A 138,458-nucleotide genomic window follows, 5' to 3' on the forward strand; every position below is an offset into this window, starting at 1 on the left:
ACATTAGAAAGAGGTTCCCCTTCATGAAGACTAAGACATCAACCAGTAAGAGCAGGAGTTGAAGTTGGCTTGCAATCGGTCATCTTGGTGTGACAGAGAATGTCCATAATGTATTTGGATTGAGAAAGATACATGCCAGTAGGTGTACGAGTGACCTTCATGCCAAGAAAAAAATTAAGTAACCCAAGATCCTTCATAGATAATAGTCTTCCAAGTTGAGCAATGAAACTTGAAATTTGAGCAGCATAATTCGCAGTGACTAAAATGTGATCAACATAAATCAAAAGATAAATGATAGTGGGACCATTGAAGAATGTAAACAAGGAGGAGTCAGCAATGGAAACAATAAAGCCTAAGTCCTCAAAGTGATGAGAGAAACACTGAAACCACGCCCAAGGTGCTTGTTTAAGGTCGTGTAAAGAACGACGAAGCTTGCAAACATGAGTAGGGTATTAAGGATCTACAAAGCCTGATGGTTGTCTCATAAACACTTCTTTAACCAGTGTGCCATGAAGAAATGCATTTTGGACGTCAAGTTAACGAATAGGCCAATTGAAGTGAAGAGCAATGGACAGTATGAGACAGATTGTTGCATGAGTCACAACAAGACTAAAAGTTTCCCCATAATCGAGACCTTCATGTTGATGAAAAACACTGGCAACAAGACGTGCTTTGAACTGTTCCGTTCAATGAAACCATCAGACTTACGCTTGATGCGATACACCCATTTGTTTGGAAGAACATTGAAATGTGGCTGACAAGGAATAAGAGTCCAGGTACCTGTGCGTTGGAGTGCATTAAACTCATTTGCCATTGCTTGCCGCCACTCAAGATACTTGTTTATTTGACTGAAACATGTAGGTTCAACCAGGTTATCAACATTAGTAGCAAGTAAAACATACTTAGGATTGGGTTGTTGAATCCCATCCTTACCACGTGTGACCATAGAGTGAGAGGAAGTAGTTAGTGGTGGGTGCTGACTTGTTGAAGACTGCCTTATATTCGAACTTGGGAAAAAGTTGGTGGGTGTGGGACCTAACAAGGATGGGTCTAATGTAGTGGTGATAAGATTGGATGAAAGGGTAGGAAGAGGAGGAGCCTGAGGACTGGCGTGGCAGGATATGAAAGTGGGAGTGGGAGTAGAAGTGGTGGGGTTAGTAGGTAGAATAGTGGGAGTGAGGTGTGGATTGATGGGATAACCTGAACTAGGATAGTGTGGCCCTATTTCAATCGTGGCAGGAAGTGTATCAGAGGAAGAAGACGGGAGAATAGGAATGGAGTCTTTGTATGGAAAAGAATTTTCATAAAAAACAACATGACGAGATAAAAATATGTGACTGTAGATGGATCTAAACAACAATAACCTTGTTGGTTCAATGAATACCCGAGGAATGTGCACTTTTTGGAATGAAATTGCAACTTGTTATTGTTGTAGGGACGTAAGTATGGAAAACATGCACAACCAAATACTTTAAGAAAATCATATTGTGGAGATTTGGAAAATAATTTGTGATATGGAGAATCATTTTGTAAAACTTTTGTGGGCAACCAATTTATAAGGTAATTAGCGGTATGAAAGACTTCAACCAAAAAAGATGCAGGCAAAAAAGCATGGGCAAGAAGTGTAAGTCCGATTTCGACCAAATGTCGGTGTTTTCTTTCGGCTAAGCTGTTTTGTTCCAGATGATGTGGGCAAGTGAAACGATGATGTATGCCATGAGTAGCCAAAAAAATTTGAAAATTATTATTGATATATTTTCCACCTCCATCTATTTGAAATGATTTGATTGTGGTACTGAACGTGTTTTCCACTAATTTTTTAAAAGTAACAAACGTTGCAAAGACTTCAGATTTTAATTTTAAAGGGTAAATCCAAGAATAACGAGAGAAATCATCGATAAAAATAACATAATATTTGAATCCATTAATAGAATGGGACGATGACGTCCATACATTAGAGTGTATCAATTATAAAGGAAATGACGACAAAGAAGTAGATAATGAAAATGGTAATTTATGACTCTTGCCAAGTGGACACAAGTGACACACTTCATTGGTGACTTTACCAAAAATGGGCAATTTATTCCTAGCTACAAGAAATTTAAATAGAACTTGATGGATGTCCTAAACGAGAATGCCAAATACTATCTGACACACGAGCACCGATACATGCAAAAATGCCATTATTGTTTGAGATGGAAAGACTGGAAAAATGAGAGAATCCATTCCTACTCTGGCCGTGCAAAAGGATCTTCCCCGTTTGCATGTCTTGAACATGATAAGAGGTAGGAGACAAAGTTAGAGAACACTTGTTATTGGTGGTAAAACGATTGATGGAGATGACATTAGTTGTGGTAGTAGGGCAATATAGGGTGTTTGATAATTTAAAGGTTTGATTAAGTGTTCGAATATAGGAATGTCCAACTTTTGAAATATGCAAACCTATGCCAGCAACTACTCCATTCACATGATCAGTTCCATGATAGTCACGAGCATTAGGGACTTGAGCTAAGTCGTTGGTGATGTGGGTGTTGGCGCCAGAATCAAAAAGCCAGTTCTGAACAGTAGGGGCACTGCCAGTGCCTGAGGATGGATCAGCTGTAGCAAAAGCTTGAAGACGATAGCCACAAACATGTCTCTCGTATGCCATATTCAGACGATTGAAACAGTTAATGGCAGCATGGCCGTGACGATGACAAATTTGGCATTGAACTATCCCAGAAGAATAAAAACCATTACTTCCAGAACCACCATTGGAAGGTACAACGCCAATGACTCCATCATTGTTGGACCGGTGTTGAGGAGCTGAGGGATAAGCAAACTTGATCTTCTAGGTTTATGGTAATTCCCAGAGTCAAAATTACAACCACCAGAAGAAGATCCATGTCCACCTTGATAGGAAGAACCACAGCCCTGAAAACCACCACCGAAACATCCTTCTCGCTAAGCAACAAGAATAGTCGGTGTAGCTTCAGGAGGAAGAATGTGTTGACTCTTTTGGCATCGCTTAATGCTGAGAAGAAGGAACTCTAATGCAGCATAGGAAATGGCTTCCTCTCGAACCTGTGCAGATGCAATAGTACTCTCATAAGCCGGGCCAACGTTATTAAGAACAATGGCCACTAAGTCCGCATTAGAGATAGGATAACCGGAGAGGAAGAGAGTATCGGTGATGTAATTGACATGATCCAAAAAATCAGCAATGGACAAGGCGATATGTGTTCATTAACTCACTTCAGAGCTGAAGGAAACAGCCAGTAGACGATGAAACATATCATTCCTTAAGAGAGGTCCAGGTAAAGTAGTAGCTAGTCTTACCAATGAGAGTGGCAAGAACTGTAGGATGGACAAAACTATTTAACTAAGACATCACCATGGCGTCTTGTTGGATCCAGGCCTTATAGGCCGGATTAACTTCAGCAGTAAGGTTGACGGCAATATCTTTGAGGAAGGCAGAAGGGAAAACACTGGTTCCATTGACAAAAGGAACCAAGTTCCAACTACGAAGAAAAGGCAACATATGTGCTTGCCACAGAGGATAGTTACTACAGTCCAACTTGATAGTGAGGAGATTGGAGACATTGGGAATGACTGGGGAAGGGATAGGTGACGGGGATCCAGTTTCAGAGGCCATTGAAGAAAAAAAAATTAGGGTGTTTTGAAGTTGTCATTAGACTGGGCTCAGTGATACCATAAAAGATATCAACTTGAAAATAAGAATGCTTGAACACAGTGCAATTTGAAGGTTCAACTCAGTTAACAATGAGTGATGCCTTCCATTTATAGGGATTACAAGGTATTCAGTTACAAGGACATTTATCTCCTATATCAAAACATTTACAAGATAAACATATTTGATAATTATCATGATCAAAACTATGCAGCAGACTTGACAAAGAAGAGGTTGATGTTTATCCAAACTCTACTTGCAGGTTTGAATGTTATACACGAGAAATGGTGTTGTTGTTATCAAGTTTGGCTGATTGGATTATTGATGTGGATTGGACTGCTGACATGGTTTATCACCTCACTGGTGGACGCCAGTCTCCCCAATCATTAGAGGACCTTTATTGTTTATACAGTAGATGATATCAAACTCTTGACCTAGAGAACAAATTTTTTTGTTGTATGGAAAATTGCCTATGTTGGATATAGTTGTTGGGTGCCCATATTCTATAATTTAATTTAAATCTTAGTGGTGAATAATCACACCTTTTCACTTCATAAACCCTACCTCAGGTGGCAACTAAGTAGAATATGCACTAGTGGAGCTAAGGTGGGTGCAATGGAATTCATTGACCCCAATAAGTTTGTTGGGCCACTCTTTATTTTTTGGGTGGAAAGAAGAAAAAATGGGAAGAGGCATTGCTTTGGTTTTTCGAAGAATAAGAAAAAGGAAGGTTGATGAGTTTGGTTTTATAATGGGAAAGAAGGCACATCCTTTTGTTTTGGCATCATCCAATATATATTAAGGCATTTGCTTTGCCCAGGGCCGGTCCAGAGATTTTTGAGGCTCGGGGCGACGTAAAAAAAAGTGCCCTAACTTCATGTAAGAAAATTATTTATTTTCACACATAAGACATCGAAAAAATTATACTTAAAAAAACACTTCAAACTCAATAATTTAGAAACACAGAAGGACTAATTTATTTTGTATTGAGAGAGGGAAACAAAAAAAACTTACGGGCTTACAAGTAGATAGATGATGAGTTTTGTTTACCATTTGAACTTTGAATGTGTTTTTGAATAAATCGTGAGGTGTTTTTTTTTCTTATTTACTAACCTTGTCAATATGGGACTAAAAAATAATGATGTTTTCGAGTCTTTAATTGATATGTATTATTAATGAATGGGCACTAAATTAAACATTTTGATGACACGTCATATAATTTGCAAATTTGGTCTACATATTATTCTTTGTTGAAGATTAGACTTGAATTAAAACGAATATTTAAAAATAACAACCCTACCTACTAGATAGTAACTAAAAATAAATTAACAACCAAACAAAAATTTGTAAAAATTGAAAAGAATAAACATGTACATAGCATTTCGAACTTAAGACCTCTTGTTAATGTTAAACAACAAAAATCATTGTTTCTAATTAAACTTCTTGATCCTTTAACCAAATTTTATAAATTTATACTCTTATAAAAAGAAATTTGTAAAAAATAGAAAGTAAATAAGCACACATGGTGTTTTGAACCTAAGACCTCCTCATTATTTTCAAATGACAAACCACCATTTCTAGTTAAATTTATGTGTCTTTGAACCAAATTTTATAAATGTATACTCTTATAAAAACATATATAAATATACCATCCTAATAATTTTGGTGCCCTTAATTTTTTTGGGCCCTGGACGATCGCCCTGCCTGCATTGGGCCTGGGCCGACCCTGGCTATGCCTTTTGGTTTTGAACAACAACAGAAGAGAGAAGAGCTATCTATCGACAACTCCAATTTGTGAGCAGAGAAAAGAGATGAGAGCCACACCAGGGAGAGCATTCAGCTCTCCCATTTGAAAAAAAAAGCTCATGGGCCTACCATTTTGAGAGAGAAGCAGATGCAAAGAGTGAGAAAAACATGGGGCACTATTTAAAGAAGGCAACAATTGTTGATTTAGTGTTCTCGTTGGATTACTTCATTTTTTGCTCTCCTTTGAGTAATCACTCATATTGGTGCTAGAGAAACTTGTTATGTATTTTTGTATTCTTTACTTGTTCTTTGTATGAGTGAGAGCTATTGGTGTATGTGGGATTTCATATTTGAGTTTGAAATCTATTTTTAAATGAAAGTATGATCGATTTTTTAAAGCTATTTTTTTGACCGCATTATTGTAAATTCCTAGCTCCGCCACTGAAAATATGGTCACTTTTTTTGCAACTCGTCATGTGTGGCCTAAGAGGTTGGGCCTTACATGCGAGATGGTCTATTGTCCAAACACCAAACAAAAGCAAAGACATGAGGTAAGACAAGAGAGTATGCCATGGTGGATCTGAAAATTTCTCCTTCTTGCAAAGGTAGAATTAGGGAATTTTTTGTATCTAAGTCAGAGGAATATGTTGATTCGACCGTCGGACGTCAGAATTTCTTCTTACCCTAAGCCCCCAAACGTTAATAACCTTTCTCGTGAGTACATTTTTGCTCACCACCCTCAAATGGTGGTAATGTTCACCATCATATTTATCACCGTTAGATGAGTTTGAATTTTGATATTTGTGTGGTGATGAGCATACACCATAGTTTATGGTGATGAGCAAAAATGCTTCCTTTCTCATAAGAACTTCCATAGTAGAAAACATCACCTTCATGCCACGTGTCTTAATACAGCAGACTCACCATAGAGTGTGATCTGCTTTGTTGAATGTAACCGTTACAAAAGGGACGGCCCAACGGATCTTTCCACGGCTTTTCAAAATTTAAAATTATAAATTAAAAAGGCGAACAACAATTTATTCCCTACTTTCGTTATCTCCATCACGCTATCCCTCATTCATCATCGAAAACCCAAAGATTTTCAGTCTCACATCTCTTTCTCTCTCTCTCCCCCATCATTGCCGTGTCCATCTCCGATTTCAATGGCTATGGCTCTCAGACCCATCGACAATGCTCTCCCAACCACACCGGAAAGACCCAAAAAGCAAACCAAAGTTGCTGTTCCAATCCAGAAGCAGAAACCTGAATTCGGCCTCATAAATGACGAAAACCAGGCTCCGCTTCCTGCAACCGCTGATGCCGCCATCGACTACATCTCTTCCGAGAATCTCAAACCCATCTCAGACCCTGATCTCAAGATTCAGGTAATTCTCCATCTCATTGGTATTTTTCCCTTTCTGTTACTTTGAGTAAAACCCGATTGGTGTCGCCCCTTGTACTCGAGTTCGATTCTCCTTACTGGTGTATTAATGTCGCAGTAAAATTTTAATAATTTTTGAAAATTTTCAGAGCTTGAATGAGGGATTGGAATCAAAGGATTGGGTGAAGGTGTGTGAGTCTCTGAACAATGTCAGGCGTTTTGCGCTCTACCACTCTGCCCTTCTGACTCCTACTCTGTAAGTGCTTTTCTTCCCAGTTTCAACTTCCGATTCTGTGCTGTGAAGTCACTAAAACGACGTCATTTTTGTATGTACAGAGAGAAAGTTATGGTGGTGCTGGTCAAGGCAATGAAGAATCCGAGAAGTGCCTTAATCAAGACCTCGATTATGGCTTCTTCCGACATCTTCACCGCCTTTGGCGATGGTTTACTTGAGTCCGCGGCCTCTAATGCATTTGATCAATTGGTGTGTAACCCAGACGGTTTTTTTTTTCTTCTTAAATTTAAGGATCGACAACCATTTCGTTTAGTTTTCAATTTTTTTATGTTCTGATGAACGGCTTGGATTGTTCGATGCGTTCTTCACAGCTGCTGCAATTGCTGTTGAAGTCATCTCAAGACAAACGTTTTGTGTGTGAAGAAGCAGACAGGGCACTGAGCTCAATGGTGCAGTCCTTGACCCCTCTTCCTCTGCTTCAGAAGCTTCGAGCCTACGCTTCCCATGGCAACCCTAGAGTCAGAGCCAAAGCTGCCATTTCCGTCGCATCTTGCGTCGCCAAGATGGTATTTACTATGAAACCAAAATGTTCTCTTGGGCTATGACTTTGAACAATACCATTTTTCTTGTTAACCTTGTTACGAAAAATGGGATTTTGGTACCGATTTTCAGGGGCTTGAAGGAATGAAGGATTATGGGGTGGTTTCTTTGGTGAAAATGGCTGCAGATTTGTTGAATGATAGGCTGCCTGAGGCAAGAGAAGCAGCGCGGGGAATTGTGATGTCGGTATACAATGCCTATACAGATAATGAAGAGGAGAAGCTGCGGGAGAATGAAGAGGAGAAGCCAGAGAAGCAGGAGATTTGGCTAAGCTTTTGCCAGTCTAATTTGTCAACAATCCATGCGCAGTCCATGGTCAAAATTACTTCTTCTCAGTAGAAAGAAGACTATGATTAGGGTTGTGTTTTACTGGTAGTAGAAGCTACAGTTTGGTTTGTGATTCTGCTGGTAGCCTTATAGCAGCATATATAGTTTGAGAGTGCCATGAGTTTACATCTTCCAGCTTCGTCTAAAAGCTGTTTTTACGTAATTTTATGTTGATGAAGTTCATCGTTTAATAAAATTTTCGTTGTTGATAATGGAAGAGTTGACGAAAGAGCTACAGAACCGTAATATACCAGCAATGCAAGTAACCAAACCAACCCCTCTGAAAATTCGGAAAAATATCTTTGAGATGGCAGCAATCTTACGGTAATATCTTTAGGGTTTAGATCTCTTTCTGAGCCGGCGTGCCATACACATACGGACAGTGAAACAAGCGGGTGGTAATACAACTAATTTTCAGCTGTGTTCTGGTGGCAAAAAGTTTTGGTTTCTTTAAGCCTAAGAATCCCACATCGCCCGTGCAAGAGAAGTGAGCAAGCAAACAAGCCAATAAAAGCTACCTTCCAAAGCTGAAAGAAGCATACCTTTCTCGGCCTTTTGGCTAAGATCAAGTGTAGTATCTGTTCTTATCAGTTTAATATCTGATACGTGGACCAACGGTCCACACAATATTAAATTAATTTTTTAAGGGGGAGGATTCACAACAGTAGCTTGCTACTGGGATCCTCATGTGTCGCCCAAGTGTTGCACTATTGCTCGGGCAGGCGCACCCCACCAAATCAAGTCCGAATTTGAATTTAGGTTAGTTATTAATTGCGAAGTTAGAGATTAAGAGGGTTATTTTAGTTTTAGTTATAGTGGATATAACGAAGAAATAAAAATTTAGAGCTTACTAAATCTGGGGTCTGAATTTATTTATTTATTTACAGATACTCTCATTAACCCATTCCTGTTGGTAGGAATGGTTTATTTCGACAAAAAGAAAATGTCAAAGTTATTACGTCATAATATTTAAGCTAAGTGATTGAATTTCTTATTCATAAAACTGCGATTAAAATGTTTGATGCCACTAATCGGAAATGTTCAGTATCCTTATTCATCGTAACAAATTCGAGTTTATATTCTCGCGTCACTCGTTGCACTACGCTAGAACCCATTAAAGCTAGCCATTGCTCACTAGCTTGTGAGGCGCAATTAACCATCAGAAGTTCGAATTCACTATTGTGGCTGCCCACATTCTGAGTCACAATTTTTTCGGTTTTTCTTGCAGACGAAGTGATGACGACAATGGTTTTCCTTTCAAATTTACGCTCAGATGGTGTTTGAATGGTTAATTTAGACGTTAGGAATTTAGGTTATTATCAGCGAACCCGTTTGATAAGCTGAGGGGTATACGGATTATGCCAGGTTAGGGCTCTACATCTTTTCCCAAATTGCTAGCAGCCATGCTTTTGCTGTTTACAAACATCTTCAGCAACTATTTGGATTGTGGTCCAATTTTTTATTTTCCATTCAGGGTGAGCCCATTCTAATTACTAAACCTAACTAACAAGAGTACGAAAGGACGAAAAAGAAGAACCAAATAGAGAACTCACTTTGTCAACTAAAGAGAGTGAAATATCAGCACACACTTTTTAACATTAAAAAGGTTGTATCCATAGTGAGTTTGTAACCAATTTTTTTTTTAGTACAACGATATATTTTTACACTAAAGGGAGAGGGAGTTCGGCTAAGGCTACACAATGGGCAACCTAATTTGGCATCGAATTCACTATCCATGAGTTCGTAACCAAATTATTCAGTCACCCCATTAGTGTAGATATATTATTGCATCAAAACATTAAAAAGGATGAATAATAAATTTTAGAACTGGGCAATAAACTAATTACACTCCATGCAAAATATATGTGACTCCTTCTAGTATCCTTGAACTAAATAAATAGCTACTATCAAAGTTTGATAATTGTTAAAGAGAACATCAGAAGAATATTTTATAATGTTGTGTATGAAAATAATCAGGGATGAAACCAGAAATTTAACGAAGAGGGGCATCTTAAAAAATTTAAGCTTTTTTATTTTTATTTTTTGTGACAAATGAAGCTAACTTTTTTACGAATGCTGAAAAAATAGTTACAAAATACCTAATTTTATTACTCTATTGTCTAATTTTGATTTAAGTGTTGTATTAACAATTTAATGCTCATTCGTACAACTAAATATAAACAACTCGACAAGATTTAGACATGAGCGAGTGAGAAACAAAAAAAAAAGGGGCACTTAAGATCTAAGGGAGGAATTTTCACTATTTTATGATTAATACAATTACAAGGATAAATGCATATTTAGCATCTCTAATAGTAATACTATATTTGGGGTACCATAATATATTTCAAGCCAAATGTGAGATGTCTAAATGAACTAATGCAAGATATGATCAAATTGCTTAGGGTATCAGAAAATAGGAAGTGAATAAAATGATAGAATATTGTACCGAATTTTGCACTTCCAACTTTTAATGCATTAGGGTGCATTGTAGACGTTCAAAACTTCAAGTTCCATCTTATAGCATAGCAATTAACAACCCAAAAATCGACACATTGGAGAAGACCTAACATTAATCTGGGTGCTAATGATGTTTTTTCAAGTTTGTATAAAGTAAATGTCAAATTTTTTACGTATTTTGAAATTATATCTAGCGCAAGGACTTGTATCATCATAAACAATTTTTCCGTTGATAGGAAGCTGAGGGATTGTACCTTTTTATTTGCCAAGTTGTAGAAATGATCTTTGTTTGGTCAATTAACATTTGATCACTGTCCACAAATATATGTATATATAACCCCAAATTCAATCTGGCTATAATGGAGTTCAAGTCAGATATGATTCACATGTAGCAGCTCTCGCGGCAAGACGTTTTGCTTTTTGTAAAGTTAGAATCCCACATCGGCCGCGCAAGAGAAGTGGGCAAGCAAACAGGCCAATAAAAGCCACATTCCAATGCTATAGATGGAAAACTTGTTTCGGCCTTTTGGTTAATATCAAGTGTTGTGTATGTTATTGTCAGTTTAATGTCTACACGTCGGATAATGCTTCACCCGAAATTGTTTGTGCTGGCGCGCCCGTCGAAAACAAGTTCAAATTATAGTTAGACGTATAAACAGGTCTGAACCATAAATAAATTATTTAAATTTTTGTGTTGACGGGAAATCAAACATTGATAAATTGGTGTTCTGCAATGTGTTTAGCAGGCTAATTTCCAAGATCTGATTCACTTGGCTGCCTCAATTTGTGTCACAATTTTCGTTTCTTCTTGGTCTTCTTGCAGACCAAGAAGAGATGACTACAAACTGGTTTTCGTTTCGAACTTATTGAGTGATGGGGTTGAATGGTTAATTTAGATACTAGGAATTTAGGTCAGTGTCAAGGAGCCCGTTTGATAATCTGAGGGGCTACCTCGTCCCCCTAATTGTAAGCAGCCATGCTTGTTTTATAATTCGGTATATGGGTTTAATTTCTAACGTCTTAACATTGTAGACAAATTGATGTATCTACAGCCTAATTTGTTCATGCTGGTTGTTAGTTCGAGAGTCACAGATTCAATGGTTCAGCTATTTGGACTCGGCCCTTTTAGTAATTTTTGCTGCTTACAAACAAGCGTCTTCAGTCCCATATCGACGGAAGGAAGAAAGCGTGGAAGTAAATGCTTGCTGTTTACAAACAACTGTCTTTTTCATCAGTCACAATTTGTTACTGGAGTAGCTTGGTAGGTCGATGTAACTATACGATGAGGACGATAATCACCAAAATTAGGCGTGTGCCCATTGCGGCTTTAAGCTAATTAGCCTTGCTCGCAAAGTCACACAATTTAAAAACATAGAAATTGTCGAAAGAAAAGAAAACACGAATAACACATTGAAAAAGTCGTCGAGGGAAAGAAAAAGATAAATCCAAATTTCTAAAACCCAACAAGCAAAACCCTTTTGGCTTTTGGCAGCTGCTGAATCTTCCTTCGGTTTTTCTTTTTGCAAGCGCAGAAGCTCGGATCTATGGACTCCTCAAAGCCTTCTGTCCGTCTTTCTGCAGCACAAGGGACTCTGGTATCCACCCAATCCAGCAACCCGCCGCCGCACAAGCTTGCTCTTTCCCGCACCTCTTCACTCTCAGGTTCTCTCTCTATCCGAGCTCCTCCTACCCCTGATTCCGATTCCGATTCCGATTCTCAGTTCCAAGAATTGGGTTATAGCTCTAGTGGTAATATTAGTAGCAGTGAATCTGATTCCGAGGCCTTCGTGACTGGGGAGGAGTTCGAAACGGCGTCGGAGAGGCCGCTGTTGGCCGACCCAGATGAGGAATTTCTCGGTCCTGTCGAAAGATACGAGCTTTCCTGGCCTTTTGTGGCTGACCCGGATGATGGGTTCGAGCCTGTTGTTGAGAAAGTTATGGTGGGTGACTCTGGGAGGGTTATGCCCGTTGCTCAGTTGTCATGGGAGAGTGATGATGATGGTGTGGTGGGTAGTGATGGGGTTTTGAGTGAAGTGGAAGACGGGGAGTTTTCGGTTCGGGTTAAGGTTCCGGGTAATGGGGTTGTGGAGAAGCTTAGTGTTGCGCCGAGGGTCAAGGTTTTCGAGATTGAAGAAGGAGAAGAAGAAGATGAGTTAGTGAAGTCGAAAGAGTCTTTGGTGGTTGAACAAGCTGAACCTGTTGCAAAGGTAAAGGGTTTTAAAGCTGATGAGGGTTTGGATTTGAATAATTTTTTCGAAGCCAAAAATGGGATTGAAAATAATGGTGTTGCTGCTGCTGAGATTGAAGATAACGGTCGAAATTCTGCGGAATTGAGCGTTAGTGTATTGGAAAAAGGGGAGAAAGGCAATTATATGGCAGAAGAATGCTTTGTGCATTGCCCGAATAGCGAGAGGAGTAATGGTGTTGATTTGGGTGTTGAGGGGAATGAAAATCAGAATGTGGACTTGACAACCAATTTGCGCCCGAATCTAGTTCCCGAGAGTTTGTATTTGGAAAATTGTAATTTATCTGAACTTACTAAGGATGATGAATTTGAAAATGCACTGTGTAGTGATATACTTAAATCAATCACACTGAGTTCGCTATCTGTACCTCTCTTATGTGACAATGGGGCGGAAAATGTTGGTGCTGTGCAATTTCAAGGTGATACAGCAGCATATGGAGCCAAAGTGGAAGTGCTTTTCAAGGAGAAGGAATTCCCTATACAGAAAGAACAAATCAGTTTCGGTCTGTTTGGAGAGAAGATTATTATCACACCTAGAGTTTCAGTTCTTGAAGGAGAAGAATCGGGGCCGGTGCTGTCGAAAGAGTCCTCGGTCATTGAACGGTCTATTCAAGCGCAAAGGATTGAAGATAATGGTCTTCCTGCTGCTGAGATCAACAAGGGACTTGAAAGAGGACCAGAGAAAGGCAAGTATGCGGCAGATGAATCAGTTGTGCATTGCCCTAATGGCAAAAGGAGTGGTGTTGATTCTAGTGGAAGTTCTGAGGCACCCGAAAGAGGAAAGCATTCAAGAACTGATTTTGGTGTTGAGGGGAATAAAGATCAAATTGGAGACTCAACGACATATTCAGAGCCAAATCCAGTTCAGGAGATTGTATGTTTGGGTAATGGCGATTTGTCTGAAGCTACGAAGTGTGATAGATTTGAATATGCACTGTGTAGGGATTTCCTTAAATTGATCACGCCAAGTTCCTCCGCGACATGCAATCACATCTTTAGGGATGAGACCAAAGTCGAAAGTTTCAGCATAAACGGAACAGCAGCTGAGGTAACTGTAACTCTTTCAGATGAAAATATGGTCACCGGACTCAAGTTTGAGGACCAGTTGGCTATTGGGGAGCGATTGGTTTTGGCCGGAAGTGCTGGAGCTTTGCAATTTGAAGGTGATACAGCACATGGAGCCAAATTGGAGGTGCGTCTCAACGACAAGGATTTCCCTAGAAGGCAGGACCCAACCAGCTTGGGTTTGTCTCTGATGAAATGGGGAGGTGGTCTTGTTCTAACAGCCGACATACTGTCTCTGTTCTCTGTCCGGAATTCTCAAATGGCTGTTCATGTTGTACTGGACAGCAAGCAAAGGGGCAAATTTGCTATAAAGACGGGCAGTTCAAACCAACTCCAAGTTGCAATTGTTGGGATTCTTTCAGTTGCGGCTTCAATCTTTGGGATTTTTCGCCCGAGATTCGGTGTTCAAAACTCAAGATAATAGGTGTAGTTTTCCTTTTGCTGTTGGTTGTACTTGTCACTAAATTTCAATGTCCAGCACTCTTATGTTTATGAAACCAAAACTACGTATTGAAGTTGTTGTACAGCATGTCTGAGTTCAGTCATTCCCAAAATTATCTACTCTGTCGTCTCTTCGAGGACATCTGATAGAACTGAAACGACAGAGAAAAGATTAGCATGGTCCATGCGCGAGGATGATACGCATAAATCGTTTCAATTGAACTTTCAAAAGTAAAGGGGTCCAAGTTATTCTGCCTTGCACTCCAAGTTTCTATTTGTTTGCCCTATTTTTCAGATTTGCACCCCAAGTAATTAATGTGCCCTTTTTCTTAATTAAAAATGATTGAAATGAACAAGCTCTCTGTTTATATAAACCAATCTTTAATGCACCATTATTTATGTTGAAAAGCTTTAAAGATTCAAATCCCAATTCCCAATCATAGAAAACGTGTAAGAATTCTTCTTCTTAATTATTCAAATTCTCATTTAATTGTTGGTTCCTTTTGCAAATTCTTCTAAATTCTCTTAGCACTTGGCACACAAGTTGGTATCGTATCATATCGTGTAGATCGATTCTCATTATGCAATTGGGTTTAGTATTTTATGTAAGTTATGAATCACTTCCGCTCATAAATACAATAAAAAAATATATATATATATATATATATAATTTTTTTTTTTGGTCTAACGTGCCTCAAGCTAACGACTTCCGTGTAAGACACGACAACCACTCAATTTTTCTTTAAGAAGTTAAATGTTTAAATTTTTATAAACAGACTCAAGCGTAGCCAAATTGATATGTAATCTATAACCATCTTTAAATTTCTCTTCTCATAATATAGATTAATTTAGTATAGAATATTGTTTGTATTAAAAGACACTTTTATGAAGCTAGGAGAATAGAACCATACCCATGTTAATTTTTGTCTCATGATTTTTAATTACTTTGTGATTTATATAATACAACGATATATTTACATTGCGCGTTGTATGTATTTTATTCAAGTAGCATAATAGGTCAACAATAATAATTTTGTTTGAACTCGCCATGAACGAGAACAAAATTTGACTTTTCATGAAACGAAATATCTTTAAATCGTACTACTAATTACTTGATTTATTTAATTCAAAAGCCAAAAATAAGAAAAGCTATAAGGGGGAAAAAAGCATACTACTACTAAGAAACAATATGTGAGGTGAAAAAAAAAAAAAGAGAAAGAATACGTGAGAAATTAAAAATTAAAAATAAAATGGGTTGAGCCGTCCACCCTACCCGTTTCTTTGACGGGTTCGAACCGGAAAAAAACAAACGGCTGTAACTTGCAAGGTTTTGGCTGGTTTTATCCGCATTCCGGATGGTGTTTCCCTCTTTCTGCTAACACTCCTCAGTCCCAGTCCCCAAAAATGGAGAAGAAGCTGCTCTTCCAATGAACTTCAAATCCTTCGCCGCCCACTCTTGGGCGCTCCAACCCAGGGAAGCCGCCATGGCTGTGATTCAGACCTCCCCCTACAGGGTATATACATATACACGCACGAGACATATATATATACATATCTGTATTGGATATAAACGCGCACACACGCAAACACTTGTTTTGAGTTCGCAGTTACGTTTCCAATTTCTGTTTGTTTCCCGAGAAAGTGTTGGGAAAAATTAGAGAGACTTGGAAGTTTGGTTTGACATTTCAATCTTTGTGTGTTGTTCCAACATTTCTTTTCGAACCAAGTTCTGAAGTAGTTGAAAAGGGTTTCCCGATCAGTAACAAATCAAAAGCGTCTTGTTTTTGTGTTACCTTTTTGAAGTTGTAATTTTTGCTTGTCAAATGGTTCTGGTTATGAAGTGATAATGTGCTTGAATTCGGATTTTTTAGTTTGAGTTGTGCCCGAAAGTGGATTACGATTCCGGTGTGTTTGTTTGCATAAAGTTAATATTTTTACCGGCATATGGGATTATGAGGCATTTTTGGGCTCTTTTCTTGTGGTGTGCACCAGTTGCTTGATGGAATGTCACAGAGAGACGTCTCGATTGTGTTCTCTATGGTTGGAGTTTTGAGTGAATTTCGATGCAAATAGAAGAAAAGATTATGAGATTTCTGCTGTTTGTAGCTATAATTCAAAAAATAAAAGCAGACAGAACTGATTCTCCTAAATCTGGAAACTGGCTCTTTTTTTTTCTTTCTATATGACAAAGTGCAAAGACACTATAAATTCTCTTAGCTTCTAATTGGAATTCGATAACCGAACTGAATCACTGGTGCCAATAACTAACTGTGAACTAAATTGTGACTTAATATTAACAAAGAAATTTAGATTTCCTTCCACACGTCTTACATGACCTTCAGAGTTCGGAATTGTTCTTTTCTTTTCTTCTTCTGAACTTCTTTCGACGTAGTTATACTTGAATAAACTGTTTGATTCATAATTGAGTTCAATTGGTCATTTGAACATTGGATTTGTATCTCATCTAACTCCATCTTAAATTGTGTTGTACGTGATCAGGTTCTGTCACAAAGAACTTGCTCATCTTTTAGGAGCACAGCTTCTGTTGGCTTATTTTATTTCAGAGACAGGTCTTCAGTTAAAGTTTTCTCTCTCTTTAACATGGCGCACTACTCTGCTTTTTCCAATGATGAGTTTGGTTCTTCCTCAAAGCGAAGATCTCGAGGACCTGTTATGGCCGCAAAGAAAGTAGCTGAAGGTGTTTTGTGTGTTATTATTCTTTTTTTGAAATTGGGTGCTTATAGTGTTGATATATCACATGATTTCAGAGAATTCCTTTTCAAATATTTAAATTTTTTGTCTGAAAACCGAACTAGTTGTAAATTTTGTCTGAAAGCCAAACACAATACTCCTTTTTTTGTTTAGGGAAAAAGCAAGAAGAGGGAAAATACAAGCACACGGTTGAACTGCCAAAGACATCATTTAGCATGAGAGCGAACTCTTTAACACGAGAGCCTGAAATCCAAAAAATATGGGATGACAATCAAGTTTTCAAGAGAGTTGTTGGTAAAAATACAGGGGTGAGTTTCATACCATGCCTTTCTTGGATTTAGGTATTTTTGACCTGGCATGACTTAATGGCAAACTTTTACTTTCTTGGTCAGGAAAATTTCATTCTTCATGATGGTCCTCCATATGCCAATGGAGATCTTCACATAGGCCATGCTTTAAATAAGATTTTAAAGGATTTTATCAATCGTTATAAGGTATATATTCCTCCTCTACTTATCCATTCACTATGATACGTTTACATATATTTGGCATTTCATCACAAACAAAACAACCTTTTTAGTAAACAAAGGGGGTGGGAACACCCAACAGAAAGAAAATTACCTTGTTAACAGCTTGGAAACTGAATAGTATTGGTAAACCAAGTTCTAATTAATAAATAATGATTGTTCCAGATCACCAATTGCTTGCTAGCTTTTCGTATTCATGCTAATGTTAATATTCTAGCACTCTTGAGTCTTGAACAACAAAATGAATTGAAGGCTTGCACAACAATTTTAGCTCTCATTTGAATAACATGATGATATCTGGATTTCATTTGTTCTACAGTTCTTTTTAAGTATCAGAATAGGTCTATACATTTCTACTTTGGGTGGTGGTTAAGAAAATAAAAAAGCATGAGAATTTCATGCTGCTTTACAGTTATTTATTCAACTAATATTTTGATGAATTACTCTCTTAACATACTAAAAGAAATAAAACAAAACAGCTTTAGTTACGTAAACCCAGCTCCTGTCCTCTTTAAACATGCAAACTAAGCTACATTTGATTGGCTGTCAAACTCAACGACCCTTTCACAAAAATAAGTAAAGTTCATTCCTGTATTCTTTTTCTGTGGGCAGCTTCTTCAAAATTATAAAGTTCATTATGTGCCTGGTTGGGATTGTCATGGCTTACCAATTGAGTTGAAAGGCAAGTACTGCTTCGTTCATATTCATTTCTGTATCATGAAAACCACTTTTAGAGGGAAAACAAGTTGAAGAAGCGTAAAATCCTCTCGGTTTCTCTTAAACTTGCCTTCATTGGTAGAAACCAAGGTTTTTATTTTTTATTTTATATTTGAAAGAGAAGTAGAAAAATCCAGTTAAGTACAATAGGTTTATTTTCCTGGGTGCATGTGATGATTGACTTCAGCATCATTTCGATCATTTCAGTTCTTCAATCACTTGATCAAGCTGCTCGAAAGGATCTAACACCAATAAAGTTGAGAGCAAAGGCAGCCAAATTTGCCAAGCAAACCGTTAAAACTCAGATGGAATCATTTAAGGTAAATACCCTTTATTGTGTCTCATATTATGTCTGTGTTTTGGCTCTATTAGAGTGATTCTTTGGAGATGATTCTCTTGCCCTTTCAGGATAAATTGCAATTTAGTTATGTTGTTAGGATGTTGAATTTTCATTTTGAAAAGGAAAAAGAATAATAAAGGATTTAGTATTTAAACAGAGTGGAATATTCTTGAAGATTAATTGTTTCATCTGATTGCAGCGTTATGGAGTGTGGGCAGATTGGAATAATCCCTACCTCACTCTTGATCCAGAATATGAAGCTGCTCAGGTAGTCACAATGCTCATGCTTTGTTTGTAGACAATTAAACTGAATGTAACTTGTAGAAGATTGTCAACAATCCTATACTATGGTAAAGTGATTTCTAGACTTCATATAGCATTTCTTTTAGTAACAGAAATTACAAAAAAAGAAGAAGAACTATATGAAAAACGACCCAAACTTGCTCATCATTGTGTTAAGGATATTGATCCTATATGTTGCTGAGTCCGTACAAGTTTATCTCACCTGTGTCATATCATTTCCTAGATAGAAGTGTTTGGCCAGATGGTCCTTCAAGGTTTTATCTACAGAGGCAAGAAACCAGTTCACTGGAGCCCCTCATCACGAACTGCTCTTGCAGAGGCTGAGTTGGAGGTAAATCCACTTTTTCTGTGATCCTTGTGTAAAAGGACGTCACTTATCATGTATTATCTGATTTTGCTTTCTACATTGTATTGGTATAGTTCCTATTACTTGACTGAAACTTTTATATACAGTATCCGGAGGGGCATGTTTCGAGAAGCATATACGCCATTTTCAAATTGGTCAGTGCCTCTCCTACTTCAGGTGGCTTATTAAATGAGTATTTCCCAGATGTGTGCTTGGCCATTTGGACAACTACTCCCTGGACTATTCCAGCCAATGCTGGTGAGTTTCTTTGCTGCCTTTTTCAAATTGCTAAAATATTGGTAGCAGCATATTATTACAGTTTTTATTAATTATAGTAGTTTCTTTTTTTATTTTTATGGATTTCAAGGCGATAACAGCCTACTAAAGCATAAGTATTTGTTAAAACTCATCAGAAAAGTACCACAACTGTGGTATATCATTGTGTGTGAATAAGGCTCTACAAATAGAAAGCGCTATTTTTATGTTCATCTCTATTCTCTATAAATAAGCTGTTTACTGAAGCTGCCTGTAGTTATTTTGCTAAAATTTCTTCAGCCTTGATTTTGCAGTACAAACTTCTTGATCTTAGTCATTATTAATCAGTCAATTTTTTTTTTAATCTGTTTACATTATGCCTTGTGTATGGGACAAGGTTAACTGTTTGTAATTAAGCCTTAGCTTGATTTGGAATATTGGATGAACCGACTTTGAAGAGAATGTACCATTATAATCTTTGCCACTTCTCATTTATAATAGAACTTGCTAGTTGCTACATAATTAAGAATTCTCATCTTGCTAGTAATTCGTAATAATTAATATTTGTTTTCTTTCCTACATAATAAAGCATTCTCACTTGTAGATATGAGCAACTGCCTTGATCATTCTAAGTAATAATTTTATTCTCCCTGTTTCATTTCACAGCTGTTGCAGTGAATGCCAAGCTTTTATATGCCATTGTTGAAGTACAGTCACTCCCAGAAGATTCTTTATCTGATGGAAATAAAAAGGGAAGGCCTGGAAATTTTTTGAAGGAAGAAAAGAAGCCTTTCCTAATTGTCGCTTCAGATCTTGTGCCAGTGTTAGAAGCAAAATGGCGTGTGAAGCTTCTTGTTAGGAAAAGGGTGTCAGGTTCAGATCTGGAAAACTGCAGGTTACGAATTTAAAAAGATACCTATGAAGAAGATGTATATAACATAGTTATCTCCCTGTTTCCGTCACAGATGAAACTGAAAACTATTGACTGAGGTGTGATATCTAATTTTCATTTCAGGTATGTCCATCCGATATTTAATAGGGAATGCCCGGTTGTCATTGGAGGAGATTATATTACAACGGACTCAGGAACAGGACTGGTTCATACAGCTCCTGGACATGGTCAGGAGGATTATGTCACTGGCCAGAAGTACGGACTACCTATGCTTTCTCCTGTAGATGATGATGGAAAGTTCACTGAAGAAGCTGGAAAGTTTTGTGGGCTTGATGTGCTTGCGGATGGTAATATTGCTGTGGTGAAATACTTGGATGAACATTTATCAATTATCATGGAAGAATCCTACAGTAAGTTTCTTTCCTTCCACTTGAGCGGATAATTAGGGAACTTTCCTATTATTTTTTCTTCCGGGTTATACCAAGCTGAGTCAGTGACAAGCTCTTCCTTCTGCTATGCAGAACATAAGTATCCATACGATTGGAGAACAAAAAAGCCAACAATATTTAGGGCAACTGAGCAATGGTTTGCTTCAGTAGAAGGGTTTCGCGACGCTGTTATGGATGCAATTGGTCATGTAAAATGGATTCCACCTAAGGTATTGGTCAGGACGGCATAATGGACTAGTCTTCTTTGACTATTTATTAGATAAATAATAAGGTCATATTAATTATCTTGGACTCTTACATAATTAATTGTGCCCTTTGCTAGCTGCTTGTTTTCAACATTGCTTCATCATCTAGCAGAATTTGAATCCTTGTATTTGCAGTGTTTCTCAGTACTGATATGACAACTTCAACTGAATTTCCTCAACTTACACTAAGTTTAATAAATATTTCACTCATATTTAGGACAAGTAACCCGATTCACCTTCATTAAACTTAATAATTGATCCAGTTCCACCTGCCCAGATGGAAAATGTGCTTGGAAATATGAAGCTTATGCATTATGTTTTCCTAGGAGTTTTACTGATTTAACAGTTGTAGAATTAAACATTATTCATAGTTCTGGATTTACATTAGTTTGCATGGCCATTGTTTGTTCAGGCAGAAAACAGAATATCTGCAATGACTTCTAGCCGCTCTGATTGGTGTATATCGCGGCAGAGGACATGGGGTGTTCCAATTCCAGTCTTTTATCATGTCGATTCAAAGGAACCTCTGATGAATGAAGAGACTATTGAGTATATCAAGTGTAAGAGCCATATAGATATTACTTCCACTTTCTGTCTACTCATTGCCAAAAATATTGTCTAATGAAGATCTTAAAGAAGTTAATATTTGCTTTAGTTGAGCATCAGTTGGGGTTTATCTAACTGCATATGATACGAGGGTTTCTCACTTTAGCTAATGCATGTCTGTCGGTCTGTGCCCACACGGGTCTGTATTTGTGTTATTTTTGTACTTATAAGGAGATAGCTAGATAGATCAATCAATCATTATCCATATAAACAGACTGCTCAATTGATTAGCTTACTTTTAATTTTAAAGATGAATGGTGTATTTTGATTCTGTCAAGTCACCTATTTTTGCAGCTATAATATCCGAAAAGGGTAGTGATGCGTGGTGGTACATGAAGGTGGAGGATCTCCTCCCCGATAAATATCGTGATAAAGCATCTGAATATGAAAAGGGGACTGATACAATGGATGTATGGTTTGATTCAGGTATTATTGTTGTAATTATTTAACCTATGTCAACTCTATCTTCTGCTGCTTTATAAGAATATTCTTTATTGCTTGCTATGAATACATATAGATAATTTCATCATTGGTGTTTTTATTTTCCTTACAGAAGGGCAGTCTTGAAATATCTCATTTTGCATCTAATCCATTTGTATCGCCATGGTCATTTTTATAATGCTCATGTATGTAGTTATACTTGTTTGGTTGAAACACAATTGATTGTTTTGCTGGTATGTGGTACATATAATGGTTAGTTGTCTGTTTTGATGTATAATTGCCTTGCCTATTCGCGAACATATTTTTTTTAGGGTCAAATATTCCAGAATATAATTGAACTTTGCCTTTTCCCTTACCATAGTCTATATTGGGATCGGTAAGTGTTTACTACTTTGGATGTATGTACATAACTTGCGTTTAACCTTTTCAGTGCTATAATTTAATTTAATTTTTTATGTTTCTTTACATGGATTTAAGTAAATGGATACGTTCTATTTTCAGGCTCTTCTTGGGCTGCAGTATTAGGAAAAAGAAATAGCCATAGTCTTCCGGCGGATTTGTACCTTGAGGGTATGGATCAGCATCGTGGGTGGTTCCAGAGTTCTTTGTTAACAAGTATTGCTACTAAAGGTAATGAGAATCAGGATATATTCATTTATCTTCACTATGCAATATAACAATGAATCTGGCTGTTTAATTTTTAGTTTTATTTTGTGTAAATAGCACATTTGTGCATTACTCCTTGTGTTTGAATTGTTATTAATTTTGGGGATAAGTCACACACATTTTCATTGGAAGTAGTGTTCTTTATTTAAGACAAAACATCCTGTGGTTCTGTCTGTCACCCATACCTGATGTAGTTTGTACTGTTATGTAAAGCAGTTGAATCTTTTGACAGAAAAAAGAATCACATATGTTGTAGGAAACATATGTGATATTTTTTGGGTGCACGATTTATGTAGGATAAATATGGTTAAAAGGCCACGTTAATCCTTCCATTGCATTATCTTCATACCCTTGCTCTTTCAGCATTGGCATCATAGTTGAATAAGAATAGTACATTGTTAATGCGAACCAGACTTAGATTGGTTGCTAGGTTATATCTTTGGAATTAAATATCTTGACTGCAGCATTGTAGTGACTACAATGTAGCCTTTAGTCTCTAACAACAGTAGTTGAACGTAGAGGGAAATGGTATATAATTTGAAAGGGTTCAGCAATGCATATACTTGTTTATGTGCAGGTGTTCATTCTTATGTATGGATTCTAAGCCACGGAGGCTGATTTCATTTTACAGAGAAGTATTTGTTTCAAACAGTGACACCACATGAATTTGTTACTTTTCTTTGTTACAGGAAAGGCTCCATATTCCAGTGTTATAACACATGGATTTGTATTGGATGAGAAAGGTTTGAAAATGAGCAAATCTTTGGGTAACGTAGTAGATCCACGGACTGTGATTGAAGGAGGGAAGAACCAAAAGGTCAGTAAAGTAAATTTAAACCAACTCAGTAACCACCTGAACCAATCTTCAACTGTAACTGGATACTAAAGTATTGGTTCTTCTTCTGGCAGGATGGCTATGGAGCTGATGTCCTGCGTCTCTGGGTTTCTAGTGTAGATTATACAGGCGATGTAACAATTGGCCCCCAAATTCTCCGTCAAATGTCAGATATTTATAGGAAGATGCGAGGAACATTGAGATACCTTTTGGGAAATCTTCATGATTGGAATGTATGTTCAACATTCACTATTGATGCTTTTGAATTAACATATTTCACTCAATTAAAAGTTCTACACTTTTGTTATCTTAAGACTTTCAATCTTTTCTACCTTTTGCTGGATAAATATATGGGAATTTTAATGAAAAGCTCCCGATACTGTTCACTTTAACGAAAAACCATATTTTTACACTAAAAAGTCAATCCTGGTACTATTCACTTTACCCTTTATTTTGTCCTTATTGTTAAAATGCAAAGTTTTCAAACCTTTTTCATTAGTTTTCCTTAAATATATTTCATTGAAATATTGTAATTGTCCTCTCTCTCCCTCTCTCTCTTATTTAAAAGATGTTTATTTCTTTTTGTATGTTTATGCTGCAAGTAAGAATTCAGTTTCAGACAGTTTTATCTTGGTCTGTTGTTTTCACTTATATATAATTACATCCTCTCGGCAGGCTGATAATGCTATCGCATACCATGATCTTCCCATGATTGATCAGTACATGCTGTTTCAGCTTGAAAATTTTGTGAAGAACAGTAGAGAGTGCTATGAAAACTATCAATTCTTCAAGATATTTCAGGTTAACTTTTTGTTTTTCTTGTTGGTTTGATTTAGTTGTGTTTCTGTTTAAAGCATACATTTTTATGCTCAATTAGATGATAGCATTGTTAGTGAGACTTTGTTTCTCGAAATGGCTCCTAGAATATTATACTCATGTATGTAGCAACTTTAGAGATCATCCCTCTCTGAAAATTGGGAGTTGAATGAGAAAGGATAAATCACAGAGATTTACTGAAACTGAGATTGTGCCAATTCATAAAAGCAGCATACAATTGCCAGTATGGCTGACAGTTTGGTACATAAACCAAATAATTTGAAGAAAAGCTTGTAAATATATGGTGGGTTATGTCCCCTTTGAAAGAAAGCTTAGAAATAAATCCACCATTCTTGGTTTCATACTGAGATGCCAATCTGAGCCACTGGAAAATTCATTTAAAAAGCACAGCAGTAGATAGTCTCTCAGGGGTTGTTGCTACTGATTCCTGATTCTGTGTCAACTTAGCCCTTAATTTAGCTGGAGAACTTTTCTTGCAACTATTTACTTAGTTTTCTGCTTATTTTCAGATCATACAGCGGTTTGTCGTTGTTGACCTCTCAAATTTCTATTTTGATGTCGCCAAAGATCGCCTTTATGTTGGGTAATTCTTCCCTTGCTCAATGTACTAGTTCTATGCATGTGCATAACTCCTGCATCCTCATTCTGTGACCCTCGTGATATTCATATGCTTTTACATTGCAAGTTTTCATTTTCTGTAGACTTACTCATCTCTAAATTTCAAACATTGGCTTGCGATCTTGTAGTTTTAATCCCAGAATAAGTGAGGCGCATGGTTTATCATTTTCAGGGGCACAACAAGTTTTACTAGGAGAAGTTGTCAAACAGTTCTTTCAGCACTTCTCCTATCTGTAGTGAGAGTGATTGCTCCAATATTACCTCATTTGGCTGAAGATGTATGGCAAAACCTTCCGTTCCAGTACACTGATGAAGGTGGCTCTGCTGCTGAATTTGTTTTTGAATCAAGATGGCCAGCTTTGAACAACACATGGCTCTCTCTTTCGAAAGAGGAAACTGATTTCTGGGAAAAAGTTCTTGAGGTAATCACCATTCTGTTTAATGTTCACACATTAGTACAATTTGGGGTTCGTACTATGCATGGCCTTGTGCTATATTACAACTGAATTGTTTAAAGGGAAACCTTGAAAAATTTAAACTATTGTGCCTATTGGTTTTCTTTCAAAATATAATCGATATCGTAAACTTAGATCTTCTTGTTTGTTTATTTTATTGAAAGCATGTATTCACCTGTGAAATAATGCCGGATAAATCTAGATTCTTAAGTTAGAAGACGGCTCTTAGAACATTGAAAAAAATGACATGTTGATATCTGTCTCAATGTGTTTCACTTGTTTCTAATGCGTATGCACTTGTGACCAGTTGAGAACTGAGGTGAATAAAGTTCTGGAGGTTGCTCGTACGGAAAAGCTAATTGGTTCTAGTTTAGATGCCAAGGTCTACCTCCACACTTCTGATTCCAGTCTGGCCTCTAGATTAGTTGAAATTTCTGCAGCCGACAAGGATGCAGACACATTGAATCGGATTTTCATTACATCTCAAGTAAGTATTTTGATGTTTTCAGCATACAATGGGTTCTCGTGATGGTCAAGAACAAAATAATTACGTTGTTGAGGAACTCAATTATAACTTACGTGCATATTCGAAATATATGTTTATATGCTTGCAGGCAGAGGTTCTCCCGTCCTTGGAGGAGGAGCTGATTGCGAATATACCGCACAAAGGAGAGTACCTCATCGAAGAAAACATCAAAGTCTGGATTGGAGTGTCTCGCGCAGAGGGCCTAAAGTGCGAAAGATGCTGGAATTATTCACCTCAAGTTAGCTCCTTTCCAGAGCACAACACTCTTTGCAGCCGCTGTTATAATGTGGTTGATATTCAACAGTCTCAATCTCCAGCTGTAGCTGTGGTCAGTTGATGTTCAACCGCAAAATCTGAAACGTTCCAACCAACATAAGTCGATACGATATGCATAAGAATTATATTCACCACAAGTTGATTTGTTCTCTGTGTAGTATTCCGGCATTACGATATTTGCTCCGATTCCGTTTCTTTTCGGGTTGAGCAGACAAGTAGCTTTTGTACAGCATATTGTTGGAGCTGCATTTGTGCAGAGCACCAATTGAAGATTTTGATGAATATTTCAACCCATGGTAATTTCCCAACCTTTTTGAAGAAAATATGGGCTCCGGCTATAATCGTACTTTCTATGCGAGATTAAACTAACCGTTGCAAAGATCCATTTGATCTATACGCAACATCTGATTGTTAATTTTTCGAGCAGGGCGCAGCAGATAGAAACAAATTAAAATGATAAATATGATGGATAAGTAGGGTCCACTATCTCCTAGTGCGAGGAGAGGCCTGAAAATCCTATAAACTTTGGGTCTAGTACCAGCCTACAATGTAGACACTAGAAAGAACAAAGCAACATATTCTTAAACAAGAGAAAGACACATAAAAATGAGTTTACAACTCAAATATCAATATGATAATTCAAACAACTTCTCCCCTTCTTCTTTACAAATACAAGTATTTATAGGCTTACAACTTAAAGTGAAAAATATGAAAAGTCATAAAAAATAAAGGCTTTCAATATAACTCCTAAAACTAAATGATTTCATAAAATGTCGTTAACCTATGAATTCCATAAGCCACAAATTTAAAGCTAGATACATGCATTATAACTCTAAAAAATGCGTGTATTATATTATAAAACTTAAATCCCAGCTACCAGTAATTTTATGTAATAACACCTTTAGTCCTTGGCCTACATCATTCTCGTGGGGTTGGAGAGAATTCGTCCTCAAATTCGGATCATCATCTGATTTGGAGCGATAAAATTGAACTCTACCGGTTCAAACAAATAGATATTTGGAGCATTTAATATTGAATGTTGAAGTGTGAAAAGCACCCCTAATAGCATACCTCGCAACCTTGACATTCTCTTTCATTTGATTTATAATGTCAACCAAAACTTTGGAAATTCTGAAGTAGAAGACATCAACCCCAATTAAATCAACATATCCAGAAGTTTCCAATGAACTCATTTGTTGATGCACAAAACCGAATGGTCTTGGTACAACGTAAATCCGGCCGTGAATCTGCATGAAATGTAAATAACACAAGATGTATCGTGGTTCACCCCAATGTTTGGGCTACGTCCACACTGTAGTTGATTCTGTTTCTCTATAAGTGTATGGATACAAGTGTTTGGGGGAAGTCCCCCAGAGAAAGAAGAGAAGGGAGAGGAGAGCCTCGGTGGTGTGAGGTCTCTCCTGAATGTAATGAGAGCTTCTCTTAGCCTTCTTAGGCTTGGCTCTTTTGCCTCTTCTAGAATGAGGGGAGGAGTCCCCTTTTATAGAATAAGGGGCTCCTCCTCTTTTACAAAGTATGGGCTTTAGTGTGAGGCCCAAATACAAGGCCCAAGGCCCAAATATACGAGGCCCTAAATATGGTATAAACAGTAGTCCCCCAAGTCTTCAGTCAAGAGAGTCTTTTGGCTGGAGACTTGAAATTCAGTCCATGTGTGGGCCGAAGTAACTAAATGTCGTCTAGAACTGATGCTCGATATGAGGCGGTGCCCAATCTGAAATGATGCTCAACTAGAAGTAGCACATGTTGTGAGGCCGCTTTGCTTGTAGCTTATGTTGCCTTGGTTGGCTTGGCTTGTGGCGTTTGAAGGTGAGGGAGTCCCTTTTATAAAATAAGGGCTCGCTCCTCAATACATAAATGATGGGCTAGAGTTGATGCTCACGGCGAGGCGGTTGCTCAGCAGGCGGCGATGCTCTCTAATGATGGTGAGGGAGTCCCTTTTATAAAATAAGGGCTCGCTCCTCGATACATAAATTTAGGAGTGATGCTCGTGGCGAGGTGGTTGCTCAGCTGGCGGCGATACTCTCTAATGGTGATGAGGGAGTCCCTTTTATAGAATAAGGGCTCGCTCCTCAATACATAAATCATGGGTGATCTTTCAATGAAAGTGAGGGAGTCCCTTTTATAGAATAAGGGTTCGCTCCTTAATACATAAATAATGGGCTAGAGTCCCCCAAGTATTTTTCATGAGGCCCAGTTGAGGCCCAATATACGGTACATAATGTAGTCCCCCAAGTCTTCGGTCAATAGAGTCTGTTGGCTGGAGACTTCAAATTGAATCCATGTATGGGCCGAAGTGGCGGTTGTTCGGAGGCGGTATTTGTATACCCTGCACTGAAGCTTTGTAGGTGAAGCTTTGTAGGTGAAGCTTTGCAAGTGAAGCTTTGAAGCTAGAGCTCTGTAAATGAAGCTTTTAAAGCTAGAGCTTTTGCAAATGAAGCTTTCTGGGTGAAGCTTTGTAGATGAAGCTTTCTAGGTGAAGTTTTGATGGTGAAGCTTTCTGGGTGAAGCTACGTAGGTGAAGCTTTGTAGATGAAGCTTTCGAGGTGAAGCTTTGATGGTGAAGCTTTGTAGATGAAGCTTTCTGGGTGAAGCTTTGTAGATGAAGCTTTGTAGATGAAGCTTTCGAGGTGAAGCTTTGATGGTGAAGCTTTGTAGATGAAGCTTTTAAAGCTAGAGCTTTTGTAAATGAAGCTTTTGAAGCTAGAGCTCTGTAAATGAAGTCTTTGAAGCTAGAGCTCTGTAAATGAAGCTTTTGAAGCTAGAGCTCTTGTGAATGAAGCTTTTGAAGCTAGAGCTCTGTAAATGAAGCTTTTGAAGCTATAGCTCTTGTAAATGAAGTCTTTGAAGCTGATTTGACATGAGTGATGCTCATGCATGTTTATGTTGATTGACATGAGTGATGCTCATGGATGTTGACATGAGTGATGCTTATGGATGTTTATGTTGATTGACATGAGTGATGCTCATGGATGTTGACATGAGTGATGCTCATGAATGTTTATGTATGATTGACATGAGTGATGTTCATGAATGTTTATGTATGAATGACATGAGTAGTGTTCATGTATAATTTGGAGTACTAGGCGTACTTTTGATCGCCTGGTTGGAGCTTTTTTTTTTTTTTGGGCTTATGGGCCTTCGCCCTCCACAACATGCCAGCCCATTTATTTTGGGCTTTGCCTTTTTTTTTTTTTTTTTTTTTTTTTTTTTTTTTTACCCTCTGATGGGGTTTATACATATTACCCTCTGATGGGGTTTATACAGATGTTTCCGAAAGATACGAAAAATAGATTACATCATTTAAAAATAAGGAAAGTAAACCACATCACTCTGGTGGGGTGTTTATTCCTTGCTTTTGCAGTACGGGTCCTTGCTTTTGCTTGTGTTTTTCTACAGCATTCTCTCTTTCTCTTCATCTGGCAGACAGAAAGAATCATAATAATAGGAAGATCTTTTGCTTTTTTTTTTTTTTTTTTTTTTTTTTCCACTGCGTCTCTATCTTTTGCTTTTATGTCGCAACTCACTTGATTGTTTTTCTTTCTCTTTCCTATTTTCTCTAAAATGACAGCTGCTTTGGACAGCCTTTCCGACATCGCCCATTTGCTTTTCTCTGGTTTTAAAAAAAAAAAGGAACATGCATCCGTCGACAAAAGCAAAAGTATAATCTTTCTCTTTTAGCTTTTGCTTTTACTTTGCAGAGTGCAGATGGCACTCAAGTTCTCTATTTCCTCCAATTGCAGCTGCGCACTCCTATCTGATTTCCGGTCACGCCCCATGGTAGCCTAGGCTTGTAATGCCCAATCAGCGAGAACACCTGCTCCCTCATCGCCGTGGATCCGCAGTCCCTGAACGAGATCAAGTCGCACGATAACAATTGCATCAAGACCGTTGACGCCTTCATCTTCCCAGTTGGACAGATCTTAGCCGTCTGGTTCACTGTCTCCTCCTTGTTCGCCCCGTTCGTGCAGACCCATCCGTCTTGATCAGCGACTCGAACGTTTCGGGGCTCGACTCTGACTCTGAATCTGAATTACCTTGCGCTGACTTTGACCTTGACCTTTTTCCTCGTGCTCGTCTCGAACAACACGACGTCGGTGCTGTTTTTCGTCGGTCTGAGTCGACGCGTCGGCGGTCGCTTTCCTGGCGGACTCACCGACTGACTTGATCTTGTACACCTTGTACTCGTTCAAATCGATCGAACTCCACAACTAGTTTCGCTGGCATGAAATCACTGGAGATTCGAAATCTTCGGTGGACTCTAGCGCCTCTGGCGGCGGTCTCAGAAGGTCGAACGTGGAGTCATTTTACCCACCTCATACAGCTTGCAGAGGCGCCATAGCTTGAACATTACCAAGCATACGGACAAGTTTCTCTTGGTTGATCTGGAAAGCTGCAAGAGGGGCTCCAATGTTTCCTCTCCTTCAGATACCTTTCAAATCCTTATAATTTAGACTTAATACAGGGATATGAAAGAGATGTAGGGATCTTTCTGTAGCTGTTCTAGCATAGACACCCAAAGATCGAGATTTGATCAGAACCCCATTAAAATTCTCCGATTGGAAAGACAACCTATTTCAGAAAAAATGCCGATTTAAGAGACCCGAGTGAAGATTTGATCCAGCACGCCATGGGAGGGCATTAAGCTGAAAAATTCGAGCTTATTTTCCCAAATCTGTAAAGGTGTTGAAAAAGTTGCAGAGAAGGACATGGAAGCCGGAATCCGTGGCGACGGAGAAACAACGGTGGTCCTGGTTAAAGAACATATGGCTGCAGGACTTGCCGGACTTGTGCTTCGCGGCCTGAAGCTGGTGGGTTATCTCTGCCATTTTTTCAGTTTTGGGATTCTCTCTCAATCCCTCTGTCGGTCTGGCGCATACAAAAGCGTCACTGTTGGGAGCTTTGCAGATTTTCAGGGGAAGGCCCAAATCCAGTGAATGTTGGGTTTTGTTTGGATCGTGTGGGTGGAGAGAGAGCGGAAGTCGTTGGTGGGGCAGCCATTGTTGGCTGTAAAGGCCATGACGACCAAGGAGTCCCCTGAAGGGACAAACTTCACTCTCCATCTGTACCATCCTGTGGAAGCTGTTGATGATGCCATCTCAACAACCTTCTATAGTTTGATACAGATCAAGCTGCTTTTGTCTCTGTCGTTTTTTTTTTCAACCCAGAGAAATGGGCTTTTCTGGGTTTCCTGGGTTTTTCTGGGAAAGTTTTGGGTTGTTGGATTTTTTGCAGATTCACGATGGAGGTGAAAAAATAAAAAAAAAACCGACATAGTTTTTTGTGTCGATTCCCACAGACGGCGCCAAATGTTGATGCACAAAACCGAATGGTCTTGGTACAACGTAAATCCGGCCGTGAATCTGCATGAAATGTAAATAACACAAGATGTATCGTGGTTCACCCCAATGTTTGGGCTACGTCCACACTGTAGTTGATTCTGTTTCTCTATAAGTGTATGGATACAAGTGTTTGGGGGAAGTCCCCCAGAGAAAGAAGAGAAGGGAGAGGAGAGCCTCGGTGGTGTGAGGTCTCTCCTGAATGTAATGAGAGCTTCTCTTAGCCTTCTTAGGCTTGGCTCTTTTGCCTCTTCTAGAATGAGGGGAGGAGTCCCCTTTTATAGAATAAGGGGCTCCTCCTCTTTTACAAAGTATGGGCTTTAGTGTGAGGCCCAAATACAAGGCCCAAGGCCCAAATATACGAGGCCCTAAATATGGTATAAACATCATTAAATCATGAAACTCCAACTTCACAAACTCTTTGTAATCAGCTTTTTTAATAATTAGACAAGATTCCATATCAACATTTCGTTGAACCACACAAGAACTTTGACAGCAAACGTGATAAGTACCATATGGAGAACGATCAAACTCGGGAGGAAGATCAAGATTTACGAGACAATCACCTGAATAATTTTCACAATATATTGGACATGAACTCTCCAAGCAATGATCAAATATTGGAGAAAGGTCCAGATTAAGATCTTCATCTAATGGCATCTGCGACATGGTGAATATAGCATCACCTTTGGATCGAGCTGACGTTGTGATACCAACTGATGCAGGGTGCAGCGGATAAAAACGAATAAAATGACAGATAGGATTGATAGGTAGGGTCCAGTATCTTCTTATGCGAGGAGAGGTCTGAATACCCTATAAACTTTGGTTCTAGCCTACAACGTAGACACTAGAAAGAACAAAGCAACAAACTCTTAAGCAAGAGAAAGGCACATAAAAATGAGATGGCTAAAAGTTTTTAATATTGATGCATTCTGTTCATATCCTGACGCTATAGTTCGATTCTAAGAGAAGGCTAACCTCTGTATATTCTATGCAAAGAATATGTTTGTAAGTGTGAAAAAGAAAACAAAGCAAGGCAAGGCAAAATGGTTGCAGCACCTTGCGGTTTGGATACTTGTTCTTACAAACAAAACTCGAGGACGAGTTTTCATCGAAAAGGGGAGAATGATGCAGGATGGGAAATAAAAGATTCATTTGGCATGGAGCACAATAAAGTATTGGAAGATAAATTTATTTGGTGGAATAAAGAGGGTGGTTTAATACATATAGGCTAATCAGTTTACTTCCAGGATGTTTTATGGCTGATATCATTACTTTAGTTATGTAATTTTCAGTTTTATGCGACTTTAATTCAGTTTTATGTCAATTTAATCATATTGTCTTTCAATTTCTAAATGTAAATTACAAAATGGTTATAAAAACCATTTCTTGCTGTAAGATGAGGGTTGGGCATTTTTGTTGGTGAATGAAATATTCAAAGAGATTTGGTTCTCAGTTTGTGCCTTTCTCTTTGTGAGATTGTTATGCTTTGTTCTTCTAGTGTCTACGTTGTAAGCTGGTACTAGAGACGAGATTTGGGAATTTCAGGTCTCTCCTTGCACTAGGAGATAATGGACCCCATATATCAGTTTTCCTTTTCGTTTTATTTCGTTTCTATCCGCTGCGCCCTGCATCAATAAGTGATACGTACCATGAAATTAAATTGGTACGTAAGCATGCATCCTTAATTTGTCGAGTCTATGACCTAACGTTGAACAAACTATGTTCGGGGAAGCAGCCATAGTGGATAGAACAGGTTGTCCGAGCCTTGAACTCGCAACGGAGCCACTCCTGGTACCTCGGCATTTCAAATTGACATAACCGGTTAGGAAGCGTATCTGCAGGTGGTCGATCGCCTAGAAAACAGACCCGAGTCTCATTCATAAGCTGGTGAAAGCAAGATAAAATTTGCATAACTCTGCTGCACAAGCCACTCAAATGAATATCTAATTTACAGGGGTTAAACACTAAGACATGGAGGAAGTGAGATACCAGTTAAACGGGATGCGGTGGACGACTAACAGGGATCCCTAGCACTTGCTAGAGTTAAAACAGTTTATGTTACAAACAAACAGAGATCAAACGTTCTTCCAAGCCCCCGCGGATTTGGCAAACTCTTCCAGTAAGATCTTTGTCCCTGAAGTTGGTGATGGTGGTTGTGGAAAAAATTCAGAATCATCCAAATCCTGGGAATGAATGGGTATATCCTGTAACAACATAAACTGCGTTAGCATTCGCTCTTGACATGCAGAGCAACGGCGTTTTTTCTAGTAAACGTTTGCAGGACAAAACCTGGTATGCATACTTTTTTATGTGCACATAGAGGCCCTGGTGATTTAGTTAATCATTATGCTTTAACCCGAAAAACAATAATTCAAATAAATCAGAAGGATAGGGTCCAGTTGACAGTGATAGCCCCTTACCTGCGTCTGTATTTGCTGATGTGGTTGCGGATCTTGGGCAATTGTGTACGCTTGCGGTTGGGACATTCTATAGTAGGGCTCTTTGAGATCAAGTTTACAAGAAGATTGCTGAATTATTCCTCCTTGCTCGGCACCAGGGCCCCACATTTTAGCTGAAGAGTGAAACCATAAACTCGTTAGAAAACTGGAAAAAAGAAATCCGAAGCCAAAACAAGTGTTATATTAGACATTGACCTGCCAATGTGAGATACATTGTGTAACTTTGAGCATTGTGGGCAACCATGTGGAGTCGGCCAGTGATTTCTTGTCCTGCCATCACATAAATTGGCTGAGCGAGAACGCAACGTAATTGGTACCAATGGGTGGTTGGTGCACCAGGCGCGGTGGTAAGCCACCTTTGTACGGTACTGTAAGTAAGCAATGTTAAAGCAGTTATGAGACCCACAAATCTGTAGTTGTAAATGAAATGCAGAAGATTATATTGATTCCACAAGATCATTGATTCATTGATTCAGATGATTACCTCCCATCAAACAAGACATCGAACCAGCATGCTAACCCATGCACTCTAGTGCCTACTGCAGCTGTAAACCGTAGCGGTATATCAATTTCATACAAGTCCTCTTCGCTTATTTTGGTAAAGTCAATCACATGAGACATTGAAGGAGCCACCAGTAATCTTGGATCAAAAGCATCTACCACTGGCTGTACCAGAATAAAACAGAATAATTCAGCACATCACCAAATCAGAGCAACCAAAACAACCACCAATCAAACATTTTGTAGACATAATCTTAAAACATTGAAGTGCTAAACGGTCACCCAACAAGGCAATTCAGCCATATCAGTCTAAGGGAATTGGAAAAGCCTTGGTCATACAAATACCGATGTGCCATATGTCCATTGGATTCATAAACCCGTCGCTCCAAGGCCTAAGCAAATCCATACATTATACCAATCAACTAAAAAGGAACAAGGTACTTTAATTGTGATGGCATAGGGTTGTAGCTACCCCTTATTTCACAAGATCATGGACAGTGAAGAGCGTGCCAAGAGTTTAACCGGATAAGAAAGAATGGGAAATGCAGAGAGTTTAACATGTCAAGTTTAACATGTGAAGAGCATGCCAAGAGTTTAACACGTTAAGTTTGACTTGGTTTGTCCTCTAAGGGTTTGGTTAAACAAACCGGACAAGAACTGGGATCGGGTTATTTAACCCCAATCTAAGTTGGGCCAAAACTAGGTGCTATTTAAGAACTGGATTAATTACCATTACACCTTCACTAACAGGGCTCATTTTAAGCCATTTAAAAGGTGGGCCATAAATAAGCCCAATCCAAAACAAGCCAAGCCTATCCAGACCAGTCCCTACAATTGGTCCAAAACAAGCCTATCGCAAGCAACAAATGCAATGTTCATTTCAAAATCCTCTTTTCTTCAAAAGCCTAATTTCGTGGAATAGGAGATAGGAAGATACCAGGAAATCCTACAACAAAATTTTGATATAAATTTCGAAAGTAAATCTAAAAAAAAGGATAAACTTCTATTACTCGAGACCTTATTTACCCTAGACATGTGAATCACGGTTGCAAAACCAGATCAATATCTCAATGTGCGAACATAATATCTGTTGCAGACAATACGCTTTCGTCAACCAATAAATGAATGCAATATTTTTTAGGAATCTATAAGAAATATTAGACCTGTGAAAAATATCCCTGGAATGCAGATCCATACAATGGTTGCAAATCAACACCATAATAATTTGGTTGCTGCCAGAAGAGGGCCTGTATACATGCAAAACAAGAACATTAATATACATCAAACAAGGGAGGAAAGTGAGTGTGCTATACGTTCATAACACCGATCTAATATTCTTTTAGACCAGCTGCACTATACATGGCTCGTAGGTTACATGTTAATGGTTATCCATGCATAATGTCAATCCTTGTATAAATTAACGGAAAATGATGACGACATACGCACCTTATTTGCAATTTCAACAAACAAATATTCATCACTGAAAGGTGCCATGTGAATCCTGCAGGAGTAATCAACTTGAATTTATGAGAAAAACAAAAGGAAAAGATATAAATGAAAGAATCTCATATTGCATCACCAAACCCAAGAGAAAAATAACATGATCAGGCAACATGTAGGTATATAGAATATTTTGTCATGAATAGTGACTAAAGCACTGCAAGAATTTAGTCCTGATCTGAACTGATAAAATTTTTATTGCTGGGAACAGATCTATTGTCTAAGAAAATAAAAAGGCGAAAGCTGATTTTATTTTTTTTTTTCCGGATAAACTAAAGTTGATATTTTGATGTAGGCACCAATCAATTTCACTGCTTCATGGTGGAATTAGAGTTCAGTATGTAAGCTGTAAAAAATATAGGTTTTTACCTTCCCAATGTGGGGAACATTTTTCCATTTGGCTGAAGAAACCGATCCCTTGCAATCACATAGGTTTCCAGCATTCTTTCATTAATTAACAAGGTGCCTAAAGCCATGACAGACAAAATGTTATATTAGGTATAGTATCATTAGAGCAGAAGTTGCCAAAAATAGAACAAAAGCAGAGGTAGAAAAATATGAGTTTAACATCAACAAGAGCAGGACAACATGCTCATGAATGTCTAAAGAAAATATATAAAGGCTTACCCATTGGCTCCGAGATAAGGATATCTGCTTTCTCAGGCAATTCAACCTCCTCGACTTTACCTTTGATTACCTATATGTAGATGACATATGGCCCCATTAGAGACAGGAATAATAAGTAAAGAGGACAGGAAAGTTAAAAATGACATCAAAAGTCTCACAGTTATCCTTTGACCCAGTAATGGGTTCCCTGCAATTAGCTTGCGTGCATATTCTGCCATTTCAGATGCTTCCACAGCATAAACATGTTTAGCACCAGCCTATATGGGGCAGAAAATAAATAGAAGACTGTTGATGAGGAGAAAATACGTATGCCAGAACAAAGAGCGAACGATTTCTATAAATATCCAGTTAATCAAAGAGCAGAGTGTACCTGAGCAGCAAATAATGACAAAATACCACTACCAGCACCAACATCAACAACCACACGACCATTAAAATCCACACGATTTTCTATGACTGCAGCATAATAGGTTCCTGAAGAAAGATAAATAGGACATCACTAACATATTCAACATCAACTCATATCACTTTTTACTGCAAACTAACAAATTTGGTATAAATTTACAGTGTTGATTTTAAAGCTCAAGAGAACTTCGATGATCCAAATTCAAATAACCGTGAAGTTGAAAATGATCAAGAGAGTATATCTGGTGAACGAACCTGTCCTCACATAATCTTGTAACATGTTCTGTTGATGCAGCAATTGTCCATAGTAATGGAAATACATTTTAGCAGAAGATGGCTCTATTTTGTCGTCAAACTTGCTTTTGGTAGATGATAGTTCTCCATTTGGTAATTTTTGTCCTGCAAGAGTAAACAAAAGCAGAGTAATTGACAAGCATGCAACGCTGCACGACAAGGAGCAAGACAGTCAAAGTATACGAGTATTTGTATGGAAGGACTCATAAGACAAACTTAAATCATGTCACAACAGTATAGCTATGTTCTAGATGTGCAACGATATTTATTTCGTACTTCTTCGGTCAGTTCATCCATAAACAAAAGAAATAGTTAAAATAGTCGTAAGTAAACTTCTGGAACAGCACCTTGATCAACAAGGTCCTTCTTCCATTGCTCAAATGCATGATGGAAGGCTCCACTGTCCACCTCATTATTAAAATGAATAGTGACTCCCCTTGAATACGATTTCTGGTTCAAGAAAAGCAATGTTAACGGAAACAAACATCTGACAGAAATTTAATGAACCGTATAACAATTTTGCACATAAAAGTACAACCAACGTACAATGTTGCACAGAAAAGTACAATCAACGTACAATGTTGCACAAAAGAGTACAATCAACGTGAAAATCCGCTATGATACATATTTGGCACCGTGAAAGTTTGCAAAGTAAAATAATCAAAATGCAAACGCGTAAAGATGAATTATTTCGATTACCTCTTTGTCGGTATCAGAACCTTCCGTTATGCAAACTGACTGCACCGGACCTAACTTGAATAGCTGCAGACGGAAAAACACATACCAAAATCAAACAACAGACCGAGTTACAACATTGTATCAAATATTCTACTACGGAGAAAAATCAGCATACTCATATATCTATGTATGATTAAATCTTCAAAGCATTAAGCACACACCACGTACAGAGTAAACTGTGACTAGATTTTCTTTTTCATGTGATTTTATTTTCCTTCACTTTCTCGGCATCCAAACAAAACTTAATACTTTTTCTTTTTTATGAGATTTTATCTTCCTTCACTTTCTCGGCAACCAAAAAAAAACTTGATACTTCTTAACTTAGAAAGCTAAACTAAAACAGCATACTCCAAATCAAAACCAAACCTTAGCAGTTAGGAGATCGACATTGAGACGAGCAACGGACTCGGCCTCCTGCTGAAACCGAAGCTCTGCAACTCCGTCTTCGGCGCTGAACCGAGCCAGCGCCGGCGCAAGAGTAGAAGAAGACGACGACGAAGCGAGCTCGGAGGCGGATGCCAAAGCAAACACCTGCTGCTTCTTCGCCGTTTCTGCTATAGAGCCCTCCATTATCGCCTTCTCCAAGCTCAATCGGAATATTAATTAAACTAAATAATTTAAATTAAAAAAAAAAAGAAAAAAAAAGGAAAAAAAGAAGGGGCAGCGACTGGTTATTCGAAGACAGTGGAGGAAGAGTGAGAAAATTAGGGTTTACTAGAGAGAGAAAGTGAAGGGAGGAAGGGATTGGAGAATTTGGAGAGCCGCCAGAGCAAAAAAGGAGGAGGAGAAAGATAAAGAGCTGTTGGGCTTTTATAGTGAGAGAGCGAGATTTGAGGAGAGTCGAGCTTTGAGAGGGAGAGCTCACACACACTATTGACTCTTCAGTGAAAGGTTCCAACGGGGAACACGTCCTGACGTCTTCGTTGTGCTGGTGATGACGTGGGGTGTTTGAGAGGTTTGGATTCGGTTGTCGACCCAAGGGATGTCCGTGGGCTGGACCCACCGCCACTAAAACAATACATTGTATCGGGCCGGGTCGGGAATGATAGCCCAAAAACTTTGAATAAGTAAAGTTAAGCACGTAAAATTAAAGCAATTGGTGTTTTGACAAAAGGGAGATTCTCTATTTGGTAAATTTTGTTTGTGTCACTGTTAAAATTGTTACGAACTTGTTGCAAATTAGAGTAATTGGTGTTTTGAACAAGGGAGATTCTTTACTTGGTCAATTTTGTTCGTAACTGTAAAGCCGCAACATGGTGTTACCAGTTCATTCAAGAACGAATATGCATATTTTATGCATGTAATACATTATCAAACAGCAAAAACTAAAACCCAACACCCTACCTCTCTACATCAAAAGACACAACCAAACCTACAATCCAGTATGCCATTGACTTGAATTGCTATCACAATAACGTTCATGTTGTATAGAAATTCTTACTATAACGGTGTACGTTTGTTTGCATTATACTCTTTTAAGTGTAAATTTGCCTGTCACTCACTTATAACATGTGAATTATTAGATTTAGGACACTGCATTTATGAAGTGTTAAAATTGCTAAACAAACACTACTTCGTTCACATAATCTCTATAGATGCATTCCTCCCAAAAATACACGAATCAAAAACCATCAAAAGTGAATTACAAATTAACTGTGTTATTAACTTAATCCCAACAAATATTAAAAAAAAACAAAAATTAAGCAAAAAAAAAGAACATCAGGAAGATGATGATGATGGCTTGATAGCTTTGAAAGCAGGGTGCAGCAATCCAAGCTTATCCTTCACCTCCAGGGGATTACTACTCTCATTCCTCACCCTCTTCACTCTCCTACTCCCCAGCGACTTATGCTCGAACCCGTACATCTGCAGCACCTGATTATCCCCAAAATTATATGCCCGGTCCATCTGCTTCAAGCACCGCTCCACCGGGTAATCCCCGAACTTCCCGCACGGCTTGCACCCGACGAAATGCGTCACCAGCGGCCACCGGTGGTCGCCCAGCCCCGGGTGGTGGTTCTCAATCATCTCCTCGTATTTGTCCACCAGAATCCCCCAATAACCGTGGAGATAATACCCGTTTTCCAAATACACCTTCTTCCCCCAAGTGTCCCTCCCTTTCGCTAATATATAAACCATGGCGGACTGATCGTCGGCCTCGAAAACGGGTCGGCCTTTGAGCTCCCGGGTTAGGACCTTACCCGCCTCGTCCCGGATCTTCCCCTTCGGACCCATCGGCGCCCAGACGTCCAGAATGTCGAGCGACCACTGGCAATTTCTGAGCAGGAACGACCCTGTGTTCAACCCGATCCAGTTCTTGTCATCGTACACCATCTCGTTCCATCCGTGCATAACGAAATTGTGATCCTTGTATCGCTCCCAGGGGACCTCGAACGCCATGTCGGTGAACATGGCGTCGGAATCCATCCACCAGAGGAACTCCACCTCCGGGTGGGACAGGAGGAGCTTCCGGATCAGTGGCAGCTTGGCCCAAAACCCGGCCATTTCCGCGTCCAGAAGGGCAAAATTGTAAAATACCTCGATCCCGTGGAGGCGGCAGTAGTCGATTTTGTTCTTGATCGATTTCAATAGGTAGTGGTCGCCGACCGGGTTTTCGCACGGTTTGGGCGACGACCCGGTTACGAGCAGGACCCGGGGCTTATTGGGTCCGACAAAATTGGGGAAACCCGGGTTTTTCTTCAGCCAATCGGACCTCTGCTCGTCCCAGTCCGATATTTTGGGGCCGAGACTGTAGGGCTGGTTCGGGTCCCGCTTCTCGTCGTCAGTTGCCGGTTCGTCTTTGAGGATTTTGGATATGTCGAACTCGGCATAGTTGTTGGACTGGCCGGCCGGGTCGGCGTCTTTTTGGTTGGTTTCGGGGGTGGCTTCCTCGAGCACTCGGTGGGGCTCCACGCGCCGGTTGTGAGTGTAGAAGCGTTCGCGGATATCGTTGAAGTCCTGCTCTGGTGTTCCGAACTTCCCGGCGCCGATTGTGCCGCGCAGGACGACGACGGTTAAGAACAAGCACAGAAAAGTCACCGTTCCGTGCCGCAGCGCCCTCTGGATCTGACGGGCCCGGCGAGGCCCTAAGAACCGGTCCAGCATTCTGACTCGCCCAAGTTGAACTGGAAGGTCGATCGGGAGAAACTGGAGCTTTTGAGGCTGCCCGATTTCAGCCCGCAGGATTTTGTAATTTTGAAGGAGGTTAGGGTTGTAAATATGGGGGAAATGGTGGGCGTTTAGAGGGGTGAGCTTTTAAAGAAGTGACTAGTGAGAACGACAAACGTCGGTGCTCGTCTGGGGGAAAGAACATCAGAAATGTATGGCTTCTGACAAGTTTCCTTATTTTCTGAAATTATTTGTAATTTTTTTATTTACGCTCTTCTCGCATGTCATCACGTTGGAGGGAAAAATACTCTGCGGTCGACTTGGTCGGGACTCGTTATATTCAACATTCTATGTGTAAAAATCCTCATATTCTAATTCGCGAAGCTTTAATATTTTCATGAGAAATGGAGTTTTTGTATCATTGGAGCGCCCTCGTATTCCTTTGAGTTTGGTTATTCTCGTGCATTTCTCACCCTTTGATCCATTTGTACGATGAAAATTAGTTTAGCCAAATTAACCTTTTATGTCGTGTCTAAGTTTTATGGAATTAAGAAGCTTTAAATATACTCTTTGATATTTGTGCCAATATTATAATCAAACCGGATCGTTTCGTCTAGAAATAGAGTTCCAATGATTTCTTGTTTAATTTAATGATAGGAATTTAATTAATATTTATATCATGTAATAAGCTGTTTTCCCACTTAAGATGTCTTATGCTTAGTGAGTTTCATATTAAATTATTATAATCGACTCATACTGTGACTTAAATCGTATTTCATTCTCATTTTTCAACAATGTAGTATATACATATATAAGAAAACCACTATATATAGTACCTAAAAAATTGCCATAAATTAAGTTTATCAAAAGAGAAGCATCAAATTGGGTGATCATTATTGATTTCATAAGTTGCATTAAATCTAACAATTAAATGCACTTCCACTTTTGCGTGGTTGAATTAAATCTAACAATTACTGTCTTTGTTTTTTAAAACGAAACGACTGTGTTTTCTTGTTTTTGTTGGACAGTACACTTTATAATTTCGTATTTTTCTTACTTTTGTTAGGTGCTGAGCAAAAATAAAATACTCTATTTTCCGTTTTGGTGATTTGAATACTATATATTTTAATAGAGCAATACACATTCTTTAGGTTTATATTTCAATAGATGAATATATTATATGTTTTTTAGTATAATGGTATGCTTTTATAAAATATAAAAAATATCTTTCGAAAATATCCACTATTTAAAACCTTGCATGTAACCACTCAAAATATCTGTTATTTAAAATCTCGTATGCAACCACAAGAAATATCCATTATTTAAAATCTTGTAATTAACCATGAAAGCGAGACTCAGCGAAAGAAATCATGAGGCCACATTTGTTTACGTAGAGATCACGAGGGTTCAGTTGACAATTTGACATAATGTGATGCAAATCAAACTCCAAATTAAGTGAAGAAAACCAAAGCATGTGTTGTGAGCCACTCGAGTTTGACATCACGTAGATGGAATTCGATCTTATTCGGATTCATTTTGTGCAGATCTAAGAGATTTTCACATCTTAGTCATTCATCTTGTATTTTACAGTCAGAAATTATTTGATTTTTTTATTTAAAATTTAACACAAATAATATTTGACAAAACTGACGACACGATGTACGATTAACGATTAGAATATAATTTCTTAGGATTCTCGTAAAGTGGATTTGGAAAAAAAATCCTCTTCTCACGTAGATATATAGATTAATCACATCACATCACATCACATGGATATCCGCGTTAATCACATCACATCACATCACATGGATATCCGCGTGTGTCGTTCTAATAACAGCTAATAATACACGAGTTAACAGCTAAATATGTGTCTGATGTGAAGACAAAACCGAGTTTTCACATTGATCATTCTTTCCATTGCATATCTACATCTGGCAGCTGCCAAGCACTACGCGACTTCACTCACTTTCTAACTTAAGATAATTAAGATAATTCTAGTCTTGCAAGCGCTGAATTGTTTTGATGATTAGGTTTTATTTTTTAATTCAACCTCGACGTCTGTATTTAAATTTCTTCTATAATATAAAATAGTATAAAGTAATGCAATAAAATAATTATATAAATTCTAGTGGAAGTTTCTTATTACCTGTTATTAAGAGTTGGCACTTTTTAATCATCTTTTCTCTTCACTAATCTTTTTACTCAATTCATGTTTTTATTATATTGAAAAATCTTTTGGCATTGGATGTAGAAACCTCAGGTGAGGGTACCCACAATATCGAAGTGGGAATAGATCTGTGAGATTATGTTTTTTATACAATTTTTTACACATATTTTATGAGGATCACTCCATAAAGTAATTAAACTATTCAAACCGTTTATCTTTTAGGTCATTTCTTAAAGATCAGGTCTTCGAAAAATCACCCAAATTTGAAATCATATAATTATTAGATTAAGGATTTATGATTTCTTTTTAGGACCGTATTCATTAATTTTTTTCAATGCAAATGAATGTTTTAATGATTTTAAATTTATCTTTTGTTTTTCAAGAATGATCTATAAATATTGTTCTAAAATATAAATGACTCGGGTCTCGGGTCGTTAAAATACATTTATGGAATAAGGCACACAAAACCTTTTTAAAAAATTATATAGAAAAATAATGTCACGGATCTGCTCCCTTTATACATTCCCAATATTAAAAATAAGGAATTGAGCGTAGGAGTTATGGGGTAGCATTTAATATATTTTTAATGTCTTGAGCTATGAATTGAATTAGTTGTCACACTACTTCGTTTGTTAATGTGGTTTAAGATCGAAGTTACTCCCTCTCCCTCTGAATTATTCTAATTAAAAAACGTTCACGTACTCTGGGGAAGTGAGCTATGGCATCGATGTACAGAAAACCTTTAAATTTTCTTCCAAAATTTTTACAACATTGATAATTTCATAAAAAAAAAAATTTATGGACAAATATTAGAGTACATGTTCTCATAAAAGCGAGGGTGGTTCTATTGCACAATTCTCTCAATTTTCAATCGTTAAATCTGATAAATTGAAGATATTCAAATGACAAAAATTGTGTAAACGGTAAAAATTAATGTGTGGACAACACACCAAAAAACTAATGGTTAAAAACCCCAGAGTATTGCCTAGTTCGGAGCACCAAGTTTTATTAAAACAAAGTTTACACTTTGTTGTGTTGCAAACTACAATAAATACACGAATTTGTATATGCGTTATTTTACACCTGTTAGGATCATGGTCTAAAATATCCATAATATCCCGATATTTCCATCGAAATTTCCGTGTTTTTGGACTACCGATATTTCCGATATCATCGATATTTTAGACCTTGCTAAGTCACTCATGTATCTTACCATGCAATGTATAAAGTGTAAAATATTATACTAATTCATTATATATAAATGATTATGGTGTGTTTAAACTTCTTTCATTAATTACTACATATTTTCTACACTCACAATGTTTGCTAGCTCGCTATATAATCAACTTAAATCAGTTATATCTATCATGCAATGCATTTCCTTCCAATTTTTTGTGATAAACTAATAGATAGTTGACTAAATAAACATCCTGCAAAGTTTCAATAAAAATTTCCAAGTTTTTCTTACAATTTCCGTGGTTTTTATTCAATTTTTATCGATATCGATAATATCTCGATATTTCCATCGAAATTTCCGTGTTTTTGGACTACCGATATTTCCGATATCATCGATATTTTGTACCTTAGTTAGGATAGATATATTCTTGCATACAACCATTGTATACAACATGTATCTAACAAAGTTTAAGCGACTAGCATATAAAAGATTACGCGACTAGCTTTCTTATATACGACGATTTTGGACAAGATATCTTCCCGAGGGCACCATTGAGTTTTTCCCATTGTATCGCGTAATTAAGCCAGCCGCATATTTATATACGACGATTCATGACAAGATTTCTTCCCCAAAATCCTAAAACCTAACCATGATCATAATTTGGTGTGTACAAATCAAAATCCAAGACACCCAAGCCACCCAAGGTTTTACAACATCATTGGCAAACGGATTCACACGCCGAAAGCACTTTATAGCAGACGAAAAGAACTCCAAAATGCACCAAACAAAGGAATTGTCCAAGCCAAGCAGCCCCAATCCGGAGCACAACAGGATCCCACAAAATGCTCAATGAATTTTGAGCAACGCATTGGACTGTGCATGGAATCCGCCGTCGGCCCAAACAAGCCATGCTGAGTGTCCCATGAGGAATGAGGAGAACAATGAGGGCAGGTTTGAGATTGCATTCAAGGGGCTAAAATTAATTTCCTACAACCAAAAGGGTTGTTGCTATGTTTGATATAAAAGTTTAAAAGTGATTTTAGGTCCTATAAGTGTTTCTGGAAAAGTACTTTTGGGAAGCATTTAGGTATTTATTTTATTTTTTTCCTAACATGTTTATAGTAAAACGCATTTCTAGTAGAAACACTTATTAGCATAAGTGGTTTCTACTTTACTCTACACATTTTGAATTAAATAATTCCATACATCAGCCTAGGGGTGGGTTCAAAAAATCAAAAAACGAAAAAAATGGGACCGAACAATGAATCGAAACCGAAAAATCGAAAATTGAAATAAAAATTGAACCAAACCTTATTGGTTCAGTTTCGGTTTTGGAGGTTCGGAAACCGAATCAAACCAAACCAAACTAAATCCCTTTACACTTTATGAATGTATGCCCATGATGTGTTCTTTTGTGAAACTTTGTTGCCAAGTTTGAAACCAAGCCTAGGGCTTTATCAAGGAGCATACTTGGTTCAATTAGGGAGGATATTTTATTGGTTATAAAGGAAAGTTTTGGAAAAGTTTATCTATTTGTTCGCTTTTTGAATGGATACAGTGATCATCTTTCTTTGCAATTAAGGTTGTTGATAGAATAGAATTGGTTTATATGATCTTGTATACATACAACTACCTTCCCACATTCCCACTTTCCCCATTTTCTTATTATTAGTCTACTAATGCAAACCTCTTTTCTAAATTCCATATTAAAAAAAATCAAGATTTATAAAACAAAAAAAACCCTAAACCGTACAGAAGCCGAACCGAATAAAACCAAATCGAAAAAAAACCGAATCGAAAAAAATTGAAAGAAAATTGAACCGAACCGAATGAAACCGAACTCACCCCTACGTTAGCCTATATAAAAATACTTAATACTAAGGGGATGAGATGGGCTTAGCCTCACAATAAACTAGTAATAATATAGTTCAAATTCGCTATTTGACTAAAATTGAACATAAGACCTCTCACTTACAAGTGAAGAGGAATACTATTATACTGTAGTACTAAATGACTACATTTACTTGAATTAAAATGGTTATTTTCACTTGAGCATAAAATTTTTTGCTTTTCTTTTTCTTTGCTATTTTTACAAAGAAAAATACCACTAGTAAAATTCGCCCCGGATAAACAAAAAAAAAAAAAAAACTGAATAATAAGCAGTAGGGACAAAATGGTAATTTGGTAGATTCACAAGGCTTGTGTTCCAGTTCCCCTCCTCTTCCAAGTTGCGAGTTGCAACCAAAAATACCACACACTGTATACACACACCTTTCTCCACTCTGTATACTCACTGCCCTGCACAACCGAGGGTCTCCAAAACCTTCGCAACAGAGACTTCGAACATGGTAATTTCCCTTTTACTCGTCAAATTTTATCCCCACGAATTGTGTATTTTTCACTGATTTTGATCATATGCAGATTGAATCCCTTAGGGTTTTGAAAATTATATTATTATTTACCAGAACATACCTTGCTAATGAACTCCGATCTGTTATTCGATGCTGTATATTTCAATTTTAGTAAGCTTGTTCTGTTTCACTGCCTTGAAACTTTGAACTTTTTCGATTTTTCGAGTCTTTTTTGTTTCTTATTCAGTATTCTGTTTGGTTGCTGAGAAAATTCGAGAAAATTAATGAAGATAATAACTTATGTTGTGTTTTGAAATATCTGCATTGTTTCTGAAATCTTTAATTTGAAGATTCATTTTGTATAGTATAGCAATTCCAGTCCTCGAAGGAGGGTCTTGGAAGCAGCACTGATGTTATGCTTCTGATTATTTTCTCTTTTTGTTATGCACCAATTTGTAGTTCGACTTTCGCTAGCATGTCTATATGCTGTGATGAAGTTCACTTTCAGCTGCCCACTATCAGTTCATCAAACGTACATTTGGCATTCCTTGATGATGCGAAATTACAATGTTAAATTGAAATAATATGGTAGTGCTTAACTATAGGAACCTAATACTATATGGTGTTTCGTTGGATCGTTTGGGTTTGTCTCAATCTTACTAGCTTATCGGGTATTCATTGAATTGTAACTAGTAGAAGACTTGTTAAGTGGTGTTGTGGGGGGGGGGGGGTCCCAAAAGTAATGAGAGAAGTTCAGTAGTGTCTTGCACACGTCTTTAACTACTTTAGTAAGGAGGATCTGGTAAAGGCTGGATGACCCTACAATGGTGTGGGTCAATGGCTTGAGATACACCATTGTCTTCCTCAGAGTGTTGATACAGATTCTGCAAACTTATTCATAATGCATGCATGTGTATGGAGAAAATAATGGATGTTCATTGTGGAAGCTTGACACATAAGGACCAGAGAACCGTGAAACAAGTACTTTTACCATGTTATGGTTAAAGACAATTGCATTGATATGCATGTTGCAAGAATTTCAATATTCTTTGTAAGAGTACAAATGTATTCTTTGGTTGACGGAGATTTGGAGCATGTGTGCCTCTGGTGAATTTTGGAATGTTATACAAGGGTGGAGTTGAGTAAGGACTAGAGAGTCGTGAAACAAGTTTACCATGTTATGGTTTAAGACGATTGCATTGATATGCATGTTGGTAAGAATTTCAATAATCTTTGTAAGAGTTTCAGTACACAAATGTATTCTTTGGTTGACGGAGATTTTTTTGGTGAATTTTGGAATGTTATACAAAGGTGGAGTTGAGCTCGTCTTTCTTTTGGTACATGGGATGTCAAGGTCACATTCGTCAACTTGTTGGATGAAGATGAAATATAATATGCACAATATATGATGTGAAGGTGTGTTTGGAGCGTGATTTAGGCTTGCATGTCAGTGACATGTCCAGTTGGGCATAAAAGAGCCCATACCATGCAGCCCTTTTGTTGCCTTTGGGGATCAAAATAGAAGCAGTTAAACTACAGTCCCTTCACATTTGTCAGCTGAGAATGGTTTCTTCCTGATAAAATTGCTTTCATATGAACTTACTATATATTTCATCAATAGATGACAATTTGATGAAGTTGCTCATCCATTTCTTTTTGGCAGGATGATACAGATGACCCAAAACAAAGCACTGCTGATATGACTGCTTTTGTGAGTTCTGGTTCTACTTTCTTTTGTTTATTCATGTTAATTTGTACTACTTCTAATTGCCCATATGGATGAGTATTGAGCATGTTGAGGCTGATGAGTATGTGGCTCTAAGTAATGGGAATCTTGACGGCAGAAATATATTTAGAATTGAATGATGAAGATATATTCAGTTAGTTAATATGATTAATTTGTTGGTTTTCCCACTATTCATAAAACTATCATATGTTACAATGTTAAGGGTTTTTTTTTTTTTTTTGGTTTCTCAATTATTGCGTTTACTCCACATACTTGGTGGCTTTGATGGCCATATGTGTACATTAATATTGTCAATCCATTTGCGTAGTAGTATGATAGCAGAATTTTATACTGCAATTGAAGTCCCACCCTTTGCTGAAGCTTTCGTTTTTTTTTCAGGTACAAAATCTTCTTCAACAGATGGTGAGTTTGTTATTCATTTGTGATGTTTTTTATTTGAAATGAAGTTCAATGGACTGTGTGGCTTATGTTTTGAGATTTGCAGCAATCCAGGTTCCAGACAATGTCCGACTCCATCATTACAAAGAATATCCTTTTGTTCTTTGGCTTACTAATTTCAAAATTGATCATTATATTATTCTACTCTGATTTTACAAAGTATTTTATTGTAGCTTAGTTTTATGATATTAGAGAGCAAAATTATTAAGTTGGTGCTGGCATTTGAATTTGGTCCATTTGGCTGTCCTAGATTTCTGTTCTGCTTGCTTGGTAGCGTATGAGAACATCACATAAGAATCTTGAGGAATGTTTTAGATTATGATTAATCCAATCATCTTTAGTTTTTGTCTGTCAAATTCTTCAGTTGGTGGACTTTGTGATTGGTGATACCTGTCATATTTAGACTTGATTAGTAAGGTAAGATATGTTCTTTTAATTGTTGTGGGAAGCATGTTTGTTTGACCCTTATCCATTTGTTTATCACATATTACTTATTCTATGCACTTTGCGCGGGACTTGTAACTTCATAGATCGCATTGCTTTGGATTAAGCTGGTTCTTGTTTCCTTGACCTTGATGCACTTGATGAGATGGGCAGCAGGATCGACGAGCTGGAGCAGAGCATCAATGACCTCAGAGCTGAGATGGGAGTGGAAGGATCGCCATCTCCTTCAGCCTCGTTGAAGCCAAATATAGAGCCCAAGTCAGCGGATGATTCAGCCAAGGAGTAACTATGTCATGTTGTGTTGTTACTTGTTTTTTAAATGATAGGATGTGTCTGCTGCCTCATTTTAAGTGTTCGCCTTGCTGTTTTTGGTTCGAAACCATACTCCATGGATTTGTGAACAAGACCAAATTTGATTCTCATTTTCTGACAGCAATGTAGGATTCCCTTTTTATTACTATCCGTCTTCAAATTTCGAATTCCTGGTTCGTTTGCCTGAATTTTCCCCATTTATATTTGAAAACCCTGGCTTGAGGTGTCTAGCGTAATTCTTAGTACTTGACCTAGTTGTGCTTCACACGATCGAATCCCCCTTATTATAATACTATTGGACTATCCTCTTTTCTAACACACAACTTGTAGGACTTATCCAGACGTGGTATGTTACTGTGACGGTATTCTAAACGAATAATGTAATCTTGGTTTTTAACTTTTCAACCATAACGAAATTGATTATTGTGGTCCTGATACCCAAATGCTGATACTTAAAGAAAATTGTAGCAATGATCTCTCAACTTTAACCCAATTGGAGCAATAGTCTATTGACTAAAAATTCATGATTATTGGTCCATAAACTCGTTAAAACGTGTAACTATGGTCATTTTTGTCAACTTCGTCAAAACTTTCATCAAAATAAGTCACATGCCATGCACATGAGGTTAGAATCAAGGAGCAAATAAGAAAAACTAAATGAAAAATTGTAAAATTGGTCCCTCAACTTTAATCCAATTGGAGAAATGGTCCATCAACTTTAATCCAACTGAAGCAATGTTTCTTGAACTTTTAACCCAATTGCAGTAATTATTCTTCTAACACGACTCATTTTGACAGAAGTTTTGAGAGAGTTGACGAAAATGACCATAACTGCACGTTTTAAGGAATTAAGAGATTAATAATCATGAATTTTTAATTAAGGGACCATTACTCTAATTAGGTTAACATTAAAGTACCATTGCTACTATTTCCTCTTATGCTTATGGTGGTTTATGGAAGGCTAATGCGACAAAGACATATGAGGTGTCGATTTGATTAGATTGTAGGAGTGTGCTATCCACACACCCCAAATTACTTCTCACACACCCCTTGTTAATTTCAGTTCGTTGGTTTTCTTCAATTCATCCGATCCGACGGCCGAAAATTAGAAGGATGTGTGAGAAATAAAATGGGGTGTATGAATATCACACCCCTAGATTGTATTGCATCTCACAAATGGCTTAAAACATCGCCATAATTGACAATTGTGTGCTCTCACTATCACCGAGTTCGACCTCCCTCGAGTGCTTTTACTGCATGTGGATGGCAATGAGATTTCCATACCATCGTATTAAAATGCCAATTAGAATGCGCTGGCTTTGTGACCGTTGGCAAACACTATCATCATATGATTAATGCTTTGACAATAACAATTTTAAGTGTGATCCAGTTTTCTTCAATGGAGCGTATAATGATTTAAAAGTCGTGGAAATCAAATTTAATGATTTAAACATCCTTTAGTATTACTGAGCATTAAAGCTACAACGTCCAGTTGTTGCCCTACTTTTGAAATTTAATGGATAAAAAGAGCTGTTATTAATAGTTCAAAATACGGGATAGTTATTTTAGAGTGCTGATAACAGTTATTTATATCAAATGTTTGTTTGTGTTTGTTTTTGAAAGAAAACATTTCTCTTGATAACTAATTAGATGAACAAATGAAGTCAAATTGCCTGGTATGAACAAATAAATTCCTTTTGGTGAAGGTTGCATTACCTTTCATACTAACATTTTCCCAACAAATTAAGTACCTACCTTTTAATTAATATCCACCCAAATTTGGTAATTTCCCATCATTTTTTTGTTTTTTGCAAAAATAAATTTCGGGCAAGATTTGGCTATTCTCACTGCCAACGTCAGAACATATACACAATCTCAAAAATATGCCACTAAAAAAATGGAACTTTAACGAAAAGCACCCGGTACTGTTCACTTTAACGAAAAACCATATTTTTACACTAAAAAGTCAATCCTGGTACTATTCACTTTACCCTTTATTTTGTCCTTATCATTAAAACTCAAAGTTTTCAAACCCTTTTCATTAGTTTTCCTCTAAAAAAACCACAGCGGAAATTAAAGATTTGCATCAAAGTCTCATTTACTTTTATGAAAAATCCAATCATGTTGTTAGATTCTTGTCTGCACCATACCAGGACAGTTGTACACTGCAAGATACACATCACACACCACGTTATTGCCTTCCAAAAAGTCACATCCCGCAAATGCCCTTTACAACCCATTACGCGTTTACTCGAATCCGAGTTTTTATCACAAATAATATCATTATTTTCTCTAATTTTCATCACAAATAATCATCTGGGTACCAATAAAAATGCGAAAACGGAAAACCAATTAAAATATAAAAATAGATGACCAACAATGCACAAATAAATAATTAAATAAACAAAAATGAGTGGCAAATTGGTATTTTAACATTACAATATAACAATAATCTCTTCAGGTATTTAACACACAATCACCAACTAAACCCATTAATTATATAATTTTTTAAAAATAATAACAAAAAAAAGAAGGTGGAAATTAAATTATAAAAAATAAAAATTGAAATTAGCGCCTGCAGCGAGTAATGGAGCTACAGCCGCGACGGTAGGGATTTGCCGGAGCCCCAGGTCGGCAGTTGTAGTAGGACGCGCCACGTCGCGAGCAGGGGATAGTGTTCCTCCTCAACGCACCGTAGCTAATGTACCTGCTCGTGGCTAAGATGCGCCGGTTGATCTCCGAGTCCATCTGCATCTCCGCATCCTCGTCCTCGTCAGTTATCAGTCCCCCCGCCGCCGATCTCGTCGAACCCCAGCTCAGGTCGCCCAGCTGGTGGCCCCTGCTGAAATCAACGGCCGAAGCTGAAGCAATCACTACCAAATGGGCGGCCAGGACTGCGCAGATGAAGATGCAGCCAAAGAGTGATGGAGTTCTTGAGCTTGAGCTTGAGCTTCCCATTTTTTTTTTTTCGGTTTTTGTCTAAAATCTCAAGTTTCTGAGAGGCAGTGGTTTTGCAGAGTGGTTTGGGGGTTTTAAACTTAGTGACCGTTGGAGAGAAAATGCCACTGGGTTTGGGAGTAATTACGGGGAAATGCCACTCTACTGACCGTCTTTGTAAGAATGTCAATGACTTTATGGCCGCCCATTAATCACGCTTCTTTTGACTTTATTTGTACATTTAATTTGGGAAATTAATAAAACTGCGTTTTATATTCTTCTTAATTTGAGTTGGTGGACACATTTATATTCCTTTTAGGTATCGTTTGGTATGCAGACGAGATAGGACGGAACAGAATGGGACGGGACAGGATGAGACAGGACAGGACGGAACGAAGAAGGAGCAAAGATGCTCTCGGATGGAAATAAGGAGGAAGAAGAAGGAGACGGAGAGGTTATAATTTTGTGTCCCACGGATGTGGAACGAGTCGTTTCAGGAGGTGAGGTGGAAAGAAAATTTACCCAAAATTCATCGCGTAGAACAACTTCCACTCTTTTTAGGCGCACCCAACGTGGGACGGAACGTCTCGTCTGACTCTGTTCCGTTCCATCTCACGTACCAAACGTATCGTTTGATATGCAGACGGGACGGGACAGGACGGGACGGAACGGAACATAATGGAATGGGACGGGACATGACGGGACGGGACGGAAAGGGATCAAAGATGTCATTGGATGAAAACAAGGAGAAAGAAGTAGAAGACGGAGATGTTATAATTTTGTGTTCCATGGATGTGGAACGAGTTGTTCCAGGGGGTGAGGTGGAACGAAAATTCACCTAAAACTCGTCCTATGGAACAGCTCGTTCCACCCGTTTTAGTTTCACCCATGGTCTAAAATATCCATAATATCCCGATATTTCCATCGAAATTTCCGTGTTTTTGGACTACCGATATTTCCGATATCATCGATATTTTAGACCTTGTTAAGTCACTCATGTATCTTACCATGCAATGTATAAAGTGTAAAATATTGTACTAATTCATTATATATAAATGATTATGGTGTGTTTAAATTTCTTTCATTAATTACTACATATTTTATACACTCACAATGTTTGCCAGTTTGCTATATAATCAACTTAAATCAGTTATATCTATCATGCAATGCATTTCCTTCCAATTTTTTGTCATAAACTAATAGATAATTGACTAAATAAATATCCTGCAAAGTTTCAATAAAAATTTTCAAGTTTTTCTTACAATTTCCGTGGTTTTTATTCAATTTTTATCGATATCGATAATATCTCGATATTTCCATCAAAATTTCTGTGTTTTTGGACTACCGATATTTCCGATATCATCGATATTTGACACTAAACATGGGACAGAACGTCTCGTCCAATTCCATTCCGTTCCGTCCTACGTATCAAACGATACCTTAATTAACAACAGCATCGTAATGAATGGAGTGTTCAAAGAGACGAAAATACATGCTTCAACGTTAAAAAAAAAACACGTGAAAAAATATGTTGAAAACGTCATATGTCAGACGATGAAATGATGATGAAATATTACGTGGGTTAAAAGATGTGTATAACCATTTTCAAATGAGTTTGGGTTGTTGGAGAATATATAAAATCTGTCAAGTGATTAGATTGATTTGCTGCAATAACTGATAGAAAGAATGGAGTAATAATATTGAATTCAAACATTCAAATCAAAAGACTGAAGCCAACAAACTTGTTTGAGAAATACTAAGGAGATTCTCTCAAAGTGGAATTTTTCATAAATTTTCTATTACCTTACAGTTTAACGTTAATTTCTATACCAATATTATAAAACACTATGCAAAAAATATAATGTGACAGAGAGTAATAGTTATATTTTTGAGCAAATCCCTTTATCATCTCTCAACTTGTAAATCAAAATTTAATAAGTTCGGAAATCTCCAGCACAAGTCTTAAATGGCAAAAACTCCGTACAAGGCTTAAATATAAGGTAATGAATAAGTAATGATCCATGGTAAATTCCATGCTTACCATGCTTATAAGAAATTTACGTCAAGGGTTAAAAACTTTTTGATCACTATGTTTTGGATTGAAATCGAAATCTATATTGGTCATTGTATACCGAATTTAGTTAATTTGGTCATTTGAAATGTCAAATTGGTAATGTTTGACAACAAAATGATGAAATTGGTTTAAAAACACACACACCATTTTTTTTTGTTTCAAAACAAGGCAGATTTTGAGGTTTCGCCCGTCAGACTACGTGTATGTCCAGATTTTGCTTTGGATGTAGGTCATAGTGTAAAAACTCAAAACTTTTTTTAAGACTGATCGAGTTTAGTTTATTATTGTGAAGTTCTGTCACTGAGGCATTTTGTCAAGAATTTGGTGTCCCTATCGACTTTTGTCGAGCTATGTTGTCGAGCCTTGCTAACATATGTTGAATAATGATGTTGAGGCCCATCAAGTATCACGTTTCGAGCCTTGTCGATATATGTTGAACATGTATTTTATCGAGTACTTGGTGGGTACTACCAAGTCTCATGCTAAACTAACATGGAGTTCATGAAAGACCTTTTGAGTTACTTCCCGTATTTTAGGGTCATGGGAGACTAGAACCCAACTGGTCCCTTAGTGGAACCGCCATTGTCCCACCTAATTTTAGAGAAACGACATTGTACACACGATTATCTTCCAGGATGGTGCTATTCACATACCCTTTTTACTTTCCACACACCCTATGTTTTCCGTCCGTTGACCATCTTCTAATATACAATGCCTACAAAGATTTTTAATCGCCGATTTTTGGGCCAATAGGATTTCGTCTGATAGGCCCAGTTTATAGTTATCACTGTCGCACTCCTCCTCGGCATATAACGAACGCAGATTTTTGTTTTGGGATTGGGAGTCGAGGGTTTTGGATTAAATTTAGTGGTGTTTGTGTGTGGATGCAGCTCGGCGACGAACAGGCTGATCACCTCCAAGGACCACGCTTCTGTTCAAATCAACGTTGGGCATTTGGATGAGCATGGCATCTACACCGGCCAAATCTCACATGTTGAATGACTGGCTGCGGTCGAAAATCCTAAACTATGCCAAAACAATGACCATTTTTTCAGGTATGATTTTCTTTATTACATCAGGATACAATGCAAGTTTGCAATTACAGTTTTTGAAATTGTTCAATTACTGAGAAATTTAAACTAAGTATGAAGTTGTTCGATTATTCTGATATTGGGTTACGGCAAGTTTGTTTGATTAGGTTTTCATTCGAAAAGGAAAAAGAAACACAAAAAAATATAGGCACTACTTCTAAGATAGGATAACAATAACAAGAATTGCTTAAGAAACGATAACGCCTTCTTCCACTCCAAGCTTTCTTCGACTCTCGGCTCTCCCTCTTGACTTTACTTTCTTTTTCACCATGTTAATTAGTGTGTATTTTTCTTTTTGAATCCGTCATTCGCAATTTGGCATTCCATTTGTTCTGCTCTGATTTCCTTTGCACACTTTCTCCTGGCAGAAGAAGAAAACCCAAGTTAAACAACAGTAGAAGGAGATGATGATTTTTCTTGCTTCCTCGAACCTTCGGTTCTTGGGGATGGAAGTAAGGGGTGGATATTTTTGCCAAATTGCCGTACCAACCGAATTGCCAACCATGTCATACTGATTTTGTGCCAATCGGTAATGGTACGGTATTGTACCGTACCAAATCTTCATGGTATGGTATTAGTAATAGATACCATTACCACGGCGTTACCATACCATACCGAAAATATAATATAATATATAATTATATTAACACATATTTGTAATATTCCATTGCTTGCTTGATTCCTATAATGAGTATAGGAGATTAAAAAATGGTTGCTTGATTTGTATAATGAGTGTAGGAGGGGTTCTTCTACTACTATTGGGGCTCCCTTGGAAGATGTGGAACTAAATGAGGAGTTCATAATTCAAGCTTGTGGGGGTGATGAGAACAAAATTGAAATGATGAAGGAGCTTATACATAAAAAAAGACCTGTTTATGAAACTTATTATCTGGATGGGAATCAAGAACAAGAAAATTCAAAGTTAGAAATATTAAGAAAAAAGAAAAAAAATACTAAAAAATATGAATACATAAGATACATACACTAAAAGATAAGATAGCTTATATGCCATGGGAAGGTTACAATTTTGAAGATGCGGTACTCATTAGTGAGCGTCTGGTATATGAAGATATTTATACTTCTTTTCATATACGGAAATATGAAATTCAGACTCATGTAACAAGCAATGGCCCTGAAAGAATCACTAACAAAATACGGCATCTAGAAGCCCATTTACTTTGCAATTTAGACAAAAATGGAATTGTGAGGTTGGGATATTGGGTAAAGACATGTGATATTTTAGTAGGCAAATTAACACCTCAAATGGCGAAAGAATCGTTGTATGCTCCGGCAGATAGATTATTACGAGCCATACTTGGCATTCATGTATCCACTTCAAAGGAAACTTGTCTAAAATCGAAACTTAATAAGGGATAAAGGATAAACCTATATACATACATATAGTACTGAAATACTATCTCAAAATGATTAATGACAACCCAAATCTATATTTTTTTATATTTATATGAAAAATGAAAGACTTGTTGTGAATCAATTAAAAATTGAAAAAAGAATTGAATATTCATTGATCAAATCATTCACTCCACCGTAGTCTGATAGATCTTTTTAATAATTGATTAATCGGACGAGAATAAAGATAGAGTCCCATTATACATGTTAATATCGACAACAATGAAATTTATAGTAAGAGGAAAATCCATTGACTTTAGAAATCGTGATGGTTCAAGTCCCTCTATCCCCAAAGCGACCTGGTTGACTCCGTAACCTTCATTATTTGTAAAAGTTCTTTACCTGGGAGGTTGGAATATATCTATTCCGGACATATATGTTTCTGAGCTTTTTGAAATAAATAAAACATGTCTTTTGTGAACCACATCTTTCTTTGTATCATTTAAAAAAAAGTTATTAAACTGGCTGGGTACGTAAAAGATATTCTTTTTTTTCCATCACTTTGACATGTAGAAAAAATATATTGTGACATTTCATTTCTTATAGACTTTTCAAATCGACTGTTTTTATATATCGCAACAGACGATTCCAATGTTTATAGTCGAAAAGAATAGTCACAATAGGTTTTTCAAACCAGAAGATATCTCATTTTTTTAATATTTCTAACTTTGAATTTTCTTGTTCTTGATTCCTATCCAGATAATAAGTTTCATAAACGGGTCTTTTTTATACTGTGTTTCATTAAAGTGGAATTGATCCATTGTTTTTTCCTTTCAATTCACTTGGATCTCTTTCGTTTCATCAATTTTGTCCGTGTCCGCCTTTTCTTCCGAAAAAAGGGAAGGGGAAGGATCTTCTTCAGTGGATCCCTCTTGTTCCTGTTTAGTCCCCTTCGTTTCAGAAGTTGTTTCTATTTCTACATCTGTTTCTTCCTCACTTCCCCCTTTTGCCGCTCCTTATATTAGCATTGTTGTTAGTGGCTTTGATCTCTTGAGTTGGTGGAAATCAAACACAAAGAGTTCCCAATTATTTCACAAATAGCCAAGGATATCTTTGCAATCTCCACTTCTACTGTTGCTAGTGAAAATGCATTTAGCCTAGGAAGAAGGTTGTGGACCCTTTTAGGGCATCTTTGACTCTTTTAGGGCATCTTTGACTCTTAGAATGGTAGAGGCACTAATGTGTACTAGTCATTGACTTAGGACAGATGAAGTAAACTTCTACAATGAACCAATGAAGATATGCTTCAATTTTACAAGGAAATAGAAGTGGAAACAAGTAATCTATGCTTAATTTTTCTAGTAAATTTGTTATTAAATGGTTTTCAACGTTAATTCTTCTTGCTATTAATATGTTTTCTTTGTTTGTAATGTAGGCTTGACACAAGCTCAATCTTCTACAAGTTCAATGTCTCCTCCAAAAGCTTCGACATCTCAAACTTGAAGCATTGATCAATGGAGTTTACTTTTTGAAATTTAGTTCTAATTTTCATTTGGTTTGAAACTTTAACTTCTATTTGTTTTGGTTCATAACTTTTATTTGGATTGTAAGCTTAATTTTCATCATGAATCTTGATGCATCATTTGAATTATTGTGTGTGTGAATTGTGAATGATGAATAATAGATGGATTTAGGCTACAATGTATGAGATAAAGGTACAAAAAAAAGTTTTGCCCTTGAATTGAGTTAAAAAAAAAACAAAAACAGATTTTGTCCCAAAACAAAGTGGCAATTACCATTGCCATATCATCCCAACCGAACTTCGGTATACTGAAAGATTGGTACAGTAATGGTAATAGATTTTGTCACACCGAAAGTTTGGTATGATAATTGGTATGAGAGTTTTGGTATGGTAATTGTACCGAACCCACCTATAGATGGAAGTGTTTAATTTCTGAAGTAAAATGTGACGTTGAGGGTTTTTCTTATTCAATTAGTACTGCTTGTTGCAAGTAGTTCCCGATGTTTTGGTGTTCTTGAATTGGACTCCTTTTGATGGAAGGGATCCTCTCTAGATCCCTTCCACCAAATCCATCTCATCAATCAATTTGTACATTTGAAATTTGATCCAACGGTTAAGAATAAGGAACCCCTTTAAAAGTTATAGTAACTTTAGCCGTTAGATCAAATTTCAAAGGCTTGGATTGATTGATTGATGAGGTGGATTTGGTGGAAGAGATCCAGAGAAGATCCCTTTCCTCTTTTGACAGTTAAGTAGTCAAACTTCTACTCATTTGAGTACTTTAAATATATTCCTGGTTTCTTGAAATGATTTATACTCGTAATGTATGATTATCTTATACCCATGGCTATATACGTTGTGGTGACCTCGATGTGCCTCGACTCTTCTGAGTATCAACAAAGATTATGTCATGTCAGTATCTCGAGGATTCGCGTCTTTAAAACAAAGTTTCAATTATCGAAAAGGTTGCTAGCAAGCAACGCAAGTTTACATCCGACATGTATGTTATCACTTGTAGAAAACTTCAAACATGAATATGAATGTTTGCAAACGTACATTTAAGGAATTAAACACTTATGATTAAAATTAAAAACCGTAATTAAGCACTTAATAAACAAAAGAAATTATTTACAAAATACAAATCCGATGAGACTTAAATCTCAAAATTCCAAGTACAATCTAATCATAATTTGTATGCCTACAACTTAATATATCACAAAATATATTTACTTCTTGATGCCATCTGCATGAATTACAGTTACTGAATTTATTATGGTCATCGAAATCCCATCCTTGTTTGATTGTGTACGGACCTTGTGGATCTCCACAGTCGTTGCATGCTTTCATGGCAGCGTTCTCATCGTGCGCTTCTACAATTCTACCTATTACTTCCCTATTAACCCACATTGTGTTCCAAATCAATTCCTTAATCTTCTCTCGGCATTCTGTCACGCTTAACCCTCTCGATTTGTGGCAGTTGAGTGAGTACAGAAGCTCGAGTCCTTTCTGCCTTGAATCGCCCCCGCAACACACCAAGATCGCTCCGTACACGTATGTTGCTTCTACGTGACCCTTTGAGGCCGCCCTCTTCAGAGACTCGATCCCCGCAGGTTCTATCCTCTTGCTTGTGAAGAGGTCGCACATCCCTTGCCTGTACAAGGCCTCCGCATTGCCAAGATCCCTGCACCGCTTCAGAAACCTCGTGCGTTTTTCACTTGCGCGCCAAGAAACCAGCGGGAACTTGCTAATGTCGACATGCTCGAATATGTGATCATCTTGAGCACTTTCGTTGAAATTCTTGCAACTTAACTTGGCTGAATAAAGATCATCAAAAGAGCGCGAAGCGACCCTTGCGAGTACTTGGACCAGAACCTCGTTCGGAAGAGATTGTATGGACAATGAGGCGTTTCGAGGTTTCTTCTTCTTCTTGATCTTGTGAGAGGTGCCGTTGACGATGCCTGAAATAAGAACAAAAGACCGAACCATGGAGAACTTGGGAAGGAGAAGACGAAATCAGTTTGCTTTGCTGCCGGTACAAGAAGCAATTATATAATGTTAAGCGCGATTATATATAGTCAAACAGACGCGGTCTTCATCCCTGTAGGAAGAGGACAAGAAACAACCGAAGCCAAACCGGAATTGGATTTGTTACTAATATTACTTGGATTTGTTATTAACAACCGGTTAACTTGTCTAAATCGGGATTTAGATTTCTTTCATGCTAATACAGAATCTTTTGCCCTACTACTAACTAACTAAGAAAAATTACTACATAGCAAAGCATGTTGTATATGGTAAAAAAGAAATACGGGGTCGGATTTCAACATATAATACTGTTTGGATGCTCAATATCGCAAAATATTTCAAATTCGAGTTGCTGTGAACCAATATGAATTAATGGGCTAAACTACGTCACACTTCAACACCAACATACTTTATAAATTATAAGTAATAGACTTTTATAGATGTATCCTCAAGGGTGGAGTTAGCTAAAAGGTATTAAAAAAAAATTAGTTTAAAAAAAATAACTACAAGTTAATCTTGTAAGCAAAACTCGTCTAATTATTTTGTGTTGATCAACTTTTGATATGACAAATACATATAAAAATAAACAAAAAAGGCTAACAAATTGTAAAACCTTTTGAAATAGATAAAATTCATACATAAAATAATTCAAAAACTGAAACATGCAATGAGTTGCTTTGGAAAAGAATTAAAGGTATACCATTAACGTAAGTAATTATTGTCAAGGTAAAATTTAGTTATTTAGGAAATAAATGTAATAGCTAGTGACGTAAATAAATAAAAAAGATACATGAGCTAATGGTGAGATGCATCTAAAATAGATAGAAATATTTATTTTTTGGTCAGAAGATGGAAATTTATTGAATTTAAGTGTGAACAGTTACATTTGCATTTTCTCCTAAAATATTAAAAACAAACTTCAAATCTAACTCATCCTAATCAAAACTCCCGCCATACTTAGCTATGTGTGCCGCCACCAAATGAGATGCACGATTGCATGGCCAAGGGTAAAGAGAAACTTCACCAACTAGAACATGCTTGTCATCCTCCAAATATCGTGGAGATAAAGATGAAGTGCCAGCTCCTTGTTAATCATTTGGATCAACCCCTTTTGAGTCCGATTCCACCACCAACCTAATCCCAGACTCCATAACATCACTAGCAATAATAATCTCCATCCCTTGCCTAATCGCCTCAGCCTCCGCCATGATAACAGCACCAAAACATGGCAGCGGCGACGGCTCAGTTTCCAAGTCGGCATGAAGCTCCAATCCACCGCCACATTGCTATCCTTATCTAAAGTCAGTTGCTTTTCACTTCACACTCTTCAATCCTTTCCTTTCTGGTCTGTTTGTTTCCTGAGAAAAACCTGCAAGAAAATAAATGCATTCCCTAATTGGATTCCAGCTTGCTTTGCCGTTTGAAAGGGCGATGATGGACGAGCGCTTTGGTAGTATTCAGGCGTCATCGCCGTTGCCGATGCCGGCATCAAATTCGTAGCCGAAGATGTGCGGTCCAACCGTCCAAAGACGGCATAGTAAGTAATCAAATTGTTGATAAGTGGATATTATTGTTCTTTAATCTTCAAATGTTTGCTAAGAAAATAAAAAATTCATGTTTTTTTTATTGGTGTTTCACTCAAATTAGGTTTTCCACTACGGTTTCGCTGAGAATTCCGGCGAGGAAGCAGAGGCGAAATTCGAGAAAGGGAAAGAGGGTGGTGTTGTGTGTGGATGAGTCTAGCACAAGCTGATTACGCATATACTCGAAGAAATCGACTCATTTGATTGTTTAAGTTTATCTTTTAAGTTGCTGTGCTTGTTCTTTGATTAAACTATTATTGTACGACCAATTCCAAGTTCGATTTTCGGCCAAAAAACTCCGAAGCTCATTTGCTTACTCGTTGTTTCATATTTCATATTTTGATGATTCTGGAATTGTTCTTGTGCAGGCTTCGCTCGGCCGGGCGTTTGCTGGATACATACATGTATGGGGTATGACTTATTTCTGCTTTATTGCTTTAAATCAAGGTTAGAAAGTGTAGGCATCTTTCTTGTTGCAAAATCTTCTGTTATTATCAGGGAACTAAACGATTAGTCGACATTGCAAGAACCTTCTTTTTATTTGTGTCCTCAATCCTCCTTCCTTGGCGATTCAGTTTCTTTGTTATGCAATTTATAACTAAGAAGTTCCTAGTTGTTTCAAAATAAAATAAAACGGAAAAGCATGATCACTCTCAATTTAGATATGGTACAAGTGAGCTGTCCAAGAAATTTTCCACATAACAGCACAATGATCCGCCCTTTTGATTGTAGTAAGTATAACAGCCCACTCTTCAACTTTCCACGAGTCAACCTATTTGTGGCAAACAGCACAATGATCGTTCCCCTTGAGCTTTAAAGTGAAAACTTAATACCATTTCTGTAAGTTAACACTAGAAACTTTTATATTGTTGATGCGTGAATTTGGATCGATATATCATATATTTAGACGGCCAAATAACAGTCACACATGTAAACACAAGGTGTTCGCGTCAGGAATTTCCGTCGGGGATGTCTCCTGGCCGACGAGCACACAGCTCCCCTGGAGGTTGGCGCCGGTTGAGGGCTGCTGTCGGGCTTCTGCTTCGTTGTCGGGCGTTGTCGGGCAAGTCTCGTCGGGCAAGACTCGTCGGGCAAGGCTCTTCGGGTAAGGCTGAAAGAGAAGGACAACATTAACTTTGAGAGGTGCCTTTGTGGGGCCTTAGATATAGGCCTTGAGGCTTCCTATCAAGGTTAACATTTAGGTGCTCAGGCGTGCCACTGCCATCTTTAGCATGGCAGATGTAAAATGGATATTGCTTTAGTTGCATGTATGTATGTATCCAAGAAACTGTATTAGTTATAACAGGTGCCTTTGTGGGGCCTTAGGTGTAGGCCTTGAGGCTTCCCATAAATAACTAAACCGATGCTTGAACACATCATATTTGTTCTCGTGATTGCCGGAATTTTCTAACTATTATACTTCTGATTACCCGAGTCCAAGAAGTAGAATGAACCCAAATAGGTGCCTTTGTGGGGCCTTAGATGTAGGCCTTGAGGCTTCTTATCAGAGTTCATTCCTATACTCAGACTCTTTAGATCGCTGAACGGAATGAATCCAAATGGATGCCTTTGTGGGGCCTTAGGTGTAGGCCTTGAGGCTTTCCATTAGAATCCATTCCATGCTCAAGCTTTCTATGGTAATCATGATATAATAGAAAGAAAACTAGAGGGTAGGTTGATTACTTGCGCCCCAAGTAACTTCGGACTTCTCGTTTATCAAGGACTGTCGTGGATGGGTTAAGTCCACATAAGGTTCTTTTTTATGCCTTGAGGCCAAGGACTTTTAACTGATCAGATTTACATGCCCGAGGGCTTAGAACTTGGATCTGGTTTGAACACTGACGATATATTCAAATCGGATTCAAGTACTGAGAAAGCCTTTTAATAGTCATATTGCTAGAAATAACTTGCATATACCTGGAGGTATACAACATATTGAAAAGACAAAAACAAAGCAAAGAAGGTCGGGTAAGGTTGCTCGTCTTGCAGGTTCCTATCTTTGTAGTTTTGTCAAAGGTCTGAAAGTTTAGAGGGAGGGAGAGAGATTACAAAAGATGAATCGATACTACAGCAAGGTTGAACAAGGTAGCAGAGCTATTACAAAGGGTTGAAGAGAGGGTTATCCCGAGGGGGATGAAGGTTTGTCCCGAAAGGGATGAAGGCTGACTACAGCTTTGTTTTGAAGGCAAATCTGGTTTTGAGCAGAGTTTGTGCTTGCATTTGTTTGTTTGATTGAGTGTCTTCATTCCTGGTTTCTCCTTCTTCTTATATAGACAACTTGGCTTGGCTCCTGTAGCAGCGGCCTTGCCCGAATGTGGTTTGAGGGTGATGACTCATCGACTTTTTTACATGGACTGCCGTCATAAAGTACTTTATGGGCTGTATAGCTGATCAGTCTATACCATTTGGCCTTTGGGTAGGTAAGCAAGTGGTCTTCATGAGCTGCACCTAGTCAGAAAAGGCCCTTTCTACCTTCTGGGCTTCGACTGGGCTTCGGCTATCTTCCCTTTGGGCCTCCTTTTGGGCCAGCTCCTTTCTTGAGCCCAAAGTTTAGGTTTTGATCCAAACAGTGCCCCCTTTAATCAATATTTAGCCTGGAATTCCAGGCGCCAATATTGATTGAAAAAGCTCTTTTATAAAACCCACGAACCCCTTGCGGTTGAACTCCTCGATCCCCTGTATTCACAGCAAGAAATCCTTCTCTAAGGTTTCGCCCTCGTCATCTTCCCTGGTATTCCCTTCTCGAACTTCCTCAAATGACTGCGGAATCTAGCCAATCTAAACCTTCTTACGAATCTGGCGAAGGAATCGCCACTTTGCGTCGTCTACTTAATGGGCTGCATCGCCCTCGGGCAGGTCTGCATTCCGAGCTTTTCTTTGAGGTGCATGGGGTACAATCATTGGGTCCCGCCTAGATTTCTCGGGTCCCTTCAGTGGTGGAGAGTAACATGCCTAGAGATAACTGGTTTTCCCCAAATCCCTACTCAGCTAGGTCGGGCATCTCTTCCTCCAAATGGTCATCATATCGTCGAGGCTTTCCTCTGATGAATGATCATGCCTGGGCTCAATGGATTGATGATTTAGAGCCTACTTTTAAGAGGAAATGGATGAATAATGGGATTTATGAATTAATCATGCTTTCGAAGACCTCTATTATTCCCAAGCCCGAACTGCTTGTTTCTGCCCTCCTCTTCTGGAATTCGGGCACGAATACCTTTGACTTTCGTATGGGCCCCATGTCTCCCACCATTCTTGACATGGCTCAAGTTTTCGGTTTAAGGCCCTCGGGCAGGATAGTGGACGTCACTCAAGACTGGGTTCAGTCATCTTCTACTGGAAGTTCCAGTTCATCTGCTGCCTTCCTCTCTTTGAACTATAACTCTGCAACTTTCAAGAGTTATGGGACCTCCTTCAAAGGATTCATCCCCTTCGTAAAAGGGAATTTTGGAGTGGGCTCACCTCGGGTTGATAAAGATCAGGAGCACATGTATTTTCTCTTGTACTGGCTCAACAAGCACATCTTCCCCAACAAATATAAAGGGGTGAGGGTTGAATGGATCCCCTTAGTAGAAGCTCTCCACAACTTTGATGACGTAGCTACAGGTCCATTCCTTCTTTCCCATCTTTATCATCTTCTTTTTGAAATGACTCAAGGTGAGCCATTTGAGACCAACTTGAATGGACCAATATGGATGATACAAACTTGGCTTCAATGGTACTTTCCGGAATTTCGGGCTGCTAATCTGGAGTTCCCTGAGGGTGTGGCCCCTGCCCGAATCCTGGCTGAAGCTGCCCCTATAAATCATTCCACTTTTGCCTGCTTCTATTTCTTCAGAGTTTGCAGGACTCGGTCAGATTTAGAATGGGGTGCGTCGGTCCTAAGAAGATATCATTGGTTTTCTGACCAAGTCTTTCAAGATGCACTCGGCGAGGATGCTACTCCCTTTTGCAGGGAGAAATTTATTAGTTGCATTCAATCGAGAGACCTGGCCTGTTGGCTTTTTGCAGCAAGCTCCAAGAGAAACTCCCTCCCCCCATCTGGTCCGTAAATCAAAGTGCTCCCATCCTCACTCATCTTCTGGAGGTACTGTGATTCCCCCTTCTGGAATTGAGCAAATCGGGCAGGCAGAGATTGCCCCCTCAATGGTCATTCCTTCATCAGAGAAAGCTGCAGTGCAGGACCCTCCTTCTTTCGCATCTCCAAGCCCCGCTAAGTTGCCTAGATTGTTCGAAGCACTTGGACGGCTTGAGACACGGTTGAAATCTTCAAAACAATCTTCAGCTACCCCCATTTCTTCAGAGCAACAGCAAGTCCTTCAGGAATGGGCAAAGAAAGATTTCACCGCTTCATTCAGCCTCAAGGCTCTTTGTGATTTTGAAAAGATCATAACTGAGTCTTTCAAAGCCGGTCGGCTATCAAAACCTCAACATGATTCTTTTCTATCTTTCTTTGAGAACCTGAGAGCCCTTAGGGAACAATACCAGAGAGCGGACAGACAGGCTAATCGGGCAAAATGCTTCATGGAGAAAGAATCAAACACCTCTACCCAAGTTGATCGGTTGATGGAAGAAAGCTTGCAGACAAAAGAAAGGGTTAGAGTTGTTACTTCTAAAATCCAACAGCTGGAGGAGCAATTGGTTGCTCTCAAAGCAGAACAAGCGACTCTTCTGGATACCCTTGAAAATCAAATTGAGGGAGTGGAGAAGTCAAATTCGGAGCTAGAGCGTGCCCGGTCTCAACTCGTAAATAACCATACTGTTTTGGCCGAACCCAGTAGGATATTTGCCATTATGAAAACATATCATTCTCGAATAATCACCCTATGTGAAGATGTAAATTTTTTAGAATAGGATGATTTGTAACTCTTTTCTTATTGGAATGACTATGTAATTTGCTTCCTGCTCTGCTCTTTAGTATTGTTCTGAATTGACTTTGAGCAGCTCTTTGCCCCCCTTATTTGCTTTTTTCTCCTTCCCTTGATAATACCAATCTGAGGACCTGATCTTGGTCCCTTGATCCCCTTCATGGTACATTACTTACGCAGAGGTGCTGGGACACCCTGGGCCCTTTCCTTTCCCTGCAGTACCAAATGGTGACCCTGACTCTGGTAAAATGAGGTTGATCACATTGATAGGAGCCTCAGGGAAAGGGTTAGTATCTACCATCATACTGGTTTGGGGTGAGTCGAGTAACAGCTTTCCCTTCACTATAAGATCTTGTATCCAGTCCCTAAACTGGACACAATTAACTATGGAATGGTTGAAGGTACAGTGCACCTTACAATACTTTTTCCCCCTGAGTTCTTCCGGCTTGGGCATTTTTTTAGTATTATCGGGCAAGATCACTCTTGCCCGTACTAGTTCCTTATAGATCTCAGGTGTCTTGGATAGATCGAACGAATAGCTCTGGTACTTGGGTGGTTTTATGGGGACAAAACCACCATCGTTCATTACGACCTTCTGATCCTTGACAGGTTGGACTAGCCCATTTACCATCAATGGTTTGAAAGGTGTGGTCATCTCAGCGGCACACACGTCTACGTCATCTTCATCACGGCCACCCTCATGCTCTGGCCTGGCTTCTCCTACTTCCACCCGATGAATTGCAGCCTTATTTTTGTAGAAAGGAGGAACTTTGGAAGTGTGCTTCACTTGTTGCTCTTCTTGCAACAGCCTCTCATACTTCGTGGCAGCAATCACCAATTCTTGCAGCTCATTAAACTGTGCATCATAAAATCTTTTCCTCAAAGGTAATTTCAAAGCCCTTTGAGCAATCGATATGAGCTGTGCTTGGTTGACGGGGAATTGGCATCTCATCCTTGTTCTCCTGAACCTCATCATGAAGTCCTCAGTAGATTCATGATCGTATTGCTTGACTTCAACAAGGTTGTTGATAGTCAACTCTGGCTCTATTCTGTAGAATTGTTCATGAAAGGCCATCTCCATTTGCCCCCAGTTGGCGATAGAGTTAGGGGGCAATAGAGAGTACCACTGAGATGCTAACCCTGCTAATGAATTCCCAAACAACCTCAACTTGTAGTTTGGGTTGTCCTCATACGCCACGCAATGATTAGAGAATTTGAAAATGTAGTCTCTGGAGGACACGCTGCTATATTCACCTGTGAATATTGGGAATGCGAGCATCTTGAAGTTGAGAGGGAATGGATTTAGCTCGTCAACATATTCAGGATAAGGCTTTTGATAAGTAATCCTGAATACTGGGCGAGCTCGTGGTTGAGCATTTTGAGCCACCACCCTTCTCAACTCAGCTAGTTCCTCCCTCAGCTGCTGAGTAGCTAGAATATCATTATGACCAAAGAGAGCAGGTTCGATTTTTGGGCTCCGGTCATTGCCCGCACTTGCTTCCCTCCTTGGTTTGGGCTTCCTCCAACTAATTCCTCCATCTTTATTCACCAACGGGGGTGGCCGATAAGGTGGGGGTTTATCTGCAGTACTGGAGCCTTCCCTTCCGCTAGTTTCGCCCATCGTAGCTGGCATTCCGTACCTCGTTCTCTCTTGCTCGCTTGGCTTCCTATTATTGAATGATAATATTGGGAAGCTAGGAAGCTCCTTCTCCAGAACTGGCTCTATCACCGGTTGACTCCCTTCAGGAGCTACCTTTTTCTTACCCCTATCTTTTTCTTCTTCTAGTAGTGGGAATAAGGGAATGACTGGTTCATTTCTCATAACTACTTGGCTCATCCCACTCCCCTGAGCCCCTTTTAGAGTAGAGAACTCCAAATCCAGTCTTCTCTGTAGATTCCCCGTTAGTGTACAGAGCCTACTTACTTCTCCCTTGGTTTCCAAGGAGATTCTTTCCATGCTCTTCAACACTTGGATCATCGTAGCCTGTAGTTCTTCATTAGTTCCCTTTCATTCCGATCTCTCAGATGCAGTTGGGCTCTCTAGGACCACTTGTCCTGATGGGGAGGAAGGGTTTTCTGATTGATCTGCCATTTGTGAAGACTTTCCTTTGGATTGTTTTTGCCAAGTTTTCTGGCTTTTCTTTTTGGACATGCAAGATCAAGACGTTCGAATCCCACCGGGAATGCCAAAACTATGTTCGCGTCAGGAATTTCCGTCGGGGATGTCTCCTGGCCGACGAGCACACAGCTCCCCTAGAGGTTGGCGCCGGTTGAGGGCTGCTGTCGGGCTTCTGTATCGCTGTCGGGCTTTGTCGGGCAAGTCTCGTCGGGCAAGACTCGTCGGGCAAGGCTCTTCGGGCAAGGCTTTTCGGGCAAGGCTGAAAGAGAAGGACAACATTAACTTTGAGAGGTGCCTTTGTGGGGCCTTAGATATAGGCCTTGAGGCTTCCTATCAAGGTTAACATTTAGGTGCTCAGGCGTGCCACTGCCATCTTTAGCATGGCAGATGTAAAATGGATATTGCTTTAGTTGCATGTATGTATGTATCCAAGAAACCGTGTTAGTTCTAACAGGTGCCTTTGTGGGGCCTTAGGTGTAGGCCTTGAGGCTTCCCATAAATAACTAAACCGATGCTTGAACACATCATATTTGTTCTCGTGATTGCCGGAGTTTTCTAACTATTATACTTCTGATTACCCGAGTCCAAGAAGTAGAATGAACCCAAATAGGTGCCTTTGTGGGGCCTTAGATGTAGGCCTTGAGGCTTCCTATCAGAGTTCATTCCTATACTCAGACTCTTTAGATTGCTGAACGGAATGAATCCAAATGGATGCCTTTGTGGGGCCTTAGGTGTAGGCCTTGAGGCTTTCCATTAGAATCCATTCCATGCTCAAGCTTTCTATGGTAATCATGATATAATAGAAAGAAAACTAGAGGGTAGGTTGATTACTTGCGCCCCAAGTAACTTCGGACTTCTCGTTTATCAAGGACTGTCGTGGATGGGTTAAGTCCACATAAGGTTCTTTTTTATGCCTTGAGGCCAAGGACTTTTAACTGATCAGATTTACATGCCCGAGGGCTTAAAACTTGGATCTAGTTTGAACACTGACGATATATTCAAATTAGATTCAAGTACTGAGAAAGCCTTTTAATAGTCATATTGCTAGAAATAACTTGCATATAACTGGAGGTATACAACATATTGAAAAGACAAAAACAAAGCAAAGAAGGTCGGGCAAGGTTAAACCTTATCGGGTAAGGTTGCTCGTCTTACAGGTTCCTATCTTTGTAGTTTTGTCAAAGGTCTGAAAGTTTAGAGGGAGGGAGAGAGATTACAAAAGATGAATCGATACTACAGCAAGGTTGAACAAGGTAGCAGAGCTATTACAAAGGGTTGAAGAGAGGGTTATCCCGAGGGGGATGAAGGCTTGTCCCGAAAGGGATGAAGGCTGACTACAGCTTTGTTTTGAAGGCAAATCTGGTTTTGAGCAGAGTTTGTGCTTGCATTTGTTTGTTTGATTGAGTGTCTTTATTCCTGGTTGCTCCTTCTTCTTATATAGACAACTTGGCTTGGCTCCTGTAGCAGCGGCCTTGCCCGAATGCGGTTTGAGGGTGATGACTCATCGGCTTTTTTACATGGACTGCCATCATAAAGTACTTTATGGGCTGTATAGCTGATCAGTCTATACCACTTGGCCTTTGGGTAGGTAAGCAAGTGGTCTTCATGAGCTGCACCTAGTTAGAAAAGGCCATTTCTGCCTTCTGGGCTTCGACTGGGCTTCGGCTATCTTCCCTTTAGGCCTCCTTTCGGGCTAGCTCCTTTCTTGAGCCCAAAGTTTAGGTTTTGATCCAAACACAAGGATTTGAGTGTAGCCTAACCCACACCCACCGAATTGGCTTGGGTAGCAGCTGCCTTAGTAGACCTTCAAACATTCTCCATAAAGTCTCCTGTATGTTATGTGGTCCTTGTGGAAAGGGTTGTGTCTCCCGAAATAAGCCACCAAATAGATAAGCCATACAAAAGAACCAGCAGTGGCATAAGTGGTTACACATACTTCAGATTGGAGCAACATATCCTTCACCAGTTTTTCTCAAATTCATATGAGTTCATTACCGGCCTTAGTATTCTGAGATCGGCACCTGGATGCAGTGTTAAATGAGCAAGGGGGCTATAGAAACTTCTTTTCGAACGACTCCACTCAAAGTTGTTTGGGAGCATATGCTCCTATCAACTTTACACGGGACACACAAAAGAAGTACTTTGATCCTATTAGACGGGGAAGGGTGAAGAAGCTAGGACAGAAGGGTAGAGTTCAAGAGAGCAAAATGCGTTTAGGAACGTGGAATATAGGAACCTTGACGGGAAAATCTATGGAAGTAGTAGAAGTTATGGTGAGGAGAAGGATAAATATTATGTGCCTACAAGAAACTAAGTGGGTTGGTAGTAAGGCAAAGGATCTAGAAAACTCAGGGTTTAAACTATGGTATTCGGGCACAAATAGAACGAGAAACGGTGTTGGCATCATCGTGGACAAGACCTTGACACAAGATGTTGTAGATGTCAAGAGGGTAGGAGATAGAATCATGGCAATCAAGATTGTAATAGGACAAGAACTTATCAATGTGATTAGTGCGTACGCACCTCAAGTAGGGTTGGATACGAGTTCGAAGGAGAAATTTTGGGAAGACCTTGGAGACTTGGTGCAAGGAATTGCTCAAACGGAGAAGTTATTTATAGGAGGAGATTTAAATGGACACGTGGGCAGGGAGACATGCAACTATGGAGGTTTTCATGGTGGCCATGGTTTTGGGGAGAGAAACGAGGATGGGGAAGCTATCTTGGATTTTGCAATGGCATATGATCTCTTCTTAGCCAACACATTCTTTAAGAAGAGAGAAGAACATGTGATCACCTACAAGAGTGGGTCGTCAAAAACACAAATAGATTTTCTTCTAATGAGGAAAGGGGATCGTATAACTTGTAAGGATTGCAAAGTTATACCAGGAGAGAGCGTGGCTAATCAACATCGCTTGTTGGTGATGGATGTACATATCAAAAGAGTGAGAAAAAAGAACAAGACTTGGAAGTGCCCAAGGACTAGATGGTGGAATCTAAAAGAAGAAAAACAAGCCATTTTCAAAGAGAAAGTAATCACCCAGTGTGTGTGGGATAGAGAGGGGGAAGCTAACCAAATGTGGGATTCCATGGCTAGTTGTATCCGAAAAGTAGCAAAAGAGGTATTAGGAGAGTCCAAGGGCTTTGCCCCACACCAAAAGGAATATTGGTGGTGGAATGAGGAGGTACAAGCAAAGGTGAAGGCTAAGAAGGAATGTTGTAAAGCCTTATACAAGGATAGGACCGATGAAAATGGTGAAAGGTATAGAAAAGCGAAGCAAGAGGCGAAGAAAGCTGTGAGAGAAGCTAAGTTAGCGGCTTATGACGATATGTATAAGCGACTAGATACCAAAGAAGGAGAGTTGGATATCTATAAACTAGTTAGAGCAAGGGACAAGAAGACAAGGGACCTAAACCAAGTGAGGTGCATCAAGGATGAGGATGGAAAGGTTCTTGCTACAGAGAACGCGGTTAAAGACAGATGGAAAGGTTATTTTCATAATCTTTTCAATGAAGGACATGAAAGGAGTGCTTCTTTAGGGGAGTTGAGTAACTCAGAAGAGTGTAGAAACTACTCTTTTTATCGTAGAATCCGGAAGGAAGAAGTGGGTGTAGCTTTGAAGAAGATGAAGCATAGAAAAGCAGTAGGCCCAGACGATATACCAATCGAAGTGTGGAAAGTTTTGGGAGAGACAGGTATAACATGGCTCACTAACCTTTTCAATAGGATTTTGAAAACGAAGAAGATGCCGAATGAGTGGCGAAAGAGCACTTTGGTGCCTATCTACAAGAATAAGGGCGATGTACAAAATTGCATGAACTATAGGGGTATTAAGCTAATGAGTCATACAATGAAGCTCTGGGAGAGAGTCATTGAGCATAGATTGAGGCAAGAGACACGGGTTTTGGACAACCAATTCGGGTTCCTGCCAGGGCGCTCAACCATGGAGGCAATCTATCTCTTACGAAGATTGATGGAAAGATATAGAGATGGGAAAAAGGATTTACACATGGTCTTTATAGATTTGGAAAAAGCGTATGATAGGGTCCCAAGAGACATTCTTTGGAGGATTTTAGAGAAGAAAGGAGTACGAGTAGCATATATCCAAGCTATACAGGATATGTATGAAGGAGCAAAGACTGCCGTAAGAACTCATGAAGGACAAACCGAAAGCTTTCCCATAAATGTAGGATTACATCAAGGCTCATCCTTAAGTCCTTACCTTTTTGCATTGGTAATGGATGAGTTAACAGGACATATTCAAGGTGATATTCCTTGGTGTATGCTTTTCGCAGACGATATAGTGTTGATAGATGAAACTCAGGAAGGGGTAAATGCAAAGCTTAACCTTTGGAGAGAAGTGTTGGAATCTAAAGGTCTTCGCCTAAGCCGATCAAAGACAGAATATATGGAGTGCAAGTTCAGTGCAAATGGAGGCCAAAACGAGTTAGGGGTGAGGATCGGAGATCAAGAAATACCAAAGAGCGACCGTTTTCGTTACCTAGGATCTATCTTGCAAAAGAACGGAGAATTAGATGGAGATCTCAACCATAGAATACAAGCTGGATGGATGAAGTGGAAGAGTGCATCCGGCGTGTTGTGTGACCGCCGTATGCCACTGAAGCTCAAGGGAAAATTTTATAGGACGGCAATAAGGCCGGCGATGCTGTATGGCACAGAATGTTGGGCGGTGAAGCATCAACACGTACACAAAATGGGTGTAGCGGAGATGAGGATGCGTCGTTGGATGTGTGGGCACACGAGAAAGGATAAGATTAGGAATGAGGATATCCGGGGTAAAGTAGGAGTAGCCGAAATTGAAGGAAAGATGAGAGAAAATCGGTTATGGTGGTTTGGACATGTGCAAAGAAGGCCTACTGACGCTCCGATTAGAAGATGCGACTATGGGACAGAGGTTCAGGGCCGAAGGGGCAGAGGAAGACCTAGGAAAACTTTGGAAGAGACCATAAGAAAAGACTTAGAGTACTTGGATCTAACGGAGGACGTGACACAGGACAGAACACAATGGCGTTCTAAGATTCATATAGCCGATCCCACTCAGTGACTTGGATTTTCCAAGTCTCCAACCGAGAAGTTTTCCTCATTCGGGAAATTAAGGGAACACTACCTCAACCTATATGCTCCACTCACAAAGCTTCAACATACAAGCTTCAACAAAAGAAAATTCAAAGAACTTAGCGAAGAAGGCTTTGGTGTATTTAACACAATACGTTGAAATGAAGGAAAGCTTATTTATTGATATCCCCGATAAGTTACAAATATGTACATATACTGGAGTCAAATTAAACAAACAAGAGGGAGCTTTCACAAAGGTTGCTTAGGAGAAGTCTCAGCAGTCGGTAGAGCCCCAGAAAGAGAAGGCACCGGAGGGGGATCATTCGGAGCCTCAGTATTGGACAAAACCCTAGAAGGAGGAGGCATAAGAGGTTGATCATTTGGAGCTTCATTACACGGTACAGCCCCAGAAGACGAAGGCAATAAATGCCTTTGGAACAAACCCACAAATCTCTGATGATCAAGTAAAACCTGACCATCAGATTCTTTCATCTGGTCAAGCTTCCTCTTCATGTTTGTAGCATAGTCATGTGCGAGCCGGTGCAACTGTTTATTCTCATGCTTGAGCCCTCTAATCTCCTGTTTGAGACTCATCACTTCAGCCGCCAATGATTCAACTTGGCGGGTTCGAGCAAATAGGCGTTGGGCCATATTAGACACAGAACCTGCACATTGAACACTGAGAGCCAGAGAATCCTTAACAGCCAACTCATCAGACCGTTTGGAAAGTAGTCTGTTATCTTTGGGAGTGAGAAGGTTCCTGGCCACTACCGCAGCGGTCATATCATTCTTCATCACGGAATCCCCAACGGTAAGAGGACCAGTAGGGGAGACGAAGGATGGGCGCCATATGTTGTCTGGAGAAGGCGGGGCTGCCTCTTCAACAAGGTTCAAGTCAAAACGACGGTCGGAGGGGCCAGACATTTTCAAAGGTGTTGAAGAGAGAAGAGGTCGGACAAATCAAGATCTTAGAAGTGCAAGAATGAAGCTTCTACTGGTGGATATTCAAGTGTGCTTTGGAACTTAATGTCAGCCCCTATAAAAATCTGCACTCGACGAAGCTTCAGAAATCGAAGAGGCGCTTGCTCAGAAATCGAAGAGGCGTTTGCTTTCTCAAAAGCTGGGCTGCTCAGAGACCACGAGGGTCGATCTCAGAAATCGAAGAGGCGTTTGCTTTCTCAAAAGCTGGGCTGCTCAAAGACCACGAAGGCCGATCTCAGAAATCGAAGAGGCTTGCTTTCTCAAAAGCTGGGCTGCTCAGAGACCACGAGGGCTGATTTCAGAAATCGAAGAGGCACCTACTTTCCCAGCCTTATCAGCACCTGTCACATGCACACTCAGCTTTGCGGAAATTATGGGCATTCTGTCGAAGATTTCTGACGAAGTAGAAAGCACATGAATCGCACTGTTCAATCACCCACTTCCCACACGCAACAGTAGCTCATGGGTACCACAGATAACTTTGCCAAAGTTCTCTGACAAAGTTGAGACACGTGAAGCTTGCAACTCCCACTACATCGCTCTGACCAAGAAGGGTAAAAGAATTGCAAAGAAACAACATTAACAAAGTTTAAACACATAAATTTTGAAGGTCTAGCTACCATATTATTACCCACAAGGGTAAAGGAACAGTACCACTGCTGGATAATTGGAAAGTCCCGGTGTGTCAACCTCTGTGCTTCGTGGCAAGGTAGACTAGCAAACATGCCCAACCTGTACTCACATTCGAGAAAACACTCCCAACAAGATTGCTTGCTCCAAAATCGAAGAGGCACCGCCCTCCGAATCTCGAGAGCCAGACTCCCAACATGATTACTTTCTCAAAAATCGAAGAGAGGGTAAAGGAACAGTACCACTGCTGGATAATTGGAAAGTCCCTGTGTGTCAACCTTTGTGCTTCGTGGCAAGGTAGACTAGCAAACATGCCCAACCTTTACTCACATTCGAGAAAACACTCCCATCAAGATTGCTTGCTCCAAAATCGAAGAGGCACCGCCCTCCGAATCTCGAGAGCTAGACTCCCAACATGATTACTTTCTCAAAAATCGAAGAGAGGGTAAAGGAATAGTACCACTGCTGGATAATTGGAAAGTCCCTGTGTGTCAACCTCTGCTTCGTGGCAAGGTAGACTAGCAAACACGCCCAACCTTTACTCACATTCGAGAAAACACCCCTAACAAGATTGCTTGCTCCAAAATCGAAGAGGCACCGCCCTCCGAATCTCGAGAGCCAGACTTCCAACATGATTACTTTCTCAAAAATCGAAGAGACACCGCTTTCCGAATCTCGAGAGCCAGATCCCCGACAGGATTGCTTGTTCGAAAATCGAAGAGGCACCACTTTCCCAACTTCAAGAGCTGGATCTCCTTGGATAAAGCTTGTCTGTAATCTTCACACGCAACATCAGCTTTCCAGATACCACAGACCACTTTTTCAAAGTGCTCTGACAGAGTTAAAACATGTGAAGCTGGCAGCTCCCACTACCGTGCTATAACCAAGCAGGGTAAAGGAATAGCATTATTACTTGATGTTAGGGAGACTCCTATATATGTCGACCTCCATCCCTAACGGACAGGCAGACCTGCAAAAATGCTCAACCCTTTCTCTTATCTGAGAGGGCACTCCCAACGAAGCCTTTCGAAATATTCAGCTTTCTTTCCCCCCGATAATACCTCTGTAAACAAGCTATACTAGAGCAAGAATATCTCATATCATCAGGGTTAAAAGCAAGAGTATCCCATATCATGCTTTTTCCCTGTCTTTTCCTTTGGCCTTGTTCTTACCTGCAAGACAAGGAGAAAGAGAGCAATCAGTCAGCACTTGGAATCAAGCTTCCAGCCAGGAACTGACTACGTGGAACCCCTTACCTGATTACTTACCTGGCATTGCTCTCGAGTACTCATCTTCAACATCTTATGCTTCCAGGGAAGATACCGCATCTGCCTGAGGAACAGATAGGGCAAGTGAGAAGGATACAAGGAAGCATGTGGAGACAAGCGTAACAGCACACGTGCCGATACATCCACTACTCTGTCAAAAGCAAAAGTATCCCATATCAGCAGGGTCGAACGTACTCTAGATTTGATGGACTTGTTTTGACCCTCAAATTCTTCAGTCGGCCTTATACTCTGGAGGAAACCAGAAAACCCTCCAGCCCAGTTCAAGAATAAGCCTGTGGAAAGTTACTTCTTCAAAAGCAAAAGTATCCCATATCATCTATCCTCATTTTTCTTCTCTTTATCCTTCATGCTGCCTGCAAGATAGGGAGAATGTGAACAATCAGCCGGAGCTCTGATTGCTTACCTTGTCTGTCACCTTTTTCAGCAGATCCCCTAGCTCGGCGACTTGGGGGACTCCTACTACATGGTTTGTATCGCGCTTGACCAAGCATGAAACTACAAGTAAGCTTCAAGTGAAATTGATACATTACCTTGTGCATCTCCACCAGTTACAGATACCACCCCTGGATGGAGGAAGAGTACTTCCAGAGAAGATGCCACATCTACCTATGAGACAGATAAGGCAAGTCAAGACGATACCACACTCCGGTACTTAGAAGTTTCGTGGCTACGAGATCATTATCCCACAATATTTCCTAATGTCATTTGTACTAAATCATTCACTTGTACTCACTAAAGGAGAGCTTGAACCTATGTACTTGTGTAAACCCTTCACAATTAATGAGAACTCCTCTATTCCGTGGACGTAGCCAATCTGGGTGAACCACGTACATCTTGTGTTTGCTTTTGTGTAAACCCTTCACAATTAATGAGAACTCCTCTATTCCGTGGACGTAGCCAATCTGGGTGAACCACGTACATCTTGTGTTTGCTTTCCTATCTCTATCCATTTATATACTTATCCACACTAATGACCGGAGCAATCTAGCGAAGATCACAAAAAGTGACCGTTTTTGCTACCTAGGATCTATCTTGCAAGAGAACGGAGAATTAGATGGAGATCTCAACCATAGAATACAAGCTGGATGGATGAAGTGTAAGAGTGCATCCGGCGTGTTGTGTGACCGTCGTAGGCCACTGAAGCTCAAGGGAAAATTTTATAGGACGGCAATAAGGCCAGCGATGTTGTATGGCACAGAATGTTGGGCGGTGAAGCATCAACGTACACAACATGGGTGTAGCGAAGATGAGGATGCTTCGTGGGATGTATGGGCACACGAGAAAGGATAAGATTGGGAATGAGGTTATCCGAGGTAAAGTAGGAGTAGCCAAAATTGAAGGAAATATGAGAGCAAATCGGTTCCGGTGGTTTGGACATGTGCAAAGAAGGCCTACTGACGCTCCGGTTCGAAAATGTAACTACGGGATAGAGGTTCAGGGCCGAAGGGGTAGAGGAAGACCTAGGAAAACTTTGGAAGAGACCCTAAGAAAAGACTTGAGTACTTGGATCTAACGGAGGACATGACACAAAACCGAGCGCAATGGCGTTCTAGGATTCATATAGCCGACCCCACTTAGTGGGAAAAGGCTTTGTTGTTGTTGTTGTTGTATAGACATGATGTTGTTGTTCGCATATCCTTATGATTTAGTACTTATAAATTTATAATGTACTTATTTCCAGGCCATATGTGCAATATAAAAGCACGGTTCCACAAAAAGATATAGCAAGTAAGCAAAAGGAGTTGGACGTAGAAGCTAATGCATTAATATCAAGAGGAGGAAAAATGAGTTGCAATATTTATCTGATCTGAAGTTGCATGCTTGATATGGTATGTTAGATCTAATACGTTACCATATTTTTCTTAGGTTTCTGCTGCCTTGTTACCATTTGAAGAAGCGTGTAAGCCGTGTGGTGATTGCCTTCCCGATTATATTGCAAAGGTTATTCTGTACCTGTTCAAAATACCTTCTCATATCGGACCCTTAAAATTTTAGTGCTTAAAATAGTCCAGTACTAACTATGAACCACAATTATTTTATTTATTTATTTGTAAGTTAAATATTTTAAATTTATCTCTCGCCAATACGAGTTTTAACCAAATTATTATGACTGACTCATTACTTAATATAAATATCTCGTTGTATTCAATGAATAAATAAAGGATCTTTGACACATCTTACAGACCATGAAAGAATACAAAGCAAATTAAGCGAGTAGGCGTTGCCCCTTCCTCTCTTAGTCCAGTCAACAAGGCATCCATCGAAGCCAAGAATGCTACATATTTATGCCAAATGAAATTCCACATCACTTCCAACCTTTTAGATCAATCTTTTTCATCTGCAAGATATTTGTGGAACATATAGTTATTTTGAATATTTTGGATTAATCTAGCTCTTTTATGTACAATATTATAATATTATGGGAAGGAGGAATTAACAACGATGTCATACATGTGCATGGACTTGAACTTGCTGAAATCCTTGGGGAGAGAGATGAGATGGACGGTGGATCGTTTGTGGAACTGAAGAAGGTCCGGATCATCGTAGTATCGCTCCCAACCGAGCGTGGACAGCTTGCATTCGAGCACGGCGTAAGAGCTGATGACCTCGTCAGTTGGAGTGTGGACGAGCACCTTACGCGCCCGGGCGTTGGAGCCTTGCAAGGAATTCGCCCCGTCCACCAACCGGACGACGCCATTATTGAAAACCCAAACCCCAGACATGTTTGGTGATCAGAAGGTTAAACAACTAAGTAGGCAAAAGCTCATAGGGAGGAGTGAGAATATGTTGTTTGTATGAGTTTGGGAAGTAGAGTATGTGTATTTATAGGTAAAATGAAGTGTCGTGAGGTTAAATTTTGGAGAGATGAAATTATATATGGGCACGTTTGGATGTGGGTATAGTAGTGTAGGTTCCACTTGATTGTGGGGGAGTCTTTGTAAGGGAACCGGATTCCCTCCGGATCCAAAGGAACTGAGCTCAATAATCAAATGATCCGGGCTATTGAAAATTCATCTAACGGCTACAATTATTATAACTTTTAGTGGACCCTCTGTTTGTAACCGTTGGATCAAATTTTAATGGCCCGGATCATTTGATGAGTGAGCTCAATTCCCTTGGATCGGTTCCCTTTGTAAGGATACAATAAGGATCATGGTGTTTGGTACATGCAGCCATGGACCAGTAGCAATCACCTATCTAAGCGTGGGCATTTCATATATCCGATAGGAGAATCCTTGTGTTTTATTTCTTTAATTTTTTTTCCTACCTATGGCTTTAACCCCACATTGGGAATCTTTGTTTTGCTTGTGGAAAAATATTAGGATGGAGACTTATTCTCGAGAAAGCTTATTAGCAAGCTATACCGATATAATAGAAAATGATCATGATTTGAACATTTTGGCTTTGTGGGCATAAATACATGGAGATATCAATATTTGTATTAAATACCAAGTTGAGCATATGTTTTAAGAATGTTGTTCCAGACGGCCTTGCCAATTTGAGTTATAATATGAATCTTGGATGCTATTATTTTGAAAATTCATGTAAATGATTTGGACTCATTTATTTGATTATATGATCGAAGTCTCTAGGACTCGAATTGTTTGTAATAATTTATTGAGTTAGTTTTGGGTTATATACCACCTTATGTTGCCAAAAAAAAAAAAAACGTGTTTGTACCATACTTGATCAATCTCGAAACTACTGAGCACCGGTCAACATTATACCGTCAAGGACCCAGAAGAGTTTCCCTCCAACTAGGAGGTCAATCATAGCGCGACACGTGTCGACATCAGAAGCCAATTACAACACGACACGTGTCAATGTCAGGATGAAACTAGAAACTCTCTTCTATAAATAGAGATCATTCTCTCACAATATTGCTTAATATCAATTGTACTAAATCATTCACTAGTACTCACTAAAGGAGAGCTTAAACCTATGTACTTGTGCAAATCCTTCATAATTAATGAGAACTCCTCTACTCTGTGGACGTAGCCAATCTGGGTACATCTTATGTTTGCTTCCCTGTCCCTATCCATTTACATATTTATCCACACTAGTGACCGGAGCAATCTAGCGAAGGTCACAAACTTAACATTTTCTGTTGTACTAAAGTTCTCGCTGATTTTGTGCATCAACACATCGAAACAAAAAAAAAAAAAAAAACAAACCTATAACTAAATGAAGGACATGGAAGATTACCATCTTATCCTCGAGAGCTTATTTTTTTTTTCGATTTTATAAGGTCCCTTATAGTCCATAGTTGATTCTGAGGGTTTAGGGTTTTAGAAGTTGCATCATTTTGTGTTTAGGGTTTAGAATGTTCTTAGGAGGACCTTAGGGCTTGGGGTGTATGTCTCAGGTTTTGGGCGGAGCCCAAAATCTAAGAACTAGACTCTACGCCCTAAGAGATCAACGTAGTCAAAATTTTTTTCCGCTTATGCATGCATATTTGTCCGAACTCATTGGGAAGGTTAATGGCTATGGCCTTATGATGGTAGGGTTGGACAGTATTGTCAATTACACTAGCAAATTTAGTTTGACTTTTCAACTAGTACGTAAACTGAAAATACGGTTTTCTAGCTTAAAATTCTTTTGAATTTTGTATTTAAACTAAAAGCTTCTTATTTTGTACGGGGATCGGCTAAACGCGATTGGATGTTGATGAGTTTTGAGGGAGAGTCCACGCATGGTGTTATATTCACGTGGCTATGTAAGCTACCTCATATATCTTTAAGTGGAATATTTTGAATTTAGGTATCAAATTCACTTTGTGACACTTATATTCCATTTTCAAAGACATTGAATGATTTGATGCTTTCTTGTCAAATTTGTGTACCTGATTGGTAATTTGGATTATTGCATATTAATCGGTCAGTTCATAGTCTAACAAGATAAACATCTAACTAATGTTATTATAAACAATACAATACAAGTATATATTTATAGTTGAACTGAATTGTCACATCCATATACTTGAAAGGTTTGATTTTATATACGTATTTGAAATATCACCTCAGATAGAATAATAGAGGGAAGTGTCTCTCGGTTCAATATATTGGAGTTGGATGACCATGGATCAAAACTTCTTTAAGAGGAAGAATTTGAGATGCTCAAGGCATTGTGTCTTTTTCCAAATATGTGAATGGTCGTGGCAAAGATATGAGGTGAAGGATGGGACAAAATGAAAAGGATACTAAATTCTAGTTGTTGGAGAGAGGGATATTTGGGAGTACCATGGTGATTCACTTTCTGTAGAAAGATGACCAATACGAATTCCCCCAGCCCCCAATGCATGCAGTACACTTATCTGCCTAACTGTTGACTACTTGCCTCATTAATTTGCCTCCAAGTATTATGTTATTCCATTGAAAAACATTAAATAAAGTCCTTATATTTACGATCTTGATGCATTGCAAGCAAACTTAAGTGAAATTATTACTAGGTTAGCATTGTGTGTTAGACGAGCCTTTTCTTAGTAGGAATTCAGTTTTACTGTAGCAAAAACGGGACGATAGTGTCACTAAAGAAAAAAGGAGACGAAAAAAAAGTATATAAGAGGTCATATATAGTAAGTACGTACATGTTCCCAATGATAGTTCCATCTCTATTCTATTTTTGTTACAATAAACACAATTCATGTTGAGAAGTTGATATATAAGCAAGGTTCTAAAAGACGCTAGCCGTTAGTCGGACGGTGAGCTGGGGCCTAGCGCCTAGGAGGACTAGACGAATTTAAGTAAATCTATTATATTTCGTGTAAATAAGTGTCTGTTTATACTTAAAATGTATATACTTTCATTATAAACTACAAAATAGAATGACACATATATTAAGAAGTATTGGAACATAATGAAAACATGAGGAACATGCATTCAGTGTGTATTCATTTAAGTATTCAACAAGTCTCTTACAACTTATTGAAAAAAATAAAATGCAAAATGAAAGTTGTCTATTTTCTGTCTGAGTGAGTCGCAACCTAGGCGGGTGTGGGCAGACAGGTGCTAGGTGGTCTAGGGGGGCGTCTAAGCAGGTCTAGGCACCATTTCTTAATTTTCAAACGCTTGGGCATTAATTGAGATGGTGGTCAACCGCCTAGCGCCTAGGCGGGGATTTTTAGAACAGTGTATATAAGGTTAGCATTCTAGATATATGAACAAGTACAAAGAGACACCCCTACAGTTTTTGGCATTTTCTATTTTGGCTAGGTACTTAGCTAGGGTTATTTGTCTTAGGGGACTAACCCAACAACTTGGAAACTGGAAATTTCCGAAAAGCTAGGCAGTGAAGAATCCATCTGATTTGGGAAAAAAGTCGGTAAAACTTTCAAAACCTGTTAGCTGATGGTGAGTATATCCAGTGTGTATTTAAACCGTGCTTGTCAAAAACTCTGGTCTTGTCCTAATTCTTTCATCAAAACTGGCATCATTATGCCGTCCACTATTGACAGCACTGGAGGATGTCTTTGTTCCGGGAGGAGGAAACGGAGAGTTACTTAACGTGGTTATATTATTCCTTTCGGACCCCTCTGTGGATGGTTCAATGCTTGATAGAATCCGCTTGAGCTGAGGGCGCTGGCAGAGTATTCGACCATTGTTCCATTTTGGGAAAGAAAAGGATGCTGGCATACTATCCTGCAGAAATGTATAAGCAGCCTTTGCAATCGGTAGTTCTTGTGATATGGAGCTTTTCTCCATCTTCTCTCGTCTGATCAAATAAAAAACACATCACCCGTAGTCAGACAAGGTGAAGTATGCAATACCAATGACAAAGTTACGAAAACCCTAAATTCGATTTGTATTTCCTAAATATAGCCTTTCACGTTTTTTTTATTCTCACCTACCTAGACCATATAAATCCTAGCCAACCCAGACCATATAATCCCTAAGCAAGTTTTGATCAAGTAGGCTTTTAGAAGAAGAACATCAGAAAAGAAATTGTACAAAGGAAAGAGCAGCTTACACTACGACGACAGTTGCAAGATGGGGTAGATCCTCGCCATTGAGGAACATCTCATACATATTGTTTAGCCAAACTGACATTGCTGTATATGCACCACCTTGCCACATCCTGCAAAATGGTCAACGTCAAGACTGAAATAAAGCTAAGTAAGAGAAAGAACATGGCTAGAAAGAGACAAATTCTCCAATACCTGTGCACATCAACAAACGCCACAAGTTTATTTTTACGAAAAAGTTCAGGAAAAAGTTCACGCATGGTGTTATATTTGCTTGGCTATGGAAGCTACCTCATATACCTTTAAGTGGAATATTTTGAATTTAGGTATCAATTCACTTTGACACTTATATTCCATTTTCAACGATATTGAATGATTTGATGCTCTTTTGTCAGACTTGTATAACCACCAGATTGGTAATTTGTATTATTGCATATTGATCGATCAATTTATAGTCTAACAAAATAAATATCTAACTAATGTCATTATAGACAATACAATAAGAGTATATATTTATAGTTGAACTGAATTATCACATCCATATACATGAAGGGTCTGATTTTATATACGTATTTGAAAAATCATCTCAAGTAGAATAATAGAGGGAAGTGTCTCTCCGTTTCAATATATTGGAGTTGGATGACCATGGATTAAAACTTCTTTATGAGGAAGAATTTCAGATGCTCAAGGCATTGTGTCTTCCAAATATGTGAATGGTCGTGGCAAAGATATGAGCCGTGAAGGATGGGACCAAATGAAAACGATTCTAAATTCTAGTTGTTGGAGAGAAGTGATAGAGATTTTTACCACCCAAACTTAAATCACACATTGTTCTCAAGGTGTGAAAATAGAAGAAAAGTAAATAAACTAAAACATCAAAATAAAAATAAACAACCACCTTATATTACAAAAAAAATAGTCATTACTGACGAAGAAGCACATATTTTATGGTCGCAAAAGTGCATTTCCAACGAAACTTGAGCATTTCCGTTGTAAAAAACACATTTTGAGACCATAAAATATGGGTCGTCGGAAACATGCCATGAAACAAATTTTTATTACCAACTCCCATAATGCCCTTGGAAAAAGGCTCAAGTTACGTCCGAAATGCACTTTTGTTTGGCGGGAAGAATTGGCTCCAGTTGTATTAATGACGAGTAAAGTTCTTATCAGAAATAGAATGATTATTTCTGAAGGTTCATGTTGACAAAATTGATTTAGTATTTTCGAGGGAAAAAAAGTCCTCCCGTTAATGTTTTAATGTTTTGAGGGAAAAAAAGTCATCTTGGTAATGCTTTTATATTTTTGAGGGTGATTAGTTGTTGTCGGAAGTAATCATATTTTTTCCGACAAATTTTTTTCAACAAACACTTGGAGTTTATTTTATACTTCCATTAAGTAGAACAAAATATCCACTAGTGCAAATATTTTTAATTGAAGATCGAATTCGTTCATTGTACTCTTATAGGGTTGAGGAGTGTATTTGTAAAAAATCATCAAAATACGAATTAAAATAACCGTTAAATCGTGAGTTTTCGTTTATAACCGTCGAAAGGTTTCGTCTCGTTACCTAATATCTGAATGTCCGATTTTTGCAATTTTTTACATATGTGATCTTAGAGCATTTACAAATAACTTTGATGGTTGAATCGTTGAAACTAGTTTTGTAGAATTTGTATTCCTTCAAAACAATAGATTCAACAAACACTTGGAGTTTATTTTATACTTCCATTAAGTAGGTATCCACTTGTGCAAATATTTTAAATTGAAGATCGAATTCATTCATCATACTCTTATAGGGTTGAGGAGTGTATTTGTAAAAAATCATCAAAATTGGAGTTAAAATAACTGTTAAATCGTGAGTTTTTGTTTATAACCGTTGAAAGGTTTCGTCCCGTTGCCTAATATCCAAATGTTTGTTTTTTGCAATTTTTTACGTATGCGATCTTGGAGCATATACCGAGTTTGACGGTTAGATCGTTGGAACTAATTTTGTAGAATGTGTTTCCTTCAAAATGATAGATTCAACAAACATTTTGAGTTTATTTTATACTTTCATTAAGTAGAACATAATATTTTGTGGTATCCACTAGTGCAAATATTTTAAATTGAAGATCAAATTCATTCATTGTACTCTTGTAGGGTCAAGCTTGATATTACGAGCGATTATATATATATATATATATATATATATATATATATATATATATTTTTTTTTACATTCTACAACAATAGTTAAATTTTAATCTATGGTTTATGAGATTATAGTAACAAATTTCGGAATTGACCTCTTCTCAAAAGTTGTCGAGGTTGATATTACGAGCGTTTGTATATTTTTTTGTACTTCTACATTAATTAAAAAACTATTAAAATCTTAACTACAATAATAGCTATAAGATTTAATCTTATATATGTGAGATTAAATCCTTATCGCTGTTCTAAAAATCCCCGCCTAGCGCCGCTTAGGCGCTAGACGGCTGGCCACCGCCCCGATTAATGCTTAGGCGTTTGAAAATTAAAAAAGGGCGCCTAGACCTGCTAAGGCGTTCGCCTAGACTGCCTAGGCACCCACCTATTTTGCCCAAACCCGCCTAGGTCACGACTCACTTAAACAAAAAATAGATAACTTTCATTTTGCATTTTATTTTTTTTCAATATTTTGTAAGAGAATTGTTGCATACTTAAATGAACACACATTATATCATTGTTCCACATGTTTTCATTATGTTCAACACTTCATAATATATATGTCACTCTATTTTGTGGTTTATGATGAAATTATATATATTTAAAGTATATGCAGACACTTATTTATATGGAATATAATAGATTTACTTAAATCCACCTAGTACGCCTAAGCGCTAGGCCCCAGCCCGCCGCCCAACTAGCACCTAGCATCTGTTAGAACCTTGATCCTTACCGTTGAATTTAATCTAGCAATTAAATCATAAAAGTGTTTTTGGCATGGTGCCCAAAAACTAAACCATATTTCCAAAGAGAACGCCATTTAGCGCTCTCTCCTTATTTTCATTTCTCTCTCACAACTTCTCTGCCTTTCTTTTTTCAGAAACAAAACCCTAGCCTTCATCCTTCATTTCTCAAAATCTCTCGTAGCTTCTCTCTCTCCATCGCTTTGTCGCAATCCATGGTCTCCTCTCCATGTCGCTTGCTGCCCACCACCAAAAATTCAAGAACCCAAGAGATCCATTCCAACAAAACTCAAATCCACACCTAATCCTCATCTCCCAGACTCACGAGACCACCGTTTTCCGGCCAATGTTCTAAGGTTGAATATGTTTCATATTTTTATCATTTTTCTTTATAAATTTGGATTTGAATTTGCAGGTACTTGCCTCTAATAGCCATCCACCTGCACATCTGTACTCCACCACCTATAATTTGGGTAAACTTTAGTTCTAACTTTTCTAGATTGATATGTATTTGTCTCTTCAAAACTGCCATCAAAAGCTTTGTTTATGGAGCAAATTTCCCCAATTTCGTTGAAAACCTTATAAATTCAGCCTTGGTTTTGCCATTATTTTCACCTCCGATGCTCACTCCATTGATTCATCTATCCATTGCCCAGCAAGCCCTGGTAAGGGTTTTTAATAAGGCAGTGTTAGACAACGCACATGAAGCAGAAAAAGGTAATAGTGGCGGAGACGGCTCGGTGTGTGCTTGGGAAAGGAGGCAAGATTGTGAAGAAGATTAGGCAGGAGAGTGGAGCCCACTTTAGGATTTTTCCCATAGACCAGATTCCGCCATGTGCATCCCCTACAGATGAGTTGATTCAGATAAAGAATGCTTCTTTTTTTTCGGTTCAGTTGCTTTCAATTACTTGCATTGGAGATGATAGAAATGTTGGTACTTTGTAATTGTGTGCTTTTTAGGTAGCTTATTTCAAAGTTATTGGTTTAGTATCTTTATATGCAGAAATGAATTTCTTTGAGTGATTAGACTCGTCATGTCTGCATAATGACTTGGTGTGATGTGTAAGTCCCACCGAAGTTCTTCTGAATACAATGATGTATATTCGTGCTTAGACCTAAATGTTAGCGAGTGCTCTTCATATCTTATTACAAATATGCATAAATGAGGAAGACCACATTATGAATTTTTGCTAAAACTACAGAGACATGATTTCCATTACTAGACGTTTTCATCCAGGCAAAGATGGTAGGACTTTAACTCAAAACATGCCCAAGGGCAAAGAAAAGGGTTAATAAATACAAACAGGACAATGATTGTTAACATTACGAGGGAAGCATGCTTCATCTACTGTGGGGATGCAAATAACATGTTATGGTTTTGTTGTGCTAGTGCATTACTCATGGCTATATTCCTGTTTGTTTGATATGCAAATAACATAAGACTTTTCAATTGTGAAGAAAGCACTTTTATCTGTTTCAGGTTGTCTTTAGGATAACCCTAAGGTAGATGTAGCTAACTCTGGTGCTACCAAAATTTTAGGGGGATCGAGTCACGAAACTGGTATACTTGCGCAAGTTGACCCTATTGCTCATTGGGGCTTTGGGCCTGGCTTTAATGCATCAGATTATCACTCAAGGAATTATTCTTCTAATCCTGAGCCTGAAAATATTGGAAGCGGTAACATAATGGCTATGTTATGTCATGTTGATAAGGTTGGTAGTCTGATAGAGAAGGGTGGAAGCTCAGAGTACAACACTAGTGAGTACATGCACGTCGATTTGGATGCTCTTCTCGACATGTCCACTAATGAGATTGTCAAGCTCTTCCCTGCCAAAGCTCACAAAAGGTAATAAACAAATTTCTCGATTCGATTTCTTGGTTTGATTTTTGGTTGATTTATGAATTGGGTTTGAATTGGATAGCATGTTGGAATATGTAATGCAGTGTGTGGGTTATAGTATTAGAATATTTAAAGTATGTGCTAGCTTTGTGGCTGGTTTTGGATCTCAGCATGTGTGTGGTTCAGTTTAACCTCTTTGTGAACTTGTGATTTGGCATATACTTTAACTTCTCTGTGAACTTGTGATTATGGTTCAGTTTATGTGATATAGTTGTCCTTATAATCCTGAAACTGTGAAACATCAGAATTGTTAAATTGTGCATATAGTTTTACTTTCCTTATATTTTTTAGATTATTTGGATTTATGAGCATTCTCTGATCTTAGGGTGGTAAGGGAAAAATTGAAGAATGTATTGGAGGTGTGTTTAATTTTCACTTCAACTACTCGCATTATTTATGGTATAGATTGGTGGTTGCTATGCTCACACCTTGAGCTAAAATTATGCAAGGCTCTTCATTAGAGCTTATGTTTATTTTTCAGATTTTCATTGTTTAGGTTTCTTACTAATTGACAATTATATTGTGCTTGATATAAGTTATCAATTTTTTTTTGCAGAATAAAGATAATAATTGTGGATCAATGTTCGTAGCACTACATTCAAACTCCTTGACAATTGGTTAAAGTGGACATGAAAAACTAGCATTATAAGACATATCATAGGATTGTAACAAGTACTTGCAAAAATTTTACATTAATATAAAACAATTCGTTCAATAAAAATTGGCATTGAAAATATTATTAAATTAAAAAAAAGTATTTGTATCCTTTTATTTTTGCCGACAAAGTAGGATCAATGGAAATGTATAATTCCAAAGACTCTTGACCCTCACAAATATGTTTGTGCGTATTTTTGACAGTTCTTAACTGTCAGTAATCATAGTTGCGACGATTGTGCGCTCTTGTAAACAACATTTTACTGTTGGAAACTCATTTTTCGACATAATGTTTTGGTCGGAAGAAAATCATTGCAAAAAATAGATGTCGTCGTTTGGAAAGTATATTCAATGACCATACAAGTATTTGCGACCACACATACATGTCGAAGATAAAATAATTTTGTCATTTTGAAAAATCAATTTCGACTAAAAGCTAACTAGTGACGACAAGCCACAAGCGTCGTAAATGAACATTTTCGACGGCTGGTAAAAAAAAAGTATTTCCAATGAATCAATGTGTGACGCCCAGAGAGGGCTTTTTCCCGTCGTAAATAAGTATTCGTGATAGCAAAATGCCTTTTCCGACGATATTTGACCCTCGCAAATGACCATTTATTTTGTAGTAATTGACTAGAAAATAAAGGGAATGGACACACCTGGGTTTAAAGACAGGACCTGGAGCTGGGCAACGACACCAATTTCTTGATAGAGAAATTGAATGTCCTACATTGAAAATGTATAACAAAGTATCAAAATCTCACAAAATAACCAATAAATTAATACTAAGATTAGGGTAAAATATATAGTATAATATGGACTCATCAAATACCTCCAAACTTAGTTTTTTGCTTGTCCTCAAGCAAAACAAAACTAAAAAACAAAGATAATAAGTAGCAAACTTAAAAACTTTATGGGTAAATTACACTTTCATACCTCAGGTTTGGGGTCCATTTCAACCTCATACAACAACTTTAAAACATTTCACTTTCATACCTCAAGTACTATTTTATTTCAATATAATACATCCGTTAGATTTTCCATCCATTAATCTGTTAAATGCTGACGTGGCTGCCACATTTGTGCCATGTGGCTGCCATATGTTTGCCACGTGGAAAATAAAATATTTTTTTTAAAAACCTGAATTTTCTCAACAAAAAAAAAAACCCCAGATCTGCAAGAAGAAGAAGAATAGGGAGGAAGAAAGAAAAAGAAAAAAAAATTGTCCTCCCCCCCCCCAGCGACCTAGAAGAAGAAGAAGAAGAAGAAGAAGAGGGAGGAAGAAGAGAAAAAAAAAATTTGACCCTCCCCACCCCCCCCCCCCCCAACGACCCAGAAGAAGAAGAAGAGCCCCCCCCCCCCAACCCTAGCGACAAAGAAGAAGAAGAAGAAGAGGAAGAAGAAGAAGAAGAAGAAGACGAAGAGGGAGGAAGAAAAGAAAAAAAAAATTTGTCCCTAACCCCACCCCCGCCCCCCCCCAAAACCCCAGCGAAGAAGAAGAGGAAGAAGAAGAAGAAGAAGAAGAAGAAGAGGTAGGCAGAAAAGAAAAAAAAAAAACCTAACCCAGAGGGAGGAAGAAAAGAAAAAATAAATAAATAATTTTTTTTTGCCACGTGGCAAACATTTGGCAGCCACGTCAGCATTTAACAGATTAATAGATGGAAAATCTAACGGATGTATTATATTGAAATAAAATAGTACTTGAGGTATGAAAGTGAAATGTTTTAAAGTTGTTGTATGGAGTTGTAATAGATCTCAAAACCTGAGAGGTTACTGTGTAATTTACCCAAACTTTATTAAAACTCAACTAAGACAAAATTTTTATCTTCAAGTTGCAATCAATAGAAAACGTTAAAAACTAAAACATCTTTCCAAAAGTTCCAACCAATCTCACTATAAAGTCTAAGCCATTTAGAAACAATTAGAAAAGAATTCATGAACTTCGTTTGGTGTAAAGTGAACTAACATAGCTAGGGAGATTCGACTAAAATCCTTACCTTTCATCCTCTTTATTTAAGACTTCACACATAATAATTTGGTATATATATTATTATTTTTTCGTTTTTTTTTTGATTTTTTTTTAAAATTTTATTTTTCTAGTAACAGTAGTGATTTAACCCATGTAACAAGCTTTAGGTCAATGACTCCCAAACCACAAAGCTTTAGGGCACTAGGCGTAGAATTAGTATATTATTTGTCCTTGCTTTGTTTGTATTGCCGTTTAATTAGTATATGCGGAAAGAGACCCCCCATCGACACTCCATATGCATAGACAAGGAGAGCAGATTGTTTCGCACGAACGAGTCAAAAGCGTCACCATCCTCATTTGGATTTCCTGGTTTCAAGTTTCGATTAAGAGTCGAAAAACTTATCGGGCAGCTGGAAATCGCCAATGCCATGCCTGTGGCGTGTACTAGGAGTTGTACTTGTGTGGTCCACAGTCCACATCAGGAAATGCTTGTAAAGCATCGCTTCAAGTTTCACAATCTTCCTACATTTTGGATAAACTTACAAAATCATTGGAAATGTACAAAAATTTGGATTACACTTTGTTTTTCATTTTCGTGCTTAAAACTTTCGTTTTCATTGACAAGCGATATGATCATAGAAATTATATAAATTATTTTAAATTACAAGAATAAAAATTCGAACTTGAATATCGAGACGTAGCACATTGTCTTAATTAGCTTGCCTCAACTCGTGTTTACGGTCAAAAAGTTTGTGTTGGCTCTTATTTTCTTTGGATTCAACTTTTCTTTTGGGTTAAACGTGGCTTCACTTTAGGGTTTTGACCCAAGTCAAGTCCACTGAAAAACGCGGAAGGTTGATTGGGGAGGTTTGAAAGCCATCTGTCAGTCATTTGCTATGAACATCTGATGACCTATTAACTCGGCCAAAGTCGATCATCAGATGGAGACATTGGTCGACATTAGCCAAGTGAGAAAAATGAAAAAGCAAAGTAAGGACAAAAGTTACTTATTTTAACATGTCTTATCCAAATTAATTGGAGTTGCGTTCTTGTTTCTCTGAATCTAAATCAAATTTTTTTTTTCCCAGTTTAAATGAATTTTTTTGTTTTGATGAAATAGTTTAAATGAATTTTATGTGGACTATTTTATCCTTTGCTAACAAAAAATTAACATACAAATTTTAAAAAGATATGTGGTATGTCCTGACTTTAAAATGAGGTAGACACCTCTTCCTGTAAACTTTTATTAACCAAAACAAATTAATATGAAGATAATAGATTATTTTCAGATTAAGACTTATAAAAGAGCTTTATCCGCGAAATTAAACTATTAATTCGAAAAATTATAATAACATAACAAAATACCACACTTGTAATTTGGATGTGATCCGTGGGCTAGGCCAACTAAAACATTATATGTCAATAACATGTTACTTACAAAATGTAAGCTTAATTAAGTTGGTTTGAGTAATGTATTTCTTTTTTTTTTGCACTCAAATTTGAATTATTATCCTTGTAATTCAGATAAATTTAGTGTAATTTATCATATAAAAAAAGCTAAACATGTCACTTATAGCTAATGAGAATTGAAATTATTATGATTCTTGAGCTTTGTTTTCTATGATATGGGTTTTGAAATCATTAAAGTACTAGCTCTTCTTGGGTTTACTACACATAGAATTAGGAAAAAAAATGTGGATTTTTTTTGCTTAAAAATCATAATCCAATACATGAAATTCATGAATAAGATCACCTAGGAAGTACCTAGTTGATTAGACTTCTTTTCTTACTTTATTTCTAAATTTTACAACTTATTACTTTTTCGTTTCTACTAAGTAAACATGTTACAAGAAGAAATATAGTTGTCAAATTTATCATTCCAAATTACACTTTTGTACAAAGAACATATTTTAACACATAATTTGGCTAGTTTTGATGACATCGTTAATCGACATGACATATACTACTTGTGTCAAATACAATACGAGAAATTTTATTTGAACCCATATAATCTCTTTCTACACCCAACTTACTTTCTACACTTGTATTATTTTTAATTAAATACTTAATATCTTTTTAAACCCAAATTTACTACCTAAACTAACCTCACAAACCCAAGTTAAAATGTAAATTTATCTTTACACCCATTTAGAAAATAAAATCTCAAATTGAATAATTTGGTGAAGTTTCTTTATGGGAATTATGAAAGCTTTTTGGAGTTCGACTTCTGTGGACAAGTTGAATAATTTGGTGAAGTTTCTACTTGTTTATGAATCTTCCATATATTAATAATAATTTCTTTTTTAGTTTCCCCTCCAGATTGTATGGCCTGTTGTATTTGTTGAGAAGACTAAATGTGCAGCAATGGCAAAAAAGTTAAAAACAAAGTTCAAATTAATTAAAAATATATCCAGAATGAATATTAGGGTTTTTTTTTCTTTCTATCGAATTTGAAAGAATATTAGGTTAAAAGGGTAAAAATCCTTCAGCCTCCATCCTCATCTACTCAATGTCATTGCTACTCCTCTGTATACTTCTCCATATATATCTAGTAAAAATGAGAAAACAGGAGGAAGAAAATAATATTTGCCAAAACTGCATGAAAGGATGAGAGAAACGTGGAATTATAATATTTGCCAAAAATGCATGACAGAGATGAGGCAAGTAGTATATGCATAAACCTTCAAGGAAACCAAATTGGCAGGGGAAACCAAACTGCATGAAAGAATGAGCTGAAATGAAGGTAGGATAAACATTGTATGATGACAGGGTTTATTTTTTTGGAGTGGGTTTATTGATAAATATTAGTTTTATTGTTAATTACATTTGTACTTGATGGTAATTATGCAATAAGGAAAAAAACAATTCACATTTAAAGTTTAAGTTTGACGTAGAAAGAGGTTATATGGCTCCAAATAAAATTTCTCATACAATATTAATAGCACTATGTGTCAACTTGCCCACAAAATACCTCCTCTAGGTGGGAATTATTATTGCTAATTATCTGACCTTATTTGGAAATATCTCTGAATATATCCACTAAAAAAAAAAAATCTATAACCATGTTGCAAGTGAATCTTGAAAAAAACACTTGAAGTTCTTTCTGCAAGAAATCAGAAAGTATTTAAGTGCTTTAGAAATTCATAAATATTTTCTCTAAAAATGCTTTTAGTATTTTAAAAACACTTTTAAAATATCCCTCTAAAAAAACCACAGCCGAAATTAAAGTTTTGCATCAAAGTTTCATTTGCTTTGTGAAAAAATCCAATCATGTTGTTATATTCTTGTTTGCACTATAGCAAGACATTTATACACTGCAAGATACAGATCACACACCTCATTGTTGCCTTCCAAAAAGTCACATCCCGCAAATACCCTCTACAACCCATTACGCGTTTTCTGAAATCTGGTTTTTTTATATTTTATTTTTTATAATTTTATTTTTTATCACAATAATTGTTGTGACATATGTTCTTATCAATATTGTGACTGTGTAAATCCTAAGTAGAGATAGAATATGAATCTTTTGGGATCTAGAAGATCTTTCCCAATAGACTTTGTATTACTTGGAGAGTAAGTTTCTATCCTACTTATTACTATAAATAAAGGCATAAGGACTGGGGAATTAACACACAATTCCTTATGCCCATTCTCCACTCTCTTTCTCTCTATGCCGCATCCCTCAGTTAAAGATAGGTCATAATACGTTATCAACACGCTGTGCTAAAAAGAATTTATTCGTCTTCAATCAGGGAAGTATTACGTTTCAATTATTTTAATTGATTATATTTTGATTTTATTGAATTCATATACTTTTGTTGATTCAATTTATTTTTCTTGTGTTAAACGTGATTCAAGTTTTGAAGATGGAAAGTTGAAACCCGAAGAAAGAACTCCTACAAACCTATTCACAATATTCATTACGCAATCCAGGTTCTTTTAAAACAATGATATTTTTTCAGCTTTGATTGCATGAACTTTCACTATAATGCATGACCCAACTTTATGTTTTCCGAATTTTAGATTCTAAATCAATTGTTTATGCATTATATCCATAATCTATAATATATAAAGCTAGAGCCCCACTTTGGGGTCACGGCTTCGACAAAAAAGAATATGACAAAATTGCCCCTCAACCAAAAAAATCCAAAAGAAGCCCAATATAATATACCAAATAATGCATGGGTAATTTGGTAATTATAAAATATAATATAAATATAAGTGGGAAGAGAGAAAAGAATAAAAAAATGGAAGGATGAGTGAAAGTTGATGGTGCCCACATGAAGGAAAAAGAAAAATATAATAAAAAATAAGAAAAATCATGAATGTTGTGTTTAAAACATCTTAAGAGGCGTGTAATGCTAGTTATAAAAAAAGTCTTTCGGACGCGGATAATAATGTGATTAAATAAGTTGTCAAATGATTTTTTTTAACATATATATATATAGACACACACATGGCAGACAATTTTTTTAAGTGGCAGGTAACATGATGGGATATTAAAGGAGAACATCTTATCTTTTTGTCAGGTCAGTGGGATGATATCAGGACGTGGGTTTTTTAGGAAGTGGACTAGTGGATCCCTCTATTCTGTTTTTCTTTTTCTTTTGGCAGATGGCAGACAAAATGAATAATAATAGACTTATTATTGAGAAAGCTTATCTTCTTCATTGCAACCCAATCTGGTTGGGAAGAGGACCACTACAGATCCAGGCATCATTGCCGTGGGCATCCCTGCGCACCCCTGAAGCTGTTTTCTATGGCATACCTCAACCTGGGCAAGGTGCAATCTTTGGGCTGCCAAAGCCACTTGGTGTAGAAATTATCAGGCCTGCCATTCTCAGAACATCTGAACCCTTCATATAAAAAGCTACAGTTCTGTGACTCGTACAAAGGATAGCTCTCATCCCAAACCCAATTTCCATCAAACACATCACACCCATCGCTGCCTTCCTCAAGAAATCCAAACCGTCCATTCCCTTTTGATGGCAACCCCAAAATTCCACAGAAAAACCATACGGTAATCCAAGTAGGAGAAGCAGCTAACGAAGAGGAGTGACCAGGTCTCCTCGTCGGTAAGTGCGGCCTTCATCCACGTCTGTCGGGGCGGAGCTGCCGGTGTCTCTTCCTACTTCTATTTCTACAACAACTTCATCCCCAGGTCTCTTTTTAGGAAGCATACAGTATAGCAATCTGCTGAAAACGCCAGAAAACGCCACGATCACCGAAACTAGCAAGCTCCAAACGAGAAAACGAATGGTGAAAACTAAAATGGCGGCATCATCAGCGCTATAGTATTTTCGGAGCACCGGTCTGAGAAAGATTGGGGCCGTCGAAGCCACGATTAGGATTGTAAAAGGAAAAAGATTGGAATATGGAATCAGAGAGAGAGAGAAGACGATATTCGGGAGCCACTGGCCGAGTGGAATTATCATTCTCTGGCCTCTGTAGTCCCACTTGACCCGATCCGACTAGGGTGTTGTTGTCGCGGATTTTGCTATTTCGACGGAGAAGGTAAGGTGGAAGGCAGATGACTGGGCTGAACTGGAGAAAGAGGTTAATGCTCTCCTGGAGACGCGAGCTATGACTGCCATTGGAGAGCTGCAGAGAGAGATTGATCCAATCTTGAAGAAAAGCCGCCACCAGGATAGTAAGGAAGCTGCCATCCATGCTTCCTTATTTTTCAGCTGGAATCCCTGTGTCTGTGTCTCTGTGTGGGTTTTGCAGATCCACGGTGGATATTGTGGTGATGTTTCACGGTGGTGAGATGGAAAAAATGAAAAAGAACCGACACAACTTTTCGTATTGATTCCCATAAACGACGCCAAATGTTGATGCACAAAACCGAAGGGGTCTTGGAACAATGTAAATTCGATCGTGAATCTGCAAGAAATGTAAATAACACAAGATGTATCATGGTTCACCTTAATGTTTGGGCTACGTCCACATTGCTATTGTATTTCTCTGTTTGTTAGCCTTGTGGCTTTGTATGTGAGGAAGAGAGCTTCTGAAGGTGAGAAAGCTCTCTCCTATGGCCTAAGAATTGGCCTTTCCAAATGATGAGGATGAAGAGTCTTTTTATAGAATAAGGGCTCCTCACTTATTACATATTTGCCCCTTCATTTATTACATAATTACATTTGAGTCCTCCGAGTATTTATACGAGATCTAAATACGGAGACCCTAAGTATGGTACAATAAAAACCAATGTAGAAAATGGAGTAAAATTCCTTGGCATATTATCATATTGCATTTCCTACGAATATAGCTAGAAGCATATTCTAGAGAAGATGGAACACTTAATAAGTGGATTACACCCATTTAGGCCCACTATGTGGCCGGTCAGAAGCCTACAATTCCAAAGAAATTTTCACTATAAATGCACGTTTGGGATATCTAGGATGATCTGTGATACGCCAATTTGGGCATCCTTTTACCATAAGTAAAGACATCATACTTGGAAGCGTATCATGCTTTAGCACCCTTCATCTTTTGTACAAAAGATTCAGGGAGACATTTGTGGATTGATTCAACCACTATTCGAACCATTGAGATACTTTATAGTATATGTTGATGCTTCTACACGTTGGTCACACGTGTGACTATTTTCCACAAGCTGCATTTTCCACATTGGTGGCGCAAATTTACAAGCTCAGGGCTCACCATCCTAATTATCTGATCAAACCTATTTGATTGGCAAGTTGGAGAATTTACATCGAAAAACTTTTAATGGATATTGCATGTCAGTTGGGTTTTGAAGTTATACATTAAGTACCCCATGTTCATACCCCAAACGACCCAACAGAAGCATTCATTAAATGCCTTCAAATGATTGCGCAATCATTGATCATACGTACAAAGTTCCCGATCTCTACTTGGGGCCATGCTATATTGAAAGCAACAATGTTGGTCAGCTTGAGGTCCGTCGCGACCTAACTTTATAAAGTGTGTGTCAGTTGGTTACCAGATACAAACCCGACATATTGCATCTGCGCGTCTTTGGCTGTGCAGTTTATATGCCATTTTGTGCCGCCTTTACGTACAAAAGAAAAAAAAAAGGTCTTCAGGGAAATATGGAAATCTATGTCGGTTATGATTCTCCTTCTATTATTCGTTACCTAAAACCTTTTGATAGGCGATCTCTTTACTGCTCGTTTTACTGATTGTCACTTTTATTAGACAGTCTTCCCGCTGTTAAGGGGAGATAAGAACATCAACGTTCCTAAAGAACAATGCGAATTATTGTGGATGTCCCACTATGTCTCATCTCGATCCCAATCTAGATCGCCAGAGTATAATCAAACACTACATTTGATATAGCAAAAGTGACGAAATCACATATACCAGCTGCAAATGTGAGTGCAAAGATATGTACCAAATGTACGATGAACCTTCGTCCTGAAGGCAGGAACGCCACTACTGTGGCTAACCTTCATACATTGGCGATTAGCCAATCAACCTATCATACGTTGGCAACGTGGCAGATCACTTGGTTCGATGATTCACCTTCTCAAAAGTGGAGGAACATGGCATAAACAAATCCGCCCCTTGATCGCTGTCTCAATCCTTTTCATCTTATGAGATTAAATCCAGATTACACCTAAGACCTGAAGTTCTTGGTCCAGTATACTAGTTTGGATGAGATATGGAATTGGAATGAGATTATCATATATGATGTTTCACTTATATGGTAACTACCGACATAAATGAAAGGCGACAATAACGAGCAGCATTCCATTGATTAGTGTCAATGTATAACTGATTGGTTAACTAAACGAATCAATTTATGACGAATGAGATGAATGAAATAATGCGATATGACGCCTTATGGCGTAAGGTTTCTTTCATATGCCATGTGATTAATTGCAGCATTACAAATGTGGTTGTAGTATCTCTGGGATCCTGATACAAAACCTACATGGAGTTTCCAAATGACTTACATGTACTGATTTAAATAGTTATAGACCATAAAAACACCCTCTCAGTTCTCAAGAGGCATTCACTTTGCGGATGCAGAACTATTCGGGCGGATGTGGTATACTTGTCTAAGTGAATATTTGATCAGTTAGGGATATATGCCCTTGCGTGTACAAAATCTGAAATTGCTAGAGTCGAGAATACTGACCAGCACCTAAAGTCAGACTTTAAGATGAATGATCTTGGGAAAACTCGACATTACCTTGACCTGAAGTTTCAAGCTAGTTCTGACGGTATTCTAGTTCACCACTCGAACTAGATCCAGATGGTGTTACGTTTGATTATACCCTTGTCGTCTGTATGCTAGATGCAAATGAGACATTTACAGAGGGTATAGAGCATAAGGTTCCATATTGGAACGTGAGGTAACCATATCTAAGTACGATTGGCATTTGTTGTACTTAGCTCAATGCACTAGATCGGACATCTTATGTGCTAATAATATTTTGGCATAAAGCAACACTGCGCCTACACGTTATCACCAATTTGGTGTTAAAGATGTTTTTCCGTTACTATGGATTTGGGCTTATCTATCCCTATGCATATCAGAATAGATCACACCCTCTTGATCTTCAGAATGATGCATATCTTGTGGGATTCGCTGAATCAGACCATTTGTTTGACTGCATAAGATAAGTTCCCGAATGGTTATGTCTTTACCATTAAAGAACACCACAATATCTTGGAGGTCAATCAGATAGACCTTTGTTGCGAAACCTTTAAATCGTTCCAAGACTCATTGTATCTCATCACGTGAGAGATATGGTCAAGAGCTCTTGTTGAGCATATTCAAAATCTCTGCGATTTTCATCTATTGTTAAGTCCCAATAACAATCCATGAAGACAACGCCATATGTATTGACCAGATCATGATACATCCAACAAGTCAACACCAAGGATATTGTCTACATCAGCATGAACATCATAAGATTGAAGTCAAGCACTCTAATCCCAAACAACCTTGCCGACCTCTACACGATGTCACTGCCAAAGTCTACCTTCCAGAAGCTTGTCTGAGGAATTGGTATGTGTAACTTTCTCACTTGTGATGCTTATAGTTTCATTTGACAGTTTTGTCAAACTCAGGGGGAGTATCCATAATTATACTCACTTGACCTTAATGTACTTTTTTTTCTACGATTATGAGCATTTTTCCCATTGGGTTTTTGCTACCTAACTAGGTTTTGACGAGGCAACTATCATGGGTTGGTCATACCCTTATGTACATCCTATTTGCGTCCCGAAGACGTATAATATTGACTTAATGTAATTTCTCACTTTTCTCTTTTGACTATGAGTTTTTGTCCCACCTTGAGTTTTGCCATAACGAGGTTTTGAGAGTTTTACTACCCATGCATTATTCCGTTTGTTTTAAGACTCGCATTCGTTATTGTGCCGACTAGACGAGGCAACTTCATTAACTGCTTCTGCATTTGCCTGAAGATCTGATGTGCCATCTACTTGAGTATTTACACAAATTGATCTTTTAACATGACAATATAACAATTATTAAAATCTCTTCAGGTATATAACACAGAGGCAGATTGTTTGCATTTCTGTTTGGATGTCTTTCTCATCCTCTTTTATTTTATGTTGTCACGGTTAAATCATGTCAACATTTTATATTAATTTTTTTATAAAAATAATAAGATAAAAATAATAAGAATATAAAATATTGATTTGATTTAACCATAACCGAATAAATAAAAAAGGATAAGAAGAGCATCTAAATAGGAGCACCGAAAATATGCCTTCATATAACACAGTCACCAACTAGACCCATTAATTATATAATTTTTTAACAATAATAACAAAAAAACAGGGGAGGAAATTAAATTAAATTATAAAAAAAAAAATTGAAATTGAAATTAGCGCCTGCAGCGAGTAACGGCGCTACAGCCGAGACGGTAGGGATTTGCCGGAGACCGATGTCGAGCCGGGGCCCCAGGTAGGCAGTTGTGGTAGGACACGTCACGTCGAGAGCAGGGGACAGTGTTCCTACTCAGCGCACCGTAAGTAATGTAACTCCCCGTGGCTAAGATGCGCCGGTTGATCTCCGAGTCCATCTGCATCTCCGCATCCTCGTCCTCGTCAGCTATCAGTCCCCCCGCCGCCGATCTCGTCGAACCCCAGCTCAGGTCGCCCAGCTGGTGGCCCCCGCTGAAATCAACGGCCGAAGCTGAAGCAATCACTACCAAATGGGCGGCCAGGACTGCGCAGATGAAGATGCAGCCAAAGAGTGACGGAGTTCTTGAGCTTGAGCTTCCCATTTTTTTTATTTCGGTTTTGGTCTAAAATCTCAAGTTTCTGAGAGGCAGTGGTTTTGCAAAGTGGTTTGGGGGTTTATAAACTTAGTGACCGTTGGAGAGAAAATACCACTGGGTTTGGGAGTAATTACGGGGAGATGCCACTCGACTGACCGTCTTTATGGCCGCCACTAATCACGCTTCTTTTCACTTTATTTGTACATTTAATTTGGGAAATTAATAAAACTGCCATTTATATTCTTCTTTATTTTTTTGAAAGGAAGCGTTATATTGATTAAATAAACTCATATATCTTAAAGGAGGAGCTTCTGAATGAAAGTAGGAGGCTCCTCAATCCAAACTAGATTATTGCTACTAAACATAGCAAACTTAGCAAGATGGTGGGCAACCCCATTACATAAACGAGAGACATGAATAAATATCGTCATAGCAAAAGTGGAAGCTAGCTGTAACACATCCTTTGCGATCATACCAATAGCCGATGAATCTGTATAGGTCCCACTAGAGGATATTTGTTCCCCCTCCCTTAGCATTCTTTTTTGCTTGGTTGTGCAAAGAACCTTCTTCTGTTGATTTCTTTGTCTTCTTCGAGCCGCACCGATGTAAGAAAAACCTAATTCTCCTTGTCTTCTTCTTGGGTGGTGCTGCCATGGGACAGCTATCGGGGTGGTGCGGCACGTCGGCTGGCAGAGGCCAGGAGTCGGCTTGGCATGGGCCAAGGAGGTGGTGTGGCAGGGACCATTACTTGGGTTACTCGAGTTGGCTAAAGCCAAGGGCAGCTGTGTGGCAGGGGTCACGGATCGAGGTGTTGGGGCGCAGTGCTAGGTGAGCCGCATGGCTCATGTCTTTTGGGCTTTTAGACATGACGTGGGCCAGGTTGGTGATTAAGAGTAATGAAGAGGTTGCGGACCTCATTGATTGCTGGAATGTTGGGCATGCAAGCCTTCTGCCTGCTGGTCTGAGAGAAAAAAATGAGGAAAAAGCCATCATGGGTTAAGCTCATCTACCGAGTATCGTGAATGGCATTGGCTGCTTAGTCCTCTTTGTTAAGAGAAATGTGGGCTGTTCTCGAGAAAGAAGATTAAGAGGATCAAGTGTTGGAAATGTGTCATAAATCCAATCATATGATGATACATTACGGACATTTCACATGTTAAACTAATCTAGTTTAATATAAATGGTAAAGATTATTGTTTGAAGTCGTCTCATATAAATGTTATATGCTTAAACGATAAGTCCAAGGAATATGTAACTGGGAGAATATGATCTAAAGAAGTTAGATTCATGAGACCATTCTCTTTCATATACATATCTTAATAGTCTGTTAAGATCAGTATGTCATATGTCTTCTCTTAGGGAGAGTGACTGGTCTCAAGTCATTGGTGTGACTGACACCAAGATAAGCATGTAAATGCTCAATAGAGAATGAGTCCACTGAACACGATCAACAAGAAGTTCTCATACTCATGTCACATGAGAACTCATGGTTGGGATAATACAAAGTAGTCATTTGACCTGAGGCATCATAATTGTCTTGTGGTTAGGTCCTTGATCTTTGACTATATCAAAGTCACTCCATCAGAGAGTGTCCACGACATAGTTGGGGTTAAGCCACTTAGCCATGGAGTCAAGTGAATGCACAATAAGGGATCCCTAACTTTTAAACTGTTTGAGGGAGAATACTATATGATATGATTAAGAATCTCTGGCCAGAGTATGAATGAGATTTAGAAAGTTGTTCCAAATCACATTCAAGGTAATCATATAAGTAAAAGAATCACATTGGATAGTAGACATGAATAAACTATCAAACCAAACAATGTGGTCAAGAGTATTGTATTAGAGAAAGACCGTATTGCATTGTAATCCTAAACTAAATAGGTTCTCCACCTCTTCTGATTAGCTTGTGTAGCCATGACATATTGTTATGTGTAACTCATGGTTTGTGGAAGCCCTGGTAATCTTCATCAAAGGGAGAATTGAAATGTTGTTTCAATTCATAATCGATCGTTAAGAGTAACAATCGCCCACTGCCTCGCTAAAAGGAACCTAATGGATCGTACACCGTGTAAGATAGAGATTGAAGAAACAACGGAGTTGAGTAAGAACAATTAAATGGTTTAATTGTTTATGGCTAGGATTAATTAATATGTTAATTAATCAAACGAATAAATTCGTTTTAGACCTTAGGTTAGTTTTGGGCCTCAAGACCCTATGGGCTTCGAATGTCAAGCCCATTGACTTAAGTTGTATGACAACTTAATGAATAAAGATTCAAGAGGGCCCAAACAGCCCAAAGACCATAGAAGGTCGGCCATATTGATGAAATAGGGTTTTGGTTCTCTTTGTTACTTAAGTGAAGTGACTATATAAAGAACTTGGGAGACTTTGGATACGGTCCTTAGCTATGAATATTCTTTGATTGAAACCTTGTTGATTTTTAATTTTTGATCGAGGTCCCTGAAATTAATGTGATATATACGTTACTATATTTTTTAAATTAAAAATTAGAAATTTTAGTTGTTTATATAAATGAGATTTTAAATAAAAAACCATAATTTGTGGGATTAAAAATATTAAAATATAATTATACTATTGTCTGTGTGTATATATTTATACATGGGTACATTCATCAAAATTAACCAAAAAAATTATTGTATCAAAACATGGGTACATTCTTCAAAATCACAAAAAAAAAAAAAGATATTAGGCTTAATAACATTAGTAAATTTCTTCGATTAAACTTGACATGGATACGTTTTAAAATCAAAGAAAAAAGAATGTACCCATATAAGTTTAAAATGGATTAGAAAAAAATTGAATAGATTTTATATAAAAAAAAATGGTACATTTTACATATAACAAATTGGTATATTTAAGAATGAGTACATTTTAAGATTAAAAAGTTTTACATGAATGGGTACATATAATTAGCATGGGTACATTTAGCAAAATAAAAAGTAGACATAAAAAAATATATGGGTACAAATACAAATAAACTTTAAAAAATATGGGCACAAAAAGAAATTAATATATGGGTACAAATTAAAATTGAAAAGAAAATTGGTACAAATTAAAAAAAAAAATTACAAATTAAAAATGGGTACAAACTAAAACTAAAAATATATGATAAAAAATTTAGTCATAAATATAAATATAATAATTGTAACATTTTTAACATTAAATGAATGTATTTACAAATAAAAAAAATATTTTATTATTAAAATAATTAATGATGTTATTAATACCCAAGGACCTTGATCAAAAATTGAAATGGAAAAGGATTTTAATCAATGGAGTAGCAAAAAGAAGGATAAGAACCTAATTTCTCCAAAGAACTTTATAGCCAAAATTCATATAGGGTTCTTTTAGAGGAAATTGGATAGAACAAGTCTCTCCCTTTCTCTATAGAAGGCCGGCCCTTTGGAGAAAATTAGCTAGCAATCTTCCCTCCTCCAAGGTTACTCATCTCTTCTTCTAGTTTCTCCTTGGTGTGGAGACTTAGAGGTTCTCTATTTTGGGAACTTGGAGAATCCATTCTACCATCCTCATCCAAGAAATCCATGGAGCTAAGAAGTAAGGAATAAAGACCCTATCTCTTGGGTGATTAGCCTTTACTTATACAAAGAGGAATCAACAAAGGTACAAGATTTCTTAACTCGCTTTAGTTTTGAGTTGAGTCTTGGTTCACCACACTCACTACCATCCTCATCCAAGAAATCCATGGAGCTAAGAAGTAAGGAATAAAGACCCTATCTCTTGGGTGATTAGCCTTTGCTTATGCAAAGAGGAATCAACAAAGGTATAAGATTTCTTAACTCACTTTAGTTTTGAGTTGAGTCTTGGTTCACCACACTCACTAAGCCTTGAATTTGATGGGTAAAGTTTTGTTTTTAGTGCATACAAGCATGATTCCGCCTTTAATTGTTAATTGCATGTTGTAGATGTTGCTCAAATGAACTTGTTTTTCACAAATATTTCATTCAAGGGGTATCAGAGCCTAAGTCTAGTAGTGGGTGAATCCTTTTGGGTTTTGTAGTTCATAGTTTTTGATTTGAATATTGTAATTGTTACAAGCTTTATTCTCGCTTCTTTGAATGTAAATTTTGCTTGAAAATTTGTCATCTCAAATGTTGTAGATGTAGTTCATATGAGCATGAATTTTGGAGCTAAAATTTGGTGCCATGTTTATAGGGAAATTCGGCCAAATCCAAATGGTGGATTTTTGGATTCATGTTTGTCTTGTTAAAAGTGTTTTAAAGTGACTTTTTGAACCCCCTAAGTACCCTAGGATGTTAACCCCCTTTTGAGTAGTGAAAATTTGAGTTTTATTGAGTGAAAACATTCATGGAGCTCTTATGGGTTTTCATGAATGTTCTTCAATGTTCTTGCTTTGTTCTTGATAAGAACAAAAAGTTTAGTGTTTTGATTCAAAGTTTTTTGTTGTTTACATAAAGTCTTGATTTATGATGGTTGGTGTGACTTTTACATCAACAAGTCACTTTTGAAAAAATGTGTTTGAAATTATGTTAGTCATGGTTGGTGTACATGATTGATACTTTGCTTTCACACCCATACTTATTTTATTTCAATACCATACCTATCTTTTTCAACATACTTGACTTTGAATTTTCAACAAAAACCAACCCATCAATCATTATTACTACCATAACCGGCCACCCCTATAATGGGGGTATTTTTGGGGCTTTTATGCAATTACATAAAGTTTTGATACTTTTGTGTATTTGCACTTTGATCCGAAAGTTTATGTTCTTACGTAAAGGTCCAAAATCACTAAAGGACAAATTGTTTTGCTCCTTTAATGAAGTTTTTGCATTTGTTGAAATTTTTGGGTTCTAGTTGTAACTACATGAAGTAGTGGACTTTTGTGTTTTTACAAAGTGACCTCAAAAGTTTGTGTTTTGCAATATAGTCCAATGGTTGAGGTTATTGCTTTTTGGCCCAAATTAGTTGAGAACAAAATAGTTTTGTATCTTTAAATGAGAATTGGATTTTCATTTCATTTAGCTCCATCTAAATCAATTCTATGGATACACAAACCAAATGACAATGTTGCATTCAAGTTTGATTAGTTAAAGCGTTAATTAATTAAAGAAAGGGTGATCATGAACCTAAGCCTACGATAATTGAGCTATGTGAAAGGCCGTCTCTCAAATTGTTTGAACAATGGGAATGTATAGATTAGATTTTGGTTGTAATTTGATATGATTAAATGTTGTAAAAGAGCATAAGCTCTTCTTTATTTAAAGTAATTTTTAAAGTAATTTGTTTTGATCAAATGTTGTAAAAGAGCATAAGCTCTTCTTTACTTTGAAGTACTCATTTCTTGTTTTATTTAATATGCATGAAATTGGAGTAGTAGGGTCCAGCGCCCAATAAGAAAACACGCCTTAATGTGATTAAACAAGTAACTAAAATCAATCACCATTCCTAGACCGAGATCCAACACTAAGCTCATGTTGGATTGAATCCAAGGTTCATAGTCATCCTAAAGCCCTAAGGCAACTATACAGTCCATCAATGAATGCAAATCTTATGTTAGTGAAACCATATATTATTACTTTAAAAACTGTTTTACAACCATAGTGAGAGTATTATATACTACTAAATTAATCATATGGACCAATAGTTGTAGGACCAAATTGTTTTAATGTGATTAAAATGCATGCTAATATGTGATGAGACCTAAAAACCATCAACCAAACAATTATTAAGTTGACAAGCATGAGAGTGCTTTGAACACTTTTTTGTGGCCTTCCACCGTGGTAGGCTCCAATCATTTGTGACTCGTACACCGACTTCACCCTATCATGGGGGAGTACAAAGTGCGTGCTTACACTCTTGAGGAGTCCTATATGCATACATGATGTTGTGAAGGTAGGCAACGAGAATGATCAACATCATGTCATTGTGAGGTTGTTCTTGAACCCCTACCCAAACTTACATGGTGGGAATGACTTAGCTAAGTGGAAAGGAGCCAACATCATATCATTGTGAGACATCATTCTCTAGAGGCAAAATAAGATAGGTACTTGCAAGAGATGCAAATGAATAAACGTACTCTCTCATTATTATCGTTGCTAGCCAACATCATATCATTATGAGGTGGGCTTGGTGATAGTGAGTCTCTCATACCCTACTAAGAGTTTCCTCCAAAACTCTCGAATTCCGATGAGGGATATAGAATTTGGTGGTGCTATTTGATTTATAGAACGAGATCAAATAACTTAAAATCAATCAATTTATATTTGTTATGTATTTATTTACCGATATATTTGCAAACGTTATCCAAAACTTGACAAAGAAAAGTCGAAGGCTTTATTTTCCGGACTTGGTACCACAAGCCCATAGATTGTCTTGAATGGATTGTATATGTACCTAAGTTCTTCCTATTGATAATGTATCATTGGAAGAACAAGTTAGATAAGTCTATCATAAAGAGGACAACACTTTTAGTGTCATAATTCTTCACTTACAAATCGTTGTATGAAGAAAAAAGAGTTGCTTTGAACAACCCTTAGTTAACACAAACACTAGTGCTTGTTTCTTTGTTAAATGAACAAGGAACTTGAGAAGTAAGCACAAGGGCATGGACACTTTATGTGCATGATTCTTCACTTACAAATTGTTGTATGAAGAAATGAGAGTTGCCTTAAACAATTCTTGAAAGTTTGTAATTATGTTTAGAACATAATGGTTGATTGACAAAAATAGTCCATCAACATGGACTTATGATGATTTTGAATCATTGAGTGTTGAAGAGTTAAACCACTTCAAGAGATGGAAACTAGGCAAGAACTTCACCTTTATGTTCCTATCTAAATGGTTCACTAAGTTTATTATAAACTATACAGTGAACATTAACCGCACACTCTCCAAATCGTTTGATGTGTATAAACACAATTGAAATAAGTTTCAAGAAAGATAGTGGGAGTTTAGGGACCATGACTATTGTAGTCAAATGAGAAGTCAAATGAAGAAGGCGAAATAACTTCAAGGGAACAAACTTTCCTTATGAAAGGATGGACATTGGAAGGGGTATTTGCAAGAAATGTCTTGCAAGTGTCAAGAACACACCTTTTGAAGGTGTTGTAAACTGTTCTTGAATAAGCTCAAAACAGTTGGTTCTTCTACTTGTGTTTGTACCATACTTGACCAATCCCGAAACTACTGAGCACCGGTCAACATTATACCGTCAAGGACCCAGAAGAGTTTCCCTCCAACTAGGAGTCCAATCACAGCACGACACGTGTCGACATTAGAAGCCAATCATAGCGCGACACGTGTCAACATCAGAAGCCAATCACAACACGACACGTGTCAATGTCAGAATGAAACTAGAAACTCTCTTATATAAATAGAGATAATTCTCTCACAATATTTCCTAATGTCATTTGTACTAAATCATTCACTAGTACTCACTAAAGGAGAGCTTGAACCTATGTACTTGTGTAAACCCTTCACAATTAATGAGAACTCCTCTACTCCGTGGACGTAGCCAATCTGGGTGAACCATGTACATCTTGTGTTTGCTTCCTTGTCCCTATCCATTTACGTACTTATCCACACTAGTGACCGGAGCAATCTAGCGAAGGTCACAAACTTAACACTTTCTGTTGTACCAAAGTCCTCACTGATTTTGTGCATCAACATTTGGCGCCGTATGTGGGAATGACACTTATTCCTACTCTCTTCAGCTTTGCCAAGCTGGTTTCCACCATTCGTACACTCTCTTTTGACTAGGCATCCCTCTCCAACATGGGGAGCGAAGGAAGCCACAACACACAGAATGACACCCCTCTTACACCTAGTGCGAAGCAATGAAAGAAGGAATGAAAGAGGGTTGCTCTTTAAGCTAAAGTCTATGAGTTAGAAGCTCAGAACAACAAGATAGCAATGAAAAATGAGGTCTTCCAGGAACAGTATGAGAAGCTCTTTGAGACGCTCCACGAAACTAGGCGTACTCAAACACGCGAGCTCGTTGCCCCTGTGGACATCAACCATCATCTGGAAGCCCCCCAACACGAAGGGTCACCTCCCTTCGACATGGATATCCCTGATGAGGAGCGAGCTAATCATCAAAACATTGATCAACATGAGACTTATCTCAACCCAGATGCTTCGACCCAAAGTAGAAGAAGTGGAGGAAAACACCTTCTTGCAGAAGGGTTGGAAGGATTGAAAGTCGTTTATCGTGACTGTCGAGACTTCCTAAAGCAACGTTGAGAGAATCCTCTCCATATATGCTCTAAGATCAATGACCCAAGGGTTTTTGAAAGACTCGGTCCCCTCCTATGACCCATGCCAGCTGTCAATCTAGGGAAGAAACGACAGGTCCCAGAGGAACATGAAGGTATGGGGGACTCTGAGGTATTCTGACAGACTTGCCCTAGAAGTCAGTACGGTGAGTCCAAGAAAAAACCACACACCCTTGCTCAAACTTTCCTACTTCCAAGAGGCGATGAAGACTTACGAAAGAAAATTCCAATGGTACATGACTCTACTCAGGACTCCTTTGTCCTACAGCTCTTTGAGGAAGTAAACAAGTTGAAGGCCAAATGTCAGGCTGAGATACCTGACTGGAACCAACCCAAGCCTGGCCCTCTCACAAGAAGGATCCTCGACACCCTCCTTCAAGCGAAGACAAAACAAAAGCTTGGTTTACAACTCTATACTGGAATAGAGGACCCAATTGAACATCTTAACCTCTTTGAGTCCACCATGGCATATTAGATTAACACCGACGAAGAGCGATGTCTTCTCTTCCCCTCCACCATTTCTGGCGGAGCTCTAAAATGGTATTGCAGTCTTCCACCTGAGACAGTAGACTCATTTGAGGAACTGAGGAAACTGTTTGTCTCTCAACACATCTTCTAAACCGATCGCTTGCATTCTACAGATGACTTGTACACTATTCGTCAGAAGCCGGATGAGTCATTATGAGAGTATTCCGGTCGCTTCAGCCATGAGTATTCTCGCTGCGTTGAGGCAGATGACAAGACCGCCCTCAAGGCCTTCACTGCAGGCCTACGTGATTGTTTCTTCAAGTATATGATCAATGCCAACACTTGGAAGACTTACTCTGAGGTGATGGCATATGCTTACAATCACACCTCTGCCGAAGCAATGACATACTAAGGGAACCCCCATATGGTTAACCCCTATCAACAAGTGGGAAGTGGAAGTCAAGTTCTACCAAGTGGGGAGATCTTGGCCATTCAGACACCCATTGCATCATCTCCTGCCTCATTTAGCTACTCGCTTAGTCACCAAACGTATTTGTCTCTTGGTAAGTGGAATGGTTTTTACTCTCAGCAAGCCCATTACAACAAGAGGGATAAAAGTTCGTATCAAGACAACCAGGGGTAAACGTACCGTCGACTATTATGACTATGGGGCCAAGCCTCACTCTTTCAAAGTGGATGACTATGTACTGAAGGAAATGCTATTATAAGAAGGCATACACATTACAAATGTTTTGACTCTCAACCGCTTGAGATCTTTTGTCACACAAGCCATTCGGTAAATATTTAAAGAATAGGGAATTCACACAACTTCTCCTAAGTCTTTTATGTTCCTAGCACTGGAACACTTAGTCTACGCTGACCTACCCTTATACTCCAACTCAGAGCTTCAACATGCGTACTTTGACACAAAGTATATGACACTAAGTGTTACAACCAACATGGTTCACATATCAAAAGCATGGATCCCTTCATGCATAGCAAAACATTCATAAGCATCACTCATATCAATCAACATAAACATGTACATATACATGCTTCACTCGAGAAATTAAGGGAGCACTACCTCAACCTACATGCTTCACTCACAAAACTTCAACATACAAGCTTCAACAAAAGGAAAAATTCAAAGAACTTAGTGAAGAAGGCCTTGGTGTATTTAGCACAATGCGTTGAAATGAAACAAAGCTTGTTTATTGATATCTCCGATAAGTTACAAATATGTACATATACATGAATCAAAATAAACAAACAAGAGGGAGCCTTCACAAAGGTTGCTCAAGAGAAGTCTCAGCAGTTGGCAGAGCCCCAGAAAGAGGAGGCACCAGATGGTGATTATTCGGAGCCTCAGTACTAGGCAGAACCCCAGAAGGAGGAGGCACCGAAGATTGATCATTTGGAGCTTCATTACGGGGTACAGCCCCAGAAGACGAAGGCAATCAATGCCTTTGGAACAAACCACAAACATCTGATGATCAAATAAAATCTGACCATTAGATTCCTGCAGTTGGTCGAGCTTCATCTTCATGTTTGTAGCATAGTCATGTGCGAGTCTGTGCAATTGTTTATTCTCATGCTTGAGCCCTCTAATCTCCTGTTTGAGACTTATCACTTTAACTGCCAATGATTCAACTTGGTGGGTTCGAGCAAATAGGCGTTGGGCCATATTAGACACAGAACTTGCACACTGAACACTGAAAGCCAGAGAATCCTTAACAGCCAACTCATCAGACCGTTTGGAAAGTAGTATGTTATCTTTGGGAGTGAGAAGGTTCCTGGCCACCACCGTAGCAATCATATCATTCTTCATCACAGAGTCCCCAACGGTAAGAGGACCAGTAGGGGATAGAAGGATGGGCGCCATATGTTGTCTTGAGAAGACATGGCTGCCTCTTCACCAAAGTTCAATTCAAAACGACGGTTGGATGGGCCAGACATTCTCATAAATGATGAAGGAGAAATGAGGTGCAATAAATCTCTGAAGTAAGGGGAAAATTCCTACAAGCAATAACTCTCTGAATGTACTTCTTGCACACAATTGGTGCCCTTATAAAAGAAAAGGCAATAGGGCCGTTGGTTCAAAAATCAAAGAGGCACTACTCTCCGGATTCCGAAAAGGCACAATTTTCCACACGCAACATCAACTCCTCGGGTACCATAGATAACTTTGCCAAAAATCTCTGACAAAGGTTAGACACATAAATTTTGAAGGTCCAGCTACCTTACTATTACCCACAAGGGTAAAAGAACAGCACCACTGCTTGATAACTAGAAAGTCTCAATGTACGTCAACCTCAGTGCTCCGTGGCAAGGCAAACTGGCAAAAATGCCCAACCTTTACTCACATTCGAGAAAACACTCCAACAAGATTGCTTGCTCAAAAATTGAAAAGGCACAGCTCTTCGAATCTCGAGAGCCAGACTCCTAACAGGATTACGTGCTCAAAAATCAAAGAGGCATCGCCCTCTGAATCTCAAGAGCCAGACTCCCAACAAGATTACTTTATCAAGAATCGAAGAGACACTGCTCGAGTCAGACTCCCAACAGGATTACGTGCTCAAAAATTGAAGAGGCACCGCCCTCCGAATCTCGAGAGCCAGACTCCCAACATGATTACTTTCTAAAAATCCGAAGAGACACTGCTCTCCGAATCTCAAGAGTCAGAATCCCAACAGGATTGCTTTCTCAAAAATCAAAGAGGCACCGTTCTCTGAATCTTGAGAACCAGATCCCCGACAGGATTGCTTGTTCGAAAATCGAAGAGCCACCTCTCTCCGAACTTCGAGAGCCAGATTTCCTTGGATAAAGCTTGTCTGCAATCTTCACACGCAACATCAGCTTTCCAAATACCACAGACCACTTTTTCAAAGTGCTCTGACAAAGTTAAAACACGTGAAGCTTGCAGCTCACACTACATTGCTATGACCAAGAAGGGTAAAGGAATAACACTACTACTTGTTGTTAGGAAGACTCCTATATATGTCGACCTTCATCCTCCATAGCCAGGCAGACCTGCAAATAAAAAAAAATGCTCAACTTTTCTTCATATCCAAGAGGGCACTCTTAGCAGAGTCTCTCGAAATACTCAGCTTCTTTTCCTCTCGATAATACCTCTGCAAACAAGCCACACCAGAGCAAGAGTATCTCATATCATCAGGGTTAAAAGCAAGAGTATCCCATATCATGCTTTTTCCCTGTCTTTTCATTTGGCCTTGTTCTTACCTGCAAGATAAAAAGAAAAAGAGCAATCAGTCAGCACTTGGAATCAAGCTTCTAGTCAGGAACTGACTGCCTGGAACCCCTTGCCCAATTACTTACCTGGCATTGCTCTCGAGTACTCATTTTCAACATCTTATGCTTCTAGAGAAGATACCACATCTGCCTAAGGAACAGATAGGGCAAGTGAGAAGGATACAAGGAAGCATGTTGAGACAAGCGTAACAGAACACATGCCGATACATCCACTAATTTGTCAACAGCAAAAGTATCCCATATCATCAGGATCGAACGTACTCTAGATTTGATGGACTTGTTTTGACCCTCAAATTCTTGAGTCAGCCTTATACTCTGGAGGAAACCAGAAAACCCTCTAGTCCAGTTCAAGAATAAGCCTGTGGAAAGTTACTTCTTCAAAAGCAAAAGTATCTCATATCATCTCTTCTTCATTTGCTTCTCCTTATCATTATTGTTGTTTACTACACAAGGAGAATGAGAACAATCAACCGGAAGCAGAAGTCGCTCCAATCCAGGTTGCTTGCTTGGAAGTCTGATTGCTTATCTTGTCTGTTACCTCATTCGGCAAATCTCCTAGCTCGGTGACTTGGAGGACTCCTACTATAGGGTATGTATCGCACTTGACCAAGCCCAAAACTACAAGTAAGCTTCAAGTGAAATTGATACATTACCTTGTGCATCTTCATCGGTTAAAGATACCACCCTTGGATGGAGGAAAAGTACTTCCAGAGAAGATGCCACATCTACATATGAGACAGATAAGGTAAGTGAAAATGATACCACACTTCAGTACTTAGAAGTTTCGTGATTACTCAATGGCTTGGATCTTGCAAGTCCCCAACCGAGGAGCTTCCCTCACTCAAGAACTTAGGGGAGAACTGTTTGTACCATACTTGACCAATCCTAAAACTACTGAGCACCGGTCAACGTTATACCGTCAAGGACCTAAAAGAGTTTCCCTTCAACCAGGAGGCCAATCACAGCACGACATGTGTCGACATCAGAAGTCAATCATAGCGCGACACGTGTCAACATCAGAAGCCAATCACAACACGACACGTGTCAATGTCAGAATGAAACTAGAAACTCTCTTCTATAAATAAAGATCATTCTCTCACAATATTTCCTAATGTCATTTGTACTAAATCATTCACTAGTACTCACTAAATGAGAGCTTGAACCTATGTACTTGTGTAAACCCTTCACAATTAATGAGAACTTCTCTACTCCGTGGACGTAGCCAATCTGGGTGAACCACGTACATCTTGTGTTTGCTTCCCTGTCCTTATCCATTTACATACTTATCCACACTAGTGACCAGAGCAATCTAGCGAAGGTCACAAACTTAACACTTTATGTTGTACCAAAGTCCTCAGTGGTTTTGTGCATCAACAACTTGAATGCTTGATTCCGTATTAGTAACTATGTTTTACAATAGTTGTAAAAGTGTGGCTAATAAGAAGTAGAGGATTAATGAGAGAAGAGAAAGTACTTCACATTTGGAACGTGAATAAAATATAGATCTTTGCGAAAGTAGATAATATTTACTTCCTCATATGAACTACCAAAGAAATTGGAAAACCAAAGATTGTCTTTACATTCCAATTTGAATAAGGAACTTAATTCCGTCACTTTAAGAGATGGATGAATGTTTTGTTTGACAAAACATTATTCTTTATTAATGAATGATTGGATTATTATAATCTAATTGATTGTCTCTATAGTAGAGATGATGTGGTAGTGTTAACTATTTAGAATATAACGATGCTTAAAACCCAAAAGGTTGCAAGATAGTGACTAATCCCACTGAGTTGTGACACCTCTAAAACATAAATTTCAAGTTGGTTGTAAATGGATGCTTTGGATTGTTAGATCTGGATCCAATGCCTTCTTGTTAAAACTGTATAGAGGCGAAATGTTCAAATCTTTATTCTTTTGGAAAGAACAAAGAATCACAAAGTTGTTGAGGTTAATTCACTTAGATGTTAGTGGCACTTGTCCACAACATAATACTACTCATGATTGTATGACATTCACCGAAGATCGCTCTTGGTTGGACTATCGTTTATTTTGAATAAACGCAAGTCCGAATACTTTGCAAAAGGTTTCAAAGAATTCAAGAATGTAAGTTGATGGGTAAAAAATCTAAAGTATTTATCTACTTAGATTTGATCCAAGGAAAAATAACATTTTAGAAGAGTTTCCTTGAAAGATATCAAGGAAAGTAGCATCATAAGATAATGGATTTCTCCATTGGGAAAAGAACGAACTCGAATAAGATTTAGTTCGTTGGATGTTATCAATTACCCATATATAGGATATATACTTCTAAAATAATATGATTGTCAATTAGAAGATCTTCCAAAATTTTCATGACTCCATAGGATGTAGTTGGAAAGAAAGACAAGTCTTAAGCGTGTTAAGATTTGAGGTTGTGTGCTAATAAGCAATATTTTTTTTAGAACAATCTTGTGTGATATCCTTATATTAACCTTTGGATATCACTTCTACAAACCAACTAACAAATGTTGTTTGTTGGGTTGTTCATTGTAATCCTACACTAAGATTTGTCTAAGATAGAGCATATGAACGAGAGATAGAACTCAAAGCATGGGCTCTTTGAGAGACAAGATTATAATCAACAAATATAACAACCTAGTTCCTACACCACTAGCTCCAAGATAGTCGAGAAGGATTTATAAACCGTCTCAGTTGAATGGTTTGAACTTTATGACTATGTTATAAAGTTACACCTCTTAATACGAAAGAAATAAGAATGGAAATCCTTATGACTACATTGAGTGTACATATAACATATACTTAAGGAAATGGTATAGGACCATGTGACATGAAACCTACATAGCTAAATGGTAGCTTAAGGTGACTACAATCAACGAGATTGGTTGACTTGGAAGAAACCATCTTTGATGTAGTCTTGGTTTCAATTAATTCGAAGATTGCTAGCTACAACTAAACGGTGATTCAATGTTTGGACATAATATGGGTTTTCGAAACCATTATCAAGATAGTCTTGATAATATATGTCTAAAACTAGGAATCACAAGATGTGTAAGTTGTAGAGATTCATCCATAATGAACTTTAGCAAGCTAGTGGGAGCCATAAGTGTCTTTTGAGAGAAAGATCAAATCGTTTGATTTCTCATAAGGATGTAAATGAATCTTTTGTTTACTAGGTTTACAAAAGATTAGTGGGAGGTAATCATATTCCTAAATTTGAACATATATATGATATATTAATTTTGGAAATGAAAGGAATTCTTCTTCGTTAAACTTATTACTTTAAACATTCTATAACGATAGAATGTATATGGGAGACATAGTCTATATACATGGGATGGAAATCTATAATGATAGATTTCAAGATATAATTGGATTATCTCAATCCCTATTGATAGACAATAGATGTAGGAAGTTTCTCGAATGATAAACTTCAAATGAAAGGACAATTCCAGTCAAACTGGGGGTTGTTCTTCTAAAAGGGAATGTACCATTTTGACTCCCAAAGAAGCATAAAGCATAAATAGAATCCTTTATGCATACATATAAAGGTGATTTATGTATTTCATGTTGTATGAAAAACATTGATATGAGTTGTACCAAGATTGGTACAAAACGATATCAGTGCAAGCCCAGGATCAGAACCATGACACTGTCAAGTGAGTCCTTAAGTATTTAAGAAATACTAAAGTATAGATTCCTCAAGAATGAGGAAGAATTAGAATAACGCAATGGAAGCGTAAATGTATTAGATTATGAATCTAATATCGTATCCATCATTGGATGTCTCTTCATTATGAATGAAGAGATAATTGGATATCTCTTTATTATGACTAAAGAGATATTTAGGTGGAAACGTTAAAAGTAATGACTTTAGTGTGTTCCATCGTGCATGTAAATATATCACCATATAGAAGCTTACAACAATGTTGTTTGGATGGGAAAGTTCATTTATGAACTCTCAATTCGGTTTCAACTAGAAAATGTCTCTAGTATACCAACTACGACACTAATAGGGTGATAGCTCAAGCCAAGGAATCAAGGTTTCATCAAGATTCGAACTCAAATGAGGGACTGAACCACATGATTGAGAATCATGTATAATGGTGACGTCGTTATTCTAAAGGTTGCTTTTATGGATAACATATAGATATCCATTGTCTAGGCCTACTACTAAGCCATTTTTGACATGAATTCAGAAGAGGTATCATCATTGATGACCAAGCTGATTTGCTCTAGTGCAAGTGAGAGATTGTTAGAAATATGCCCAAAATCCAATCATATGATGATACATTACGGATATTTCACATGTTAAACTAATCTAGTTTAATATAAAAGGCAAGGGTTATTGTTTGAAGCCGTCTCATATAAATGTTATATGCTTAAATGATAAGTTCAATGAATATGTAATTGGGAGGATGTGTTCTAAAGAAGTTAGATTCATGAGACCATTCTCTTTCATATACATATCCTAAATGTTCATGATTATAGGATTGCCAATTGGGCATTAATAGTCTGTTAAGATCAGTACGTGTTATGTCTTCTCTTAGGGAAAATGACTGGCCTTGAGTCATTAGTGTGATTGATACCAAGACAAACATGTAGGTGCTCAATAGAGAATGAGTCCACTGAACATGATCAACAAGGAGTTCTCATACTCATGTCACATGAGAACTCATGGTTGGGATAATGCAAAGTAGTCCTTTAACTTGAGGCATCATAGTTGTCTTATGGTTAGGTCCTTAATATTTGACTATATCAAAGTCACTCCATCAGAGGGTGTCCATGACATAATTGGGGTTAAGCCACTTAGCCATGGAGTCAAGTGAATGCACAACAACGGATCTCTAACCTTCAAATCGTTTGAGGGAGAATATTTTATGATATGATTAAGAATCTCTGACCAGAGTATGAATGAGATTTAGGAAGTTGTTCCAAATCACATTCAAGGTAATCATATAAGTAAAAGAATCACATTGGATAGTAGACATGAATAAACTTTCAAACCAAACAATGTGGTCAAAAGTATTGTATTAGAGAAAGACTGTATTGCATTGTAATCCTAAACTAAATAGGTTCTCCACCTCTTCTGATTAGCTTAGGTAGTCATGACATACTGCTAGGTGTCACTCATGGTTTGTGGAAGCCCTGGTAATCTTCATTAAAAGGAGAATTGAAATGTTGTTTCAATTCATAATCGATCGTTAAGAGTAAAAATCGCCTACTGCCTCGCTAAAAGGAACCTAATAGATCGTACATCGTGTAAGGTAGAGATTGAAGAAACAACAGAGTTGAGTAAGAACAATTAAATGGTTTAATTGTTTATGGCTAGGATTAATTAATATGTTAATTAATCAAACGAATAAGTTCGTTTTAGACCTCGAGTTAGTTTTGGGCCTCAAGGCCCAATGAGTTTCGAATGTTAAGAGGTTGGAATCTTAAGCGTGCCATTTCTAAGCTTCGTTCTGCTGCTTATGCAAAGGATGAAGAGTTGATTGCTGCTTATAACCAAGTGATCCATTTCAAAAAGGTCGTTGATACGCTTGAACCCCAAGTGTTAGAACTCCAAGGTGCGCTGAGGATTAACGAAAATTTGAAGAAATAAGTGGTTGAGCTGCAGTGCGTCCGTATTGGTCTGGTTGAGGAGAACGGGTAACTAAAAGGTGAGAAGGCTGGGCTCGAGGCTTCGCTTGTAAAGAATCAGGCTATTTCTACAAGTTGGGTTATATAGATCATTTTTTTTGTAAGCCATCCGACTTCGAGTTTGCTGTGGGAGACTTCGAAACCTTCTCTATTTCTCCGGAATACTTGTTTGCCTTTACTTTTGAGGCCTCTATTGGTGAAGTAGTCGGAGAGGTTGATGTTTAAGCTGGAGCAGCCGGGAGTGAAGTGTCGGATGATGTCGTTGCTAAAAGGCGACTGCTGAAGGTGTGGCGGCCGAGTAGTCGTGGGATATCCAAGCTGCTAAAGGTTGTCTTCTAGGTAGCCTTTAGGATTTTCCTTGTTTTCCTTGTTGCTCTTATTTTGCTTAAACTCCTTCGACCTTTGCTAGTTGTTTATCTATTTTGCTAGAAAATTTAATAAACTTACTTTCTTCATTTTTCTTCATTTTCGCTTCTTTTGTTTATGCCCAACCTTTGACTTTTAGACTAACGATAGACGTTCTTCTTTTCTATAAACAAACAAGCCCGTGTAAACTATACAGCTGTAGATATTGGTGTAGAACTTTTGCAAGGTTGTTAACCATAGGGTCGGCAGCCGGACACCTTACTTTCAGAAGCAGACAAGTTCGTGTGACCACTTAGTTGTTAACCTTGGCTTTCTTCAATCTTTTGAGCTGTGTGGCCTATATCACAACATACTAAAGATTTTTGGGTCATGAAATTCGCTAACCTTTCGTATCAAAAGTACGTGGTTGTACGGAATTTCGTAAGTAAAGGTTCGAGAGAACTCATTGCTCTTTATGTAACCAATTTCTTGGGTTGCGTAGCAAGTATCACAACACTTTAGGAATTAGTGTAAATCTAATTGATCATCCCACGCTTGGTAGAGGTGAAGCTTATCAGTTGTCTAGCATGTCCGTAATGGATAAAGCTTGATGTATGCATGCTAGCTTGTTTGACCTTTCACAAGAATGTGCGGTTGTGTAAGTATAACGTGGCTTTACTGCTCAAAGGGCAAGCCGTAGGCAGTCTTTAGGAAACCGTAGGCTACCTTAGTGCACTCGGTAGTAGCTTTAAGGTTCCACGGCAACCGTTCATGGGGCGTACTGCGTAATGTGCCTATTTCGTTTCTGAGGCCCGGTTCCCCACGGATTAGGCCAAGAGACCCAAAATCTTTCAGTTAGCTAAGCCTTGAAAAAGACCATTGTGGCTACTTCTAGGAATCTCGGCATAAGCCATCGTGAACCTAGTTATACCAAGGCAGCCCGGTTCTTCCACGTCTGGATATTCGGAGTATAAGTTTATCCTTCTGCCTTGAAGAGCAGACCTATATGGGTGTCGAGGAATTGGTTTACCCTCTTGCACTGAAGAGCAATTAGTTTATCATCTCACAATGTAGAACATACCCAAATGGGTGTCGTGGAATTAGTTTACTGTCTTGCACTGGAAAACATGGTTGGTTATTCGAGGGGTGCAATTCCTCCGATGAGTCCCTAAGAAGGGTGTAGTCTTCTTTTGAAGTGCATGAATTATCAGTTATTGTAAGCATGCAGCCGAGCCAAATTGTAGATTACGTTTGAATTCCTTATTGAAAAACGAGTGAAATGAATGAGAATTTAGTTGTAAGGTACGAACTGTATAACAACTGGATAGTCATCGGCTTGCGAGGTGGTACTCGTTGAGCTGCTTGAGTCTTCGGGCTTTAATGTGGCGGGGGTCACACATGGTACTTCCTTAGATTGTAGGCATTCCACTGCTTTTCATCTCTTTGTCGTTCATGGTGGCGAGGGTGTAACTACCCTTGCCGCCTACTTTGTTGATCTTGTACGGACATTCCCATATGGGATCCATCTTTCTAGAGCATTCTATGCTGGAAGTGATGAAGGCTTTTCTTAGGACTAGATCTCCGAGTTGGAACTGCCGGATCTTGGCTCTTTTGTTGTAGCTAAAGAATAACTGTTGTTGGTAGGCTGTGATGCAGGTGATGGTCTGCTCGCTCTTCTCCTCTGCCAGATCTAAACTTGTGGACATCTCCTTACTGTTCTGCTCAATGCTTGGCAGTAAAGTGCTGATACTTGGCACAATGACATTTGGGAAAAATGATTGCTTCTGAACCAAATGCCAAAAAGAAATGAGTCTCACCGGTGGCTCATCATTTGGTTGTGTGATATGCCCATAGAAATCTGGGGAGTTCATTTGGCCATTTTCCTTTCTTATTGGAAAGGGATTTCTTAAGGCGGTCGAGAATCGTCTTGTTGGATGCTTCGACATGCCCGTTGCCTTAAGGATATCTCAGCGTGGACATGTGTTGCTTAATGCCATACTTTTGGAAGAACTTTGCCAAATCTTTGCACATGAATTACAGGCCGTTGTCGATGATGATGGATTGAGGATGCCAAATTGGCAAATAATGTTCCTCCATATGAAGAGTTATATGTCCGCCTAAGTCGTGGTTGTCATGGACTCTGCTTCTACCCATTTGGTGAAGTAATCGGTTGCCACGATCATCATGCATTTGCCCTCAGTAGCAGGCAGTATTGGCCCTACCAAGTTGATTGCCCACTACATGACCGACCAATGACTCATCTGTGGGTGTAGCTCACTAACAGGCAGTGCTGGTATTAGCTTGTAGCGTTGGCAACGATCACACTTTTACACTAACTCTTTAGCGTCTTGATGCATGGTAGGCCAATTGTAGTCTGTGTTAAGAGCCATCTGGGCTAATGATCGGTCTCCGGAGTGATTTCCACAACACCTTCCTAGATTGAGCTTAGAACCTTTAGGTTGTCGGAAGGCGCTAGGCATCAAAGATGTGGTACAGTGTAGGATCTTCGGGCAAGAATGTTGTTCCACATGTAGTAGCGTGTTGCCTTTATTTTGAGATTTCTAGACTTCAACATTTCCTTGGGGACTGTATCATTGACCAGGTAATATATAATAAAACTTTGCCAGTTTGGAGTTATATTAACATGTGACACTTCGGTTGTCGGCTCCGCCTCTACGTTTGGCTTGTCTAGATACTCCACCGGGATAGAGCGTTTGAGTTGGTGGTCGAGGGCGGAGCCTAGGCCGATTAATACGTCGACGTGAGCGTTGTCTACCCTCAAAACTTGAGTGAGGGAAGGTGTAAGTATGAAATGCCTCAAGTTGCTTACGTACTTTCTCTAAGTATTGTGCCATCCTTGGATGTTTTATCGTGTACTCCCCAGTAGTCTAGCTGGTGATTACCTGGGAATCAGAATGAATTGCAAGCTTTTTCACCGCCAAGTCTTTTAACATTTGGAGGCTTGCTAGTAGGGCTTCGTACTCTGCTTCGTTGTTCATTATTGGATGTTTTAAATCCTAGAGTGATTGCTTGCTCGAGCATCAAACCGTCTAAAGTGACAAGGGCCACGCCTGCTTCCGAACCCTTGTAGTTGGATGCATCGCCGACGTGCAAATGTTAGAAATCTTCATAAGGTGAAGCAGGCGTGGCTAGGGCGTGCTTAGCTGCCTCCGAAGCATCATTGTGTCACTCTGTTGCTTCGCCTAGGCTAAGCATGAAGGCGCGATAGGGAGCTGTGGAGCTTGGGCCATGTTACACGTAGCAGGAAATGCTCAACTATAGATATCGGGCTGCTCTAGAGCTGAATTATGGAGTAAAGGTTGGCTGGGACCGTGTGACACGCAGCAGGAAGTGGTGCTCAATTACCGGTACATGTTGCTCATATGTAGAACCTTTTGGGGCAACGATGACAAAGCATGATTTCGAGTATTCTTCTAATGCTTGTCTGCCCTAGGTGTGCCTTTTGGGCTGAGTTGTTACGTTTGTAAAAAAGCTTTGCACCGCCAGTGTCTGCGCCTTTATCGTTGTGCGTCTAGATTGGCCGGAATAATGCATTATGAGGATGATTGCATGTGTTTGAAGGTATAACTTAAGCTTCCGGGTTGCAGCAAATGTTGCCAAAGTTAGCTTTTGAATTTTTGGTAGTTGGTTTCCGCATCAATGAGAGCTTTTAAACAGTGGAATATAGGTAGTTGGACCCTCAGCTCTTTTTGTATGAGGGTAGAGCTTATTGCTGCTTCAGATGCAGTTGCTCATCTAGTCAGACCTTGAATCTCTTTCAGAGTAGTCAGGGACTTCATATTCAAGATTGCTCGAATTTGCCTTGAATGTGCATCGGCGAGCCTCATCCCAAAATGCATGCTTTTCCGCCAGAGAGAAAGAGCCTGCCAGAGTTAGACCTTCTTTCATGATCAATTCTCTAAATAACAAATGGGCTGTTAAGAGTCATTTTTGGACGACTACATTAGCTATCGAGTCGCTACATCCGATTATCTTTGCTTTCTCTACTTTGAACTTTTTCATATAGTTGCGGAACGATTCCTTTAGGTTCTTCTTCACGTTGAACAAGTGGTCAGACTTCTTCTTGATCGAGTGGTAGAATGAATATCCTTCGGTGAAAACTAAGGAAATATCAACAAAACTCCTGATGGATCATGGCGGTAAGGTGTGGAACCAATCTTACGCCTCACCTTATAAAGTAATGGTGAATATTTTGCACATAAGAGCATCGTTGTTCTGATAAAGGACCATCGAGCTTCGGTAGTGCTTTAAATGCCTCTTCGGGTCTCCATCTCCTTTAAAGGTTGCGAAATATGGCATGGAAAACTTATGTGGAGGCTTTGCCTGCTCGATCTCGTCTGTGAAGGGTGACTTGCTCATATTGGTCATGTCCTGACGTAGCGCTTTGTTGACAACTTCATTGCATTGGAAATCACGCAATCACTCATTTAAGAGCATCTCTACCTCTTCCTGAATTTGCCTTTGTTGGGGGGTAACAGAGCTTTCGGCTACCCCCGGTCTTGACCTGCTGGTCTATGTTGCTCTTTTACGTGCTTAGCTCGTTTATGTTGTGGTGACGGTGCATGTGGTTCGTTCCTAGCAGGCGAAGGAATTCTTCGCAAGCTGCTGGTTGAACTTGAGCTGGACTGAGTAACTGCTTCTCTCCATCCTTCGTGTTACCTGTTTCGATGTGAGGTGGAGAATGCTCCTTGTGGGCCTAGCCACGAATGAACACTTCGCCTAGAATGTTGCTTATGTTAACTATCGAAGTGTGGCCCCTACCATGAATTTATGCTCGTCCGTGGGCCTAATCGAGAGTGCACACTCCTCCGTGTGACAAGACAGGATTATACGTTATCTCGAGGACCCAGTCGAGAGTGTACACTGCCCGAACGTTCAGTTCATGGTTGGTCGATTGGCTGATTGTCGGGACGTTGCTAGAGAGGTTCTTTGTCTGCCCTTGTCCTGCTTCGGGACACCTCGTCTAGGGCACGTTGCATTTCGGTGCGCTGCAAAAACTGATTCACCAAGGTCGTATGTTGTACGAAAGAGCTTGTCAACTCTATGACTTGTCGAGACAAATGTTGTTCTCCATTTGGGTTGGAATAGCTTGGAAGGAATGCGTCTCCTTGAGCAGTGGAAGTGTGGTAGACTCCGGGAGTAAGATTTGAGTTGGCAAATGTCAAATCCACAAAGAAATGAGGTGAAAATGCCCCCGGTTCAATCGTTGGCCCAAACGTTTGGAGCCAGGATAGTTAAACAGATCTTGGACCGATTTGGGCTGCTTGGAAGGCCACGGGAGTAGGCTAGGCCATAGGAGTAAGCTGCTCAGAGTGCGGCGCACATGGGTGCAAGGCTAGGGCTCGGCTCGGCAACGTGTTGGGCTTGAATAGCTCGAGCTAGCTCACCTTGGGCTTGGGCCCGTGTGGGCTTGAACAGCACGGCTTAAGCCGTGAATCTTGCCAATGGTGGCTGCCATGGTGGCCACCATGATGGTTGCTACGGTGGTGCCTCGTGGGGGTGGTGCCGCTCCACTCATCGTTGTGTTAAGTCTTGTGGATCGTCGTGGTCCTATTTCTTGAACGTTGGAATTTTCATTCGTTGAGATTTTCGAATCTCTTGTCATTGTACTTCTCTTTTATGTTTTATCTAAGAATTTTTATAAATAAAAATTCCAAGAGTAAGAACGTACAAAAAATCTACAAATGAACAAGAAAACGAAAAACCTTGAATGATAGAGTCTCCTACGAGCATGTGACTCAAACTCTCAATGAAGCCATCAATTTGTGGATGCAAATCTCTGCCTTCTTCTTCTTGGATGAAATTGCACCTGTAAAACAATTAACACATATGGTCAAGGCCAAAAGCCTCACACGCCCACGATGAATTTTACAAATGAACCTCCAATGCCAAAATTATAATTTTAGGGAAAAGTGTTTAAATAAATTTGAGGAATTTTGCAAGAGAGTTGGACTTAGGTTTTTGGGAGAAATATGACCTATTTGGAGAAAAGGGGTCCGGCCACTTATGGTGGTTTTTGGGTGTAATTGCAAGATATTATGTCAAAATAATATCTTACAATCAATTAGGAAATTAATTAGAAAATTAATTAATTAATTAGGAAATTAATCAATTAATTTAGTTAATTAATCCTAATTTGAATGAATAATTAAGGGTTACCTTGTGGGGAGAATTTGATGAGGATGAATGAAATATGTTTTGAATAAATACATATTTTGATCATTTTTTATCTTGATTGAGTTGTGATTGTCCGATGCTTGCGCGTGAGAGTTCCGGTGTGGATCGAGGGTAATTTTGTCATTTTCACCCAAAAGTACACGTATCGCCTCCATAATTTTCTTGATTATTTTTTACTCCACACATACTACACGACAAATAGCTCTAGGAGCGGCACCAAAGTAATGCCTGGAAACTGTCCTTGGCAATCAAAACCCCCCTCCAATCCCGTATCACCACTCCAACACCCCTCATATTAGTATAGCCCTTCACTGCCCCATCCGTATTAATCTTGACCCACCCTTGGCTAAGAGGAGACCATCGTGGGGTGGGCATTCCTCCTAACCTAGCAGTTTCACAATTCGCCGACTGAAACACTGATAACTAAGAAAAAAACCTTCTGCCACACTACCATAGGTAATGCTTGGGAACCCCTCCACACCCGTGAGTTCTTTTCTTGCCAGATGCCCCACATAATCAAACAAGCCAACTCAAAGTCCACCTCTTTATTCTCTAGCACCACAAGCAGCCAATCCTTAATTGGTATTTGAATACTCTCGGACAACCAAATACCGAACGAAGAACTAAACCACACCGCTCTAGTAAACGGACATGTAAGTAACACATGTTCTGCAGTTTCCTCCTCCCCTTGGCACACCTCACAGACCAACTCCACTCTCACACCTTTCTTACGGAGATTCACTTTGGTTGGAAGAATATCATGGCACACCCTCCAAGTGAAATTCTTAACTTTGGGAGGAATGTTAGCCTTCCAAAGATGTTTCCAAAGTCTCACATACGAACTTACATTGGTAGAGAAGGATGAACTGCTATCAGAGGATTGTAGCCATTGTCGAGCCACCCAACACCCACTATTAACAGAGAAAAAACCCCGCTCATCATAGTGCCACACCAACCTATCCTCTAGAGCATGGAAACTAATAGGAAGAGATAGAATTAGAGATACTTCCACCGGGATAAAAAAGTTCGGTAACAAATCGGTACGCCACACCCTTATAGAAGTATCAATCAACTCCTCAACCTTCATTTGAATCCATTTTGGGGAAGGTGCCGAGACTACCTTGAAAGTACTAGGCCGAGGTAACCACCTATCCAACCAAACCCTTATTGTCCGACCATCTCCTACCACCCACCTAGACCCTCGAACCAGTACCTCTCTCACCTTAATAATACTTTGCCAACAATACGAAGAGGATACAAAGGCTTCTGCTTCCCAAAATGAGGAATTTGGGAAATACTGTGCCTTGAAAACTTGCGCAACCAAGGACGAGGGATGGTGGAACACCCACCACCCTTGCTTAGCCAACACTGCCATATTAAAAGCATAGAGATCATGAAACCCCAACCCACCTTCAGCTTTGGGTTTACACATTTTGTCCCACAACCGTCAATGAATTTTCCGATCCTCCAAACCATTCCCCCACCAAAACCGAGCCATAAGTTAATGTAATTATTCACAAAATGTCTTTGGGAGCAAAAAACAGTTCATCGCATAAGAAGGGAGGGTTTGAGCAACAACCCTTATAAAAAGTTCCTTTCCCACATTACTCAGGAGCTTACTTTTCTACTTGTTAAGCCTTTGTGTCACTCGCTCCTTGATATACGATAAAATTTGTTTTTTATTCCTCCCCACACATGTCGGCAACCCTAAATATCTCTCGTGTCGTTCCACCAACTGAACGCCAAGGAAACCTACTAACATTTGTTGATCATATTGAAGCACATTCGCACTAAATGCAACACTAGTCTTACCAAAGTTCACCAATTGACCAGAAGCTTGAGAGTAGATGTCTAAAATATGTTGAATCACCGCACATTCATCCACATTCGCTCTACCAAAGAGGAAAATGTCGTTTGTAAACAAAAGGTGGTGAATCGTGGTCGCTTTCCCACATAGTCGAATGCCACTCAACTCCCCTACTTGCTCCTTCTGTGCAATAAGTGCCGAAAGGCCTTCAACACATAATAAAAATAGATATGGAGATAATGGGTTCCCTTGCCGAAGCCCTTGGGACAAAATCAAATATCCACACGGCTGCTCATTAATTAGAAAAGAATACGACACATATTTAACACACACCATCACCATCTTAATCACTAGCAAGCCTCAACTTATCCATCATAGCTTCAAGAAAGCACCATTCAACTCGATTATAAACTTTACTAAGATCAATCTTAAGCAAAAGAACCATCCCTACCAGTCCTCTTATTGTGCAAAAAATGCCCAATCTCCTTCTTAATTTGGGTTGGTAGACACATTTATATTCTTTTTAATTAACAACATCATCGTAATAAATGGAGTGTTCGGCAGGACGAAAATAAATGCTTCGACATTAAAAAATACATGAAGGAATATGTTGAAAACGTCTTATGTCAGACGATGAAGTATTTTGTATTTAAAAGATGTGTATAACCATTTTTAAATGAGTTTGGGTTGTTGGAGAATGTATAAAATTTGTCAAGTGATTAGTTTGATTTGCTGCAATAACTAAAAGAAAGAATGGAGATTGCCATAATATTGAATTCAAATATTCAAATCAAAGACTGAAGCCAACAAACTTGTTTGAGAAATATTAAGGAGATTCTCTTAAAGTGAAACTCTTCATGAACTCTTGTTATTTCACAGTTTAACGTCAATTTTTATACCAATATTATAAAACATTGTGCCAAAAAAATGACGTAACAGAAAGTCCATGAAAAATCCCATTTTTTAACGAATCTCTTTATCATCTCTCAACTTGTAAACCAAAACTTTATAAGTTCAGAAATCTCCAGCCCAAGTCTTATAAGGAAAAAACTACGTGTCAGGTTTCCAAGCCTACATATCAGGCTTAAATATAAGGAACTGAAAAGTAACGATCCATGGTAACTTCTATTCAGACTATCCTTACTAGAAATTTACATGAAGAGTTAAAAACTTTTTGATCACTATGTTTTGGATTGAAATCGAAATCTATGTTGGTCATTGTATACCTAGTTTATGGTCATTTGAAATGTCAAATTGGTAATGTTTGACAACAAAATGATGAAATTGGCTAAATTTAAAAAAACATATACCATTTTTTGTTTCAAAACAAGGCAGATTTTGAGTGTTCACCTATTAGATTACGTGTATGTGCAGCTATACATACAAAAAGGGGATCTGGTGCATTTCAATTTCTTTTGTCTCTACTTTATGGTCCCATCTTGTTATAGACGTAAGTCATAATGTAAAAATTCAAAACTTTGTTTAAACGGATCAAGTTTTGTCTATTATTGCGAAGTTCTGTCATTGAGGCATTTTGTCAAGAATTTGGTGGCCCTATTGACTTTTGTCGAGCTATGTTTTCGAGGCTTGCCAACGTATGTTGAACAATGATGTCGAGGCCCATCAAGTATCACGTTTCGAGCATTGTCGAAATATGATGAACATGCATTTTATCGAGTACTTGGTGGGTACTACCAGGTTTCATGCTAAACTAACATAGAGTTAATGAAAGACCTTTTGAGTTATTTCCCGTATTTTAGGGTCATGGGAGACTAGAACCCAACTGGTCCCTTAATGGAACTGCCATTGTCCCACCTAATTTTAGAGAGAAGACATTGTACACACGACTATCTTCTAGGGTAGTGCTATTCACACATCTCTTTTACTTTCCACACACCCTTTGTTTTTCGTCCGTTGACCATCTTCATTCATTCGATCTGCCGACAAAAAACTAAGAGAGATCTTTGAAGTAAAAAAAAGTGTGTAGATAGCATCACCCATCTTCTAAAATACAATGCCTAAGATTTTCAACCCTTCAATGATGTATAAATTGCGTTCAACGCACTGTGTAGGACTCTCATGTCACTGGTCTAGCCCGAGCCCAAATCCTGTAACGGGTCCAGAACAATACACGAGCCCAACCGTGTCATATAACTTTGGGCCAATAGGGTTTCGTCTGATAGGCCCAGTTTATAGTTATCACTGTCGCACTCCTCCTTTCGTATAAAAGCAAAAACCCCTTCAGATTTTAGAAAACCCTAACGAACGGAGAGCTCCTCACTTCCAGCAGCTGCCGCCACCACTCCGACTTCCCCAGAGGTATAGATTTCTCCTCTCCTCCATACATTCCGAGTCTTCATAATCCCCGCCGATTCGAGAAAATTCTCTGATCCGTTTCTGTGTATATTCGATTTGGTTTCTAGGGTTGTGATCTCGATCGCCAAGATGCAAAACGAGGAAGGAATCATCACCGAGCTCTACATCCCGAGGAAATGGTACTCAATCGAATCTAATCGGCGATTTTTTGTTGTGATTTTTTGGTTTTGGGATTGGGAGTTGAGGGTTTGGGATTAAATTTAGTGGTGTTTGTGTGTGGATGCAGCTCGGCGACGAACAGGCTGATCACCTCCAAGGACCACGCTTCTGTTCAGATCAACGTTGGGCATTTGGATGAACATGGCATCTACACCGGCCAATTCTCCACCTTCGCGCTGTGCGGCTACGTCCGTGCTCAGGTTCGCCTTCCTTCATTCGTACATTTACGGGGCTATTGTGGTAATATTTGTGTTTTTATTGGACATTTGTGAATGTACTGTGCGGTTAGAATGTGCAGAATGGTTGCGGAAATTGATTGTATTTTTGTTTTCATTATATTAGTTTCATTGATTTTGCTTATTTGCTTTGTGTTTTCACTATATTACTATGCTTCATTCAAAACCTGCAATGAGAAAAATAACGTACAAATCTCACACATTGAATGACTGGTGGCGGCTGAAAATCCTAAACTATGCCAAAACAACGATCATTTTTGTCAGCTCCGATTTACTTTATTACATCAGGATGCAATTGCAAGTTTGCAATTACAGTTTTTGAAATTGTTCAATTACCGAGAGATTTTAAACCTAAGTATGAAGTTTTTCGATTATTCTGATCTTGGGTTACAGAGGGGTTGTTTGATTAGGTTTTCAATGGAACTTGAAAGTTAATTAGCGTGTGTTTTTAATTTTGAATCCGTCATTTGCAATTTGGCTTTCCCTTTGCTCTTCTCTGATTTCCTTTGCATGCTTTCTTTTTTCAGGGAGAGGCCGACGGTGGTTTGGACCGACTCTGGCAGAAGAAGAAAACTGAAGTTAAACAACAGTAGAAAGAGATAATGATTCTTGTTGCTTCCTCGAACCTTCGGTTCTTGGGGATGGAAGTGTTTAATTTCTGAAGTAAAATGTGACGTTGAGAGGGCTTTTCTTATTCAATTAGTACTGCTTTTTGCAAGTAGTTGCCGATGTTTTGTGGTGTTGTTGAATTGGGCTTCTTTTGACTGTTAAAGTAGTGAAACTTCTACTCATTTGAGTACTTTAAATATATTCCTGGTTTCTTGAAATGATTTACACTCGTAATGCATGATTATCTTATGATATATGTCAAAAATTATACCCATGGCTATCTTCTGAGTATTGACATAGATTATGTCCTGTCAGTTACAAGTGAAAAGTATCTCGAGGATTTGCCGTTGTGAAACAAGGTTTCAAATATCGAAAAGGTTGCTAGCAAGCAACGTAAGTTTACATCTGACATGTATGTTGTCAATTGTCGAAAACTTCAAACATGAATATGAATGTTTGCAAACGTACATTTAAGGAATCTAGCACTTGTGATTAAAATTAAAATCCGAAACTAAGCACTTTATAAACAAAAGAAATTATTTACAAAATACAAATTCGATGAGACTTAAATCTCAAAATTCCAAGTGCTATCTAATCATAATTTGCACGACTACGACTTAATATATCACAAAATATATTTACTTCCTGATGCCATCTGCACGAATTACAGCTACTGAATTTATCATGGTCATCGAAATCCCATCCTTGTTCGATTGTGTACGGACCTTGTGGATCTCCACAGTCGTTGCATGCTTTCATGGCAGCGTTCTCATCGTGTGCTTCTACAATTCTACCTATTACTTCCCTATTCACCCACATTGTGTTCCAAATCAATTCCTTAATCCTCTCTCGGCATTCTGTCACGCTTAACCCTCTCGATTTGTGGCGGTTGAGTGAGTACAGAAGCTCAAGTCCTTTCTGCCTTGAATCGCCCCCGCAACACACCAAGATCGCTCCGTACACGTACGTTGCTTCTACGTGACCCTTTGAGGCTGCCCTCTTCAGAGACTCGACCCCCGCAGGTTCTATCCTCTTGCTTGTGAAGAGGTCGCGCATCCCTTGCCTGTACAAGGCCTCCGAATTGCCGAGATCCCTGCACCGCATCAGAAACCTCGTGTGTTTTTCACTTGCGCGCCAAGAAACCAGCGGGAACTTGCTAATGTCGACGTGCTCGAATATGTGATCATCTTGAGCACTTTCGTTGAAATCCTTGCAGCTTAACATGGCTGAATAAAGATCATCGAAGGAGCGCGAAGCGACCTTCGCGAGTACTTGGACCAGAACCTCGTTCGGAAGAGATTGAATGGACGAGGAGGCGTTTCGAGGTTTCTTCTTGTTCTTCTTCTTGATCCTGCGAGAGGCGCCGTTGACGATGCCTGGAATAAGAACAAAAGAGCGAACCATGGAGAACTTGGGAAGGAGAAAACGAAATCAGTTTGCTTTGCTGACGGTACAAGAAGCAATTAAACAACGTTGCGTGCGATTATATATAGTCAAACAGATGCAGTCTTTATCCTTGTAGGAAGAGGACAAGAAGCAACCGACGCCAAATCGGAATTGGATTTGTTACTAATACAACTTGGATTTGTGTTTTTTTTTTGGGTCAAAAGAGGTTATAGAGTTTTAAATACTTGGATTTGTTATTAATAACCAGTTAACTTGGCTAAATCGGTATTGGATTTGTTTCATGCTAATACAGAATCTTTTGCCCTACTACCAACTAAGAAAAATTACTTCATATAGGAGGGTAATGGTGTTTGGCTATTCAATATTGAAAATGATTTTAAATTCGAATTGCTATGAAATAATATGAATTACGAGGTTAAACTGTGTCACACTCCAACACTAGCATACTTTATAAGTAATACACTTTTTATAGATGTATCTTCAAGGCAGAGCCAGCAAATTTAACTCTGGTTGGTTAGCTAAAAAGTATATATATAAAAAAAAAGGTTTAGTTTTAGAAAATGACTATACTTTAATCTTATAAACAAGACTCGTCCAATTATTTTGTGTTCATCGACCTTTAATATGACAAATACATATAAAAATAAACATAAAAGGTTAACACACTGTAAAACCTACGGCTGGAAAAAAAATCCCAAAAATCCCAAACCGAACCGAAAAATTCCCGAAACCAAACTGAAAAAATCCCAAACCTAAATTCTCGAAAATTTCGGTGCCCAATACCAAACCGATCCTGAAATTTTGGTATGGGAATCGGTCTCAAGTTTTTGGGATTTCGGTAATCCCAAACCGAACTGAAAAAAAATATATATTATTTAATTTTTAAATATATATTTAGAATTTTAATAGCCGTTGGATTCTGTTGAGATTTAATCTCAACCGTTGCATATAAATTGCGTATGATTTATCCTTCCTGGTGTGAATGTATATATGTGTGTCTGTGTGTGCATGGGAAACACGAAAAAGTTTGGCATTGTAAATGACTAGGACAGATAAGGAGGGGAAGGAGGAGTGAAATGCACGCTAATGACTAATGGGAATTTTGATGCTCAAGCCCTCCATGAAATTTAATCTATGCACAGATTAAATTTATTTTTATTGCAACAGATTGGTTTGGTTGTATACTTGTAACTTACAATGGCCTATGAAATTTATTAAGAAAATTTAGTCTGCAACAGATTGACAACCCAATATAAAAGGTTGAATTTTAGTCCAAAAGCCCAAAATCATTTCGGGATTCCCGATTTGTCCCGAAATCTAGAAATTATTTCCGGATTCCCGAAAATTGAGATTCCCTAAAAATTGGTTTGGGATCGGTATTCGATTTGGGATTCCCAAAAAGTTCGATTTGGAAATCGGGACATGGATTTCGATTTGGTATCCCATACCGAACCACCCCTAGTAAAACCTTTTGAAATGGATAAAATTCATGCATAAAATAATTTGAAATTTGAAATATGCAACAAGTTGCTTTTGAAAATAATTAGAAGTACTATTAAAACAAGCAATTATTGTCATGCTTAACCATAAATTGGTAGTATATAAAGTGTAAAATAGATTGGATTATTTAAGAAATAAATAATAATGACGAAGGGTAAACTGTCGGTTTACCCCCTGAACTTTCACATCACTTTCGATTTCCCCCCTGAACTTTTCTATTGGAAAATTAAGGACTCAAACTAATTTTTTTAGCCAATTTGCCCCCTACCGTTAGTTTTTCATATATTCCATCCATATTTCCGTTAAGTGAGACCATGTGCATAACATGTGAGGATAGTTAAGTCATTTCACTCTTAAAAATGATTAAAAACTGAAAATAAATAATAATAAAAATTTTCCCTCTATTTTTTCCCGCTAATTCCTATCCTCAATTTTATTTTTCCCTCTCATTCCTATGCATGAGAAATAACATATGGTGTTATTGTCTTCATAAGTAGCTAAGTTAATCTTTTTCTTGAAGCATGTACTACCATTATTATTTTCTCTAACAAATTAATAATTTGACAAATGCTCATTGTGTTATTGTCTCCAAAGCAGTACATTAATATAAGAAACATGTCCATAAAAAAGATTAAGGTTTCTTATATTAATGCACTGCTTTGGAGACAATAGCACCATTAGCATTTGTCAAATTATTAATTTGTTAGAGAAAATAAAAATGGTAGACAATAACACCATATGTCATTTCTCATGCATAGGAATGAGAGGGAAAAATAAAATCGAGGATAGGAATTAGCGGGAAAAAATAGAGGGAAAGTTTTGCCTTTTTTTTTTATTTTCAGTTTTTTAATAATTTTTAAGAGTGAAATAACTTAACTACCCTCACATGTTGTGCACATAGTCTACTTAACGGAAATATGGATGGAATATATGAAAAATTAACGGTAGGGGGCAAATTGGCTAAAAAAATTAGTTTGAGTCCTTAATTTTCCAATAGAAAAGTTCAGGGGGGAAATCGAAAGTGAGGTGAAAGTTCAGGGGGTAAACTGACAGTTTACTCTAATGGCGAATGATGTAAATTGTAGATTGTAGATATATCTAGGTCATTGATCAAAATATTTGACTATAAGATATTGATTAAGCTCACAAATACGCAATAAGAAATACATGAATTCAAAGTCAATTTTGTCTCTTTAGTTTGACGTTGAAATCAATAGCGTCTCGTACTGATAAAGTATTAGAAATAAAATATAGAGAAAGAGAACGAAAGAGAGATAAGAGAGATAAGAGAGATATTGGAAGAATAAATCACAATGTGCCTTCTTTCTCATTAGGTATTTCATAGTAGTTTGAGTGTGTGTGATACACATATATAGGTAATATGAAACATGCCGCCTGAGTTTGAGCTATTGTTAGTTCAATATCGGTATGACACTCATAAGTTTATTAGAGTACAATAAATTTGTATCACCTCAAATTTTCTGGCTTATTAGACCAACTCCGACCTTAGGAGTAAGTTCTAAAATTTCCCTTATACTCCCCCCATTTCATTCCAACCCTTGTTCTAAAATTGGGTTAAGTGCTAGAACTAAAATAAAATAAAATAAAATAACTTGTACACCAGCCAAGAAACCACCATGGGCTAAATATCCTGGCCCACTGTGCTTGTAGACGCGCTGTGAAAAAAGAGAAAGCGTGCTAGTTAATGCACTAAAAGCATGGCAGCGCGCCAAAAAGCAAGGAAAATGGGACACTTTGAGGGGAAGTGGGGCCCAACCTAATGGGGTTGTCGGCCACCAATGTGCAATCCCATCTCCTTTAATTCTATCAGACGGCATAGATTTCCATCTCCTTCAAATCTAATGGGTGAGATTCATTCTTTAATAATCTGGGATTAAAATTTTAGGTTAGAAGAGTTGGAGCAGAAAAGTTATTTCTGGGTCAAAACTTAAATTTTATGGGTTAAAAATTGTAGGTTTTACTCCAATAGTTGAAAATGGTCTTATAAAAATAAATTTATGTAAAAATTTAATATATTAGTATCACACTCATTTATTGAAGCTACTAAAAAAAGCCTTAAAATATCTTTTTATTGGCCTTAAAATTTACATGGAAATTATTTTAACTAAGTACATATTATCTGTGTTTAAAATTTATTCGATGTAGTCGATATTTCCATAAAATATCTAAAAGATCAAAGACATATATGAAAATGGGTGGTGAAGTCTAAACTTCACCTCATATCGGAAAAACTCTTTAGTTTAGGTTAAAAATCGACAAATATCATTGATATTTCTGACCCATCTTTTTATATATTGGAGAAACTTTTATATTTTGTACAAATCCATGTTTGACAATCCCAAGTTTGACTTTAAATTTCCATAATATCTATAGAATGCAACTGATATCTATATAGATATTCGATATACAAATTTGTGATGTATTCAATATATGCGTCGATATTTCTACAAATTTGTATGTCGATATTTCTACCAATATCAATATTTTAAACTTTTATTTTATTTTATATTTTTGCGAAACAATATATTTTGTTAGATTAGATGTTAGATTAGCAATCAGTTGCTTTTCACTTCACACTCTTCAGTCCTTTCCTTTCTGTTATGTTTCTTTCCCGAGAGAACCTGCAAGGGAAGCGGACGATTTTTCCATCCGCAAGGCAGTGGTCAACCTGCCAATACAGGCGTCATCGTCGTTGCCGATTCCGGCATCAAATTCATAGCCGAAGATGTGCGGTCCAAAGACGGCATAGTAAGTAATCAAATTGTTAATAACTTGATATTATTCTTCTTTAGTCTTCAAATGTTTGCTAAGAAAATAAAAAAATGTACGTTTTTTATTAGTGTTTCACCCAATTTTGATTAGGTTTTCCACTACGGTTTCGTTGAGAATTCCGGCGAGGAAACGGAGTCCGAAATTCGAGAAAGGTGAAGAGGTGGTGTTGTGTGTGGATGAGTCTAGCAAAAGCTAATTACGCATATTCTCGAAGAAATCGACTCATTTGATTGTTTAAGTTTATCATTTAAGTTGCTGTGCTTGTTCTTTGAATAAACTATTAGGGTGCGTTTGTTGCGCCGGACTGTCTCGGACTGGACTAGCTGCCGGGACTAAGCTGGACTGGCTTAGACTGGACTAAGCTGGACTAATTTAGTGAAGCGTTTGGTGTAATGTCGGACTAAGAAGCATGATAAGAAAAACAGTACTGTTCACCAGATTTGTGCTTGCTTAGACTAGGATTACAAATTTTTGCCATTGTGTAATAGAGTAATGCTACAAATCTCATGATATGGGTTAATTGGAGCATATTTTTGCTATGTATATTATGAATCTTAAAAAAAATTGACAATTGTTTTGTTTCTATTACCTGCTAATAGAATTGGGTTTAATTTGCAAATGTAGCTTGGTTTACACTCTATCACCCAACAGAAGAAAAATAATAGTGCCCAATACATGCAACTTCAACAAATACAAGTACATAAGAAGATCTCCATAATTTAGAAAATCTTAATTAACATTAGTTAACATTAGCCAAAATAGATCTCCATAATTTACAAAATGGCTAGTTAACATAAGCCAAAATACTAGTGCAAAGCTAAGTTATAAGCCATAACATAAGATTGTATGATTAATAAAATACATCCATGTTAACATTAATAAAATACATCCATGTTAACATTTAGGGGTGGGTTCAAAAAACCGAAAACCGAAAAAAACCGAAAACCAAACCGAACCGAGGCCGAAAAAAACCGAACCGAAAAAACACCGAACCGAAACTGTCAAACCGAACCGAACCGAATCTGACTGGTTCGGTTTCGGTTTTTGAGGTTCGGAAACCGAACCAAACCGAACCGAACCGATATATATATTTAATTTTTTTTTAAATATTATAAATAGTTTAGTCATGCAATCATAACAAAACATACCTTGTTGCTAAGTTGGTTTCGGTGAACCTTTTCAAGCCCCAAGGCACGGGTTCGATCCTCCAGGATGTCTGAGATGTTTTTTTATTTTTTGGAGAACTTAACAAAACCCTTTAACCCTTTAACCCTAGCAACCATACCCATACCTTTTATTTTTTTTCATTCCCTTCCTCTCTCTCG

The 138,458-nt window shown here is 38.3% G+C and overlaps 14 protein-coding genes, 3 long non-coding RNA genes and 2 other non-coding genes across 22 annotated transcripts in view; 10 read left to right on the top strand and 9 right to left on the bottom strand.

Annotated features, from left to right (window-relative positions):
• The first annotated feature begins 6,444 nt into the window (after positions 1-6,444).
• LOC126606420 (uncharacterized) lies at positions 6,445-8,696 on the top strand. Its single transcript, XM_050273804.1, has 5 exons — positions 6,445-6,801; positions 6,947-7,053; positions 7,134-7,281; positions 7,404-7,598; positions 7,705-8,696. Exons 1-5 carry the CDS (start codon positions 6,580-6,582, stop codon positions 7,969-7,971), a joined length of 939 nt encoding a protein of 312 aa, XP_050129761.1. The 5' UTR covers positions 6,445-6,579; the 3' UTR covers positions 7,972-8,696.
• Positions 8,498-8,692, top strand: LOC126609428 (U2 spliceosomal RNA). Its single transcript, XR_007618149.1, has one exon. It is a non-coding gene; the product is annotated as a U2 spliceosomal RNA (small nuclear RNA).
• Positions 8,697-11,647: 2,951 nt separating the features above from the next.
• LOC126608850 (uncharacterized) lies at positions 11,648-14,253 on the top strand. The gene has a single exon (XM_050276861.1). It carries the CDS (start codon positions 11,964-11,966, stop codon positions 14,148-14,150), a length of 2,187 nt encoding a protein of 728 aa, XP_050132818.1. The 5' UTR covers positions 11,648-11,963; the 3' UTR covers positions 14,151-14,253.
• Positions 14,254-14,294: 41 nt separating this feature from the next.
• Positions 14,295-14,396, top strand: LOC126609434 (U6 spliceosomal RNA). The gene has a single exon (XR_007618154.1). It is a non-coding gene; the product is annotated as a U6 spliceosomal RNA (small nuclear RNA).
• A 1,061-nt stretch (positions 14,397-15,457) lies between these two features.
• On the top strand, positions 15,458-26,539 carry LOC126606907 (isoleucine--tRNA ligase, chloroplastic/mitochondrial-like). Its single transcript, XM_050274302.1, has 22 exons — positions 15,458-15,684; positions 16,670-16,868; positions 17,036-17,190; positions 17,275-17,376; positions 18,022-18,091; positions 18,334-18,446; positions 18,666-18,734; positions 18,993-19,100; positions 19,223-19,373; positions 20,037-20,265; positions 20,386-20,672; positions 20,784-20,920; positions 21,369-21,516; positions 21,857-21,988; positions 22,505-22,633; positions 23,359-23,486; positions 23,579-23,737; positions 24,180-24,305; positions 24,851-24,924; positions 25,132-25,381; positions 25,722-25,901; positions 26,029-26,539. The coding sequence occupies exons 1-22, from the start codon at positions 15,598-15,600 to the stop codon at positions 26,275-26,277; spliced, it is 3,282 nt and encodes a 1,093-aa protein (XP_050130259.1). The 5' UTR covers positions 15,458-15,597; the 3' UTR covers positions 26,278-26,539.
• Positions 26,540-33,107: 6,568 nt separating this feature from the next.
• LOC126606911 (probable histone-arginine methyltransferase 1.4) lies at positions 33,108-38,951 on the bottom strand. Of its 3 annotated transcripts, none has more exons than XR_007617411.1 (15): positions 38,467-38,951; positions 38,062-38,124; positions 37,710-37,812; positions 37,324-37,467; positions 37,034-37,137; positions 36,822-36,920; positions 36,664-36,733; positions 36,406-36,502; positions 35,983-36,037; positions 35,700-35,783; positions 34,520-34,701; positions 34,231-34,403; positions 33,997-34,148; positions 33,566-33,780; positions 33,108-33,429 (listed from the first exon to the last, which is right to left on the bottom strand). XR_007617411.1 is itself a non-coding variant. In XM_050274308.1 (14 exons), the coding sequence occupies exons 1-14, from the start codon at positions 38,668-38,670 to the stop codon at positions 33,652-33,654; spliced, it is 1,659 nt and encodes a 552-aa protein (XP_050130265.1). In that variant the 5' UTR covers positions 38,671-38,951; the 3' UTR covers positions 33,465-33,651. The 3 variants fall into 3 exon arrangements, 1 of the variants encoding a protein (XP_050130265.1); XR_007617412.1 differs by having other exon boundaries at positions 33,108-33,460; XM_050274308.1 differs by lacking the exon at positions 33,108-33,429 and having other exon boundaries at positions 33,465-33,780.
• Positions 38,952-39,677: 726 nt separating this feature from the next.
• Positions 39,678-41,353, bottom strand: LOC126606913 (xyloglucan 6-xylosyltransferase 2-like). The gene has a single exon (XM_050274313.1). The coding sequence runs from the start codon at positions 41,203-41,205 to the stop codon at positions 39,820-39,822; it is 1,386 nt and encodes a 461-aa protein (XP_050130270.1). The 5' UTR covers positions 41,206-41,353; the 3' UTR covers positions 39,678-39,819.
• A 5,382-nt stretch (positions 41,354-46,735) lies between these two features.
• Positions 46,736-49,989, top strand: LOC126606930 (heat shock factor-binding protein-like). The gene is made up of 5 exons (XM_050274331.1): positions 46,736-46,900; positions 48,567-48,614; positions 49,029-49,052; positions 49,135-49,177; positions 49,670-49,989. Exons 1-5 carry the CDS (start codon positions 46,898-46,900, stop codon positions 49,816-49,818), a joined length of 267 nt encoding a protein of 88 aa, XP_050130288.1. The 5' UTR covers positions 46,736-46,897; the 3' UTR covers positions 49,819-49,989.
• Positions 49,990-52,412: 2,423 nt separating this feature from the next.
• On the bottom strand, positions 52,413-52,802 carry LOC126609128 (protein RALF-like 33). Its single transcript, XM_050277130.1, has one exon. The coding sequence runs from the start codon at positions 52,800-52,802 to the stop codon at positions 52,413-52,415; it is 390 nt and encodes a 129-aa protein (XP_050133087.1).
• Positions 52,803-59,945: 7,143 nt separating this feature from the next.
• On the bottom strand, positions 59,946-60,819 carry LOC126606919 (putative F-box protein At1g67623). Its single transcript, XM_050274319.1, has one exon. The coding sequence runs from the start codon at positions 60,802-60,804 to the stop codon at positions 59,998-60,000; it is 807 nt and encodes a 268-aa protein (XP_050130276.1). The 5' UTR covers positions 60,805-60,819; the 3' UTR covers positions 59,946-59,997.
• Positions 60,820-61,996: 1,177 nt separating this feature from the next.
• On the top strand, positions 61,997-79,165 carry LOC126606934 (uncharacterized). Of its 2 annotated transcripts, XR_007617423.1 has the most exons (4): positions 61,997-62,144; positions 62,251-62,380; positions 62,491-62,837; positions 79,066-79,165. It is a non-coding gene; the product is annotated as an uncharacterized LOC126606934 (long non-coding RNA). The 2 variants fall into 2 exon arrangements; XR_007617422.1 differs by having other exon boundaries at positions 61,997-62,380.
• On the bottom strand, positions 76,073-78,015 carry LOC126606937 (uncharacterized). Its single transcript, XR_007617426.1, has 3 exons — positions 77,364-78,015; positions 76,592-77,267; positions 76,073-76,373 (listed from the first exon to the last, which is right to left on the bottom strand). It is a non-coding gene; the product is annotated as an uncharacterized LOC126606937 (long non-coding RNA).
• Positions 79,166-79,502: 337 nt separating the features above from the next.
• Positions 79,503-80,207, bottom strand: LOC126606928 (flowering-promoting factor 1-like protein 1). The gene is made up of 2 exons (XM_050274329.1): positions 79,836-80,207; positions 79,503-79,722 (listed from the first exon to the last, which is right to left on the bottom strand). Exons 1-2 carry the CDS (start codon positions 80,105-80,107, stop codon positions 79,719-79,721), a joined length of 276 nt encoding a protein of 91 aa, XP_050130286.1. The 5' UTR covers positions 80,108-80,207; the 3' UTR covers positions 79,503-79,718.
• A 3,066-nt stretch (positions 80,208-83,273) lies between these two features.
• LOC126606922 (pentatricopeptide repeat-containing protein At1g74850, chloroplastic-like) lies at positions 83,274-84,704 on the bottom strand. The gene is made up of 3 exons (XM_050274322.1): positions 84,541-84,704; positions 84,351-84,458; positions 83,274-84,095 (listed from the first exon to the last, which is right to left on the bottom strand). The coding sequence occupies exons 1-3, from the start codon at positions 84,603-84,605 to the stop codon at positions 83,756-83,758; spliced, it is 513 nt and encodes a 170-aa protein (XP_050130279.1). The 5' UTR covers positions 84,606-84,704; the 3' UTR covers positions 83,274-83,755.
• Positions 84,705-87,344: 2,640 nt separating this feature from the next.
• LOC126606936 (uncharacterized) lies at positions 87,345-89,997 on the top strand. Its single transcript, XR_007617425.1, has 3 exons — positions 87,345-87,748; positions 87,932-89,122; positions 89,733-89,997. It is a non-coding gene; the product is annotated as an uncharacterized LOC126606936 (long non-coding RNA).
• An 11,510-nt stretch (positions 89,998-101,507) lies between these two features.
• LOC126606926 (rapid alkalinization factor-like) lies at positions 101,508-102,111 on the bottom strand. The gene has a single exon (XM_050274326.1). It carries the CDS (start codon positions 102,044-102,046, stop codon positions 101,645-101,647), a length of 402 nt encoding a protein of 133 aa, XP_050130283.1. The 5' UTR covers positions 102,047-102,111; the 3' UTR covers positions 101,508-101,644.
• A 28,115-nt stretch (positions 102,112-130,226) lies between these two features.
• Positions 130,227-131,651, top strand: LOC126606931 (40S ribosomal protein S21-2-like). The gene is made up of 4 exons (XM_050274332.1): positions 130,227-130,372; positions 130,477-130,548; positions 130,656-130,788; positions 131,352-131,651. Exons 2-4 carry the CDS (start codon positions 130,499-130,501, stop codon positions 131,415-131,417), a joined length of 249 nt encoding a protein of 82 aa, XP_050130289.1. The 5' UTR covers positions 130,227-130,372; positions 130,477-130,498; the 3' UTR covers positions 131,418-131,651.
• Positions 131,652-131,931: 280 nt separating this feature from the next.
• LOC126606918 (putative F-box protein At1g67623) lies at positions 131,932-132,902 on the bottom strand. The gene has a single exon (XM_050274318.1). It carries the CDS (start codon positions 132,835-132,837, stop codon positions 132,025-132,027), a length of 813 nt encoding a protein of 270 aa, XP_050130275.1. The 5' UTR covers positions 132,838-132,902; the 3' UTR covers positions 131,932-132,024.
• Positions 132,903-136,704: 3,802 nt separating this feature from the next.
• The window catches only part of LOC126606923 (uncharacterized), a 19,864-nt gene continuing 18,110 nt past the window's right edge, over positions 136,705-138,458 (top strand). Inside the window, exons 1-2 of the mRNA XM_050274323.1 lie at positions 136,705-137,113; positions 137,224-137,285. Coding sequence (XP_050130280.1) covers positions 136,962-137,113; positions 137,224-137,285 — 214 coding nt within the window. The 5' untranslated portion in view covers positions 136,705-136,961. The remainder of the gene's footprint in view (positions 137,114-137,223; positions 137,286-138,458) is intronic.

This window comes from Malus sylvestris, chromosome 16 (assembly GCF_916048215.2).
Source record: "Malus sylvestris chromosome 16, drMalSylv7.2, whole genome shotgun sequence".
Classification (NCBI taxonomy): Eukaryota; Viridiplantae; Streptophyta; class Magnoliopsida; order Rosales; family Rosaceae; genus Malus; species Malus sylvestris.

Bases quoted from the DNA above. Each gene is read 5' to 3' on its own strand.
- LOC126606919 (XM_050274319.1), bottom strand. From the start codon at position 60,804: ATGGTTCGGTCTTTTGTTCTTATTTCAGGCATCGTCAACGGCACCTCT.
- LOC126606911 (XM_050274308.1), bottom strand. From the start codon at position 38,670: ATGGAGGGCTCTATAGCAGAAACGGCGAAGAAGCAGCAGGTGTTTGCT. The intron at 34,404-34,519 runs GTAATCATCTGA...GCTTACTTACAG, and splicing joins GATGTCTTGTTTGATGGGAG to TACCGTACAAAGGTGGCTTA. The intron at 34,149-34,230 runs GTCAATGTCTAA...TTCACTCTTCAG, and splicing joins AATGTATCTCACATTGGCAG to CTAAAATGTGGGGCCCTGGT.
- LOC126606913 (XM_050274313.1), bottom strand. From the start codon at position 41,205: ATGCTGGACCGGTTCTTAGGGCCTCGCCGGGCCCGTCAGATCCAGAGG.
- LOC126608850 (XM_050276861.1), top strand. From the start codon at position 11,964: ATGGACTCCTCAAAGCCTTCTGTCCGTCTTTCTGCAGCACAAGGGACT.
- LOC126606926 (XM_050274326.1), bottom strand. From the start codon at position 102,046: ATGGGAAGCTCAAGCTCAAGAACTCCGTCACTCTTTGGCTGCATCTTC.
- LOC126606922 (XM_050274322.1), bottom strand. From the start codon at position 84,605: ATGCGTGAACTTTTTCCTGAACTTTTTCGTAAAAATAAACTTGTGGCG. The intron at 84,459-84,540 runs GTATTGGAGAAT...ACCATTTTGCAG, and splicing joins GCGTTTGTTGATGTGCACAG to GATGTGGCAAGGTGGTGCAT. The intron at 84,096-84,350 runs GTAAGCTGCTCT...TTATTTGATCAG, and splicing joins CTTGCAACTGTCGTCGTAGT to ACGAGAGAAGATGGAGAAAA.
- LOC126606907 (XM_050274302.1), top strand. From the start codon at position 15,598: ATGAACTTCAAATCCTTCGCCGCCCACTCTTGGGCGCTCCAACCCAGG. The intron at 18,092-18,333 runs GCAAGTACTGCT...CGATCATTTCAG, and splicing joins CTTACCAATTGAGTTGAAAG to TTCTTCAATCACTTGATCAA. The intron at 20,673-20,783 runs GTAAGTTTCTTT...TCTGCTATGCAG, and splicing joins TATCATGGAAGAATCCTACA to AACATAAGTATCCATACGAT.
- LOC126606930 (XM_050274331.1), top strand. The intron at 48,615-49,028 runs GTGAGTTCTGGT...TTTTTTTTTCAG, and splicing joins CTGCTGATATGACTGCTTTT to GTACAAAATCTTCTTCAACA. The intron at 49,178-49,669 runs ATATCCTTTTGT...ACCTTGATGCAC, and splicing joins CGACTCCATCATTACAAAGA to TTGATGAGATGGGCAGCAGG.
- LOC126606928 (XM_050274329.1), bottom strand. From the start codon at position 80,107: ATGTCTGGGGTTTGGGTTTTCAATAATGGCGTCGTCCGGTTGGTGGAC.
- LOC126606931 (XM_050274332.1), top strand. From the start codon at position 130,499: ATGCAAAACGAGGAAGGAATCATCACCGAGCTCTACATCCCGAGGAAA. The intron at 130,549-130,655 runs GTACTCAATCGA...GTGTGGATGCAG, and splicing joins CTCTACATCCCGAGGAAATG to CTCGGCGACGAACAGGCTGA. The intron at 130,789-131,351 runs GTTCGCCTTCCT...TTCTTTTTTCAG, and splicing joins GCGGCTACGTCCGTGCTCAG to GGAGAGGCCGACGGTGGTTT.
- LOC126609128 (XM_050277130.1), bottom strand. From the start codon at position 52,802: ATGGGAAGCTCAAGCTCAAGCTCAAGAACTCCATCACTCTTTGGCTGC.
- LOC126606420 (XM_050273804.1), top strand. From the start codon at position 6,580: ATGGCTATGGCTCTCAGACCCATCGACAATGCTCTCCCAACCACACCG. The intron at 7,282-7,403 runs GTGTGTAACCCA...CGTTCTTCACAG, and splicing joins CTAATGCATTTGATCAATTG to CTGCTGCAATTGCTGTTGAA. The intron at 7,599-7,704 runs GTATTTACTATG...ACCGATTTTCAG, and splicing joins CATCTTGCGTCGCCAAGATG to GGGCTTGAAGGAATGAAGGA.
- LOC126606918 (XM_050274318.1), bottom strand. From the start codon at position 132,837: ATGGTTCGCTCTTTTGTTCTTATTCCAGGCATCGTCAACGGCGCCTCT.